At 44.3% G+C, this 142438-nt stretch overlaps 5 protein-coding genes and 1 pseudogene across 6 annotated transcripts; all 6 read right to left on the bottom strand.

Moving 5' to 3' along the window:
• Positions 1–74666: 74666 nt before the first annotated feature.
• Positions 74667–80455, bottom strand: LOC149912840 (uncharacterized). The gene is made up of 11 exons (XM_090131988.1): positions 78991–80455; positions 78515–78576; positions 78205–78358; positions 77678–77934; positions 77477–77562; positions 76936–77027; positions 76505–76613; positions 76169–76265; positions 75882–76019; positions 75249–75427; positions 74667–74944 (listed from the first exon to the last, which is right to left on the bottom strand). Exons 1-11 carry the CDS (start codon positions 79073–79075, stop codon positions 74743–74745), a joined length of 1461 nt encoding a protein of 486 aa, XP_089988114.1. The 5' UTR covers positions 79076–80455; the 3' UTR covers positions 74667–74742.
• Positions 80456–85074: 4619 nt separating this feature from the next.
• Positions 85075–95383, bottom strand: LOC149912839 (uncharacterized). The gene is made up of 11 exons (XM_090131416.1): positions 89399–95383; positions 88923–88984; positions 88613–88766; positions 88086–88342; positions 87885–87970; positions 87344–87435; positions 86913–87021; positions 86577–86673; positions 86290–86427; positions 85657–85835; positions 85075–85352 (listed from the first exon to the last, which is right to left on the bottom strand). Exons 1-11 carry the CDS (start codon positions 89481–89483, stop codon positions 85151–85153), a joined length of 1461 nt encoding a protein of 486 aa, XP_089987542.1. The 5' UTR covers positions 89484–95383; the 3' UTR covers positions 85075–85150.
• A 96-nt stretch (positions 95384–95479) lies between these two features.
• LOC149912838 (uncharacterized) lies at positions 95480–101720 on the bottom strand. The gene is made up of 11 exons (XM_090131415.1): positions 99804–101720; positions 99328–99389; positions 99018–99171; positions 98491–98747; positions 98290–98375; positions 97749–97840; positions 97318–97426; positions 96982–97078; positions 96695–96832; positions 96062–96240; positions 95480–95757 (listed from the first exon to the last, which is right to left on the bottom strand). The coding sequence occupies exons 1-11, from the start codon at positions 99886–99888 to the stop codon at positions 95556–95558; spliced, it is 1461 nt and encodes a 486-aa protein (XP_089987541.1). The 5' UTR covers positions 99889–101720; the 3' UTR covers positions 95480–95555.
• A 4163-nt stretch (positions 101721–105883) lies between these two features.
• LOC149912837 (uncharacterized) lies at positions 105884–114969 on the bottom strand. Its single transcript, XM_090131694.1, has 11 exons — positions 110208–114969; positions 109732–109793; positions 109422–109575; positions 108895–109151; positions 108694–108779; positions 108153–108244; positions 107722–107830; positions 107386–107482; positions 107099–107236; positions 106466–106644; positions 105884–106161 (listed from the first exon to the last, which is right to left on the bottom strand). The coding sequence occupies exons 1-11, from the start codon at positions 110290–110292 to the stop codon at positions 105960–105962; spliced, it is 1461 nt and encodes a 486-aa protein (XP_089987820.1). The 5' UTR covers positions 110293–114969; the 3' UTR covers positions 105884–105959.
• Positions 114970–116291: 1322 nt separating this feature from the next.
• LOC149912836 (uncharacterized) lies at positions 116292–120956 on the bottom strand. Of its 2 annotated transcripts, XM_090131809.1 has the most exons (11): positions 120616–120955; positions 120140–120201; positions 119830–119983; positions 119303–119559; positions 119102–119187; positions 118561–118652; positions 118130–118238; positions 117794–117890; positions 117507–117644; positions 116874–117052; positions 116292–116569 (listed from the first exon to the last, which is right to left on the bottom strand). In XM_090131809.1, exons 1-11 carry the CDS (start codon positions 120698–120700, stop codon positions 116368–116370), a joined length of 1461 nt encoding a protein of 486 aa, XP_089987935.1. In that variant the 5' UTR covers positions 120701–120955; the 3' UTR covers positions 116292–116367. The 2 variants fall into 2 exon arrangements, with proteins under 2 accessions (XP_089987935.1, XP_089987934.1); XM_090131808.1 differs by having other exon boundaries at positions 119830–120201; positions 120616–120956.
• Positions 120957–121974: 1018 nt separating this feature from the next.
• Positions 121975–123800, bottom strand: LOC149912835 (uncharacterized; annotated as a pseudogene).
• Between the last annotated feature and the right edge of the window lie 18638 nt (positions 123801–142438).

The raw sequence follows: 142438 nt of genomic DNA, 5'->3' as shown, positions 1-142438 counted from the left end.
CTTCTAAGACAGGCTCTTTCTCCCACTCTTTCATACAAGAGCAGTCAAAAGGCCACCCTCGATCAGGCTGGCTTGTTGTCAAAACAGGAAGAGTGGCTGTCCACAGAAGTGGTTCAGCATAGGATGAGTAAACTAGTCTTTCCTAGTTATAATTTTCACAGTGTGTAATCTGTGCTTAGAATTTGTGCTGAGATTCTTGCTGAGCCTAAAGTATCTTTGAATCGCTGTATTTTTTTTTCAATGATTTTTCCTGCATATTTTGAATCCATTTTGAACTAATGTAAATCTTCCGGCAATCACAGCACCCTGCAACGAGGAATGTCCATGTAGCTGTAGCTTGCCACCATCTACTCTTTGCTTTTAACCTGTCCAAACCAGTCCCATATTCTTTATATAGGCAGGACTCTAAAAAAATTTCCCCAGATGGTCTTTTCCATTCAAGGCACAGGTCTCTGCCATACCCTTTCTCACTCAACTTTTTTTTCTTTACTTTTACTTCCAGGTTTTGTTATCCTTTATCTTAGTTTTTGCTGATTATCTCAATTCTGAGAGAAGAGGAATGAGAACATCCTATTCAAACTGCAAATATATCATGGCTAATACAATCTAAAATTATTTTCCTTGTGCCACATTCTTCTCCCAATTGTTCATAATGCATCTTTTATTTTTGAACTCCACAGAGGCAATGAACTGTCTTTTCATGGGGCTAGCTGTTACAAGACTATCCCAGTGCCCACAGATGTGTTTATGAACTTGTGTGTTTCTTTTGCATCTTTTTTTTTTTTTTTTTTTTTTAATCTATGCTGAATTCATTACTTTGTCTTCAAAACACGAATCTTCAGAGTTTACAGTTATTCAGAACTGATCCTTAGCTTACTCTTCTTAATGGTTTGGTATCAGCTACAAACTTTGCCACTTCTTCCAGATGACTTAGAGAAAGCTGAATGCTGAAGATATTGGGACAGAACTTCTCACAGTTCAACATAAAGATTTGTGCAAAATTTGAACAGTAGAGTTGAAGCTGTGGTTCCAAGCCAGCCATCTGAACTGCTTTAAACAGTCCTACGTGTATCTCTGAAACAGAATATCCTGGAAAATAAGTTAAAACCATGCGTAGGGCATTAATAAAGGAAATGTTGGTACACTGCATTAATTAAACTTGTCCTCCATGTCATTTTTCACAGATAGATCTTCCAATTGCCTCAGATGCTCAAAAGATCCTTCAATCAGACAGTGACTTCAAGGCAACACCAAACCAGTTTGATGGTGCTGAGCACGAGGTGAGTGAGCTTTCTGTAGAAATGTTTTATCTCCATCTGAGAAGATGCTCAACTCTGTACTTAGTTTGAAAAACTTGCATTACTGAAACCAAAGACATTTTTGTGTTGATGGGTAAAAAGTAGAATATTTCTTACACGCTATAAAGCATATGAAAAAAGTAGTGTAGATTTCTTGATGTTTTCATTATATTATCTGTAGCCTTTCTTTATAGAACTCAGATGTTTTTCTGTTAAGATGAAGAGTCCTTCTATGAAAAATTAATGCTGTCAAGAAAACGCATTTCAAGGCATTTATCATTTGCAGCATGTAGATAATGAGCAATGGAAGAAACTCCCATTTTTCCCCTCTTGAATGCCCCCACCTTTCAGTTGAAACAATTTCCTGATAATTAAGTCTAATTCATGGTGTCCTCTGTATTCCTAGGTACTATTTTTTTTTATCACTTAAAAATACACAGAAGTCAAGACGTTATTGCACACAGGCAAGCAGATCTATATTTGAGAGCCTGGCTGTGCTATCTAGCAATGGATAGTGGCTTGGGAAGTTGAGGCATGATATCAATGAGAGATTTAGTAATTGTAGATCATTTACATGCTACTTCACTGCAAGGGAGCAATTTCCTTTCATCTTTGTAAAGTAAAAGAGAAAACAAATCTGCTGCTGAGCTAAAGAAATTGCCACGACAGCTTGAAAAAGTAACAGTAAAAGGAATGTTCCTAGACCTAATATATTTCACATTGAAACAGCCTTTGGAATATAGCACTCCATGAAGACTGGTTTTGAATATAAAGCCACGTGCATTAGAGAAAAACTGCATCTGATGTATCATTGTTACATAGAGGATACTACAAATTTGAGTGATTAGCTCTATGGTTTTCTATAGTTTTCTATAGTTTTTCTCAGTCAATATCTTTTAGGTATATTCTTATAAATTCTGAGAGGCCTACTTGCTTATAATTTTGGAAGACCTGTGAGTATGGATTTCTTTGCCACGTCACGATTTGGACTATATGTAACAAAGATCTCATGAATAACATAATTATGAAATGTTTTCCTCACTAACTACCTCAGAGTCAAGAACAGACTAATTGACAATAAATTGTCTCCTATTCAACAGACTGATTGAATCGAGGATGCTTTCTGTACGTTTGTGCACAGTGTACTTTTGAGGTGCAACGAACGGCAAGATTGCAGCATCTCAGTGCTCAGTTCTTATGAATCACTCCTCCACAGTAAGAACAACATACCCTGAGATTTATAAGATTTCAAATCAGAGAAATAGGCATGTTTCTCACATTATCTAAACTTAAGGACTGAAAAAAAATATGCGGCCTTAAGGTTATTTTGGTCTTCCTCAACTAGTTGATTGTGACCACATTCTTAACTCTGAAGTTTATCTTGATGTCACGTAAAATGTACAGCTCATATCAGCTCAGAACATTAGAAAAAAGAAAACACGCAAAAAAACAACTAACACAACAAAGCCCAACAGATAACAATTCCCTCTTCCCTCTCTAAAGCCAAAATGTCCAGTGATGGGGATTTCATCTTGGATCCTTGGGAAAGGGATCATCTCTGGAACCAGAACAAAAGTTCTGAGGACTGAAAACCCTCCATTCAAGGTCTGTCTGTTCAATGAGAAGTGTAGGATTAAAAATGTTTGCCACTCTGTCTGGAATTCAATGCATATTTATTTATTTTTTCTACTGGAAACAGTCTTGGGCTACCCTATCACCTTTACAAATATAACTTCAAGAATGAATGTACATGCCATCAGAAGAGTAAGATCTAGCCTTTTTTCTTTGTTTTTCCTTCTTTTCCTGCTGATTTTTGCTCTTGCATTTCCCTTGATGAAATAAATCAAGGGCACTGCCTTGGGCTGAAGAACAGTCTTCTGCCTAAGCCAGACTTCATCTGGATCATTCAGCACAAGAAATATGTGCAGCTTTTGGAGTGGGTCCAGTGGAAGGTCACAGAGATGATCAGAGGGCTGGAGCGCCTCTCCTATGAAGACAGGCTGAGAGAGCTGGGCTTGTTCAGTTCAGAGAAGGCTCCAGGGAGACCTTAGTGTGGCCTTCCAGTTACTTGAAGGGAATTTATCAGCAGGATAAATCAGCAGGAGAGAGAACAGTATTTCACATGGTCTGACAGTGATAGGACAAGGGGGAATGTCTTCAAATGGAATGAGGGGAAATTAAATTTAGATGTTAGGTGGAAATTCTTCACACAGAGGGCAGTAAGGCCCTGGCATAGCTGCCCAGAGAAGCTGTGGTGCTCCATTCCTGGAGGCAATCCAGGCCAGGTTGGATGGGGCCCTGAGCAGCCTGGTAGGTGGCAACCTGCCCATGGCAGCGGTGGGGCTGATGGGCTGTGAAGTCCAAACTAAGATATTCTATGATTCTTTGGTTCTCCTATAAAGAAATTTAAGGTTGTTTAAGGGAAATTATGGAAATGATGAAGGAAGAAAGGGTCACGTTTTTCTTTATGACCAGGTAAAATAGCCTTTGGGACTTCACTCAAGCCCTAGGTGAACTCTCAGGTAACAAACTGATTCTTACAGCTACCTCTGTAAAGATATTATAGCCCGTGTCTTCAAAAAATGATTTTTTTTCCTTCGCCAGTTATTAACTGAAAAGTGAGGGAGAACTTATGTTCATCAGATTTCTGTTCTTTAAATATTTTTTTCCCAGGTGGTAATGTTCCTGAAATCATTTAATTCTCATCATAGAATAAAATAAACAAATACATATAAAATCAGAAGGACTGCAGACATTATAGGAAACAAAACCAAAAAAAAAAACCATAATATATTCAGTGCATTTAATGTTCAAGAGAGGTATGAAGACAGACTGCAGACTGTGACAGTGAAGCAGTGTATTAGTCTTAAATGGCAAGCTTGGCTAGTAGGAGAGCTGCAGAAGTGGTTTCTTCGAGGAATGCAGAAATCTTCCCATGTCAGATCAGATCTAACTCCAGCTGCTCCAGAAGGGACTTCAGCTACTACTGTTGTTACAGCACCACAGACACATTCTTTGATACTTCTGGATTTCAATAAACCATGGCAGAGATTTCACCATGGATGAGGGATAAATTTCTCCAGCTGTCTGAAACAGGAGAGAAAAACAAAGCAGATGTTTCCTGAGTAGAATTAAAACCTGAAGGTACCCAAAAGGAGACCTAAATAATCTCTATTTAATTTTTTAATGACACACTTGTGGATTATTTGCATCATGTATTTGTGATTAAAGGGTAGAACAGATGGTGGAGGCTTAGTTTAATTTAAAAAAAAAAAAAAAAGACAAGAAAATATTTATTTTCAAAACTAGTTAGGCTAAGAAATTATTTACTACATCTGAAAGGTGTTTCCTCCCTGTAACTCAAGTATTCCTCCACTGACATCAAGTGGGAATTGTGAGACCTATGGGCATGCCTAAGCTTGACACTGTGCATTTCTATGTCCCTTCTTAATGGTCAACAGCACACTGCAAATGTTCACAATTCAGCAATTTTCTGAGGAAAGTGTGCTCACATCAACAAATTATTTGTAACGAGAATCATAGCGACTACACATAAAAGCCACATTTGGAAAGGAGTGGTTACCATTCCGGTTGGAATTCCCACAGCTTCAGAGTTGTGTTGTAGTCCTCCTGGGGCTCCTCAAGCTGTGTATGGCAAAGTGGGGGTACTCCAGGTAGGGAAAGGTTGACTAATGGGAATTCTAAAACTTGATGCCTTCGATCTCTTTCCTTTTGTTAGCAAGTGTCATGGGGAGAGTGCTGGTGCACAGGAAAGAGCACACCCTGACAAGTACCAAAAGGCTGCAAGTTGTAGCAAGCCAATCTACGGTCCTTTTACAGTATTGCTCTTACGGTGATTGTCTCGGTCCAATTTATAGGAAGGGATCTGAGGTTCTTTTAATATCCGTATACCCGGCGTGAGATTAAGAAACAACGGTTCATATGTTAGTCCAACCAGTTTACTATTAATCCTAATGAGGGAGACGGGGAAGGGAAGGAGGGCGATAGAAAAGGTAGGAAAGAAGCAAGAATCGCGTAAAGCGGGGCTAGTCACCACCAGGATCCAGCAGCGGTCCCGTTGCATGCCGCTTCGAAGGTCCGAGGCAGAAGCAGCGAGGGGGGGGGAGAGGGGGGGGGAGGAGAGCAGCAGCGTGTCCGGCCTTGGGCAGCAACAGGTAGCAGGAGGCAGTCGCAGAGCCAAGCCGGGGGGAAGCAGCAGGACTCGGGTAGCGGGCCCAGGAGAGTCCGTCAGCATGCAGGCATTCCGTAGTGAGGAATCTGATGGCAGACACCTTTGTTCTTCTTCAGCATCGTAGTAGAGCACAGAGCAAGTCCGGGAGGGAGAGAGTGCAGAGCAAGTCCGGAAGGGAGAGAGGCAGGTCGTGAGGCTTCTCATGGAAGAAACTATTCATGAGGAATCTGCTGCCAGAAAACCTCACGTTCTTCTTCATGAGGAATCTGTTGCCAGAAAACCTCACCCTTATGACTGTAGGTCCCCATTTTATCCTTCTTCTTTTCCTGCCTACGTGACATCCCTGGGTGCTTGAGAGTCACGTGAGCTCCCCCTGAGATGGCCGTCTTCCTCGAGGTAAGCCCACACAAAAGACCGTTTCACGGCCATTGAGCTGCAGCTTATCTCTCTCTCTCTCGTTGCCCCTGGCTTTGTCCATCTGTGTCCCTCAGACACAGGATTTCACAACCCTTGCCTAGGATTTGTCCACCAAAGTTCTCCAGACAAAGGATTTCTCCCTGCCCAGGACTTGCCTGAACTTGTTCATCTGTGTTCTCAGCAAGCTTTGAGACAATGATGTAAAAGAATAATCTCTTACAGTGATAAGGGGGCATTTTATCAGCATAATTATTAGCATAATCTGAGAAAAGAAGGAGAAGGACTGTTTCTTTCACACCATCTAGAGGAACCTAACTCCACGGGGTTCGATTCAGCAGCAGTTTCTGACAGGAGTGCTGCGGTTGTACACGTTGGCTGAACTGCAGGAGCACTCCTGTGCCCACTTTGGGGCAGCAGCAGTTCATCACCTGTGTGTTTTTCTGTCAGATCTAGCAGGACTGAAAGAACGTACATCAGTTCTGAATTGCTACAGTGGCACATAAATTAACAACTGTTAGCAGACTGGACAAGCATCTCATTAAAATTATTGGATTAGATACTCTTAGATGTCTTTTCCAGCCTAAATGATTCTGTGTTTCTATGGTTCTGTGATTTTTTGATCGTGGCATCTCTTTCCTTCCTGATGCACTGTCCTCGTTCAGATCTGCAAGGGTGAGAACAAATTGTGAACTGAGGTCACCGTTGTTGATGACACCCTGAGAGCAGATTGGCCAAGCTCTCTCACATTAATGCAGAGGTACAGCTGACCCTTCAAGGAAGGCGAGTCACTTCCAGAATGAGTCCTCAGGTCCATTTCTAGAACTGTAGATCACAAATGCTAAGGTCACTAAACAACAGGTGAAAGATGAATACAAGTCAGTTATAAGTCATTGTCATTTTTTTAAAAAAAGAAAAGACTTAGCAAAAAAAAACAAACAAGCAAACAAAAAAAAAAAAACAAGGTAATTGGAGCTTTTTGCAAACATCAAGAGCAGTCTAAGAGTCAGGAATACATTCTATTCTGAGAGCTGTGATTTCGTCAAATAAATGCCATCACATCCAATAATTGAGAAAAATGCAATGATTCAGGTTATCTGTGAAATCAGACTAATTCCCTCTTGAGTGATGCAGTTCGCATCCATAGTCAGCAAATGAGTCTGTAACAAAGTTTCCAGAGTCATCAGGTTGCTCCTACTGTCACTGGTTAGCACAGTAGCATAATAGAGTTCATAAAAAACAATATAAATATATTTTATATATAAGTATATAAAATATATCTTGTTATGTGTCAAGCTTACGGATTTATTTTCATATTCCACATTAATGCATACGCATAGAAATGTCACATTAGGAAACTTTTCTAATATTCTTGGTCTTTTATTCATATTTAAGAAATTTACTAAATGTAGAGAAAACCACCAAATGTGAGTAGGAGTACTTAGCAATAACCCAGTGCTCTAATCATAAGGCAGACTCAAACATTAAGGAGAAAGCAATAATTTTAAAGCACATTCTTCATCTGGGTGATATTGATCTAAACTATTTTTTTTTCTTTGAAAGCGTTCACCTCCTACTTTTACAGCTCTTCAGGGAACTGCCTGTTTCATAGGGTGACCAGATTTTAATGATGTTTCAAAGAGCTGAGGCATGATTTCACCTCTCTGTTCTGTTTACTTTGTCACAGGAGTGTATTTTGCAGATGAATGGCTCTAGGATATAGCTCTAGGTCATGTTAAATAAATAATCTGAGGGGTATCGCTTATCATAACTTATTATAACATTTTGCCCATAAAGGCATGTACAGAGTTGTTGAACAAAAGGCGTTTGGCTGAGAAATAGGCTGTAAAGTCATTCAAATATTATTTACCAGATAGAAAATTAAAAGATTATTTGTTCAGAGGCCAAGAACTACACAAAGTACAAAACCAGAGAGTGCAGAAATTAATTCCAGATGCATGTCCAGTATGTGTTTCAATCTAGTGTCGTAAGGTATGGGAGGTAATTATTTCTACTACAAAGAAATAAATCACCTCTCTTGCTTTCCAAGTTTAGAATAAAGGGGAAAAAAAAAGATAGATTGCACCTTTCAGACTTCACTGATTTAGGGAAGTGAAGTAACACATCTCTTCCTGCCTCAGTGTAAATACACAAATAAACAGATGCGGCTTTGGGGCCATGTCTGTGATGGAATGCTTCTGCCATTGCGGTGGTGGTGTCTCAGCAAAATGTTCTCTGAGCATACACAGACATTTCATTCCGAATCTCAGTGGAGCATGTGCCTAGCTTAATGCCATCAGCTGTTCACCAGCGCATGCAAGGCACATTCCTGTCATTATGCCAGCAGAGAGGGTTCTGCAAACCCTTTTTAATCTTCTTTGGCAAAACCAGTCCTGTTAAATCCAAGCTTCTGTTCTGTCACTTTGAAGCCAGCTTAGTTAACCTTGCCTGTAGCAGGCTATGAGGTGTTCATACAATCCCATCCATCTGCCAAAGCATTGAGGACTTCACCAGAATGACAGTAGCAAGCAGCCCGGGGGCAGGTACATATAGAACTGCACTTTCTGTTTGCTATGCCAACAGCTGCTTGCTACCTGTTCTGACAGCCATTATATGTCATAAAAAAACACCAGTGAAGTTTGAAAGTGCTCCTTTGCATTTACACTGAAATGCTTCTGCTGGTGTAGCCAGTTGAACTGTATGTTAAAGATGTGCAAAGAGGCATAATTAAGTATAATTGCTGATCTGCATTTACATTTTACTCAGCATGGTTAGGGAAATGGCTTTGTACTGACATCAGAAGTTCCACACCTCTTACAGCAAGTATGGTTAAACTGGTAGAGAGTACAGAGACTTTTGCACTGTGGGAATGTCTTCCCATTATAGATCACCTGAAAACAAATTCACTCCTGTTCAGTCTACACTCAAAACATATAGCACTTCAGGCAATACGTGAAAGTTTAAAGCTCATCTTTTGAAACCAAACAGAGCCTTCCATATAAAAGAGATGTGCTTAATTGGTGTAATCTGAGTTGCACTTTATGTGTTTCATGTAGAGAATTCTTGTGTTCAACCAATCTTTCACATATTCATATTCATTAAATATTTGATCTCATTTTGTATTTCAAAAAATCACCATGTTTGGATGTGCACAGGAATTGTACTGCTGTACAGGTAGAATGATTTTGTTCTGATAGCTGTTGTGGAAGTTGGATAAGGTATATACTACTGTTTTTACAATGTTTTCTCTCTAATCTGCATGCATTTGCATAATGTTGAGAGATGAGTAAGAGGCTGAGGTACTTAATGCATTCTTTTCCTTGTCTTTATTAATAAGAATAATTGTTCTCCGGATACCTATCCTGCTGAACTGGAAGACAGAGACTGGGAGTGTATTGAAGCTCTTGTAATCCAAGAGGAAGTGATTAGCAATCTGCTAATTGCTTGAATACACACAAATCTTTGGGAGTGAAAGGGATCCACAGAGAGGTACTGAAGGAGCTGGCAGAAATGCTCACTAAGCATCTTCCAATAATTTACCAGCAGACCTGGCAAGACAGGGAGGATCCCAGCTGACTGGATGTTATTGAATGTGATGCTCATTTACAGGAAGGACAGGAAGGAGGATTTGGGAATTGCATTCTGACCTTGGTGCCAGGGAAGGTCACAGAGCAGATCGTCTTGAGTGCCATTACACAGCTCATATAGGACGATGGAAATGACTCTCCCCAGGTCTCATTATTGGAATCAGTTTTGTTTATCATTTCTATCAGCTATCTTGATATGGGGAAAATGTGCACACACACCATGTTTGTAAATAACATCAAGTTGGTTGTAGTGCTTACCTGTGTGAAGGCAGGAAAGATATGCAGGGATCTGGATAGGCTAGATTGTTGAGCCACATCCAACCACATGACATTCAACAAGGCTGAAGAGCTGCATGAAAACTGCCCAGCAAAAAAAGGCCCGGGGATGTGCATGAGCCAGCAGTATGCCCAAATGGCCAAATACATCCTGGCCTGTGTCAGAAATAACATGGCCAATAGGAATAGGGAGGCGATTGTCCCTCTACAGTCATCACTGGTGAAATCACACCTCCAGTACTGTGTTCAGTTTTGAACCCCTCTGCAGCAGAAGGATTTTGAGCTGCTGAAGTATGTGCAGAGAAGAGCAACAAAGTTGGTGAAGAGAGTGGAGAACAAGAAAAGCCGCTAGTAGAAGCGGCTGAGGAAAGTGGGACCTTTTAGCCAGCAGAATAGAAAGTTAATGGGAGATCTTATTGCTCTCTACTACAACCTAAAAGAAGGCTGCAGCAAGGAGGACATTAGCCTCTTTTTTAATGTGACAAATGATAGGATACAAGGAAACAGTCTTGATCTGCACCAGAGGAGGTTTAGTTTGGACATATGGTAGATATTTTTCATGGTCAAAAATTGGAAAGATATGCTGAGGGAAATGGTAGAGCCTCTATCACTGGAGGTACTGGAGATAAGTATGAGATGCTTGGGGTCATAGTTTAGTGGTGGACTTGGCAGTGTTACATGATGCTTTGACTTGATAATCTTCTGGGTCTTTTTCAACCTAAATATTTTTGTAATTCTCTAACTATGAATTTTCTCCATCATGTAACAAACACCCGAGTCTTATTTCTGCAACAAAGTCCTGTGATGACTCTTGGAAGCTCTAAGAACTTCTCTTCCCACACTGGCAGATGCTTATTATTTAAATTATTTGAAATCTGCACATTATCTTGATCAAGAATGCTGTGGCACAATGTTTGTCTTTCTTGATCTCCCCAGTACTAGCTGTCCGCTTTCTTATTTTCCAAAGAATGGTGGGGTACAGTGTATATATAAGGAAGAACTTTCAGCAGCACATTAAATGTTGCTGAAATTTGTATTTCTAGATATGTAACATATCCTTCTCTACAGCCATAGCTGTTCTTTGTGATGCCAGGAATAATAGACCCAAAGGTGGTCTGAGATGCCAGGCAGTGGCACAGTCTAATCTTTTGGCTTATTTGTTCTCATTAGCTAGGTCTGGGCAGTTTCTAGCTTTAAGTGCTAATGAAGGCACTTCTGCCTAGCTCTCTGCCATGAGTGCTGCACTCAGGCTTTCAATTTCTTCACAAAGGCACAGCAACCATACCTAACCCACTATGCTGGAAGGACTGTGTCAGTCTTCCAGCCACTGCCAAGAAATGTACGTGGAACATAAAATCATTACTGATTATTAATAGCCCTGGGACTTCACAACAAGGCCTGCTGTCTTTATCAGACTGGCACAGGAGTAGAACTGCTTCTCTGCAGTTTGAGCTGAACTGTCTGGTTTTGCCTGTTGTAGCCTTGTGGCTGTGCAGCCCTCTGCAGCATCCTGCAGCAGTCAAACCCAGGTAGGATGCTTATCCCAGGTCAGAACTACATTTCACCATCCAAGGAGAGGTACCAGCTTCCAAGGCTTCTTGTGGCTTTCATTTTGAGGTGGGTTCATTCATGCTACAAAAAAGCAGCAACTGTTAGCAAAGAGCCCTAATTAGAATTAGTATGTAATTTTCTGCAGTTGACAATACAAGTGAAGTTGTGTTTCTCTTTCCTAAACTTGTTTTCAAGCATCCTACATAGAAACAAAAGAAGGAGGAAACAAACTGAACTGGAAAAGACTGATAAAGTAGCTTTTTAGATTGTTTTGAGATATTATTGAAGAAAAAAATGATCTTAATTTTATTTTTCAGATATATGTAGATTATCTGCATGATAAATCAAATTAGATGTTCCACCACAAAATCAAAATCCAGACGAACCACTAATGTTGTGACATACAACACTCAGAAGTTGTGATTCCCTACTGCAGTTCTACGCTCATGTTATGGCCTTTGCAAAAAACCTACTTGCAAGTCAATGCTGGCCTCTTTAGGTAGCAATGTTTTATACACATTTTCCAGACAATTTCTCCTATCTGTATTTGCCAGCCTTTTTTTTTTCTTTCTTTTTTTTTTTTTAGTAAAAAAGCACCTAGGGATCAATCTTTTGTGTATTAACATACAATTAAAATTTATTTTTGAATTCATATCCTGCACTGAGATGACTCTTCATTGCTTTTTAATTAAGTGAAGAAAAATACTATATGCTCTACTACATTTACTATTTTGAGTGTACTATATGGGTACACTGAACAAAAAAAAGGAATTGATCAAATATGTTTTCATGAACAAATAATACATCTCCTCTTCTAAACTATTTCTGCAAATCTTTCTAATTTTTTTAACCATGGGTTAGAATTCCTAATTTTTATACTGCTTTACTTACAGAGGTTTTGGCTGTAAGCCATATCAGTCATTGTAAAAATAGAAAAATATTTTCCATATCTAACTATCTATCTGTAATTTCTGGCTGACACTAATGTTATGGTTGATGACAAACAACCTTAATACTAAACACACCTAAAATATCATACAATCTTAGAATATTCTGAGTTGTAAGGGACTCATAAGAGTCATCAAGTCCAATACCTGCTTTAATATATTAATTGCTAACTGAAGACAAAAGCTAAGTTAATCCATCTGGCATTAATTAGAGTTAAAACAATCAGAAGGGTCTCCTTTGAACTCATTAATGTCATACCAGAATGGGATCGGTTCAGAAGTGGCTGACCATTGAAAATCAATCCTATCTGACTCAACACCATCATGAAAGTAATGTTCATTTTCTAAATTCAGTTTGAAGGATTCACTTGGAATAGTAAGCAGCAATCTCTTAATACCCATTTTTACAGCAGATAAACTGAGAAAAAATGTGTTCTTATATGCAAATTGGCAACACAACTCTTTTCTATTTATTGAAGAATGTGCACAAAAATTTGAGAAGAAAAACATTCCAATCCTATTCATTTTCCTGATATAAGTGAACATAGTACTCCATTGTCTCTGCAAGCATAAGCACTATATTACTGTGAAAGGTGCTGTATATATGAATTTCTACAGCTGCAGAGCTGTCTTCAGATGTAGTTATCTAATCTACATCTGTTTATACCCACTAAGGATAGTAGATATTTGGTCCATCTGTTTAATTCTGTGTGCATTCTCTCATCTCTTTCTTACTCAAGTGTTTACTGTTTTATTCTTGTGGCACCAGATACCATCATGTTTATTTGTCACTACTCAGAGATAGTAAAGAGACAATTTGAATTCCATGACCAGACTTCTTTTAGCTGCTTAACAGAGACTCTGAACAGCTATAAATGTTGGGGCAGGACCTTTCTGTCTTGTTGACTGCAATTATCCTTTCACTGATTTAACAGTTTGTCTGCTTGACAAACTGGAGCATTCTTTGATGCAGACAAAAATATCTCCATTTCAGATTATGTTAGCCAACAGTTGCCTTTGTATTCCTTGCCCTTTTTTATTCATCCATGGACTCACAATTAACAAATGCTGTTTTAGCTTTATACCGCACAAATGATGGAGCTGCACATAAATTAATGCATAGAACCACAGAATAATTCAAATTGAAAGGAACTTGTGAGGTCATCTAGTTCCAGCTGACCAACTGGAGAGAAGACCTCCAGGTGTCCCATCCAACTTCCTTTGCTTGTAGACAAATGGATTACATCAGGTGGGCAACCGGTCACTAGTAGGGTTCCCCAGGGCTCCATTTCAGGGCCAGTGATCCTCAGTGTTTATACAGGCATTGTGGACACAGGATTCAAATGCACATTAAGTTTGTGTATGATGATAAATTAGGAGGAGCTGTTATCTTCCTCTGCTCTGTATTGATTGGGGTCTGGAGCTGGGAAAGAGAACAGGAAACATTTTTCTAGAGAAATACCATATGTTACAAATATAATGAAACAATTCTGTTCAAGTATTCTACTGCATTAGCCTCGCGAATTCTAAACAGGTATTGTGTTTGGGTTTGCTTTGTTCATATGTGTTCAGGTAAAACTGAATTTCATAAAGGAATATCTGTTCTTCAAGAGATGCATAAGTAAAACCTGAATGTTGCATTGTGTCACCACTGTTCCTTTGTGTATTGCTGCAGACATGGAAGGAATTATCACAGAAGTGCCCTCACATCCCATATCATTTGGGTTCAAAGCTGAGAAGCAAAGAAATGGACTGTTCCTGATCCCGTGGCAAATTGCAATTCATCTGAGATAGCTGTTACTGCTGCTTATTTTCATACTGTTTTAGTGACAACATGCTCTGGTAAAATACTGCAATAATTAAATTTAGTAGTAAAGCTGTTTGTTATTTTAACTGGCTTAATGAAAGTTGTATTCTGTATAAAGCAATGCAGTGAACACATATTTGGAAGTTGAGAAATTTTGAAACAAAAGACATTTTGATTTTCTCAAATTAGATTATTTTGGCACTTTTGCATAATTGGCTATTAACTATTTTCAACAATCCTACTTGGCTCAGCTTTAAAAATGGTTAGGACATCATAAACTGAGACACTCACAGTGAATGGATATGGTATATGATACATGCTAGTCTAAAATATTCTCCTGTATCAGTAAAACACTTGTATTTAGAAAAACCTAGTATTTAAAATCCTACTGGTGAGTTTTTTAAGAAGAAAATTATTTGTTATTGCTTGAGATAACACAGAAATTTCTCCTTAGGCAAGTATCTGGTTTTTAATTCATTTTTGTCTGGCAAGACATTATAAATTTGCTGAATTCTAAATGCGTAGCACAAATGACAGGTTAGAATCATAAAATCAGAGAACGGTCTGAGTTGAAAAAGATCACAAAGATCATCCAGTTTCAACCCCCCTGCTATGTGCAGGGTTGCCAACCACCAGAGCAGGCTGTCCAGAGCCACATCCAGCTGGCCTTGAATGCCTCCAGGAATTGGACATCCACAGCCTCCTTGGGCAACCTGTTCCAGTGTGTCACCACCCTCTGAGTGTAAAACTTCCTCCTAATATCTAACCTAAACCTCCCCTGTCTCAGTTTAAAACCATTCCCCCTTGTCCTATCACTATCCATCCTCATAAACAGCTGTTCTCTCTCCTGTTTATACGTTCCCTTCAAATTCTGGAAGGCCACAATGAGGTCTCCCTCGAGCCTTCCCTTTCCAAGCTAAACAAGCCCAGTTTGCTCAACCTTTCCTCATAGGAGAGGTGTACTCCAGCCCAGTGGGGAAGAAACGAGACAAATGGACTTAAGACAAAGTGGAAACTGATCATGTGGCAATACCGAGCAGCAGAACTAGCCTCAATTTTGACAAAATTAGCCATCATTTCAGTAAAGAAGACATGGAATCATAGAATCATAGAATTGTTTGAGTTGGGAAGGATCCTGAAAGGCCATCTGATCTGACACCCCATAATGATCAGGGACACCATCAAGTGTTCAGAGCCCCTCCAGCCTGGCCTTGAATGTCTCCAAGAATGAGGCATCCACTGGGCAACTCACTGCCCTTATAAGAGAGTACATCTGTCTGAATGTTAGTGGTATTAAAACGGTGTAATTTGCAAAAATGGTTGATGAATCACCTGCAGTCCCAAAGCAGCTCTTGCTCCTATGAAAATTAATGATTAACTGATAAAGGAGAAAAAACATATTTTAATTCCTCCACACAAAACAATTATAGATATGGATGCACATTTGGGGACTTTACTATGGACACATCAATAAAACAGATACAGAGGTAGCAGAGATTAACCCAAAGCTGCATTTAGGAAATTAAGAGCAAAGAATTCTATCTGATCAAATTTACCTTGTTGCACTCTGTTGACTTAACTATGTGATGGAGAATTTAAATCCCTTTGTGAATAGCTCCCTATTGTTCTTAAATTCCTCCTAATCACACTATCTCCTAGGATTCTGTAGCTTCAAAACTGTCTTACCGAGTAAATGACAGAGTGATGTTCTCATATATATATTTCAGTTTTCTGTGCCCACCAATCTCTAATTCAACTAAATTTCATTTCTCCTTTGTATTTTATTTTCACCAGGCAGGTGGTACAATTCACATAAACTTACCCTCTCAGTCACCATGAAAAATAAATAACATTTAGAGATCCCTGTGGTATCTTCAGTTATGAGAAGATGCAACAGAATACATAAATATAAATAAAAATACATTAATATTTGGTTCATCGATTCACCAGTGTCATGTGTGTATTGATGTTAATTTAGGTTTCTGCACAGAGACTGCTAAGGAAAACTTTTATTCCAGTAAATTGAATACAAATTTTAAAATCTCTTTATCTTTTTATTGAGTCAATATATTCAGAGTGCATTATATTTAGCAATTCTTTTCTCTCTCTGAGCATGTCTTCCCACATGCTCCCCTTCCTTCCCCAAGGTCATCAGCAATGTTACAATGCATTCATCAGTCAATTCCAAGTTCCCTCTTCTCTCTTTATTGGTGGTGTACCGGAACATTTCCTTGTTCAAAATACTTCTTAATCTCTATATATTTACACATATGCACTGTGTATGCATTCTCCCATGGCCATCAGCTATGGTGTATTAGCAGCTTCAGTCTGCAGCAGCCTGGTTGAGTTCAGTGGTGGAACTGTTTTGCATTTCCTGTTCCCTTTGGAGTCTCTGTATTTTATACAGACATTATCAGAGCATATGTTCTACATCTCAAGTGCCAGCCCTAAGCACCAGACTAACAAAGATGGGATATCTTTTCCATTCTCATTCTGACCACAGTGCCTACTCTAGGCTCTCCCCAGATCTTACAAAGATATAACTAAAGCTGATAGATTTTTGTGAGGTTTCTCACTTTCACATTTCATTGAACGTCTCCTCAATCACCCCACATTTTTAAGTTTAATTCTAAGTGTTTTAACTGACCACTGGCTTAAAAAGTCAGTCAGTCACTCTCCTGCTACACCAAAATGAAAGAGATTTTCCAAAAAGTGAAGTACAGAATTTAAACATTTGGAATGTACTGTATCTACTAAAACCTGAGTATAGAGATTCTAACACTATCAAGTAATTCATAAATTAGTTTTTTAATTTAAACAACGTTGAAAACTTTTGCAAAACTTGAGCATTAAACATAAACAGTAATGGTAGCACGTAGATTTATTTTCCATTCACGTACAGTCAATCTACTAAAAAAGAAAAGGCTACTAACAAAGAATTTTGAATTTGATAAACAACAGATGGTCCAAAACTACACCTTACTGTAAACTCATATTGCACAGCCACAGTTTTACATGTCTCATATTAATTTGGTTTAAATTACACATAATTCTTATTTTCTATCTCATTAAGGGAGAGAAAAAAACATGGGAGATCAACTATCCTGGCTATGATAGACAAGCATATGTAAAAAATTAGGGGTTTGCATAATTTTGGTATTTCACTCCTCTGCATAATATGCAGAATCTGCATAATGTGTTTTCTTTACAAATGAGACATTGCACTCTGAATTTACAGGTTGTGTAAGAAAGGTGTAAAGACAACTGTTATAACCCTTCAGGGCAATGCGCTCCTGTTCTCCACCTGACACAAATAGAAAAATCTGCAATTATGGATTCTGGGGCCATTCACAGAAGCAGGGAATAAAATGAGGCCTTCACTCAGTTGAAAACTATAAAGTATTTAGCCAATTTGTGGTCTTCAGTTTTGTATTTTGTATTGACATCTGTCTGCAAATACTCAGAGAAGAACATATCCCCATAGTTTTTAGCACATCCATTCTTTTCTGCATGATGCAAATGAGCATGGCTTTTTTTTTTACTTCAACTTTTTTTGTAATGTTTATTATATCTCCTTAAATTTTTACAATTTTTAATCAAATTGTATTGCCTTCCATTTTTTCTCATGGAGACAAAGACCCAAAGGTTATTAAAGACACAGGCAAGGCAAAGTGACATTCGTCTTTAGAGATATGGTCCTTGTTCATTGATCATCTAATGAATGGTGTTTGGGCATTTTTGCCCAGTTATAACTTAAAGCCAAGCCTGAGTTCTAAATACATTTATGCACAACTCCTTTATACAGAGGCAGTGAAAGGTTCAATTTTTATTTCTTAGGGCATTAAAGAAAACAGAATGGTGGATGTGAATGGCCTTCTTGCCTGTGACACTTCCCCAGTGCTGACAAATATGTTAAATTCACTGCTAGTAGATGGTACTGCTTTTTCCTGATTGTACAACTTGTTCATCTCATCTGGCAGAGAGAACAATCTGAATATGCATCGATGGAAGGTGAATGAAGGGAACCATGCAAATACCTCTGTGCTGCTTCCAGATCCCACTTACATGGACTTAGCGCCTCACGTCTTATTAAAGAGTGAGAGATTTAATCCCAGAGTAATGTAAAATGTACATGTTTCTTCTTATTAGGTTAGATAGGAGAACTTTCAAAAGCATGTCTGTGAGCTAGGGGTGTAGTTCTTCCTGCCTTACATCAAGAGGTCTGGACATCTCTAGCAACTCTGGAAGTCTTCATTACAATGGTAATAACATCTCATAGCTCAGTGCACACCATTCCACTAACTTCCGGGGATGGTGATGAAGAAAAACCAGTTTAACCTTTGGATTTCAGTATTGATGATCAAGGAGGAAAAAGGTAATCAGTATTCTTAATTGTAGGTGAATGTTCACTCTTTGCCACAACTTAGAATCAGCTGGAAATCCACAAACATATACCTACAGAGTGCTTTTTCAGAGCAGAATTCTGCATTTGCCACTATTTCTCCACAAAAAAGAAACAGAAATCATTATCAATAGTAGATTTTCTTTGTAAGTGGTTTCCTGCCTGTTATCTCCTGCAATAAATATCTTAGAAATACCAGTACCATGAAATATGACCTCTTTGCCATTAAAAATCTCCGGTCTTTTAACTAGTTAAAAAAAAAAACTAGAACAAGTTGCTGTTGTTCAAGTCCAAATGCCAAAAGTAAAAATAAAAATAAATAAATATTTTATTAATTTGTGATGAGGATACTCATATGAACACATTCACCTTCTTGACGCTTTGATTATCTCTCCATTACATTTGCATTTTCACTGACGCGTAAACGATGTCTACTGTTTTGTCCTCTGCTTTTTGTACTTTATTTGCTGAGTTCCACTAAGTTGTTCCAAATGACAGCACTGATTTAATCAAAAACATGAAATACATGTCCACTCGTAATGACTTAATGCTGCAGTATCAGTGGTACAATATTGTACTCTAATGCCATTTCAGAAAGGATGTATTCTGAGCACTCCTTCCACAGATGAGAACAAGTATTTGGTCATGGTTCACTACATTCAATTTGGAATTTGTTTAATACTTACAGTATGTGCTAGATTCTTCCCTGTCTTTTTGAGTTATAAAACATTTTCACTGCAAGTTTAAAGGCTATTTGTACAACTGAAATATAAATTAATTTCACATAGAAATTCCTGGGAAGGATCATGTTAAAAAGTTACCTTGTAAATATTTATATTGTACTTCATGTGTAACAAAATTGTCCTTTGTTTCCTATGTTTAATTTCTTAATTTGTTCAGTATACATAGTCTAGGAAGGACCTAAACTGGAAAGAATTATTTTGTGTGCATGTGTACATACATTTCTATATTTAGATGTAAATGCAGTCATTCCCTAACTGCATTTCAGAATTAATGAAAACAGAGCAGTGTTTTAGTTCATTATCTTGATGGATGGGTGTTTATCCCTAGCAATTGCAGCCTGACTCCTTAGCTAGGTTTCCATTTTTTATTGTACGAAAAACACTGTGCAAAAATAGGAAAGTTAATGATGGTTTTCTGGGGGCATCCTCAGAATTTCTTAAATTCTTTTCTAATAAGGAAAGGCTCAGAAAGTATAAATCTGGTTCTATGAGCTGTGGTGTAGCTGCACTCACAGTCGTGGGTGTGAAATTCACATCTGCCCTTTGGCTGTTGGGAAGGCAGCAGCAGGGCTCTGCCAGTGCATGCTCTGACAGCACTCTAGTCATGAACTGCTGCATGGGTCAGGGTGTCCAGGCTGTTATCTGCAGGGGTGAGGCACTGGGCTGGCTGGAGACAAGGGGCAGTGTTGAACTGGGTTCTGAGATCCCAGCCGCTCTCACAACCACATGTTTGGCTGATTGGTGCAGGAGGGCTCCAGGTGGGAGCTTCAGAACAACCCAGACAGTGTCGCTGGCAGTTCCTGCAGCCCAAGGTCCCCCCACTGTATGCATAAATGTGTTGGTTAGTGCACTTGGTGGGTGCCCCACAGATGCCACATTTATGAGCGGGGAGGAGGAACTTTCTGCAGAAGCAGAAATAACCGGGCAGGGCAGCCTCTTGGATTAGTGTCTGCAGGAGATGTTTTGCAGGTAAAGGTAACAAAAACAAGGGATCGTGCAAGCGCTGGGTTGGTCACACACCATCACAGACATGTACATATAACCCATGCATATAATGACAAGTTACTAGAATTGAGCAGAACAGCATTTCAGGGAGTTTCTCGTGACTCTGCTGAAGATGCATGCACCACAACCTTGCAACAGAAACTGCTGTCATCATTTGGACAGCCACTAGCCATCCTCTGTGAGCCACTCAATTCCCCACACAAATGCTACCAATGCCAACTCCCCAGTAATTCATGTGCTTGGTTTTCTAACAAACACTACCCATAAGTGTCTGGGCAAGACAGCTCTTCAGCAAGATTGGCTCAGATTTCTTTGTCAGCATGAATATATTCATAAAGTGCTGCCATAAAGGCAGCCCTGCTTCTAGCAGTTCTGTCTTGTGTTGGCTTTTTTGGACATTTCAGAATGAAAACACATTTGTCTTCTTAGGCAGCTAGTCTAAAAATACTGAAAGAATACATGAACAGTAACACCAGGGATTTGTTTTCCAAGAGCAATCAAGCTCTTTGCATCTCTTTCTGCTCCATCCAGTCTGTGGAAGCTTCCTCTGATTTTCATTAAAGATAGACTGAAAATAAACTCCTTGAGGAAGAGATTCAGTAAGCCCCAACCCCCCCCCCCCCCACCCCCCCCCCTTTTTTTTTTTCCTATTTGCTGTTATAAGTTGGAAATCTGGATAACTTAAAATGCTGGAGCCCCAGCTAAGTTCTAATTTGTTTGTTTGTTTGATGTTTGCTTGTGACTGATCGACAAATGGAAGCATCAGCATGTCAGCTGTGTTTTTACAGAGCTTAAAAAGGGAAACCTGCAGGGGTCTGTATCACGCTGAATGTCTGTGACAGAGTGAACAGGAGTTACTGTTCTTTGTCTTTTCCAACACAGGAACTCCGGGACATCAAAACATTTCAAGGGATGGCAGATGCAAAACAATTTATCAGAGTGTTTTTCCAACATTTCACAATTAATCTGTGAAACATCTTGCCTGATAGGCTGTGAATGCAGTTGAAAAGGCAGATTCATGGAAGAAAAATCTGTTGGCTGCTGTTAAATGCAATAAATTTGCTGTCAGCTCAGGAAGGTCACTGGAGCCTGGAAGGGCTATGAGGGAGAGCCCACTGTGTGCTCTTCTTGCTTGCCTTGTTTTGATATTCTCTTTGCTAGACTTTCTCTTTTGGAGACTGGAGACTGAAAATGGTACTGACAGCTCCTTTGTCAAACTCAGTACATCAATATCTATGTTTCCACCTCTTCCCCTGCTTGCCATATGCAGGAATCTTTATGTGATTTTCATTTGGAACAGTCTTTGTCATGAATTACTGAAATTGTACAGCAGTGATAGATTAGAACTCTCATGAGACAAAAAAGTCTGTGAAAAATACTTCATTATCAATTTACTCCTGAAAAACACTGGAATGGCAAAAATGTCTTTGTTTTCTCAACTTTTTACATAGCTCATTTTAGTACATAGATATTATACACAAAGTAAATAATTGCAGCAGTAAATATCCAATATTGTTTTCTTTTAGACCAGGGAAAACCAAAGGCTTTTGGCAAAACAACAGCAACAAACAGGTTGATACTTTAGGGAAGCCCAACGTTTTTCATGTTTGTTTTTAAGAGATGCTGCAACATGTTGATGGAGTTAATTGAACTGAGATAAAAATAGAAACCATGTTATTTAAGGTTATTGTCCTACCTTTCAAGTTACTGAGACTGAATGCCATTCCAAACACTAGACTAAGTGACTAGAGAATGCAGAGAAGTCATTGCTTTTATAAAAGCTTCACCAAAATCATCAAATCTGATGAGGAAGCTGTTCCAGCTTTTCAGTAGTTACTCACTCTTTAAAACAAAATGAATCTAATGGAGGCTGATCTCTTTGGAAATAAAAATTATCAAAAAAGTTATCAAAATGTTATTTGTATTTAGGCAGTGTGGTTTGAAAGATAAGTAAAACAGATAAAATTTAAGAATAAGCTGCCCTCCCATGGGAGATTTCTAGACCTGTAAAATTGTATTAATTCACTTGTTTTTGAAGATGGCCACAAAATAAGGTACTGTGTGCCCCTTCGTTTGACTAACAATATTTTTACATGATTCAGTCTTTTCACAACTCACAGATTCTAGCTTATTAATTATAATGCATGCCATAAGAGTATGGGTTGTCCTTCTGCTGTTCACCTTTAACACATCATTTTAGATTGCTATTTCAAGTTTATCTGCCATTCAGTATGTTAGGGGGAAAAGAGAGAAGATGAGAAGAGACACAGGACCTCCTGGATTCACTTGTAGCTTGGTTTACCTGGTCAGGAATCACATTTTTTAAATTTTTGTTTGTTTGCTTTGTTTTAGATTCCCTTTTATTGTTAATAACAATTAATAAATTCATAAATACAATGCCATAAAAGTATTTTATTTCATTTCAAAAAAAAACTGTACAGCTATTGACTTTATTTTATAGGGTTCTTGTGCAGCAACACATTAGTTAGACAAGGGAGATGAGCTACGGACTGAGATTCTTGCAAATAAACTGCTACTATGTAATAAGCAGTGGGGTAGAACATACAAAAAGCCAGTGATAAGGTGTGTACATTTGAGATGAGCTACTGCCCACAACACAAGCCATCAGGGGCTGACAAATGGGGCAGCAGCAGTTATTCCAAGAACACTCCTAATCAAGAAAGCAATGGTGAAGATTGTTGAGGGAATTCAAATCTATTATTCAGAGTCTGGCAATTAATTAAGATTCAACTGACTGCCATCAGTACAGACAACAGGGCTTGTCAGTGTCAAAGCCAGCAAGCCAAAAGCCATGCTATGGAAGAGAGTCCTTCTGACTTAATTTTGTGTCTACCTTCAGCAAATGGCATGCTGGTTACAAGCTGTGAGTTTAGCATAGCTGAACAAGCAGTTAGCTTCACACAAGCATCAGTGAAACAATAATATTTTTGCAGTTATCTTCTTGGTGGAACATGATCACTAAAGCACACTTCTAAGTCTTAATATCCATATGGTTTTCTTCATTTCTTTCCCTTTGCCTATTGCTGGTCACACTAATTAGAGCATACAAACCATCGACTTAAAGGATTCTTAATGTTGTTTCATTACACGCTGCTCCCAGACATCAGGTTCTGCAGCAAAGCACAGTGTGGCTTTCAGAAATCCTTGGCCCTAAAAGCCCCTGGAGAACAGCTCGCTGCACCTCCTGCCTGCTGCTGGCACTGGCTTCATGTAAGTTCTTCCCAGTACCTCACTTGGGCTGCTCACAGTGCCAGCCTTTATGCCAACATTCATCTCCTTTGTGCCCAGTTTTGTGTCTGGCATTACCCAGCTCCACTATAGCTGCACCTTCCTGTTGTGACAACCCAAGTGTCTGCTCCTTGCTTTTACTTCTGAGAGCTTGCTGAAGGTGGCTGTTATTTCATGTGAAGCCACAGGGATCTTGTTCAGACTTCACTAACCATGCCATCCACATGTGCTACTTTTTGTTACTCTGCTTTCATTTCTGACATTTACATTTACAGACTAATTCTACTGTTTAAAATGAGCACAAAGGAAAACAGCATGACATGTTTTTTGGTGGAAACTGTAATGTTTCCACAAACATGGCTGCCTGGATGTGAAAGCAGAGTCAGCACACATCCCAGCTTATAAAGCCAGGTGCTTTGTATGGCCCAGTCCTCTGTAGAGCTGGGGCTGGAAGAAGCACAAAGTGTACTCCTCAAAGGACTTATTCTAGTGAAAGTATTGGTTTAGTTTTCATTCTGAGTACAAGTATCTGTGAGAGACTGAATTCTGGACTATATCACTCAGTGCTATGGTGAGTTCTTGCTGTTTCTATTTTATCATTTCCTATGGCTCACTTAATTCAGCCATGAGAAATATAAATCGAATCCTGCTGCCTTCTCTTATTTGATCGCAGTCCCACATTCCCAGTGCAGGTGTACAACTTTATGGATGGAAATACTACTGTCAAAGTTTGTTTCCAGGACAAAAATTACTGTTTTTCTTCTTTTCTAAGTTAGTTTGCACACTATTTATAACTGATGAAAAAGAAATTATATAGCTTCTGGAAGTCAACCTTCTAGATAGCATCAAAACAAACAAATCAGGAAATCTTTTTGAGACACAAATCATCTCTTAAATCCATATTAGTTTTACTGACATTATTATTACTTAGCAATATAAATGCTGGCTTATTCTAGGTGAGGCAGATGATAGAAACAGCACTATTTTGCACAGTGGCTGGCTTTGGGACTCTGCCACCCCATGCTCACCCCTTTCCTGTCCAGGTGTGTACAGTAAGGCCTCCACTGTATTACAAAACAAACTGCTGTTGCTGCATGCTGAAGTGAATAATATGTCACAGAAAATACTGTCAGCAAGCCAGATTTGGCTGTTATAGTAAGAAAAAAAGAGAATAAAAATCCTGCCAAATCCTACATCTGCAGTTTTAATTATCCTTTTCTCTTAGCCTTTCATGCACACGTAAACTTATCCTACTTGGTTGTCACATAAGTTGCAAAGGCAAAGAAGTGCAGGAAAAAACATGGTTCACACTTCACTTATTTTTATTGAAAATCCATTCTAATTCTTATTGATAGATAGGTGACTTTTTACAGCCACTTTAATTTTAGTGTGCAGTATTGGGAAATTAAAGAGATTCAAGAAATAAGATAAAATATTATCTGTCTGACAGCACAGTTTTGTCATTGTTACAAATGTACTTACCCTGCCTCTTACACTACACTTCTGTATCACAGGTTAAAACAGAGTACCTGATGTGTCTGTCTGGCCTTTAGAGCTTATAAATAATAAAGAAATCACCAAATTTGGAGCTTTCTGCCCCAAAATATCTGTCAGTCTCTACTGACATGACTCCAGAATTTAAGGAAGCAAGAAGCTCTTAGCATGATTAAAGCACCTGGAAACATATTTTTCCGAAAACCTTTTTATAAATCTGTCCCCAGTTAATAGAAAGATACCATCTATGCAAGCAAACATGCTGGCCATGCACGTTACCAGCTCCCATGGGGATGATTGAGTATTTTGTGGAACTTGTGATCGTGGTACTTCATTCCACGTTTTTCTCTGCAAGCAGAGATTATGGAGAGAAGCTATTTCCTAAAATATATTCTTTGTTTTTACTCAATGGTAGAAAACACCAATGTCTGTCAGACACGCAGCTATTGTAATAAATAATGGAATTACAATGTGCAAGCCAAAGTTTGAAAATTTCTCAAAATGATAGATTTTGTAGGTACCAGAGATTTCTTTTTTCCTTAAATCCTCATCTGTGTATTCTTGCCTAAGAAAGAAGAAAGAAGGGAGGATTTCTGATCTGACTCCTTTCCTTCAAAATCAATTTCAACTTATTATGTACAACCTTGTTATACATGGGCTATAAGCCATAGTTCTATAGGAGCTCCCTAATTTCAACACAGTAATCACATTACGAACTATCACACTATTTTTTTTTATAAACTTCATAATTTTCCTAATGCTACCACTTTTAGGAAATTGTTTCGGAACACGTTAGAATATGATTCAAATATTTTATATACTGGCTTGACTTTAGACAGAAAAAAAGCAGAGCAATATACGTAATGGACAGATAGCAATATGGTTTTGGGAAAATTATACTTGGAACAAATGAAGTTTGTATCTTAGCTCTTGAGTCACTGGCCACATATTTGCAAACTTTGCTCAACCAGATGAAATTTGCAATATTCAAGGAAAAAAAAAAGAACAAAGACAGAAAAGAATGTGAGTAAACCTGTCTAAAGCTGACTGAGGAGGGCTACAGTGGTAATCATCCAGGAGTTGGTGCCAGTGACTCAAGGTACTTGGACAACCTCTGTGATATCTGTAGCTCCTTTGTCTTGATATTCTTACAAGGTCTACATGTCTGAGGCAGAATAGGTCTCGATTTGATGAGACAAAGAACACTGAAAACACCCATGACTGCCTCATGGGATGCTGACATGCAGCAAATCCTCAGCCAGTGTACCTCACTGAGTCAGGTAAGGGTCAGGTGCTAAGGGTCAGATAAATATGGCAGCTAATCCAGAAACTTAAAAAAAGAAGTGCACATTTCATAAAAATACCAGAACACTATTTGAAATTGTATTGCTGTATCTTCATGTTCTATGAAAAGAAATAGAACTTTCTGACAAATTCTCTTTGTGCTATAGAGCATAGTTTTATGATACTTTGGGCTGACATGAGCTTGCAGATACTTGCCCTTTAGTTGAAAGAAGATCAGGACTCATCTCTCTGCCTTCTCAAGTAATAAAAATGCAATTTATTATATTTTACTTTCCACAGATAAATCATCCCCTACATTTCAGAAAACATAGTAAAATACTAATTGGGGCTTTCTAACTGTGAAGGAGCAACTTTGATCTGCTAAACTACAAAGAGAATGCCTGCAGAACGCTGAAGAAAGTTCCAGGCAGAAAAATGAAAATCAACCCAGTCTAAAAGACTATCTGTGAGGTACATGAAAAAAACTGGGTTTATTCTACTCAGCTACTACTTAATATGCACTTTTATTTTTGCCCATCTTTTTTGCTCATGTTTGCAATGTTTGTAGCCTGACCCTCCTTTATTTTCTGAAGAAGCTACCTACAAAGTGTATCACTTGTGAAGAATTTAAGCTTGCATTTTTGCTTTCAGTGTAGCAATTATAAAGAGCACGCATCATGATTTTTTTATTTTCCATGGTGTTTCAATTACTCCAAAAAGGCATTAGTTTTTCTTAACAGGAAGATCTTGCTGACTATAAATGTCAGGAATAATTTTATGCTGATGTCACTCCAATGGGCATCTTCATTTCTGGGACATACTTCAGAATAGAAAGTGGAATGATTTTCAGCCTTCTAAGACAGTCCTGGGGAAGTCCTGGACTTGAAAACCTAAAAGGACATATATAGAGATAGTGTTGCCCCACTTCCTCTTCTGCTTTTAGTCGCAGCAAGATCAAATCTCACAGATCTGCAAGAGAGTAGAAGCAGAAAACCATATGGTCAAAGTGCAGGAGCAACCAAGTCCATATCTGTTGGCAGCAACAATACAAGAGGCACAAGGCACAAGAAAATGAATGGATGAGTAATGAATGTGAATACAGGCACTTATCTTCCCCCTTGTCCCAGTAATTACATGAGATTTGTTTCAAGAATCTATCCTATTTGGCTATCTCTTTTTACACAGTTTTTTTTTCAGTACAGCCACATTGCAGAAAAGCATGCCAAATCCTTCTCCTTGTTTAGTTGTGTTGACATCTCCTGCTTCATTAGAGCAGCAGCACAATTCTGCAAGTGAGAAGTGCCTTTGCACATAACATGCACTCCTGTACTCCTCCATAACTTCAATTAGAACATCAGTAGAGTTTTCAGCCACCTGATAATAGAACAGGATCACTTTTATTCACTGCAGTACAACCTTGTCCTCAGCAATATGTGTCAGATAACCACAATAAACAGACCCTGCCCAGCCTAGCTGTAGTTGTTGGCCAGTCTTGGATGCTGAGCACAGGTTGCTTGGCTTCTTCATTCCTTCCCACTGTGATCCACAGCATGAGATAGTAGTCTTGTGCTGTCTCATTGCCCAAATGCTATCAAGCAGAGCCAAGAGGCTAGAGTAGATTCACTTCATCTTTTCTTTTTTTTTGCCATGAAAATCTGTCACTGCCTCTGATCACAACAGTATCTGGACAGTGTTTTCAGTTTCTCTTCCATTCACAGCTAACACAACCAGCCAAGGAATCTTGTACATTCCTATGTTATTTTGAAAAGGATGTGGCAGTTGTGGCAGAGAGAGTGACTGGCAGAGACTCCTAAAGTCAGGCAATCTAATCCTATAATCCCAATAATAAATTGCATAAGTTCGAGATTTTTGTCTTTGCCTCTGTGAAGAAAGCTGTTCCATGACCTTCTTTGGCAAATTGAAACTATCTTCTGAAACACAGACTAAACTGTTTCACAGCCATTTGTTCCTGTGCCAATATTGTTCTTTGGGTTCAGTTATTCTCCAGTGCTCCCTCCCCCTGCTGGAGCAGGAGACTAATTAGTACTGTGAGAGAAGGTACAGAGAATGTGCAGAGTATCAAATGAAATGCTGAACCAAAGCTTCCTCTGTTTGCCTTGTTATCTGCTCCTCAGACTCAGTGTGCCCCTGGCTCCCCATGAGTCCCCCCAGCAGTATGTTGGTGGCTTACCCTTCATTCTGCACCGGTGTCCTCGGGGGTCTTCTTCTGTCTGCCCGAAGGTGTGATGAGATATGGCTGGAGTTTAAATAACTGTTGGAAGGTGGATGAGCTATGACTGCTTTAAGATGTGCAAGGGCTCATAAAATAGGATTTCAGTTTAAAATGGGGCCAGAGAGGGAGTAGCATTTGTCATCAGAACTGCTCTTCCCTTTCCAGCAGCTATAAAATGTCTCAGTGTTGTCTGAACTCCTCCATGTTTTCAGCATCAGTCATCCCTGCACTTCTGCTAATGGAAATCTCATCGGTTCTTGAAAGGGGTGGAGGAGCATGGAAGTAGGGTAGATGTAAGACCTGTGGTATTTCATTTAAATAAAAAGCTGTGCATTTTAGCTATGTGCGGGCCCAAGCAAATGTCTGTTTCCTTACACAGGCATCACTTTGTAGCTTATGAGTGAATGCACTGTGCTGTTCAGTCAGCTATTTACCATGGATGCTAGGTGGAAACATCCACATCTTCTCTCTGCCACAATGCAGAGGAAGTCAAGGAGCATATTCAGGACTGTGTGTCCCATTGAAAATCTTCAGTGCAGATTTAAATACTTTGAAATTGCCTTGATGACAACCAAATTTTACAGGATAATGTAAGTTAGGTGTGAGCATGTCCCAAGAACTGTAGAAATTAATGTTAAAGTAGCAAAATGTCACGAAAAGATACAGGCCCATATTTATTCACTGAATCAAGTATGCCTGCAGATGCTTCTAGCAAAGACTTATCCAGCAAAACTGTATAATAACTGGTTGTATAAAAACTGTATAATGCCTGGCTGTTCTTGAAAATTAATATTAGAACACGTTTTTTAAAAGGAAGAACACTTGTTTAAAATGAAGAGAATTATGAAAGTACCTAACTATTGCTGACATTCAGTCAATTTGAAAACAGTAAAACTTCAAAAATGTCATTATTTTCCTTTACTTTTCTGCAAAAGGGTGAGAAGGAAACATCTGTCTGAGTTCTGCAGTTGTGTCTTGTCATGGTTTTGTGTTTTTTGGTTTTCAGTATTCTACATCATAACACCATGCAGTGTATTGGGAATTAAAGTGTTAATGCTCCAATTCTGGGCACCTTTTCCCTTATACATTTGCGGAAGTCATGGGATCTGACCCTTCCTGGTTGGGCAGTCTCTTACTGCCTTGCAGTGGGTGCTGGAGGGTGCTTTCCTAGCCTTTCCAAGCTTTTCAGGTTTGACTTGGTCTCAGGAACTCTCTCTCTCTCCTATCTGATTTGATTTATTAGTCTCAATTTCAATTAGATTGTATTATACTGTGTTACCTTGCATTCCAATATCATAGTTAGTAAAATAAGTTTTCCTCCATAGATCGTTGCTGCTGGGTTTTTTTGCTTCCTTGAGCCCAGCTCCCATCTCCCTATCCCTTTCCCCTTTCCCTTCCCATTCTGCCTACTGCCCCCCTGTCATAGGCATAGATTGATCTAGTTAAGTCCATGACATATCTTCAGCTCTCCCCTTCAGTCACTGATTTATCACACATGGTTGAAAATTTGATCTACAAAGCAGAAATTGGGAGGCAGTGGGAAAAGGAACACAGAATGTTTGTTTTGCACTTCATCAGAGAACCTGGCTAAAAAGGTAGATTATCAGAGGGGAATTATGGAAAGTCCTGGAATATCTTCACCCCATCACTTGCTTTTCTTCCTGTTACATTCTAGCTGGTGCCACTGACAGCCCCAAGGGGCCTTCTATGATTTCATTTCTGGTCTGATGGGGTTGGAGGAAATGAACTCAGCAGTGCAGAGGTATGAAGGCATGTCACAGGCTCACCAAGGCTCCACTGACAATCAGGCAAATGCTTTTACACATCGCTGGGAGAGACAGTGAGGGCAAATCACTGTGGCTTTAATTAAGCTTCTCTTTGTTTAGCCTGCTCTAATTGCATCCAATTTGGCTTTCCATTTCAGACAAATTTCATTTCCAAATTAGCATAATATTAGTATGTTTGTTGCTCAATTAGTTTTCCTTACATAGCTCTCTGTGCTTGCATGAAAATATATTTTTGAAAAATGCAACAGAAAATGTTTTTCCACACTCACCTTTTCTCTCAGGCTGTAAACTTCAGTGATTCTCAGTTGTCTCTTCTATGTCAAAGGCAATCAGATTACGCCTCCCTCTTCCCAGCAGCAATTAATGCAGATCAAATGAAGCATACACAACTGTGCTTTAGAGTATTTCTGAAGAAAAGCAAAATACAAAGTTCTTCATGTGAGTGTCTGGCATTTCTGTTTTCATGAAGAGGAAAAGGCATTGAGAGAACGGAGTGGCTGTAGCAGCTTGAGGCCAAAGTCCAAACCTGAATTTAAGACGTGTGTATGTCCTTCGGGACAGTGGTCCTTCCAGTGACACATGTGTCTGACACAAGAAACATTTTTCATAGAATCATAAAGATTGGAAAAGATCCCTAAAATCATCTAGTTCAACCTTTCACCTACCACCAATACTCACTAAATCATGTCCCTAAGTACTACATCTGTCCTTCCCTTTAACACCTCTGGGGATAGTGACTCCATCACATCCCTGGGCAGACAGTTCTAGTGCCTGACCACTCTTTTGGAGAAGAAGTTTTTCCTAATATCCAACCTGATCATTCCCAGGCACAACTTAAGGCCATTCCCTCTCATCTTAACACTGTTATCAGAGAGAACAGGCCCACCTCAATGTCACCACAATCTCCTTTCAGGAAGCTGCAAAGAGCGGTAAGCTCTCCCCTGAGCCTCCTCTTCACCATACTGAATAATCCCAGTTCCTGCAGCTGCTCCCAATCAAACTTGTGCTCCAGACCCCTCACAGCTTGGTTGCCCTTCTCTGGACACACTCCAGGCTCCTGAGAACAGAAAAAGTGCATTGATAGTCTCATGAAGGGCTTAATGAGACTCTCTTGTTGCAGTTAGTCCTTGCATGCTATTTAGCTTTCTCTGTAGCAAGTGCAGATCTGCTCCTGTTGTCAAATCTTAAAAATGTTACAGAGACATTTACCAGATCATGATAATGTGTGGTATTATTTCAGTGTGTCTAGTTTTCTTGATCTGTGAAATAATAGGGTGATGTAACTGACTCTTAGTTGTTTAAAACCAAGCAAACTGACTTTTAAAAATATTTTAGTCACACTGAGGCCTAATGGTTTGAACACCAATTACTTGCATGCCCCCAGATCAAAACAGATTATATACTAGATGACACACTGACTTTGTTTGTTCTGCAAGAAAATCTAAAAGGCTGATCTTGGAATTTGGAATTTTGCAGTTTTAATCTGTACTTTTTTTTTCCTTTTTTTTTTTTCCTTTTTTTTTTTTTCCTTTTTAATTAAAAAAATGTTGCCATGGAAGCATGTTAGCAAAGTCTTTTTTTCCCCTCATTTGTAGGGTTATTTACACCAACTCATTAGGCACATATCCATACTAAATTTGGGAGAATGACACAGGCATGGGTTAAATTAAAGAAAAAAAAAAAAAAAGTTACAGTGCCATTTTATAGAAAAACACTGCAAACAAATAAAGAAGATTTTTTGGCTGAGAATGAGGACTGGGATTTTAAAGAAAGATTTGGTTTAGAGGACAGAAGAAATATGGTGGGTTATGAGCTGTTCCTGTGTTAGGAAAGCCAGAATGACCTTTACACGGAACGTATCAGTTATGGGCTAGGGAATATTGCAGTCTTACAAAAATTGCAAATGAAATAAAATCATTAACTTCTACAGCTAGCAGTTCATGAATGTTAGGACTTCTGAATCTCTAATGACCAAAGGAATTACTCTGTTTCCCAATTACAGCCTTCACCACCATCAATGAAAGATTAGATCTGAAGCCACATCTCTCAAACAGCTATTAATGAACTGGAACATATCACTAGTATTAAGTATGGTAATTTGTAATTATGTAGACAAATGACTTCCGATAACAGAAACTTCAATAATAACTTTGAGTAACTTCCATATAATTAGTATAAATATGTTCCCAAGATACACATATAATTCTTATAAGCACATACACATAAATCCAAAATGATTTTTCACCATTCCCAATGACATTTTTTGCATGACCTAAGGGACTGAGCAGTATCTCACTAATTGTTTAAAGAGATTAGCATCTAATAAAGACAATCTGGGAGCTACTAGCAAACAAATTAATAGGAATATATTTTCTTTGAAAAAGATAGTTCCTACGGAAAATTTGTAATTTCATGCATAGTAAAGCATTTTCTTTGATCAATTTGATCTGGACTGAAAGATTTGGTTGGAAAGTTAGTTTGTCTGGGATTTTGTTTTCCTTGTCACTGAAACATTTCCTCTCAATATTTTTGGTCATGCGTCTCTCTTTTAAAGAGCTGTGGAGAATTACGGGGCTGCAATATGCGCACGCTTGTTTTTTCAAGTGGCCAGGACTTTGCCCTGTTTCCTCCACTTCTGACACACCTCAAGGACCTCTGGAAGATATATGTAACGTGGCATTGGAGTCACCTTCTGACGGCGTGCTACAGGAGAATTAATCAGGGAGCTCAGGAGGAAGGGCTGAAGAGATGAAGCAGTGGAACTCTAATTCCCATTCCTATGTAAGAAGTTAAGGAGAATGTGCTGCAGACTGTGAGTGCAGATCTCAAATCTAGTGACTCTATATTCTTTTATTGCTTCAAAAACAGTAGTTACGGATTTTGCCTGAAGTTGTTGGTATGTTGAAATATCTGTCCTGTAGAAGAGTATTACATCTGCTCTCATGCTGAGGCCCTTTAAAATCTGAACCTTTTGTTATGCAAGCCCACCCATCCGCACTTCACCTCCTTTCTTTAGACTTTCTGTAGAAAATGTTGAAGTTTCCGTCCTTTTCTGAAGCCTGAGGTCTGCCATCTGCTACTTGCTAACCTGCACTTACTCCCAGATCTTGATCATGGTCAGCAGTTTCATGGACACTTCAGACAACTTTGTCTTTTACTGCTACCTGCCATGGCAGAACCTCCTTGTTGCTAACCAGCTGTCCAGCTCTTGTCCACCCCTATCTGGCCACTTTGGGGCCTGTGCCACAGTTATCCCTGACACTTTCAGGAGTCTTCTTAGCTTGTGTCCCAACAGATGTCCCTCCCTGACATCATGTTAAAGTCCCCCAGGAGAACCAAGATGAGTGGCCAGAGAATATCTTGCATTCTTTGTCTTCTTTCCCCTGCCAGTATTATCAATCATTGACAGCCCCATGACGTCACCTGTCTAATTCCCTTTAGCCACAAGCCACTTGCTCTCTGCAGTTGTTTTCATTGCAATCCCATATGGGTCCCCCCACATAGGTGATGGTTGTTCCCACATGTATTGAGCCTCCCTTCTCCCTGTCCCTGCAAGCCTCTGCTGAAGGACATGTACCCATCCATCATAGCATGCTAAGTACACAACCTGTCTCGCCATTTCTCAGATGCTGCAGCAATACCTTGAGCCAATCGTATGTCTACTTCCTATTTACTATACTCTGTTATGTTTTTACTTCTGCCTCAGCCTGATACCACTAGAATACTTTCATAAGTGGCTGTTGTAAAGCAACACATGTCAGTGTGTCAGGAAAAATAATTATTCTGCTTCTATGGTTTTTGTTGCAGACTGATGCTGTTTCCTTAAAAGCTTTTTTAGGACTGCAGAATGCAGCCCATCCTAATAACTCATCACAGACTAAAAATTTCACACAGAAAAGTGTTCAGGTTTTGATGGAGTACTGAACTTTGCCTTCCCCTGATCTATCAGCCATGCAGTTTTCCAGGACACAGGAAGCAAAAATTTAATTCTGATCTTGCAAGAGTATTTTGCATCTTACCAGGGCTTCAGTCCACAGAGTTCATCCATTGTAACATGATTACTAAATATTTCTGATGGCAAGGAATGAGAATCACTGCAAATCCTTCCCAAGTAGTTATGCCCTCAGGCTGAATTTCACTTAGAAGAACTATCTATAATTATAAAAACAGAAACAAACGTAAGGGGAAAGATAAATCACAATTGTTAAAATTCCAATGTTTCTCACCTGTCATTCAACACTGGAAAAGATATTGATCTGACTAAAGTAAATCAAATTATTTTTATCAAGTAGTCTTGATTAAGATAGCTAATAACCCTCATTTACACCCTCATTTAAAATTATCATTTTACATTGCTTCTTTTGCAAGTTCATTGTACAGCTAATGAAAGGAAATCAGGGAGGTTGAATGTCAGTTCTTTTTGCTAAATAAGGGCGATGCTACTTTTTTTGCTGGATAGCTTGCTTCACCCAGTGAAATCATACAAGTCAAATCTAAATAGGAGGAAAGGGAATGAACAAATTATTACCCTTTGTAAATACCAACTAGGCATAGAAGAACTCAGTGTGAAGCTACAAGTGTTTTTTCTACTGCCTATCCCTTGGTCCCAATTTCCTTTTAATAAAATATGGACATATCTTCATAGAAGATCCCTGCAACCTCATCCCACACAGCCTTTTTTTTTCTTCATGCTATAATGCTTGCCTTATTCCTTTTCTTGGAATTTGACATGCATTACTTCCTGTTTCCATATTTAAGGAGGATATAGAAAGTCTGCACGATGTTGGGCCCTATTCGGATAGATTATGAAGTGGAAACTCATAAAAAGTGTTCTAGGGATGTCAATAGCAGTTATAGAGTCATAAAGATATTTCTATCAGAAAAGGCCGTTGGAGGTCATAAAGTAAAAGTTCCTAGTCACAGGCAGGCCAACAGGAGCAAGTTCTTGCCCACAGTGGAACTTCTGCTTTCTTGAGCAGTCTTTCCATATCAGTCCCTGCCTGTCCAAATATGTACTCTCTGCTTTGTTGCAGTGTCCCCTATGTCCCTGTGCCCTGATGGTGTGCCACTCAATGGACAGCCCTGACCCTTCATCCCTTTGTTCATCCATACAGCAGCTGCTGATTGCCCCTAGTGCCCAAGCCCTGCCTCTGGCCTCACATCAGTTGAATTCTGAGACTCTTATGAGACAGCTTGGTCCCTGGCACTGCAGTATGGGACTGCTCCACCTGCCTATTGTCCATTGGACTGGAGGGGTCCCAAGCTAGATATAAGACTGCAGAAGAGACTGGAGGTGTGTTGGGAGTGGGCAGGGACTCCCTCTGCATGTCCAACTGCATTTGTGGTCCACAGCCCTGCTGGTGTGTCCTAGGCCATTCTTGCTGAGCAGGCTTAATCCAACGGCTCAACCCCACCCTGTTCCAAAGCCTAACCAGCACCACTGCCAGGTCCTGCTTCTGGCTGAGGACAAGAAGCATCAGTGCCTTAGGCGATACAGTAGATTTCAATCTATTTTCTCCACCATAGCTATAGCTGAAAGTAATAACTTAAAAGTATTCAAAAGCAACAAGGTTGGAAGCATGGATTTGTCTCTTTCTGATTGGTTCAAGAGGGTAAAAATTGTGTCAGTCATAATTTGCACTAGTCATAGGCATTAGGTGATAATACTTTATGTATGTTCTGGGCCATAGTTGCTTGACAGTTGGCTATCAAACAGTACTGATGCCTCAGAAAAATAGACAGAAGAAATTTTTTCACAAAGTTTACCCTTTTCTCCTATTATGATTTGATTGTAAGAGCTCGGTTCCTTGCAAATCATTCACACAGAAATGAAGCCAAATGAGATTAGTCAAAAGCATGGTTTGATAGGAATTGTTTCTTATGAGAAAATGGATATCACAATAAGCATGCCTCAGGAATACAACAACAACAAAAAAATAATTAAAGAAAAACTTTAGCTCTCTGATTTCAAATCTATGTGACCAAGTCTACAGGCATAACAGTACTTTTGTATCTCACTTCCTCTGCACTCAGTTTTCTCAAATGAAGACCAAACTGGCAGACCTTTACTGGCTGCTGTCAGTCAAAAACCTCCTTTAATACTGCTCCATGAGTAAGCATAAACTGATGTTTTAGTGTTTGAGATTTGTGTACGAGTTCCTCTTCTCAGTTTAATAGCCTGAAATATACCAGCTGTTCACCTGCATAGTCTGATTTCAAAAAACACCCAAAAATCATGAAAGATAAAACTTGTAGATGTGGAAACTGGTGGGAACTATTTTAAGGCAGATGGGGATGGGTATATGTAGTATTTTAGTATTTTTTTTTTTCCTGTACTTAGTGAGAATATTCACAATATATTTTCTTCACAGGACCTGGAATAAATGTATTTTGTCCATATATATGTTTTAGATCCACTTAGGAAATATTTAAAGATTTTATTTAAAATTTTCTTCTATCAAAACCAACTTTCCTATTGAATTAAAAAATCATGAATCCTACTTCTGCTCCTGAGCTTTGGGAACACTGAATAATTTTAATGAAAAGTTTACACACTTTTCAAGAAGGGAAATGATGGAGTCACCAACACTGGTGGTTCAAGAAATGAGATGTGGCACTGAGGGATGTGGTTAGTGGGCACAGTGGGAAGGGTTGGGGTTGGACTTGGTGTTCTTAGAGGTCTTTTCCAACCTTAATTATTTTCTGATTCTATGATTCTAAGTCATTGTAGTTAGATTAACTAATAGCAGAAGCAGTCACATGGAAATTGGAAAATCAAAGAATAAGTGTGTTTCTGCTTTTCCTTTCTAATGGGTTTATGCCATGCATTTTGTTCACCTGCTGCCAAGCCACAACACTGGAACAGAAAAGCCAACCTGAAATCAAGAAAAAAGTAAGAAAAAACCTCCTTCTTCTGCACCCCATTTCAAACTAAACAAACAAACAAACAAACAAAAACAAAAACCAAAAACAAACAAAAAGCAGTCAGTCCATTTCTTTAAGTTCATAAAACCAATGGCTTTCATCAAGTTGCAAGTAGGGCTTACAGCACTAGCAGAGCATTAATAAAAGACATTTTAGCATAGATTTGGATGGATACATAATAGCCTTTAGAAGTAATGGGCCATTAATTCTGTTTGAGTAGGAAGGTCAAAAGGGAGACACAAATCACCTGTCATGTCAACTTACTCTATGAATGACAAGAATATGAAGAGTACAGCCAAGAAACTAATTTTGGGCAAATAAACTCATTTGCTGGCTCAGGCCATTCTCCCACAAATCCAAAGTGAGTTTCCTAAGAAATTCTTCTCTGACACCTCACCACACACCTCATCTCACCAGAATAACACTCACTCTGCAAGTGGTGCCCATACACAGAATGATGGTGGGGTTTGGCGTGTATGGGTTATGCTGTTCGTTTCCTGCGAGAATCCAGATTGTCTGTATTTTTGTATCACTTCTCGTGTGCAGTCCTCAGTAAAAGTTGTGCAGTCATGGCAGTGAATGCTCCCTTTAAAGCTAATTGTGCTGAGACCCAAACTAGACATTAACTTTTAGATCTATTTACCATATAAGAAGAGGAAGGACAAGACCAATGACCATTCAGCTTCCTGTTCATGCTGATAAGCTACAAGCTATGTCTCTGTTCTTGTAGTATTTTATTATACAATGATGGTGATAAAGGAAGTTCAAAATATTTTTTTCTGCATCTATCATAACATTTTCTTGCAAAAGGTTTTATGGAGATTAATTTAGCATCTCTATAGCTACATGGCTGGTAAAATGCCCATGAAAACAGCCTCCCCACTGTGATTCTAATTATTCAGTGCTTTGCAGCTTTGCATTTCTTGTCCTTTCAGTAGTATTGCTTGTTGAGAAAGATTGGCCATTCAGCTAAATTGTGCCTGAGGCAAAATTGTCTACAGTGTGTTTAGAAGATGACAATGAGAACACTAAAAAATGAAAGTATAAAAATTTCTTTCAGGATGTTAGATCAGGTTCACCTTGATTTCATTATGGCAGTAGTGTATGTTGGAAAAGCACAGAGTGAAAGGGAGAAGGAGAGAGAATGTACAAACTGTAAGGGCTGCTCTGAAAGTAATGCCTCCTGTTTTAGAATGTTGGTCCACGACACCAGAGGCAGATGTTGGTGATGTGGCAATAGAGGCTGAATCTCCCCATCAATATTCCACTACATTTTGTTGATGTGAGATAAACAGCAGTAGAGGGCAGTCTGGAAGAATGGTGTCTGACAAAGAATAAGTACAAAACAAAAGTGTGTCATTGAATTCATTCATGTGGAAAAAATTCACTGATACTTGCTGAATATTTATGGATACCAAACATGGTGGAGTGAATACAAGCAGAGTGAGGTGATGTGTGTTGCATTTCACAGCATGGTGACAGTGACATAAAAAAACAAGCCACGTTCTGGATGGCCATGCACAACATCCACACAAATTGGCTGATTACTACCAGGTAACTGTGTGTGGAGCTGAAATGCATTGGAAATGATGGTCACAGTGTTAGAATATCACAAAGTTGGAGACAGGTGGGTTCCACAAATGCTCACATGGAAACAGAAAGACTTCTGCATGCAAGTTTGTCAGGACCTACTGAAGCAATATGAGGCTGAAGGTGACAATTTCCTGTATCACATCTTTATGGTGATGAGATGTGGTGTATCTATGCAAGCTGGAGTCAAAACAGCTGTTCATGGAATGATAATGTGAATTCCCTCATTGAAGACAAAGTTAAATACAAGTTGTCAGTAGGCAAAATGATGTGTACTGTCTTCTGGGATAGGAAAAGAATGAACCTCCAGGATTTCCTGGAACTTGGACACACCATCGGCCCAGAATGCTGCATAATGGTAGTAATAACTAATAGGAATATTTTAATCACTTTAATGATTGATTACCACAAAATAATTTTGTGTATTGAAATGATTCATCCAAAATGTTCTATGAGTAGCAAGCATTACAAAGCTGTGACAGAGTCGGATTTAAAATAAATTGACAAATGGCTCAGTGTTATTTGAAAATTTACTATTATTTATCTGCTATACGTAAAAAGACTCCTGGTCAAGCAAGTACCAACAGTTTATTCAATTTACCTCGCTTCTTGGGAAATACCTACCAAAAGTGGAGCAATTTTAAAAATAATTCTTTAATATTCTTAAATATTTTTTAATATTTAATATTAAGAATGTAATATTCTGAATGCTCCAGCTCAGACACGTTGAGAACTAGCATTATTTTGATCGTTATCTTTGATGTTATTGGCTACTATAAACAAAGTGAATCTAGTAGGAATCTTTCACAACATTCTGTTTGTACACAATTTCAGTTTTTATCAGTCTGCCTGTTTCAGCTGAAGCACACCACACATTTGAACTTCTGATGAAGCCAGGAGCTAGCTCACATGGATTGGTGCTCAAACATAAGAGCTGGCACACCTGAATCTCCAAGAGAGCTGTGAAGCGGTCTGTCATAAACTGCAGATCTGTAAGGAGACAGGCTCAATGCACTGGAGGAAACGCATTTCTTGGAGGCTGTGGGGTTGGGATGAGCAGTGTTCCATCTAGGCAGGGACAGTATCTGGGGGAACACTTTTTGTTTATGCCAATCCGTAAAGATTGGACGTTTTTTTTTTAGATTTTTATCCACAATCCATTGACAATAAAATTCACAAGTAAATGTCCTAGTGACTAGAAATGCCAGCTACTCAAAATACAATTTCCTAATGACATGAATCAGGATATCTTGCTTTATTTATATTATAACCAGTGTATGTAACTGAGAAGCTGAGGAGATCCAAAAATCCAAACATCTCTGAGGTTCTGACAGCTCATACTTTGTAAAGAATGCTACTGTATTTATTTATTTCAATCATCATAACCACCTTCCATGAAAGAATTATATGATAACATGCATAGGTTTTATGGGGGGACATGGAGAAAAAAAGTTAGTTCCCTGGGAAGTTGTAACATTTCTATTTATTGACACTTTTAACTGTGTGAAGTCAACATCTCAGTTAAAAAAGGGACACGCAAAGAAAACTACATTTCATTTATTTTTAGTTGTTGTAAATGCATGTTCCAAAATGAGCAATACCACCAAGAGAAGAAAGACTTGTAGTATTCTACCTTAAAAGATCTTTTCCTCTACTCCAAAAAACCTGTGGACAAGAAAAACTTCGTGGACACGATAATTAGTTGCTTGCACAAGTGCATACATCAGAGGTTAGAAAACTCAAACTTTGATTTCCAGCAGTGGCACAAATCCTTGATAACATATCTTTAATCACTATACATTGAAAAATCATAAACTGCCATCATCATAAAACTATTTTACAGCAGTGAAGTTTGAACATGGCAATTTGTCTTTTCTACCTTTCCAGATGAGGAAGAAGTTTTCTGCAGTATAACTTTGAATAATGCAGGTGTGGAGTGGAATCATATATCATGTTCATTTCACTTAGAGTGATTTATAACCTGAGCTGAAAATTAGATAAAAATGTTCTATATTTAGCACATACTGGTACTACTTTTACTTTTTGCACAAACCAATTTTTACTGCCCACAGGCTGAATTAATGTCGATTTTCCACTTTATTGACCTCTCAAAGCAGCCATCATGATTACTAATCAGGGATTTTTTATTTTTTCAGATGAGACTGAAAGTGTGTCCATGCGAATTTACTATAGTTCAAGAGAAATGGCCAGTTGGCTCATTTCCATAATTAATATTTTAATGCTATCTTTATAATAACATTGAACTAATGTCTTGTTAAAATACTGAGGAAATCTTAATAATTTATCATTAAGCTGTATTTATCTTCTGTTTTCGGGCATTATTTTGGTGGTTATACTATTCAAGATGGAGATCTGAACAGCATTAGTAACAGCAGTGACACCAGTTACAGACTTAGAAGATGTCCATCTGCTAATATTTGATTATTGTGTCTTCAAGAAGATCCTTAGAAGGTATGAGTTTGCAATCACCAGCTTTTCCTTGTGACTAAGGAGTTACTGCAAATCAAACAGGGAAAAGGAAAGAAGAGAAAAAGGAAAAAGTAAACCCAAAGAAGCCAAAATAGTCATTGTAATTAAGGTTCTTTAAACCAGGAATAAATGCTTGGGCATAAGAGTTGGAATAAGTTGGACGTTTGGCAGTTTTTTTATAATGTCATGTATTTCAGTGGCTTGTTTGCTTGTTGTGTGTACAGGCTCTGAAGGTTTCAGCTGAAAAACAAAAAGCAACATCTGATATTCACAATGTTGATCAGAAAAAGCGTGGTAAGTCATCTCAGGAGCAAGTTAGTGGTATGTTTCCTTCTTATATTATAACAAGTTTCTATATCTACTGAAATAGTTTACTGTAGGAATTATTTTTCTCGTTTATTGGTAATTGAAATATCGTAGACAGAGGAAAGAGCATAAAGTTTGCAATAACCAGTTAGATTTTCTTTGTTAGGATGGCACTTCCGCCTACCTGAGACCTACAACAATAAAAGTAACATCAACAGAGTAACTAAAAGGTCTCTTCCAGGAAATGGGAGCCCCTCTGTTCTGAGACTGTTAATCCCTAGAGGTTGCTACAGAGGTATCAAAATTCAGAATTTTTTGGAAGCATTTTGAATACAAACTTTATGTCTTGTAGATTCTTAATAGGGAAACATCTCAGCATTAATTACTACGTGGTTGAATTTTTCTGGCTTCAGGGTTGCATGCTTACTTATTTATCCTTCACCTAATGTCTTTGCAATGAATTTCTCCAATACAGTAATCAGCTCTGGACTGAGAGATTGCTGTGCTGCTGCTTCTGCTTCAAGAATTTCACCTAGTCCCATTTTTCTCCAGAGAACCCTAAGGAGTAATCAGCAACCATCCTCTCAACCAGAAGTGGCTATTAGGCATGTCAGTATGTCAGTACCATCTAAAAGCGAGTACATCCCAGGCTTGCTAAAGCGTTCTATCAGTGATAAAGCTCACTCAGGACAAACATTTGCTCATTTGGTTAATAGATTTTTATTTTTTTTTTCTGCTATGTAGTTAACAGTCCTTTCCTCTATAATTGTAAAAGTCATAACACTTTACAAATCCTTTTTCTTATGTTACGTCTGCTTCAATATTCTTTTATCATTTTCCCCTTGTTCAGTGATTAAACCGGCTCTCTGAATTAATGGGGATTTGAATTACCACTGTTAATTGTATGCTTTGGTTTCTCTTAAGAAGTTTCAATTTCATTTAAGATCCATTTATCCTACATAAAGAAGAAGAATGTGCTGTCCTATCAAGCAACATGTTTACATTCCTCAACATTTCTTTTTCTTTATGTTTAAACCAAAGGCAATTTAAAATAAAATTGAATCTAACAAAATTAAGGCTTGCAGTAAAATAGTGGATTATTAGGAATAAGAGGATGATATTGTGCAAAACCAAGATGAAATCAAACCAAAAGATTATTTTTAGTGAGCAGCTGGAAGAGGTGTGAGTGAGAGAAGTAAGAGAAAGAAGTAAAATATTTAATTTAGTCCATTCAAAAGAATTCTGTATTATTTTGGACTGCTGTTTTTTTTTTTCTTTAACTGTTTCTTGAACTTTAAAAATACTTTAATTTTTTCATAGATCTGGCAAAAGCAATACGGTATATTCAAAATGATTTTTTTCTCCGGTCACTTATTTTGTAGATCAAGACATGAAATTTCACTCATAGTCATACATTCTTTTTGACACTTGAGACACTTTATATTTCTTCAAACAAAGTTCATTCATCTCAAGGTGTACTAAAAATCTTTCTGAAAAAAAAATATTCTTTATCTTATATATTTTGTACTGTAGATATGGAATATGTTGAAATGTAGAATACTGTTTTTACTGTAAGAAAGGTTTAACCACACCTGAACAAAGAACTGACTGTAAAGTTAAGAATTAACAAGATCAAGCATTTATATTAAATTATGGTTGCAGCTTTTAAATGTCAGACTATCACAACTTGTCATAACAAACATTAATAAAAATATAAATGTTGGTAGATAAAGCTCTATTCTCATTTACTGTAGCAATGAACTTTAAAACTTTGGAAGCTCAAGGCATCACCCAAACAGTGACTTCTCATTCTAAAATAATCACACAAATGCATTATTCAAAACCAGAATTTATTTAGTTTTAGAGATTGAGAATATAGAATAATCATATCCTTTGGATCTGTGAGCAAGACACATTAGAAATCTATATTGCAGTGAGTTGTTGATGAAAATGCACCAGGAATCCCAGGAATATACTTGACTTCTTCTTAGCACATCTATCACTGAAAAGATGAGTTGATCACACAGCCACAGCACCAGCATTTTGCAGCCCTCATTGACCTAAAAACATCTTTTTCCCTGAGCTATCTCTTTCCAGATCATGAGGTTCATAGCTCAAGCTTTAAGGGCACTTAACTATAACTACTCAAGTTAGTGGAGGCAATTCAATGAACCAACAAAGCTAGGAAACGAAAAAATAAACAAAAAACAAAAAACTACGTTATTTCTAGAGAAGGCATCAATACCATATGCACATTTCCAAAAAAAAAAAAAAAAGCTAGTGAGCTAGTGTCTACCCAAGCACTTATGAGTATTTGTCTATTTGATTATTTGCAACTATATCTGAGTATGTGATGAACTCATCAGGATATTTCTGCAGTGTTTTGGTTAACATAGCAGGCAATTGTTTGTTTGCATCTGAGCAGTGTGTACATTTGCCAAGAGCTCTGATCTCCCATGTACAGGCAGAGGAGCTTGGTACTGTGTGTGTACCTTCTTTCTTCCAGATCAGCAAAGTGCCCACCATGCAGCCCAATCCCACTGGGCTGAGGGTGTTCAAACATGACCTGGACATGGCTGAGTGCTCTGTCCATGTCGTGTTCCTCTTTGGCCCTGGCTCCTCAGAGCTGCCAGTACTTGCTGCCAGTCAGTGTAAGAACCTGTGGGGACTGCAGAGAGTTGCTGGGTGATGACCAGTACCATCTCTGCATCTGTGCTGTGAGCTGGGTCAGGGCTCACCCACACAGATATAGGATCTAGACTTAGACCTCTAGCTCTAGGAAAACCAATTCACACAGGCCAGAAACCACAGCTACGGTCAAATAACTTTTAATCTAAAGCACTTAGATGGCCTCTAAATTGTCAAAAGGACATGTGGAGAGAATATTTTCTCTGGATTGTTTCCAAAATAGCTGACAGGTTACATATATTTTTCACGATCTTTAATTGAGGGACTGAACAACTTTACAGAATTAGAGCAGGAAAAAAAACAACGAAAAGCAGTTAACAAACGCTACATTCACGGGATGAACTCATTAACCTTTACAATGCACTCAAGATTTAATTGGCTGAGTCCTATAGTAGCAACCTGAGTAACTTTGAATTTCCCAACAGTGAAATCTTCCCATCTAGAGCAGAAAAGCTAAGCAGATCAGCTCCATATCTGGAGGGGCACTGAAAGGCACTGGGGGCTCAGCATCCAAACAGGGGGCTCTTTGGCAGTGTGCTGAGCAGTGGTGATTTTTACTGACAAATGTGGGGTCTGCAGTTCTCAACAGCCCTTGCACCAATCCTCTTCTTTAGGCACCTGGAAGCAGATGTAAGTGGTAGTTTTCTTTTCACCATTTTTACATTTCTTTCTCTTATATGATGCTTTATGTGCAGAAAAAAAGTAATGAATTTTAGAGGTGGCAAATGTACAACACTTCACCTAATTTATAGTACAGTAACTACCCACCTACAATAAATTCAGCAGCCAATTTTAAGTATTTCAGCTTAAACACAGTCCTACTAAAATATGTAGGAGTGATGACGAGAAAGGAATTGAATTTATATCCACTTTCCTGTCCTTATTTAATCTTTTATTTCAAGTTTTATTGAACTGGATTATGACACGAATCCCAATAAATACAGTAGCCTGATAAGGAACAACTATTCTGAGAAAAGAAAAAACAGACACAAAATAGTTTCTTTTCACTTTTGAGACGTAAGCCAGCATTTTCTTACTTATCTTATTAACTCCAGCCTGCACTGTTGGCATTATCATTATTACCATGGTTAGACTCAATCTTTAATGTCTTTTTCAAGCTGACTGATTTTATGATTCATTGTCCGGCCAGAACTCTTGGTGTTTTTTTGTCCAAAATGGAATTACACGGAGTGTTTTGGTAAAACGATACCTCACAAATTATAGATGAGTGTTAATTTCACTTTATCAGGCTCATAGAATCAGAGTTCCATTAAAACTGCAGTTCCATTTAAAGCAAGCACTGTGTCAGTTGTTGCTTTGGATAGTGAAAAACTGATGTTTTCTGCTTGGAGAAAGCTGTTTTGAAGTGGAGTTTTTTATCCCTGAGAGGAGCCATTGTTTTGCTTTCATCCTACTTTCTGGTCTTTGCAGCTCTCCCTCAGCAGCTCACAGAGAAAAGGTATTTCCGAAATAGAATTGCTTCGTTTGCAATACAGAGAAAATCTGAGATTAGTAATTACACTCACTCAAACGGGTTGTGTGTTAACAAAGGCTATTTGCTACTTTTCAGAACTGCTTTCTGAAGGATTGAGGCCAGGCAGCCCAGCAGTGAGATAAAAACAGCTCCTCATCCACAGTATGTTTAGCTTCCATACAGTCAGTTCATTTTGTATCAGGCACAATGCTCACATCCATGTTTGTAGGAGGGACAACCTACCCTTAGAAACTGGGTAGTAGGGAGGAGAGATACTTAAGGTTACAGTGAAAAAGATTGCTCCCCCTTCAGCATATCCATCTGACTGAAATTCTTGCTGCAGCAAAAATAATGAGGTTGCAAATACACGAAGTCAGCTCAGATGCAGAGCTCGCACCGGACAGATGAGCAGTGCTCAGTTTCTAACCATGCCCAGTGCTGTAGGAGAAGCCAAGAGAATCTGCCGGGTGGGATGAGGTCCCAGCAGTCCTTCCTTAATGTCTGCAGTGCCAGTTCAGCGTGACAACGTGCATGGCTACACTTCTAAGGCTGGTTTGATCGCGGTGTACCTTACAGCTCCACAGAAGGGACAGTTGTACTCTGTGCTTTCCAGGTTATGTCATGAGCATCACTTCTGGTGCAGCTCTTCACTCCAGCCATCAAAGCGTGTTTCGATGTTGCACAGACAGATACCTTTATTTTCTGCTTTTATCTTTTTTTATCATGAGGATAGAAAGAAAAAAGATTAATTTGGGATGCACTGTCACATTGCTTTCCTTCCAACTCAAGCAAATCACGGTTTTCCTTCTCTGTGTCTAAGTCCTGGGGAATGTGAGTCAGCTTTGTGACCCTTTTGTGCCTGCAGTAGCAGATCGCTCTTCTCGCACTACATACAACATAGTGCCATGTTCCCATTTTGCAGAGTTAAAAGCCCCTCCAGAGAAGGGACTACAGGAGGGTCATGACAGCAGAGGAACAAAGCTTGGCCGTGCTGACATGAAAAGGTTTTGATTGCATTCAGCACAACCATTATTCTGTCCCTTATTTTATCAACATTTTTGCTTTGTTTTATTTGCTATGGTATTTGCATTTTATTTACAGTTCTGCCCAGATTCATCTGAGTGTGAGCCAAGTGTTCCTTTCCTCCAGTGCACAGTTGTTTCGTCATACGCCATCCAGTTTCTCTTTAGACAAAATCTTCAGGCACCAGATAGAAAGAGATGCACAGAAGGTGCTTGTCTGATCATTGATAGGCACCTGAAAGTCTTGTCTGGAAACATCCTGCCACAGAAGCCTCAACACAGGCTGCAAAGATCCTCACGGAGTTCTGGAGTTTTCCAGGCTGAGCAGCTGATTTATCTTTCACACCTTTGGTATTTTTTATTACTATCCCTTATTTTCATTTCCAGAAGACTGAAGAAAGCTCATTATTTATACTGAGATGAAATGTATTGCTAGTGGTCAGAAGGATAACTTTCAAGAAATTCAGAGCAGAGAAATTTTAGATTTTTGCAAAATGGACAAATTTAGCCCTTAAAGCCATTTCTAAGGGCACAAGTATAGAAAAATGAGATCAGTTGTGTCACAATCTAATTAATTAGCAATCTAATTTGATAAGATATGAGGACTGTACGTGTGTGACTTGCCACAGTATCCCCTTGGAGCTATTTAGAGTGTTTGTCTTTTCCTTGTTGTTTGTTTCAATAAAATGTTCCCTTTTAATTTATCTTTAGAATATATTTTAATGCTTCTGCTTGATCTATTCTGTGAGCCAAAATTCAGGATTCCTAGTAGCTATTTCTTTTGCCAAACACAAAGTATAGAAAACATCCTATATTCTGGATATAATGTTTTATACTTTTGGTACAGCCCTCTGAAGTTATCAGCAATGTGAAAAAAATTGTATCCTGGAATACAGCAGTAGACTGATTGTTAAGGTAAATGCTTAAATGTACAAGTTTCTTTCAGTGAAGTGATCATCAAAAAACTATATTTCTACATGGAGAGTGACGGTCATGGCTATCCAGATTGCAACTCTGGTGACAATCTGTTTTTATTTCTTTTCTTTGCTGCTCCTCCTGCTTACTCTGTTTCCATCATACCACTCTCTGCAACTGGACGTCTTACAGTGCAGATACTGAGCATGTGGACCTACACAGAACTTCCTCCTGACTTTGTGTCTCCATTTCAGCTGGAGACAACTTACAGGATGGATGCTTGATTTAAACAGATTCTCTCCTTCCTATAATGTGTTGCCAGCATTATGTCAGATGGCTTTTGTTGATTAATAGAAATATGCTACAGCATAGTTGGAATGAAGTGTGCTTTCAAAGTAACTATCTAACCAGTATATTACTACAGGATTGCTGAAATGGTAGTGTTCAAACACAAGAGGACAAGTGTATGTGTTGACAGAATGTCAGGATCATGACACATTTCCAGTATGCTGCAGGGAACTGCTTAGGAGTCAATAACACAGTGTGATAGATATATTCTTTATGAATGGTATTATTCAGGTTAATTTGCAGCAATCTTCTAGGAAAGTAATGAATTTCTTTATATATATATATATGTATATTTTTGGGGGGGTGGGGGGGGGGAGGGGAGGGGAGCAGGGTGGAAGTGTAAGGCTAGAGTTATATATGAATTGTGTCTTATGTGAATTGAGTCTTTTCTGTTGCCTGTAAGTGAGAAGACACATAATAAATAGATGAATAAATTCAACCAAGTAGAAGTTCACAGTAATGGAAAATCTTGATTTTGCCTAACTCCCTTTTTCATGGAATAAAACTGCTCAATATGCTTTTGGAGAGGACAATGAAAGTATTTCTATGAGCCATATATCACAGCAAAGAGCACAGAGTAATTGTAAGATGCTTATTTTCAATTTTGGTATTATGCCATATATTATTAAAGGAATGGAACATATGCATTTCTAGAATGCAAAGGTTAGCATGTTCTCTGAAGAGTGATATGTCATAAGCCTGGGAGCTGTAAATTAGTTTTATATGTACTTTTATTTATAGAACCTGTTACCTCTCTGTTATCTTTTTCCTGTATCACTGTAGGCATGCTGTAACTTCAGTAGTGATATAAGATAACATTTCCTTCTCCTGTTTGCGTGCTTTGTCTTTTTAAATCTGTGGCACAGAGAATGGATGAAATATGTAGCTGAAGAGAAGATTTTGGGCACTTCATCTCTACCTCATGTACTGAAATTACAAGCAAAATCAGCACAAGTAGAAGGTCTGAAGGGCAACGAGGAAGGCTGCAATGAAAAGATATGGCTCCAGAAGAGAGACCTGCATGCATGTTTGTATGTGCTGTTTGCTTTTTCAGGGGGTAAGGGCGAAGAGGGGGAAAGGAGAATGTATTTAAAAAAATTGTAACCTTTAGCATAATACATTGATCTTATGCAGTGGGATAGCAAAAGATGAGAGAGATCCCCAAGTCCAGTGCTAAAATGGGAAGAAAAGATTTTGTGTTTCTGGGTAATACGTGCAATTAAAGTAAATTACAGAGCAGTAAATACTTTTTTTTTTCACTTATCTCGATGGGCCTGAGAATGTGTGTTCTCACTATCTCAACTCAAATTCTCTGAGCAGAATTTGGATGAGATGTTCAGCTACAAACACAACACAAATTAGCCCTTTTTGTATATTGCTAGTGTGCCACGGCTGGAGCAACGTCACTAACGTGTTTTAAAGGAGAGTAGGAACTTTTGCTCTCATCACTTTGTTCATCTGTGCACTCAGAATATTTAAATTAGAAACATTTAAATTAGAAAAAAAGTCTGTGAAGATATTCAGAGCTTCCCTGCATGTGGACTTGTGCAACATGATGCAACTCTGAAGTTGGATATAGCTTCTGATTTGGCCCTTTCTAGGGTCATGGTGTGGGACAGAATAACCTTCAGAAATCCCTTTTGATGCACTTCGTACTTTATCTCGGTCATTTTAAAAGTGAGTTTTCTTGGGGACTCAGAAGATGCTTGGGCCAGCTGAAGATCTGCAAGTTTGAGTCATCAGGACTCAATCTCTCGTTATTCGTCCTATAAATGCTCGGTCATGTTTTGGTCTTTCTCCAGCAGAAACGGCAACCAAAGGTATTTCTTACACCTGCATCTCCAGTGACATAACTCGTGTTCATGAAGTGCATGGATGACATACAGTCACTTCACAGAAGCTGATGAACAAATAAGGTGATCACTGCTGCCCTGACCACCGTCTCAAGTCACGGTGCAGGAAAATGTTGAAGTTTCTAGGTATGAATAGCTTCTCTCCCAAACAAGTCATTTCTGAAAGCTTCATTTGAATGTCTGTACTTTATTCATGCTAAAGTAATATTTAAAGTACAACAGCTGCTCCAAAAGTAACGACTCCCATCTCATTATGTTGGCCTGTGACATCAGAGGCCGATGTTGGTGGTGTGGCAGAAGAGGTGGAACCTTCCCACCAATATTCCATTGCAAGTGGTTGCTGTGTGGCAGATGGCACTGGAGGGACAGTCTGACAGAATGCTGTCTGTCATGGAGGTGCGTTTGTGTCACTGAACTCCTCCATGCAGAAAAAATGACACCCGCTGACATTCTTAGCCTCTTGCTGACCATTTCTGGAGAGCAGTCAGTGGATGTGAGTACAGTGAGGCAGTGGGTGGTGTGTTGCCGGAGCTGAGACATCAACGTGAAAGACAAGCACGTTCCAGACAGCCATGCAGATTGTTATGAACGTGGCATGCAAGTTCTTGTTTGTCACGGGTGAAAATGGAGAGCTAATGGTGGTGACTGTGTTGTAAAAGAGTCTTTTGTATCTGAGAATTTGCTCTATCAACATGTAGTGTTGTTGTGCACTTTGTATCTGTTGTAGCATGCGTGGAAATAAATAGAAGGCATTACTTTCTGAGCACTATACATAATTAATAAATAAGAATACTTGAAATTATTTAGAGCTCAACAATATAACTTTTCTGCCTATTTCTAAAATGACCAAAGTTGTGTCTTCTTCTTAAATATACTTGAAAGCATCCCTGTGTCATAAATAAGACTGAATTTTATTTACATCAGCAACATCTCATAGTCCTACGTATCACATGTTGAAATCAAATCAGACTTCCTTTTTTGTTTTAAAAATCATTGTATTGGAGAACAGCTAAGCACCACAGATTATATGTGACTACAGATTTAGTTCCTATCAAATCAGTGCAAATCTCATTCAGAATTTAACGAGTAAATAAGTTCAAGTGCACGTAAAGAAAAATTCATGTAGAGTGTTTTCTTTTAAAGCAAATGAAGGTTGAATGTAACGTAAGTTTTCTTCCTGCTGATTTAGCCATAATCCAAGAGACAGGTCAGCTGAGCCTTATTCAGTCCTGGATTGGAGAAAACGCAAATACCTGCAGGCAAGTACTACAGGAAGAAGCAATATCTTTCTTGGCTTTGGTCTCATTTATTTTTGTTAGATCTATATTAGCTGTAACTATTATGCCTTCAGGAAAGTCTTGCTAGTATTTACATACACTCCTGGGAGGCCATGGGAGCTAATGCTGTTATTAATCCATGTATGATTTTCCTATGACAAATTGTATTAAATTTATTTTGCATAACTGCACTTGGTGTTCGATATCAGGAAAAATGTATTCATGACAGTTTCCAGCTGTACTGATACAGTGTGTATCTAAGATGTAATGAATGGAACCTTCCTTGGCATGGCTTTGATTTTCCTTCATAATTTGATTTGAACAAAAATAGATAGATCAATTGAAAGATGTATTTTAATATTTTGACTAAGGCTGACACATCACACAATATATATTTGACTTGCTGTGGTCAATGATGAGTACTAAAATCGTAATACTGGTACATTTCAGGAACATCTACATTTTTTTCCAAACACACCATCAGTAAGGTGAGGGAGGCAAAGAAACAAGGCCAGACTCTTTTTAGCAATGCATGGTAACAGGACAAAGGGAAATGGCCACAAACTGAAGCATGGGAAGTTCCGCACAAATGTGTACTAGGTAATTTTCAGTCGAATGCCAGACTGTTTCTTCTTGGCATTATTTGACATTTTTATTTTATCATAATGGCGATTATGTACAACTAGCATCTTGTTCATGACTTTTTGCTTTTTATAAGTACCTCCTAACGTATGTGAGACAATTCTGCATGCTCTTGCCTAAAAGTACTGAGCCTACGAAGTTGAATGTGTCCATAAATTCAGCATCAAGCGCTCATCTGATATTAAGTACTGCAACTGAGCATAAGATGCTTCTGCAGGAACAGAGTACATCTGTTGTCTAAAACAAATGTTATCTCTTATTATTCTATATATCTGAGCTCAGTGCCAGGAAAGTACTGGCAGTAAAGAGCACTCACATGACAGTGTAACAGCCATAATGCAATTTCAAGAAACAAATATATACTTCCATTTTGTTGTCTCAAATTTTAGTTAAGAGATGTTTATATTTCATAAGACACCCTTTATACAGTAAGACTTCTGATTAATTAACCAGACATTCAAAAATGGGATTCTATGTTCTTGCATTAACTACAAGTATGATGTGCCAGGATGCTGAGAAACTGTATCTATTTCAGCTATTCATGGAGTCTCTGGATGCAAACCTTTCAATGAGTTATGCAGGAAACTACAGTATCCAAACATTCTTAGCTTCAGTATTTGGCATCAATATTTATTTACTTACAGACTGGATTTTTTTTTCTCTATTTCAGTTTTGAAATCTAATGAAAGGGACAAAAAGATATATGTTTTCTATAGAACATGTGCACAAAAATACAAGGCAAATCCCTAAATGTAGCAGTCATTCAAAACTTCAGTCTTTGTTGGAAATCAATTTATGGTATGAGCAAGCTGGGACTATTTGCCTTCAGAAAATGGAAAGACACGCTTGTCATAACTAGGCTCAGCTGCAGAATTTCTAAGGAAAATAAAGGCGGTTATGGCTAGGATTGGAAGGTACTTCTTGGACTACACTGGCAGACACCTAGAGCAGAGTGTTCAGAGCCATATCCAAGTGGATTCTGAAGATCTGCAAGGAGGGAGACACCAGAATGTCTCTGGGCATCCTGTGCCATTTGTACAATAGCCTCAAAGTAAAATGCTTCCTGTTGTTCAGATGCACCATCCTGTGTTCCAGTTGGTGCCCACTGCCTCTTGCTTTGACTCTGGGCACAAAAGTAAAAAATCTGGTTTTGTCTTCTTTGCTCTGTGCCTTCAGGTGATTATTTCTCCGCACATTACTGAATTTTGGTGATGCTGAAAGCAAGTTACACCTTTAGCCCTAGATCTCCCACAGATTTTAGGAAGCAGCAAGGCCACAAACAAGAACCTGAACCCTTCATTTCTTTGAGATAAAAGGGCTTCTTTGGACTGAGAAGAGTCTTCGATTCACTCTGCTCAGACACAAGTGCAGCAGAGTGATTTTAATCTGGGGCAGTGTTCCTCTAAAATAATCACTTTGTTTACACTTCTGAGTGTAAAACATCTGCATTGGCTAGTCATTTTTATCCTAGAGTGTCAGATGTGGCCAACAATGGACACATTCTTAATAATTTAGAATACTTCACAGCCTATCCCTCTAAGTCATCATGTGGCTTAAAGGATAGATTTTGCTGGTGAAAGGAATGTTTTCTAATCTGCTTTCCATATTTATGTCTGTAGGAAAACCAAAAGCCAAATTCAAGAGACATTGCTCTGCCACTGTTTCCACAGCCTGTAACAGCTGGCTATTGATCTATGGCCTCACTGAATGCAATCACATTAAAGTGTAATAGCCTTGTGCCAAATGCTGCAGGCAGATATAGCAGTAAATACCTAAAGCTTTTTTACTTTCTCCACTTCTTCTTCACCATAGCACAGTGGAAAAAAAAATAATTCCTTCCCTCTTTCTTGGACCAGCTCAATTATATAGTCCTATGGATGCAATACCTAAAAGCAGTTACCTGCAGACTGCAGACTTAGATCAAGTTCAGCTGTCATTCTGCCTTATATTGAAATCGTCCAGCTAATGTCATTGTAGGTTTTCTTTTTCTGATGCAGAAGGTCCTTCAGCCTGACCTGGTAACACTGAACCTGCGTTCTGTCTCCCAGGTTTGGCTGTGAATATTCTGGTGGTGACTCTGTCCCTCAGAGGGATCATACTTGGCTTTATAACTTCATTTGTCTCTCTAGCATCTACTACCAGGTTTTTTTGTACTGTGTCCAGAGAAATTGTATCAGGAACATCCAGTCACTGCACTGACAGCACTGTAGGTGCCGTGGGCTGGCAGAACTAAAGGAAGAGTACTTAGCAGAGTTCTGGCAATAACTGGTGCTGACAGTTGTACTAACATTTCTCATGCTATTGCCATGGACTCCACAGGGCAATGAGGACATGAAATGAAGGTGTTCTAAGTAGGTGTCAGGCACAAGCAGGGTGTCAGAGCTGTTTCACTCAGACTGAAACACACACCTGTGTTTGCCAGAAGAGAATCCAAATACAGACACACTCTCTGAACATGGAACAGAGTGAGCCACATGTCAAGACTATGGACTACATGGAACTTCATTCCTGCCCAAAGAAAACATCATCTTTATTTTGCTTAATTACTTTATTAGACCCTTTGAATTGAAAAATGCAAAGATCTAGGTTAACTGCTCTCAGTCTATTCTCTGGAATTATTTCACAAGAGTTCTAAGGGAGATTCTGCAATTAAGAAGCTAAATAAAAGTAATTAAAAAAAAAAAAAAAAAGCAGAAAAACCCTATTCTTAAATTTCTACTCCAGTATTAAATTACTATGGCTAATGACATCAAGCTTTCGCTTGTAATACAAGATCACCTGCATTAAAGATTTTCCATTGTAGCATTTCAGTAGATAAAGATGTTTAGTTAAGAAAGAAAAGGGGAAACGAAGTAAAATCTGTATAGAATGTATTCTTGGGAGAGGGAATCAAAATCAAGATTTTTGAGTCTTGGATGCTAATATTTTACCCTGAACCACCAGCATCCTACTATCAGGGTGAGTTCTCTGCTGCCAGATCCACCTTCCTCACATACAAGAATCTCCCATAATCATTAATGACCATTAAAAACAAAGGACTGATGTAAAGTTACATCCTGATAAACCAAATGGAACTGTCCTACAGCAAAGAAGAAGGGTGTTTAGTAGTACACTTTTTGAATTGAGCTGTCACTGTTAATCAGTGAAAAGACTCACTGTCAAAAGAATTAATGAATCGTAGAATAGCCTGAGTTGAGAGGGACCCACAGGGATAATTGAGTGCAACTCCTAGCTCCAACAGAACTACCCAGAAAGTCAGACCATATGGTGGAGAAGATTGTCCTGTCACTCCTTGAACTCTGGCAGCTCAGGGCTGTGACTGCTGACATGGGGAGCTAGTGCTGACACACTCTGGGAAGTCCTCTCAGTCCCTCCCAGCATATTGTTCCAGGATCTCAAACTGGCAGTGGCCATTGGACCAAACTGCTCTTGCCAACACATTCCTTTTCAGTTTCTACATTTGGACACAAGAACAAGCATCCACAATGGAAAGTTTTGGAAGACTTCTCCATGCCTCTCTGGAAGGCTGACACAGTGACGGAAGGGTCAGTCTGATTTCCTCACCTCAACGTTTGCATCCCTGAGGTTTCTGTGGCTGCAGCTGTTTGCAGACTTGAGTTAGTTCTGAGATTCCTAATCGCTTTATGCAAAGCCATACGCTGTGCCAGGTGAAAAGTTTGAATTAAATTAAAGCTGTGGCCAAGAACTTCAGGGGAAACTTATTTCAGGGCTACGTGAGCAATTTCCCCCCAAACCTTCTTGCTATGCAAAAACACAACAAGTCTCCTTAGCAACAAGCACTTTCTTGTCACAGATCTGCTCTCCCAGGACAAATCCATTATGGATAATTTATCCCAGTACCTCTGTGTCAGGCAGTGCTAAGAGAAAGCATTTGTTACTGCTCAGTATTTGCATATTGTTTTTAAGCTCCTGAATATGTGAACAGTAACACCCTTAATGGAGGCTACTGTAAGCTTTTATTACTGCAGTTGAGCTGGCATGTCCCCATTGAAATGAAAAACGCTAAAACTCCCTTTAAAGTACTAATGAATCTTTCCCACAACTTCTGTTGAGGCCGTTTTTTCTGCTACCGACCCCATAAAACAACGGCTTCAGTTGGTGTTCTGTTATCCTTTCCAGCCTTCCAAAAGCATTCCTCATTACTACTTCATCTGAAGCAGTTATTTATTTCACATTAGAGATAATCAGTGGTTTTACACTTCTGACCATAACTAACAAAAGTTGATGCTCCACCAAATTATTTTATGGACTTGAGAATTAAATACATTAATTTGCTCTCTCTGCTCCCAGAACTCTTCTTCTAATCCACGACTGACCCAGGGAAGCCCCACCACTAAATCCTTGGAGATTTGCTGTTCCCTCAGCAGAGTGGGAGTCTGCCGAGTAGGACTGTCTGTGGAGGAGCTCAGAGAGAGCAGATGTGAACTCACTTCCACACGGGGCTGTGTGTGTCCTGCTGCCTCGCAGCTGGAGAGCCGATCGTACGGGGACAAAGGGTGCAAGAGCTGACAGTCACATCTGTGCTTCTGTAGGCCAGGGAAAAGTGTTTGCTTCACCTTAGCCCTCAGGTAGCACCGCATGCACTCCAGGACAAAAGTGTCAAACACCACTGGGCGAGATGCTATTTAGATGGCTGAAGAGGTGTTGAGATCTTGCAGGTGGAGAAAAAGAAATTCTGTTTATCTGAGACTGCAATGGAAAGTGGTTAATACAGTCTGAGGGGATGACTGCTGAAATTCACAAGTAAGCCTGTTCTGTATTCACGATGAAAGCATTTCTTAGCAACAAATACTTCTGCAGAAAATTCCTAGTGTGCAATCTATTTCACATAGAGAACAAAAACCAACAGGTGCATGGCACATTCACCAAGTCTCTGCTCAAGGACTGAGACTGCTGGTACCTCCTCTAGGAGAAAGCATGTTAAAGCACAGAACTCAGTGTCTGAAATTGCAGAAGATCCTTACTTCTGACACCATTTTTCCATTCCAGTTTGAGAGGTATACATTTTACAGCCACACAGAGAAATACATCTTTTCTGTGGAGAGAAGATCTTGACATCAGCTGAGAGAGGTATCAAGCACCAGTCGGTCTCTGGGAACTGGAGCAGAGGGTGATACTGTGCTTCCAGGAGCAGTGTCCTTGCCCATGAACTTACAGAAGAGTGGGACAGGTAGGGGGGCAGTTGGCCAAGAGACCCAATGGCTGTGAGAGTCCATCACATTGAGCAGATTGTGCCTAGATATCATGTGCATGGTAGGGCTGCAATCAGAGACATACATGTTCAGGCACAAGCATAGACTGCTCCATAGCTCAGACAGAGAAAAGAGCTTCAGTGTTGGTTCCTCCTGGAGAAGGTTGTGCTCCTGTCCTCCCATCAGCTGAAATAGTGCTCTTGGAATGACTTCTGCCAGTGTTAAAGATCGCAATGGTTAACGAACAGTGAAACCAGGACATTGTAAAACAGACATATTTAACAAATTTGATCTGCAGTCACATTCCCAGGATGTTTCATGGCATGGTATGTTTTATTCGAATGACTTTTTTCTCCCCGGCATTGAAGAAATTGAGTGCACTCCACAGCAGCCACCTCTGAAGAGTGGAAGTCTTCAACCTGAAAGATATAACCTGTCTCTTTTTGTTCAGACTCAGCACTTTCCACGAGAAAGTAGAATCCTACATGATGAAAGAGAAATCAAAAACCACTTCACTCAGTGAAGGAGCATGTTGTTTGCTAAATTCTCCAGCTTTTTGAAGCAATTCTGCAGGGAATCTACATAACAAAGGCAAATAAGTCTTCTGGTGGTATCATATTTCAGACAGAAATAAAAGAATCAGCTCCTGCCTTGTACAAAGTGAGGAAGATAAACAGCAGTAGGAAATCACTGCTGCACAGACTGGTCAGAATTGGAGATGTTTATAGTTTAGAGATGACACTACAAAAGAGTTATCTGTCACTTCACCATCTCTTCAGGGGAGCAGCACTCCTGAGAGCAGTGTGCTTTTCTGCTACAATAAAGCATCCATCCCATAAGGAATTATTGCTGCATCTGCCTCCAGAAGCAGTAAAGTGCCCATTACTGCTGCACCGAGCTTATAGTGGAGTTGAAAGCATCTACGTTCACACCATTCACACAGGGAAAGCCATAATAACCATAGCCTTGATGATAAATATATCACACAAACACGTCATGCAAAAAGATCCATTGTACAGTTTGCAACTTAATGCCATCCTGTGACAATCCTAATGTTTGCATGCTAATCTCCATCTGCAATATGTCATGTGTGTGAAATGTACAAGTATGGAGATGACACACAGCAATACTGTTCGCTTGTGGCCCTTAAGCAAGTGCTGTGGGATTTACAAGCTCTTTAAGAATACTTCTATACACTGAATTTTGTGTAATATTAAATTAATTTATGGCTCTGAGCCTTATTTATAATATATAATATATCTTGAATTGAGCAAGTCAGAACGCCCTTCAGTACAGTCTGAAACTCCTAAGAAGGTCTCCGCTGTACAGATTTGTGTAGAAACGATACAGGAGTTTGGGACCCAGATGCATGGAAAGTGTGTTGTTGAGCGGCTGCCAACCTGTCCATAGGAGGGAATAGCAAGGTGCTAGCCCTCAATCAAAATCCAAACATAACATACTAGTGTGGTCTTTCTTTATTCTTTTATTTAATTGATTTGCTTCTTTTGGCACCAGACAGGAATTCAGCTAAATAATTATCTCTGAAGAGGGAAGTCAGTGCAAGTTTTTGCCATTGCATTTTCTATATCAACTTCACCCCATTACTAACTTAATGAAACAAATACACCTAACACTGTCCTGGTATTCTCTGCTGCCAACACAGGAGAACAGTCTGTGATGTTTACAAACTGACTTTGTGACCAACTGAAGTATCTTCAGCTGTTGCTTTTCAGCAAACTCTATGAAGTGAAACACAAACAGCTCATTAAATACTCAGCCCCAAACAATGAACACATTCCTCACTCACGCTTGCCCTGCTGAAAATTCACGTGTCAGAGAAAAATTATTTTAGTGAAACCAAAAGCAGAAGGAAAAGTGCCTAAACATCCAGTATTGTGTGCTATTAGGTCACTCCAAAGACAAAACTAATTAAACACATAGCAGTCACACAGGAAAAAAGAGAAGGAAAAAAAGCTGTTTATCACTCTGTATAGTCCCTTCAGCTCTCCCAGGACTTCACCAGCGTGATGCAATTAACACTAAAGGCAGCAGCACGCCGTGGGCCGCTTTCACCCAGGAGCACGCTGCAGTGCAGGCAGGGCCAGCACTGGGTGAGCACAGGACCACATATCTGGAGATCCTGTTCTGCCATGGCCCTGAGTAGGAGCTCTCTGGTCAGACAAGGCGGGAGTGATCCAGCTGTGCCAGCTCCATCACCCTTTGAGTAAGTCAGCAGTTTACACAGCCGCTGGGAAAATGTGCAGTTTTTTGAAGCTTTAAGCGGGAATGTCCCTCTAGGTTTTCAGAACTATTAATTTCCCCAAGGAATGAAATTAAAATAAGCACAGACATGATGCTAGGACACTAACCAATGTCTCATTTTGAATTAGGCACTGGAATTTTTAAAATATCAAAGGACTGTGAATCAGGAACAGAAATTCACTGTTTCTGTACATTACAATGATGCTGGAAGCATCCTTCTGGGGAAGGTAGCATGCAGGTGAGTATTTGGCAAATAAATGTGACTGATGCTACTGGGACGTTAAACTTAGTACTTTACTACACTTCAATAGAAAGCAACACATATCCAGGCAATACTTTCATTTGTACAAAATAATTTTTTTCTGTTCAAAAATGCATGGTCTGCATTTCAAAGGCTAACACTTCCCAAGAACATTACTGGCACCGAATGATAAATGTAAGGACATATACTTGTGGCGAAAGAGATACAAGCAATCCGTATTGACGTGCAGCTCTCAGAGCCTTTGGGAGTGGTAGAAACTGCACTGTGTGCCACGCCAGCATGGAGTTCTTGATTCTGAGCTCCGTGACGAGCTAAACAGGTGAGACAAAAAAAAAAACATAAACATATTACCAATTAAAGTTAAAAAGAAGTGGTTTAAGAATTTTAGGTAACACTTCTATCTGTTACAGGACTTAGGAGACTTAGTTCCACTTTATTTTCAAAGGATAGGTAGAATCCTAATACTATCAATACCACTTAAATGTTAGACCATACACCTTCCAGAACTGGACAGTTCATGGAGCTTGTTACAGAGCTTTAGTTTGCTGTTTGAGCATTTTAAAATTCTGACTGTGTTGTTTCCTAGCTTTGGCTGTTACATTTACATACAGATATGTATATGTATACAACTCATAAAGTTTCATTTTTACATATGTGACAGAACATGTTAAAGTTATGTCTCAGTCTGAGCTACAAACTTGTACATGCAAGTCATACCAGCATTCAACTTTCTTTTCAGCTTTCAACCCTCTGAAGAAACTATAGGGAGAATGAAAAATTGCTGCAAATTGTTCAGAGGGACAGTTTTGCTTGTCAAAGTTTAGTTTTGCAAGATAGCTGGGGAGCTTATCTGAAGAGTGTTTGTAGAAAATGCTAAAAAACAGCAGTGTTGAGCCAAACTATACTTATATGCTGATGGAAATCTGCTCTAGATGTGATCTCACAGAAAATCTGTAAGAGAATCAGAAACTGAACCTAGAATTTCTGAGTCCGTTTCAGCAAAGTGGGAGCATCAGAGCTGCCTAATGGACTAATGAGAAGAGCTCTGCTATGTTCTTACAGCTCATACTGGAAAGCAAAAGCAGACACCATTCAATAAACTATCCCGGGTTTCAGCTATCTTTTCCCTGAAGGCACTGCCATCTCCTAGCAGCTGGTGGTTTGAAGTTCTTCTACATCAAAGGCTACAATGAGACTATAATTTCCAATAAACACTGAAAGATTTACATTCTGTGATGTTGTCTATTCTGCTCTTGGTTCTGTATGTTACTGCAGTTTCATACTTTGTTGTGGAGAACAGCAGCAGCATTCTGTCCTGCTTTGAGCGTAAAACACTTCAGTTTCTTTGCCTTAAACAATGTGCCTGAGCAACTACTGTATTTCTTATATCTGTCATAAATCAACACAAGTTAACAGTGGTTTTTATTGAGTTCTTACCTGGTGAATTATAACTGAGATGCTCAAACTCATCCCAGTTAGGTATTTTATCTTAACAGAAAACTGAAGAAAGATAATACACGTGGTAAAAAAGAAACTAAGGGCTACCTTAGGAGATGTTGTGTCTTTTTTTCTTCTTGATTTTCTACCTCTGTCTGAGCAGTGGAATTTCAATTACAAAGATGAAAAGTAAAAGAATTTGTTGTCTTCTTAACAACAAGATACAAAAAAAATCTCATGGACTATGTAACAAACAGAGTAGAATACATCTATATGATAATGCTATTCTGATAGGTGGTAGCTTAAGCTCGTTGTTTGGTGCTCTCTCTCTAACGACGGTCAGATCTCTAAGGAAAGTGTCTAATAAAGCTAAAGCTTCCAGAAATTTTCTTTTAAACGTGAAAGTCTCAAGCAATTATTTTGATTACAGTCCCTTTATCTGTGCTTGCAACTTGGTGATGGTGGAGTCAACCTCCAAATTGCCTGTACAGAATGTAATGAGATTTGAGTCATTCCATCCTGATATGTGATTATTAAGTATATCTTATAATATTCTTCAGAGTTCTTCCTGTTTCCAGAGCTGCTGCTCTCGCTACGTACTAATAGCAGAAATAATGTTCTGTGCATTCAAAGTAGATCTAGCTAATCTACTTTGCCCTGAACAACTGGGTGCTGGAAAAAAAGCAAGTGTTTATGTTACAGCTGTGATCTTTAGTCTGTGTTTCCTCTGTGTTTAGAATGTGTTAATATTAATAAAAACAGATCCCAGTCTCTTCAGCACACAAAACCGTCAAAAGCTTTGGTAGAAGAGGAGAAGGAAAAAAAAGGGATTGTTTACTTTTTGTGTTGGTAATTTAAATTAACAACAGCCATTTGTTAGGTGCAAGTCATGCTAATGATAGGACATCTTTCTTTAGCAGAACCAAAGGGTTGTTTTGTCTACAAATACCTGTGAACTTGGAAATCAAAATGTGCAAGAACAAAAACGTGACATCCACAGTGACTACAGTTCAATCAGCTGAAGGAGAAAGAAGAAGCAAGGAGAGTCTTTCCCCACTTTGAGATAAAACTTATTTCAATCTTTTTATGATTGGACTTGTTAACAGCAAAGGAAGAAAATAAGGATGGAGCAACATACTGAAATGGAGGTTTGCTCAAGAATCGTAATTTATGGAATTACAACCAGGCAGAACCAAGAATCCACAGTGCCACTGAAAATCAGGTGAGGGGTGTAGTTCTCTCTCCAGCACATTGTGGATGATCCCAGCAGTCCGTTAGAAGACTCAGCTGGTGCTAAGGGCCATCACTTTATTCCACTCCTTTTTTGGTTAGCCTTTCTTTCCCCCCCTTCTTGAAATGATACAACACTTTGTGAACAGCACATTAGAATAAAATTTGAATCTCAGGTATGCTAAAAATGACACGTAGGCAGTCAGCTACTGGAAATCTTCCAGTTGGCTTCAGGCTGAAATCCACATTAATTACACTGAAATGAATAACTGCTTCTAGAGTTGCACCAGTGGAAAATTTTCCTTCACTCTTTGTCATATTTTGACTGGAAAACTACAGTTCCAAATGTAAATGTTAAATATTCATATTGAATTTAAATATACATGAAGAGAACTGCTTTACATACCCATGCTATGAGTCTAATTTAAGATTTCATTTCAGTGGATTAAGCAACAAGACTGTCTCATTGTAGCACTGATCTCAAAATGTGACCAGTTGAGTTTAATTGCCTGCCTAAAAATGGTAGTCTCACTTTCTACTTCCGTCTTTCAAAGCAATTGGATCTTTTCCCTGTGTTTGAAAAACTAAACATATGTACATGACATAATGTTTAGTTTTGGCATTCAGGTGACATCTGTATCAAGTTTCATCAAACATTCTCAAAGAAATGTCATCCAACACTGAAATGGAGAGATGTGAAATTGCAGAGATGGAAGAAATAAAGGACATTAGTAGAGTCTACTTTATTAGAGAGAATGGAAAAACTGTATTTGTCTTCATCATTGGGCCTCATGTTGATCACAAGACATCAAGCCACCTAGATAAACAGAAAAGAAACAGACAGTAGAGGAATAAAGACTGAATTGTAAGTACAGTAAGGCAAAGATATCTGATGCTCACTTTCAGAAGTGGTGGTAAAAGAGCTTTTAGTAAAATACAATGGTTGATAGGATCCACTGTTACAGATGGAGTTGAATGTCAGGATTTTAGGGAAAAAGACTCCTGTCTTCTGGGCTGCCAAAACCAAGCGACTGTTTGTGTTCCTAAGCTTTTCCATTTTTGCACTCCACCCGTGTTATTTGATGTAATGAAGTTATCATCTCTTCCAGTAAATCAGGCCTTTTATTTCCTCAACCCATCCTGCCTTTAGGATTTGGGATGATGAACAGGACACCGATACTGAAAAATGAAGAAAGAGACAGAATAGAGAGCAGAGTTAAGAAAGAAGATGCTTGAGTCTGATGGAGTATCAGTCACTTCAGCATGCATTTTTCTGCTGACTAGACTTGTAATAATTGATTTGTTGGAAGAAAGAGAAGAAGAAAGATAGAAAGTGAAAAGATACCCCTTACAAAGTATGAAGGCAGATAGACAGGATTATGGAACATAAAAATATTGGCTTTTTTTCACTACTTCCTACCAGTAAAAGCCTGATCTGTCTGTATTCAAAAAATGGTGATTTCTTCTCCTTACACACTATGCTTCTCCAAAGCATTCATTTCTCCCATGTTAGCAAAGTATCTGTAAATTTATTAAAAACCCTACAAGTGAAAACTGGCAAAAAACCCAATCTGTAACAGTTGTCTATCTGAAGAAAATCTGAGTTTACTGGGGAGAAAAAATAATATAAAAAATGGAAGCAAGAAATCAAAATAAAAATCAGTTAGGCAGGCAAATACTAATGGACCATGTTAGCATCTGGATCTCATCAATAACTGCCAAATTTACACTTTTAATTAGTGATTTAGTTTGTTCTTTTTTTTTTTTTTTTTCTCTTAATCATTTCTGTAGCTTAGTAGTTTTAGGCAGCTGAGCAGTGAGGAAATTTGGTTTTAACAGTCTGTCTTATATCCTGGTTTGTATTTAATTCACAGCGGAAAGGTTGGGGGAAAGAATAATGGAAAGAAAAGAAAAGCGACCTTCCAAACCTCTCTCTTCTATATGGATTCAAATGGAATTGTGCAGACGAGCTGCATTTTTCTTTATATTACTAGAAGATACTCAATAAACGTGTCTTTGGAAAACTACTCACTCTGTGGCATTAGCAAGGACATGTCTCTCGTGGATTTTGTTCTGATACTCTAAAAAAGCACATCACAAGAACAAAGTGCAGACCTTGAAACACCTGTGTGGTGTGTGAAAGAAATCAGTGCTGCAGAAATACCAGCACTGCTTATCTGAACATTAGTAATATTGTCGGAACAGCCAAGAGCATTGGATATGATTCCTGGCACCCTCCCTACTGCAGGAGCATGTAATCCCACTCTAGAGTAAAGCCACTGCTCAGCTCAGAGAGCAGGGCAGAAAGGGACTTTTAAGTTGGCTCCATTATTTATCAGGCGGATGGCACAGCACCAGAGATGGCTTGGATAATGATGCTCAGGAGGCAGCAGCTTCTGCCGTTTGGGTAAAGGCTGAATCACCCTGAAACTAATAATGCCATCAAAGACTATATGAAGGGCAACTACCAGGAACTGATGTAGTTCACACCAACTTTCAATTGGCTCCCAGTAACTCTGCCAGATTGCTCCAGTCAAGCATGCTGTGTTAAAGCAGTCGTTTCATCCCAAACTGATTACTGAGTTGAGTACTTTCTCTTTCAGTTGAATCTCAGATGTAAAGATATGTTTTGTCATCTTCTGGCAAGAAGTAACAGAAAACACTGTGGAAATATCATGGAAAAACCTGCTTACTTGGATGTGATTCCTACTTACGATCAGAAATAGAAGTGCTGCAAACCTCATGGAAAAGGGAAAAAGAAAACCCAGACAACCCACTTTGGCAAAGTCTCAAATTTCTGTCTTTTGCTGAACTGAAGACCACCTTTTGAATTCCTTGTAGTTTTTGGCCTCCAGTGGCATAACCTCAAGAGTCTGTCAGTGCTGGGAGTCTTCAGGAAGCTAGATATACTGCTGATATATTCCTTACTCTCTATAGAACAGTCAGTGCATAAAAAGAAGAGCTTTGCTTTGCAGTTTGGACTTTGTAGGAATCTCCCACTATGCAATAAGTCAGTGGCCTGTCTCATGTTAGTCTCTGAACACAACTGTTAAGAGTCTGAAATTTCATATTCTGCAGGATAAAAACCTGATGACACATGTAACATGACTGGATGCAAATTACTACACAAAATTAAATTTACACAAGGCCATTATGTCTTTTAAAAGTCTGGATCGTTTATCATGTGGATCATTTTATCATATCATAGACAAGTGTTATAGCTGGATTTTATTTTTCAGTTGCATGCTGAATCTTTCTGGGGAAGAGAAACAGAAGAGAGGACAAAGTACCTGAAACTTCTTATTAGGCAGATATTTTCTTCCGTTTCTTTTCCTTACTCCTTCCTTCCCTTCCTCCCTTCCTCACTTCTCATTAATCACCCTAAAATACATGTTTGAGCAACATAATGTATTAGGTTTCTCTCATGACCAAGCAACAGAAAAATTAAGGCCTAATTCAATTAGTGCCATGCTGTACCATCTTTCTGTTCTTTCTAACTGAAGCTGGTGCTCCTGATAAGTTTCTGTCTGAACAGGGGTGCTGCACAGTGAAATTTCAGATTACCCACCCAGCAGATATGCAGTTACCAGTGGTAGCACCAACCTCTTTATACTGATCTCCTTACAAAATTCCATCATCCAGCAGAGAGCAACTTCCACTTCTGAATTTATAGCTGAGTAAAAGTAAATACACACAATACAACAATATTTATTCTCAAGCCAGACCACTGAAAAACGCGAGTTGCATTTTCTAAAACTATGTTATGCTTACTCACCAAACGAGTGAGTTTAATTCTTTTTCCAAGATGGATACTGACTACAGACACTGGACTGTCACTCACTGTGTAGGTTAGGGACTATATACTTCAGAATCATTGGGAGCACAAGTATCTTACACATGTTGTTATCAACTTAAAGCACAGTTTCTCCACAATAGTAGGGTATTTTAAGTATGTTTTGTGGTATATACCATTAAAAAACATCAACGGCAACGTTACTATAAAAGCATTTCTGATACTTAGCAGTAGATGGAAAATTTATATCAAAGAACACACTTTTATTATGTATGAGCGCTACCAAAGTCACAGAAAAGGATGTTTCACCATAGTTCTGCAAGTGCAGCATGTTCCAGAACAAAGTATTTCTCAAGACAGACTATGAAGATCAGTGTCTTCTCTGACTACAGACAGGGATCACCAGCCCTCATTTCCCTCTTGAACCCCAAATATCTGGTAATCACCTCAGAAGAGGTGAGTAGTGAAATGCCCATTTACAGAAAGTGCATCACGGGTTTTTGATCTTCCTCCTTATCACTCAAATGTTGTGTGATGGTGTTAGACATGTTTCCATTTAGTCATGTCAGGAGTGCAGTTATCAGCTCACCAACACAACTAAGAAAATAACAAATGACAGAGAAGCTCTCAGAACTCTCCATTGCTTATAAAGGCATGCCTGTGTGGTGCTTGCTAAAACCACATTCACTCACAGGAGCCATGCCATGTGAGGCTGGTTTAAGCAGATTAAACATCATTGCCTCAAATATAATTAATTGATGATTTTAAAGAAGTAAAGATTTAGAGAGCAGGTCCCAAAATGTGCTAGAAAGTGTCATATGCCAGAAGTTACTTCTGCACCATATTAATTTCATATGACTGTTTTTAAAAGTGAACTTGACACATATAGTCTATTCTCTGTACCTGCTGAACTTTGAGTTTGTGCAGTCACAACTACACAAGTGACAATATAATGTCTGTGACTTTTTACTGGATTTTACCTACCTCGTCTGCTTTAACTCCCCCCTTTTTTATCCTTTCTTACCCCAGAAAGAATCAATCCCTTTCATTCGTTCTATCAAGAGCATCATTCTCCACCATGACCTAACAAATGCCTCCAGCCTTCTGCTGCTCCGTAGCATTTTCCCTAATCAGAAGCAGCACACCATGACTTCCTGCACTGACGCTGATTTCTCCACCCACCCAGCACTGCAAACAGGAATCACTGCAAAGAGAGAACAGTTCAGATTTCTGAACTGCCCCTTGTTAAATTTATTCTTAATCAACCAGACAGGAATCCAGTTTTACATTGGTCTGAACAGCACTGTGCAAGTCCCTTTAAATTATTCCTTTGTTTAGTATTCCCACAAATTGTCAACACTTCCAATAAAGTCCAAATAAAGCATGGAGCACCACTGTGAAAAGTAAAGGCAATTCAGATCAGCACGGAGCGATGAGCACTCACTACATTCTCACCCGTGACCTGCAGAAAACTCACCATGGCCTGACAATCACAGTTCATTTCTGCTGCACAAGGTGTGCTGCAGGTGATGACGGGCCGCAGCCCACCCCCACACCCCTCCAGCTTCCCGCAAGGCCTCAGGTGGACGGAGGCAGTGCAGAGCCCCATAGTCAGCATGGAGGTGTTGGCTATTTCAGGTGTTCCAAGTACTATGGCCTTACTAAGAGGTGCTATCAGAGGTACCGAAAGCTCAAGTTGTGGTTCCTTCAGGAAGCACCATGAAATAAAGTACTCTGTTATAGAAGCCTGGCAGCAGCTGCAAGAGCATCATTGCCTTCTACCTCCATAGTTCTCCCGCAGATGCATGCTCTGCACTGCGCTGGGACAGGCAGCAGAATCAGCACCAGCTGTAGCGGTACCTCAGTTCTCCTTCCCTCCAAAGTTGCTGCTGTTCTCTTTCTTACACTCACCATGAGCAGAGCAAAAAGCAAGGGAGCAGCAAAGCAAAGTGATGGCGATCAGTTATTTTGTTCACTTGCTAGTTCATGTCCGAAGCCACAATTCATGCTGCTGTTCTCCTGAGAAGTTGTTATGACAGGTGACACCAGGGTCTTCCAACAGAGCAGATCGATGGCTGCTGAGGCCATGCCGTGTTCCTCTGACTGAGAGCTGGCTGACAGAAGCACGCTGTGTGGTGATCCAGTGGGATGAGATTTCTACAAAAAGAATAGCACAGACTGTTGTGGATTTCTGTTTACCAATATACTGGATGTTCCTGAGGTTAAAGGGAAGTGGATTTGTTCAAGACAAGAAGCTTGAAAAGCAGGAAGTGAGCTCAGAGCAGTGTGGGATCAGTGTCAGCACTCCTGTAGCAGCTGCACAATCCCATCTCACAGGGCAGCACTTATCCCTCAGAGCACAGTGAATGCAACTATATCCCATATGAAGAGGCGTCAGACACAGGTGTGCACAGACAGTTCCCCCTTCACAGGCGATGAAGTCCATGGCAGTGCACTGGAAAAAGAGATGGTGTCACCCCAGCAGTTCCAGAATATCAGAAAAATTGCTTAAAATAAATTCCTAGTGTTTGGAAAAGTTTTAATGTGAAAACACAGACAGGGAGAGCTGATTTCTGCTCTGTCTTCTATTACTCCCTTGGGGATACTGCAATTGGAATGAGGCAAACATTCCTGAACCTCTATCCACACTGCTGAAGCCAACCTCCCACCTCCAGTCTGTCTCAGTTTGCAGCCTCAGCCTCTCTCCCCAAGCAATGATCATCAGGAAAGCTGAATCAGCTTTTATTGCTAGCACTCAATTCCAGAGCTATTTTAAAATACAGAGCAATTGAAAGTTGTCCATGCCTCAGCAGAGCAAACCCTACCTTCCAGATGTGCCCTCCCAGAGGAAATCCCATCCATGCTGCATTTTTCTAGCTCTGGGAAAGGAACAGGAAAGGACCAGCCTGTGGGACAGCATGCACAGGTAAGTTAACAGCCTCAGGGGATAAATATTTCTCCCAGTTCAAGATAAAGCCAAAATAGATTGAACCACTGAGTTGATGCTTTACACAATGGATTAAATATCGTGTGCCTCCCTTTCCATCATCGTTTGGGCAACTCTATAGGCTCATTATTCATGCTGCTGACAGACACATGGCTGCCTGCAGATCCACATTTCAGATATTTTTCCAAGTTAGGAATGAACTCAGTCAGGAGAAAAAGTGCAAGGTTCCAGGGGCACCAAAGCATAATTCTTTACCTTGAGCTGCAGTTATTTTCAACCAGAAGAAGTGTTCCCTAGAGTACAGAGTGTGGATGTAGCACTGCTGTGGTGCTGCACAGGATGTGTTTCAGAACATCCAGAAAACATAGCTCTTGTCAAATGCAGATACTATGAGCCGTGTGCACAGCCCTGATTAGTTGTCAGACTGCAGCTCTCCGTCTCCCACTGGTAGGAGTGTGCTAAGACACCATTCTCCTCCTCCAGACACAGAACTTTTAACCACTTGCTTGTCTTCAGCAGAGAAAGTGTTGTTACGGCCATATATTGGCACTGTTTTCTGTTGGGGAGGTGTCAGAAAAGACAGAATGAGGCAAAATGAACTGCTGCATAGGTCACCTTGTTGGAAATATCCAAATAATTTTCTAGGACAATATCTCTGATAGAGCAGATTTTATTCACAATTGCAATGGCGGGCCTCCTGCAAGCAGGAGTGCCCCCAGAAAACGGAGTTACATCTTTTATTCCCTATTCTCCGGTGCTTATCTCTTTCCCCCCTAGTTCCTCATTGGCTGAGTACTTTAGGTTCACAATCTTCTCAACGCTTCACTAAATATGGAAACACTGGACAAACATACACTTTTGCTGCATAAGCATAAATCTGTAGTTAAACAGTTAACTTATTCCACACCTGATCATTATTTTGCGGATATCTGCTTGTCCTTCTTTCCACAAAGATAAGCTCGGGAGAAAGACAGGAGTGTCTCTTGGTGCCTGCCTGTCACATCCCAACCTTCTCATGGAGTGAGACAGTTTGGCCTTGTGTAGAGGCCCTAACTTCTTTGATGTTTGCTGAATCTATTTTTTCTTTTGCTGGGAGTTTCTTATCCTAACAGAACAACTGTCTTCTAATCCCTAACACTATACTCACATTGTTTGGAACATTTAACAACTATTACAGTTTTGCAAGAAAGAATTAATCATATAATTCAGTAATGATGTTTCTAAAACATGCTGCCAACATATATAGTATTTTACTTCTTAGATCAACTATTTCTAAGGATAAGTTACAGAATACAAATGCATTATGTTCTACTTCTTCAAACCAATTGCTCTTTTTAATATCAAATGCAGAAACAACATTTCATTCCCACAACCTGCAGACTTCAGTGACGCACAGAAGTATGAACTGATGAAAACAGGAGGTCAGGTGGATGCTAAGAAAATTTCCTGGAAGTTAGGAAATATTACTTTTATGAAAGAGTGGTCAGGCGCTGGAATGGGCTGCCCAGGGAGGTGGTGGATTCACCAACTCTGGAGGTGCTCAAGGAATGTTGTGTTGGAGGGATGTGGTTTAGTGAGAACTATTGGCGAGAGGTGGGTGGTTGGGCTGGGTGATCTCGTAACTCTTTTCTAACCTTGCAATTCTATGATTCTATGATTCTGTAAGGATGGAGAAGCACGGACCCAGTCTGGTCTATGTAGAACCAGCCCTGATACCCACAGCTCTCATTGCTGTGTGTTGAAGGATGCTGGGCTCTCTGTCCCCAGGCACAGGGACTTTTCTGCCCATCTGGAACAGCAGATATTAGTGCACTTTCCGTATGGATAAATTGATAATAGTTCCCCCTCTGCTCCTTGAGACAGCAATTGGCTGTGGCATTTGAAGCTGCAGATAACTACTTATCCTGGAGTGACCTTAATTTCTTGCATCTTGATCCGCTTCCATGACTCATGGATTCAGCCATACAACTTTCAACTCCCACTAAGCCCAATGTTTAATTTAGTATATGACATTCTGCAAACATTGCTGCTTATGAAAAAGAGAGAGAGAAACCATACCATAAGCTATTCCTCCAGCAATGGTATGGGGAAACTGATGGGATTCGTAGAATGATGATCAAAATATCCAGTGAGAACAAAGCAATATATTATTGCTACTACACTTCTCAGGGAGAAAAGCAAAACAAAACAGGGAATCAGGCCCACAAAGAAGTGAAGAGCTTGGAAGACTCCAGTTCTATGAAGCACACCTTTCTGCTGGACTTCCTCCGCCTGGCATGTGTGCAGACATAGCTGAAGCCAACAGCCAATGTAATCTGAGTATCCATATCCACCTGCAATGCAGGAAATTTGTTCCCAGAGCTTCTGCCAGGGCTGGTGGAATGCACCACAGCTAAACAAGTGTCTGAGATTAATACTATTTGCTGAAAAGTAACTTCTTGTCTGTTCCCAGGGTTCCTCATACTACCAAGAACATTTTCATACTGTGTTCACAAGTCACCTCCCTCTGCTGCAATTCAAAGGGGATCTAAGATCTTTTCCTGCTCCCTCAGAACCTCTAGAAGATACCAACACCCAAAGAACGTCATTCTTGAAATTCCTGACAGAACTGATTTGATTTGGCTTGATGCACAGAACAGCAACCCCCCTCATCAGCAGCACAGGTAGTACACTAGGGCATACGCCAAGGCATGGGTGCTGAACGTATAATGCTTTTTACTGTGCAACACTTGTAATGAATAGTTGCTTCTAAGAGGAATATCACTGCCAGATAACATTATTTATGTTTATGTTTATTGGTAAAAGCATTGCATTCTGCATGTGCTTGACTCTATCTGCAGACAGTCCCAGACAGCTGCAGACATAAAACTATGTGTTGCAATGCAATACTCCCAGCACTGGTGATGCCCACTTTAATGTTAAGGACTCTGGGAATGAGCCCCGTCAAGGGCTGACGGGGAAGTACCTTTCCTACCTCCTCTTGGCTCATGTCCTAGGACATTAGCAGAGTTTACAGCCATTTGGTTCATGTGTAACAGAACAGATGAAAAGCAAAGGAAGGGGAGAAAGGGTCTCATTTACTCATGTACACAAAGTACACAAAGTACAAGTCCACTGGGGGGAACCAATGGACCCATACCCCAGGAGAGGAGGAAGGAGAAAAGGGGAAAAGGTAGGGAGATGGGCTTTAAAACAGCAGCAACAAGCTAAGGGAGAAAACTACTAAATATGGTAGCAGAATAACACTACACAATACAATATAATTGGAATTGAAGATAATAATTAAAGGAGAAAGAGAGTCTCCAGAACTGAAGGTCTTGCTATAATGCTGAAAGCAAGACAGATAGGGAGCACACAATGCAGAGACGAGCAGTAGAAGAATGCCATGAAAGCAGTTTTATCTTTCTCTCTCAATGGAAAATGGAAACAAAACAGTGAAAGTCTTCTGGGGAATCCAGTTCTTCTCTTCTGGGAACCAAGTACCCAGAAATATCAACAATACACAGAACTGAAACATTAAATCTTTAACTCCCAGACCACTACATGATGTTATGATGTGGAATACTGATAACAAAAATCAAAAAACTGAGAAAAATCTATACATGATAGGATCACTTATTTTTTTATTATTAACTGTTTACTAATAATGCTTAAAATTATATGTGGGGCTTAGTGCTGACACCTGACACTGATGAGACCACACCTCGAGTACTCTGTTGAGTTTTGGGCACCTCACTACAAGACTGACATCCACAGAATTTCCAGAAAGGGCCCACCTGCTTTGAGAACTGCTATACGTATTAAAATCTCATCCTTGCATAAACAGTGGCAATATGGGGTTCTTGCAAGGGCTCTTTGGTGGCCGTGAGGTTCCACTGGGAGGTATAGGCCACAGTTTGCTTTCACCTGGAGGGGCGTTCAGTATACCTGGAACCTGTCTCACTCCAATTTATAGGAGGAAGAGGAGGTTCTTTTAATATCTGTATACCCAGCATGAGATTAAGAAACAGCGGTTCAAATGTTGCTCCGACCAGTTTATTACAGATTTTAATTAGGGAGATGGTGAAGGGGAGGACGGATGCTATTGTGAATTAGGGTAATGGAGAAGGAAAGGAGGGAGATAGAAAAGGTAGGAAAGAAGAAGCAAGGAGTCTTTATAGGAAGCAAGAGTCTTTATAGGAAGCAAGAGGGAGATAGTCACCACCATGGATCCAGCGTGGTTTGTAGTTCAGCCTTTGAACTTCAGTAGTGGTGGGTCATCGGGCATTGTTGTTCTGTTGACAACGACGATGGCGACGACAACGACCATGACCATGGTGAGGATGGCCCCTTTTCAATGCTTTCAAAGTGGTCAAGTCAGCTGTCTTTGGAGTGACAGCTCAAATCCAAAGTGGTTGAGTGAGCTCTCCTTGGCTTCTGGCTCTGGGATCTTAGCGGAAACTCCTTTGTTCCTATCTTCCTGGCCTTGCCAGCAGATAACAGGGAGCAGGGAGGCACCAACTTGTATCTTGCCTTCACAGGATACAATGGCATCATCTCCCAGTTTCCCATAGCAAGCTGGAGTTATTTAGTCACAGGCTAGATCTTTTACCAGTAAACACTCCTGAGCACTCTCTTCCGGAGGCAAACAGCTAAAATTGTCCACACAGAGATGTTGACTGCCACAAAGCAACACCCATCACTCATCTCCTAGACAAGTCAGTCTTATCACAAGAAATACCACAGGAAGCAAGCTTTGAGCCAAAAAACAAAGAAGGATTCTCATAGAACCGTCCGTCCCAAGGGTGGAAACACAGCCCAACCATTTGCCATGGGCTGATCTCCACACCTTCCCCTGACGTGGCCCAGCTTCGCTGCTGAGGGCAGCCTTGCAGGGTTGTCTTTGACACTTAAATTCCCTAGGGAAGGCACGTGAAAGCATGCAGGACAGCTCTGAGAATAGAATGGGCAGCAGAGCCTGGGGCCCTCGGGCGTGAACTGCCTCCGCTGGGAGAGGTGGCGAGAGGTGGCTCGCAAGGCCTGGGGAGCAGCACTGGAGGTTGCAGGGCTCCTCCTCTCCTGTAAAGCACAGACTGAGACCATGCAGGGAGCAGAGTGGCCATCCTAGTGGGCAGCAGGTGGCAGCAATCTGTATTTGGCAGGTCTGTTACTGGACCTGGGTGGTATTAAGAAGCAGGTGTTCTTTCTTAACGGCACGAGACGCGTGGGGGATTGCTGCACCTCATGTGCATCTCCAGGAAGTAAAGGACACAGATTACGTGTATTCAACGTGTGTGAATGTCCACAGAATTTCCGGAAAGGGCCCACCTGCTTTGAGAACTGCTATACGTATTAAAATCTCATCCTTGCTTGAACGGAAAGAACCCAATATGGGGGTCTTGCAGGGGCTCTTTGGTGGCCGTGGGGTTCCACTGGGACCTGCTGTCCGGCCAAAAGTTTGTGTGCTAAGTAGGTCAGGTTCAGAACATTTGAACAAAACATTGTCAGCTGACTAGTTCCTAGTGATCACTTGTTACAGGGCCTCCATTATCAAGCCTAGCAGGGTTCAGTGTAAGTCCCACAGCCTGTGCAATGTTGAGGCTCTGCTTTTAGGCTTCAGATGTCCCGCTTATCTGGGAATAGCAACCTTCCCCGGGCAGAATGCCGCTCTGCTGAGACTCTGAAGTAACTGCTGAAGCAAGGCAATTTGCGCGCACAAAGCAATCATGGATGGCAGACACTACAGAAGATGGAAATTTCTGTTTATTTGCTTGAAGATGGTAAGTTATTTTTGGAAAAACAGCTCTCCCCCAACTCTCCCCTACAAAGATGGCAGTGTGCAGCGGTGGGAGGTTCTGCCTGAGCGCGCCTGGGTGCAGTTGCTGGCGCCAGAAGCAGCGTTTTGGTGTAGGCCGTGATGGCTACGGCCGCTGCAGCTGGAAGCCGCCTGGCGGCTTCCTGACAGGGTTGGCAGGCCCTGGGCCTTCCCACGGCGGTCCAAGAGCCTCGTCTTCTCTCCTTTCCTGTGGGAACCAAGAAGAAAGACACTCAGCTCTGGGCTGGGGAAGGAGGGACAGAAACGCTGCAGGGCTTCTCTCGGGCCTGCAGTCTGGGGATGTGCTGCCCAGGACACACCCCGCTCTGTGTGATGCCCAGGGGCCCTCGTGCCCAGGCCCATCTGCACCGAGAGTGCCCACCAGCCGGGGGAAAGGTGGGCAGGAGGAGGCCCAGCCCCGCAGCGCAGGGAAGCCCGCACAACAGGTGTGGGGCTCAGGGCCTGCTGACGCTGCTCCTCCCGGGCCTCTGCAGGAGCCGGCACACACTTACTGTTCCCGTGATGTCCCCGGGAGCTGTGGCTTGTTCTGCCACCCCTCTGGTGCTGTCTGCCCTGCAGGGCTTTGGCACCTGTCCTTCCCCTTCAGCCTCTCTCCCAGCTGCCGGTCGTACTCCCGTCTCACGATGTAGGCAGGACGAGGGTCACCCTCCAGCAGGCGGTGGAAGGGGTTCTGCAAAGGCAAAAGAGATTGTCCTAAACAACAGTTGCAAGGAGCTAGGGCTGCCCTTCAGGATGTGGTCGTGCAGGAAATGGCACTGAGGAGCAGAGGGCTCTCTCTGCAACACAGACTGTGCCCTCACTCCCTGAAGCCAAGGGCTGGCACCGGCTTCTCTGCCCGGAGGTGTGTGCGCGGGCCCCAGTGCCTCAGCTGAGGCAGGTGCCTCATGCAGGCTTGGTTTAGTCTTCACATGCCCATGCCCAGCCAGCTGCTGCCTTTGCCCTGTGCTCTTTGCTGCAGCTCCACTCGCACGGCAATTTGCAGGGCAGTGGGCAGACAGAAGATGCTTCCTTGCCAGGTGGCCACAGCAACGCTGCCATGTTCAGGAGCCCTGAGCTGCTCCCCTCCCGAGGAGAGAAGCGGGGGGAACTGCCCTTTCCCTGAGGGCGGTCAGTGCACACTGTACCTGGCTTCTCTCCGTGCTCTGCCTCTGCGTGCACTGCTCGTACTCGCTGCGGAATTCAGCTTCCACCTCCTTGCGCTTGGAGGCCATCAGCACCTGGAGCCGTCTTGCCTCAGTCTGAGCATGCTTCAAGCGTGCTGCCTGCAGGCCAGGGAAACACAACCATTGGCAGCGTCAGACTCCTGGGGCTTGGGCAGGGATCCCTGGGAGGCCAGCTGCTGCTGCCATGCCTGCCCTCCTCTGGAGCCCCAGGAGGATTCAAGGGTGGCGGATCAACGCCTCTGGCGTACCACTCTGGAGGTGTGCTGGGCATCGGCAGCGGGCTTTGCCTGAGTTGCAGCCTTCTTTAGCACTTCAGCATATGTCTGTTCAAGTTCTGCCAGGAACCTAAAGAGAGACAGCCGGCTGAGCTGGTGGGAGCACAGGCTGAAGCAGTTTCTCACCGCTGGGCTCGCAGCCCACAGCTCTGCTCCAGGAGCACAAGCGACTGTGGCTGTAGTCACCTTGCCATTTCCAGGGCCTTTTGGCAAGGGCACCACGGCTGAGGAAAACACCTCCCTGACACAACAAGCCAGAGCATGGTGTGTCCCCCACCGCCTGCCACTGCTCTTCTCCAGGAGGCTCACCTGAACTTAACCCTTCGCTGTTTCTCCTCCTGCTCCTTGCGTTTTTTCTCTGACATCACAACTTGTGATGCCCTGCGCCGAGCCAGCATCACCGGATCATACACGCTCACTGCACGTGGGAAGCAAGAGAACATCACATCATCGTCTTTGTGACCGTGCAGGAAAGCAGCAGTGGCAGAGCTGCTTGGCCCCGCTCATCCACACTCATTGCCATCCCAGGGACAAAGCCACTATTTCATTCTTTGCCCCTGCTGGACACTGGACTCAGCCCAGATCTGCATTCCTCCTGAGCTCATCCTGCTCTCTCTCACCCCTCTCCCAGCAGCAGGGACACACAGGGAGGTGCTCAGAAACTCCAGGGCTTACTGGCTGGGGGTAAGTTCCCCAGCAGAGAAGAGGTTTCCTCATCCACTTCAGGCACATTCACATACCTGTTCGGGCACCCTCGCCCCATGGCTGCGACTGTCTCCGGGGCTTGACGAAAGTCGTATCTTGGCGTGCCTTCGAGCCCTCAACTTCAATTCTGGAAACAAGAAGACACCAGTGGGCTAAAAGGGCACCAAGCTTCCTCAGTGCCTGACACAGAGAACCTGCTGGCAGGGCTCTTTGGGAGCCAGTGCCGAGCCCTTGGAGGACTCTCTGTGGGAGCTGAGGGGCCCTCCAGTCTCCAGCAACTTCTGTCCCCGAGCTTCTGTCGCCTTTGGGCCAGCCCTGAACAGGGGGACCCTCCTCGCTGTCCCCACACCCTCCTCCCACCTCTCTCACTCAGGGCCCACGGCCCACGCACTGGCCCATTGGACTGCCCTGTCCCGGTGGACCGAGCCACGGGCCGGACGGGAACTCTCCAGAGAAGGGCTGCTCCTGCCTAACAACCTGGCCAGGAGAGAGGCCTCAGCAAGAAGCTGCCCCAAAGCGTGAGCTGAGCAGCTGCTCCCTTGGCCGGCTGGCTGCTGCAGGAGTGCTTGCGCTCACCTAGGCAGTACGAAGCAGCCGTCCTCACTGCATCGAGTAAAGTTGTTTTTGCCTCTAAACGCAATCATATTCAGCATCTCAGAGTCCTGCGTCGGGATAGACACAAGTGAGCAGAGGCCACAGACACGTGTCTGTTGCTCCCAAGAGTGGCAAACCTCACTTGAGAGCGCTGCAGGGAGCCCCGGAGGCGTGCAAGCTCACCCCAAGAAGAGCAGGCAGCATGTTGCCTGTCGCATCCATCTGCAGTACGCAGTCATCAAAGAAGTTCATGATGACCTCCTGCCCTCTCAGAGAAAGAATGCCAAGTCTGTTGAAGAAGAAGTCAACTTCCTTCTTTCCTCGGAGGGCCTCAGCAAAGAAGAGCAGGGTCTCATGGATGCACTGCTGTACGATTGGCACGCGGAAGTAAATGCTTTCAGCAATCTCCTGGAAGTCCAACGGATACTCGAATATCTCAGCTGCAAAACAAACACAGACCAACCCCGTCACTCCCTGCAGGAAGGGCAGGTGAGCTTTGCCACCAGCTCCCAGCATGCAGCTATGAGCTGGGGAGAGCTGGGCAGATCAGGTTGATGCCCGGGGCAGGGGCAGGGTGCTGGGACTCTCCGTGTGCACCCTCCGCCTGCACTCTCCAGGTTGCAAGAGACTTTGCTCTTGCCAGGTCGTCACAGGGATTTCAGCACAGCAAAATGCTGAGGCTGTGCAAAGCAAAGCAAAATTCTTCTTACGAGGAATTTTGGTCTTCGGCTCCTTGAGATTGTAAAATTTCTGGATGTGGTGGTTCAGCTGGAAGACGGGTCTGTCCACATCCAGAACCCCGTCCTCTCCGGCAGTGGCATGAGATGGCACAACTGCAAAGCTCCCAATTCCAATATCCACCGCCTGAAAGGTCAAACAAGAAGAGGGAGACATGGCAGCGCTGGGCAGAGGTGGGAAAGGTGCTGGATGACCTGCTGGCCCTGGGCATGGTGTTGTGTGGCCTGCCCGCTGCTCAGGTGCAAAGGGCAAGCTGGGCTCCGAGCAGGAGGTAAGGCTCACCCTCTTCTCCAGCAGCTCTTCCCGAATGTACTTGGATGTGGCCCACCACACTTTGCAGATCTCTGGAAAGCAAAAGAAGGACCCATCACTCTCGGAGTTGGCAACGCCCAACCATTCTGAAACCCCTTCCCCCAGCAGAGGAGAGAGCGGGATGCGACCAAGCTCTCCCTTGCCCTCAACGAGCACTCGTGCTGCTGTAGCTTCCAGCACAGCTCTTGACCGTGCCCAGCGAGCGGGAAGCGCGCACTGCGCCTGGGGCCGGTCTGGAGAGGGAAGGGATGCGCTCTGGGGAAGGGGGTCCTGGCACCGGCAGCGGGCCTGGGCTGCCAAAGCAATCCCTGAGCCGGCGGGCACCACCCGGCAGGGCTCTCCTCGCAGACACCAGGCCTCCAGCTGCCCAGCCCTCAGCTTTCCACACCTCGTCTCCCCTCCGTCTTCGTGAGCACAGCGCTGCCTCAATGGCCCCCAAGCCTTACCCGAGGTGGTGAGGTCCTTCAGTAAGTTAAGCTCCTTGGGATCCAAGGGTTCGAAGAGCAGGTAAGAGAACACGTCAGCCGCCATGCTGTGCAGCAGTTGGAGAAGCGGCGCTCACTCCCTTGCTCCTGCTCCTTGCCCCCTGGCAAGCAGCGTCTCACTCTCTCTCACAGGTTCCCCTGGCCTTCTCCTGCTGGCAGAGCAGCTCCAGCGGAGCAGAGCAGCGCTGGCAAGAACAGCCCTGGCACCTCCCAGGCCTCGCTGGGAAATGTGGCCGGGGGACGCTGGGGACAGGGACTCAGAGCTGAGCCCCATTGTGACGCCGTGACGTGTCACAGAGGGCTGGGGGACCCGCCCACCTCACAGGCCCCCCGCCTCTTGGCCCAGCATGGACGGGGGAGCCCAGCGAGGCCCCCGAGGGTGCTGCGCTGGCGCTTCCGCCCTGCACAGTGTTCTCCTGCTCTTCGCATCTGCTGCGTGCATGGAAATAAATAGGAGGTGTTACTTTTGGAGCAACCTACGTGATTTTTCTGTGTGTAACTTGCTAAACTTTGTTAGCAGCTGCTAGGGATTTTGTCTGTCAGGAAAACACTATCTGCTGGCCGTAAACAGAACAATCACTGCAGTCTATTACTGAGCTAGAAACAAGGAACTTCATTGCTACTGCACGTTCATGTTAAAGGGGAGAATGTGTCACAGATGCAGTCTCTTGCCATCTTTCTGTATGCCTTTCAGTTGAAGGATGTGAAGCCTTGTTATTGCACGCAGAAACGACTGCCATCTAGCCCAGAGTAGCTGGCTTCCTATGGTTTATCTCCTCTCACAGAATCGCAGAATCACCAAGGTTGGAAAAGACCTACAAGATCATCCAGTCCAATCATCCACCTATCACCAATTGTTCTCACTAAACCGTATCCCTCAACACAAAATCCAAACGTTCCTTGAACACCTCCAGGGTCAGTGACTCCACCACCTCCCTAGGCATCCCATTCCAATGCCTGACCACTCCTTCAGAAAAGTAGTATTTCCTAATGTCCAGCCTAAATCTCCCCTGGCTCAGCTTGAAGCCATTCCCTCTAGTTCTATCACCAGTTACATGAGAGAAGAGGCCGACCCCCAGCTCACCACAACCTCCTTTAGGTGGTTATGGAGAGCTGTAAGGTCTCCTCTGAGCCTCCTCTTCTCCAGACTGAACAATCCCAGCTCCTTCAGCCACACTTCGTAAGGCCTGTGCTCCAGACCTCTCACCAGCTTTGTTGCCCTTCCCTGAACCTGCTCCAGGGCCTCAGTATCTTTCTTGCAGTGAGGGCCTAAAACTGGACACAGTACTCCAGGTGCAGCATGCAGGGCACAAGGATATTCTGTGTCCTGGCACACTGTGTAACACCAAATTGAGTAAAATGCAAAGAGCATCTAGAAGTGGAGAGTGCTTCACTTTCTGCCAGTTGACCCCGATTTTATGTTCTTAAAAATATCCAATCCCAATCTGGTGGTGGTGACGAATTCAGAGCGTGTTCAGTATGACTTAAAACACAGAAAGCAGTTTCTGCTACGTCGGTGAACGAGACCAGTATCTCCCCACCTCTAGTTGGAGTGAGGGTGGCCGTGAAGGTGTCATGGTTTTGTGATTTGTGGTTTTCAGTATTCCACATCATAACACCATGTAGTGCACTGGGAGTCAAAGTGTTAATGCTCCAGTTCCGGGTGCCTGTCACTGTACGGCATGGAAGTCATGGGATCTGGCCCTTCCTGGTTGGGCAGTCTCTTACTGCCTTGCAGTGGGTGCTGGAGGGTGCCTTCCCAGCTGTTCCAAGCTTTTCAAGTTTGACTCGGTCTCAGGAATCCTCTGTCTCTCCTATTTTATTTGATTTATTCGTCTCAGTTTCAATTAGGTTGTATTACATTGTGTTATCTTGCATTCCAATATCATAGTTAGTAAAATAAGTTTACCTCCATAGATCGTTGCTGCTGGTTTTTTTGCTTCCTTGAGCCCAGCTCCCATCTCCCATCTCCCTATCCCTTTTCCCTTTTCCCTTTTCCTTCCCATTGTGTGGAGCCAGGGCCGGGGGGGAGAGGGTAGGAGAGAGGGGGCAGAGGCCTGCTGCCCCCCTGCCATGGTCATAGATTGATCTAGTTAACTCTGTGACAGTTTTTGGTGGAGAACGAGGGCATTAGCTGCTTTTTAGCTTTTAGAACGAATCTGTCTCTCCGCTCTCGGAGAGCTTCGTTAGGGAACTTTTATCAGCAGTTCAGGTTTCTGTGCTGAAAAACTTGACCTTGAAAGCCCAGGTGGACTGCCAGTATTCTGGGATATTTGTCAACTTTGAGCACTGCTTAGTCTGGGCGGTGCTTTTTCATTTTTTTTCCTCCTCTCATCAGCCTCCATTCATTAACCCCTTTCTAGTAGCTACCAGTGATGAACCCGCTCTTTATCGAGGGGGCGCTGTCTAAGGGATTAAAAACCAGTACGTTCCTCACAACTTATTGGCCAATTATCAATGTCATGATTTCTTGTTGTGGAATTGTGTTCATATATAACCAAATAAGGGCACTGATGGAGATACTTGCATGGTACTTGTATGCAATGTGGTATGATTTGGATTTTGACACTTACATTCCAAATGGAATACCTACAAACAACTACATCCCAGATGGAATAGCTAATTTTACAGACAACACAATGTTCAGACCGGTTTCCAGGCTTTCTTCTCCGTTTGTCACACGTTTTTCCAATGCTGAGTTAATGCTCATTTTTGTGGGCATACTCGTGTGCATGTTATCAATCTCCCTGAATATATTACTATCCATTCGTGTTATGTGGAAGGAGACTCCTCCAAAACCAGAGAATGCTGACTGGCAGGGAATATGGAGAGGTTTAGGAAAAATCTTAGAAGCATGGGGAGCCGCAATGTCATGGGATTTCACTCTTGAACACCTGTGGGATCCCAAGAAACCAAGCCCAGTGTTTGAGCCAGGGACGTGCGGCTTCTGTAGATCTAGGAAGGTACAACTTATCTGGGGCCTGGCTTGTGCTTACCATGCCCTATGTAATACTATTCTGGAGAGAGAGAGTTTCCGAGCTGAGGTTCAAGCCAAAGGGGAAGATGTCCAAGTCAAATCTGATCAATCACAGGAGACACCAGTAACAATGTCAGTTGCCCCTGTGGAAGGCAAGAAATGGAAACGAGCGTCCTCGCATCTAGAGCGGAAAAAAGAAGAAGCGGAGGAGGAGGTAGAGGAAGATCCAGGCGAGGGGCCCTCCTCAGAACCACCATCACCACGGTAGGCAAAAGAAAAAATTAAGAGAGATGGAGAAGAGAATGATGAAGAGAAAGTCTCTATTACTACTCGTCGACCTTTGAAGATGACTGAAATCCAAGGCTCAGGAAAGGAGTTTACACAGTGCCCAAACAAAACTCTCCTGGCTTCCTGGTTGCTTTGCTATTGGGACAGCGGGGCCAGTAGCTTGTCTCTAGATGGTAATGAAGCTTGCCAAAACTAGGAAGCATTGCCAGAGATCCAACTACTGAGAGAGGGATCAGTAGATGTTTGGATGGGGATGCTGCCCTCTGGGAACGAGTGTTAGTAGCTTTGAAGGAAAGGCTTGAAGCGTGTGATGAAAAAGTGGGATACAGTTGAAAATCCAGGTATCCAGTATTTGAGGGAAACAGCCATGGTGGAAATGTTGTATGACCCTAATTTTGTTCCTAACCATCCATGCCAAGACCACGACCCTGAGAGTGAGGATGACGCCTGATATATGGTGGAAACTCACAACAACAGCACCAGAAAGATACGCCGGTACACTAGCAGCAACGTTTGACAGAAACGAGGACAGCAGAAAAGACCCTTAGTTTTTGAGTGGATTCTTACGCTCCAAAACTATGAACAACAGCTACCCCCAACTCACGCTTCCATTTCCGTCATCTCACAAGTAACAGACCAACTGAATGAAGCACGAGAGCAAATGTCTCTATTGATTAATCATGGCAAACCTGTAGTAGCATCAGAAACTCTTGATGAAGATCAGGATAATCAAAAGAGGCTAGCGAAGGAGCTGATCAAACTCATGAGAATCCAACTAATTAAAGATGATGAATCCTCCTTCTCATGTGCACCATAAAAATCTCAGCGATTAAAGGCAAACGCTTTCCGGCTCCAGTAAGGAATTCTACATCACGAATGGCCTTGTGGTGTTACCTACGTGACCATGGAGAAGACATGAGGAAGTGGCATGACCAAGCTACTCCTGTACTACGAGCACGGGTGAGAGAATTACAGAACAGATCCATCACCAGTTGCTCCAGTTACCACGGGTAATGAATAGAGGGGCCCTGCCCTCAGTCAGAGGTGGGGAAAGGGATAATAGAGTTTATTGGCACATCAGAACCACAGAAATATAAGGCACTGGTGGACACCAGTGCCCAGTGCACTCTGATGCCCTCGAGTCATGAAGGGACAGAATCAGTCCATATTGCTGGAGTGACTGAGGGCTCTCAAGAATTGACTGTGTTGGAGGCCGAGATGGTAAAGCCTCAGTGGTAAAGACTGGCAAAAACATCCTATTGTGAATGGCCAAGGGGCTCCACGTACGCTTGGTATCAATTACCTCAGAAGGGATCCTGAAGGGTATTGATGGGCCTTTGGAATAGCTGCTGTAGACACAGACAACATTAAGCAGCTGTCTGTTTTGCCTGATTCGTCTGTTGTGGGGTTGCTACGAGTAGAAGAGCAGCAGGTACTAATTGCCCACAAAAACGGTGCACAGACAACAGTACCGCACGAATAGGGATTCCTTGCTCCCCATTCGTAAGTTAATTCGTCAACTAGAGAGTCAGGGAGTGATCAGCAAAACTCACTTGCCTTTTGACAACCCCAGTAGGGGGTTAAAAAATATGGCCAGTGCGTAAAGCCAGTGGAGAATGGAGGCTGACAGTGGACTACCGTGGCCTGAATGAAGTCACACCCCCACTGAATGCTGCTGTGCCGGACATGTTAGAACTCCAGTATGAACTGGAGTCAAAAGCAGCCAAATGGTATGCCATCACTGACATTGCTAGCACCTTCTTTTCCATTCCTTTGGCCACAGAATGTAGGCCACAGTTTGCTTTCACCTGGAGGGGCGTTCAGTATACTTGGAACCGTCTGTCCCAAGGGTGGAAACACAGCCCAACCATTTGCCATGGGCTGATCTCCACACCTTCCCCTGACGTGGCCCAGCTTCGCTGCTGAGGGCAGCCTTGCAGGGTTGTCTTTGACACTTAAATTCCCTAGGGAAGGCACGTGAAAGCATGCAGGACAGCTCTGAGAATAGAATGGGCAGCAGAGCCTGGGGCCCTCGGGCGTGAACTGCCTCCGCCGGGAGAGGTGGCTCGCAAGGCCTGGGGAGCAGCACTGGAGGTTGCAGGGCTCCTCCTCTCCTGTAAAGCACAGACTGAGACCATGCAGGGAGCAGAGCGGCCATCCTAGTGGGCAGCAGGTGGCAGCAATCTGTATTTGGCAGGTCTGTTACTGGACCTGGGTGGTATTAAGAAGCAGGTGTTCTTTCTTAACGGCACGAGACGCGTGGGGGATTGCTGCACCTCATGTGCATCTCCAGGAAGTAAAGGACACAGATTACGTGTATTCAACGTGTGTGAATGTCCACAGAATTTCCGGAAAGGGCCCACCTGCTTTGAGAACTGCTATACGTATTAAAATCTCATCCTTGCTTGAACGGAAAGAACCCAATATGGGGGTCTTGCAGGGGCTCTTTGGTGGCCGTGGGGTTCCACTGGGACCTGCTGTCCGGCCAAAAGTTTGTGTGCTAAGTAGGTCAGGTTCAGAACATTTGAACAAAACATTGTCAGCTGACTAGTTCCTAGTGATCACTTGTTACAGGGCCTCCATTATCAAGCCTAGCAGGGTTCAGTGTAAGTCCCACAGCCTGTGCAATGTTGAGGCTCTGCTTTTAGGCTTCAGATGTCCCGCTTATCTGGGAATAGCAACCTTCCCCGGGCAGAATGCCGCTCTGCTGAGACTCTGAAGTAACTGCTGAAGCAAGGCAATTTGCGCGCACAAAGCAATCATGGATGGCAGACACTACAGAAGATGGAAATTTCTGTTTATTTGCTTGAAGATGGTAAGTTATTTTTGGAAAAACAGCTCTCCCCCAACTCTCCCCTACAAAGATGGCAGTGTGCAGCGGTGGGAGGTTCTGCCTGAGCGCGCCTGGGTGCAGTTGCTGGCGCCAGAAGCAGCGTTTTGGTGTAGGCCGTGATGGCTACGGCCGCTGCAGCTGGAAGCCGCCTGGCGGCTTCCTGACAGGGTTGGCAGGCCCTGGGCCTTCCCACGGCGGTCCAAGAGCCTCGTCTTCTCTCCTTTCCTGTGGGAACCAAGAAGAAAGACACTCAGCTCTGGGCTGGGGAAGGAGGGACAGAAACGCTGCAGGGCTTCTCTCGGGCCTGCAGTCTGGGGATGTGCTGCCCAGGACACACCCCGCTCTGTGTGATGCCCAGGGGCCCTCGTGCCCAGGCCCATCTGCACCGAGAGTGCCCACCAGCCGGGGGAAAGGTGGGCAGGAGGAGGCCCAGCCCCGCAGCGCAGGGAAGCCCGCACAACAGGTGTGGGGCTCAGGGCCTGCTGACGCTGCTCCTCCCGGGCCTCTGCAGGAGCCGGCACACACTTACTGTTCCCGTGATGTCCCCGGGAGCTGTGGCTTGTTCTGCCACCCCTCTGGTGCTGTCTGCCCTGCAGGGCTTTGGCACCTGTCCTTCCCCTTCAGCCTCTCTCCCAGCTGCCGGTCGTACTCCCGTCTCACGATGTAGGCAGGACGAGGGTCACCCTCCAGCAGGCGGTGGAAGGGGTTCTGCAAAGGCAAAAGAGATTGTCCTAAACAACAGTTGCAAGGAGCTAGGGCTGCCCTTCAGGATGTGGTCGTGCAGGAAATGGCACTGAGGAGCAGAGGGCTCTCTCTGCAACACAGACTGTGCCCTCACTCCCTGAAGCCAAGGGCTGGCACCGGCTTCTCTGCCCGGAGGTGTGTGCGCGGGCCCCAGTGCCTCAGCTGAGGCAGGTGCCTCATGCAGGCTTGGTTTAGTCTTCACATGCCCATGCCCAGCCAGCTGCTGCCTTTGCCCTGTGCTCTTTGCTGCAGCTCCACTCGCACGGCAATTTGCAGGGCAGTGGGCAGACAGAAGATGCTTCCTTGCCAGGTGGCCACAGCAACGCTGCCATGTTCAGGAGCCCTGAGCTGCTCCCCTCCCGAGGAGAGAAGCGGGGGGAACTGCCCTTTCCCTGAGGGCGGTCAGTGCACACTGTACCTGGCTTCTCTCCGTGCTCTGCCTCTGCGTGCACTGCTCGTACTCGCTGCGGAATTCAGCTTCCACCTCCTTGCGCTTGGAGGCCATCAGCACCTGGAGCCGTCTTGCCTCAGTCTGAGCATGCTTCAAGCGTGCTGCCTGCAGGCCAGGGAAACACAACCATTGGCAGCGTCAGACTCCTGGGGCTTGGGCAGGGATCCCTGGGAGGCCAGCTGCTGCTGCCATGCCTGCCCTCCTCTGGAGCCCCAGGAGGATTCAAGGGTGGCGGATCAACGCCTCTGGCGTACCACTCTGGAGGTGTGCTGGGCATCGGCAGCGGGCTTTGCCTGAGTTGCAGCCTTCTTTAGCACTTCAGCATATGTCTGTTCAAGTTCTGCCAGGAACCTAAAGAGAGACAGCCGGCTGAGCTGGTGGGAGCACAGGCTGAAGCAGTTTCTCACCGCTGGGCTCGCAGCCCACAGCTCTGCTCCAGGAGCACAAGCAACTGTGGCTGTAGTCACCTTGCCATTTCCAGGGCCTTTTGGCAAGGGCACCACGGCTGAGGAAAACACCTCCCTGACACAACAAGCCAGAGCATGGTGTGTCCCCCACCGCCTGCCACTGCTCTTCTCCAGGAGGCTCACCTGAACTTAACCCTTCGCTGTTTCTCCTCCTGCTCCTTGCGTTTTTTCTCTGACATCACAACTTGTGATGCCCTGCGCCGAGCCAGCATCACCGGATCATACACGCTCACTGCACGTGGGAAGCAAGAGAACATCACATCATCGTCTTTGTGACCGTGCAGGAAAGCAGCAGTGGCAGAGCTGCTTGGCCCCGCTCATCCACACTCATTGCCATCCCAGGGACAAAGCCACTATTTCATTCTTTGCCCCTGCTGGACACTGGACTCAGCCCAGATCTGCATTCCTCCTGAGCTCATCCTGCTCTCTCTCACCCCTCTCCCAGCAGCAGGGACACACAGGGAGGTGCTCAGAAACTCCAGGGCTTACTGGCTGGGGGTAAGTTCCCCAGCAGAGAAGAGGTTTCCTCATCCACTTCAGGCACATTCACATACCTGTTCGGGCACCCTCGCCCCATGGCTGCGACTGTCTCCGGGGCTTGACGAAAGTCGTATCTTGGCGTGCCTTCGAGCCCTCAACTTCAATTCTGGAAACAAGAAGACACCAGTGGGCTAAAAGGGCACCAAGCTTCCTCAGTGCCTGACACAGAGAACCTGCTGGCAGGGCTCTTTGGGAGCCAGTGCCGAGCCCTTGGAGGACTCTCTGTGGGAGCTGAGGGGCCCTCCAGTCTCCAGCAACTTCTGTCCCCGAGCTTCTGTCGCCTTTGGGCCAGCCCTGAACAGGGGGACCCTCCTCGCTGTCCCCACACCCTCCTCCCACCTCTCTCACTCAGGGCCCGCGGCCCACGCACTGGCCCATTGGACTGCCCTGTCCCGGTGGACCGAGCCACGGGCCGGACGGGAACTCTCCAGAGAAGGGCTGCTCCTGCCTAACAACCTGGCCAGGAGAGAGGCCTCAGCAAGAAGCTGCCCCAAAGCGTGAGCTGAGCAGCTGCTCCCTTGGCCGGCTGGCTGCTGCAGGAGTGCTTGCGCTCACCTAGGCAGTACGAAGCAGCCGTCCTCACTGCATCGAGTAAAGTTGTTTTTGCCTCTAAACGCAATCATATTCAGCATCTCAGAGTCCTGCGTCGGGATAGACACAAGTGAGCAGAGGCCACAGACACGTGTCTGTTGCTCCCAAGAGTGGAAAACCTCACTTGAGAGCGCTGCAGGGAGCCCCGGAGGCGTGCAAGCTCACCCCAAGAAGAGCAGGCAGCATGTTGCCTGTCGCATCCATCTGCAGTACGCAGTCATCAAAGAAGTTCATGATGACCTCCTGCCCTCTCAGAGAAAGAATGCCAAGTCTGTTGAAGAAGAAGTCAACTTCCTTCTTTCCTCGGAGGGCCTCAGCAAAGAAGAGCAGGGTCTCATGGATGCACTGCTGTACGATTGGCACGCGGAAGTAAATGCTTTCAGCAATCTCCTGGAAGTCCAACGGATACTCGAATATCTCAGCTGCAAAACAAACACAGACCAACCCCGTCACTCCCTGCAGGAAGGGCAGGTGAGCTTTGCCACCAGCTCCCAGCATGCAGCTATGAGCTGGGGAGAGCTGGGCAGATCAGGCTGATGCCCGGGGCAGGGGCAGGGTGCTGGGACTCTCCGTGTGCACCCTCCGCCTGCACTCTCCAGGTTGCAAGAGACTTTGCTCTTGCCAGGTCGTCACAGGGATTTCAGCACAGCAAAATGCTGAGGCTGTGCAAAGCAAAGCAAAATTCTTCTTACGAGGAATTTTGGTCTTCGGCTCCTTGAGATTGTAAAATTTCTGGATGTGGTGGTTCAGCTGGAAGACGGGTCTGTCCACATCCAGAACCCCGTCCTCTCCGGCAGTGGCATGAGATGGCACAACTGCAAAGCTCCCAATTCCAATATCCACCGCCTGAAAGGTCAAACAAGAAGAGGGAGACATGGCAGCGCTGGGCAGAGGTGGGAAAGGTGCTGGATGACCTGCTGGCCCTGGGCATGGTGTTGTGTGGCCTGCCCGCTGCTCAGGTGCAAAGGGCAAGCTGGGCTCCGAGCAGGAGGTAAGGCTCACCCTCTTCTCCAGCAGCTCTTCCCGAATGTACTTGGATGTGGCCCACCACACTTTGCAGATCTCTGGAAAGCAAAAGAAGGACCCATCACTCTCGGAGTTGGCAACGCCCAACCATTCTGAAACCCCTTCCCCCAGCAGAGGAGAGAGCGGGATGCGACCAAGCTCTCCCTTGCCCTCAACGAGCACTCGTGCTGCTGTAGCTTCCAGCACAGCTCTTGACCGTGCCCAGCGAGCGGGAAGCGCGCACTGCGCCTGGGGCCGGTCTGGAGAGGGAAGGGATGCGCTCTGGGGAAGGGGGTCCTGGCACCGGCAGCGGGCCTGGGCTGCCAAAGCAATCCCTGAGCCGGCGGGCACCACCCGGCAGGGCTCTCCTTGCAGACACCAGGCCTCCAGCTGCCCAGCCCTCAGCTTTCCACACCTCGTCTCCCCTCCGTCTTCGTGAGCACAGCGCTGCCTCAATGGCCCCCAAGCCTTACCCGAGGTGGTGAGGTCCTTCAGTAAGTTAAGCTCCTTGGGATCCAAGGGTTCGAAGAGCAGGTAAGAGAACACGTCAGCCGCCATGCTGTGCAGCAGTTGGAGAAGCGGCGCTCACTCCCTTGCTCCTGCTCCTTGCCCCCTGGCAAGCAGCGTCTCACTCTCTCTCACAGGTTCCCCTGGCCTTCTCCTGCCGGCAGAGCAGCTCCAGCGGAGCAGAGCAGCGCTGGCAAGAACAGCCCTGGCACCTCCCAGGCCTCGCTGGGAAATGTGGCCGGGGGACGCTGGGGACAGGGACTCAGAGCTGAGCCCCATTGTGACGCCGTGACGTGTCACAGAGGGCTGGGGGACCCGCCCACCTCACAGGCCCCCCGCCTCTTGGCCCAGCATGGACGGGGGAGCCCAGCGAGGCCCCCGAGGGTGCTGCGCTGGCGCTTCCGCCCTGCACAGTGTTCTCCTGCTCTTCGCATCTGCTGCGTGCATGGAAATAAATAGGAGGTGTTACTTTTGGAGCAACCTACGTGATTTTTCTGTGTGTAACTTGCTAAACTTTGTTAGCAGCTGCTAGGGATTTTGTCTGTCAGGAAAACACTATCTGCTGGCCGTAAACAGAACAATCACTGCAGTCTATTACTGAGCTAGAAACAAGGAACTTCATTGCTACTGCACGTTCATGTTAAAGGGGAGAATGTGTCACAGATGCAGTCTCTTGCCATCTTTCTGTATGCCTTTCAGTTGAAGGATGTGAAGCCTTGTTATTGCACGCAGAAACGACTGCCATCTAGCCCAGAGTAGCTGGCTTCCTATGGTTTATCTCCTCTCACAGAATCGCAGAATCACCAAGGTTGGAAAAGACCTACAAGATCATCCAGTCCAATCATCCACCTATCACCAATTGTTCTCACTAAACCGTATCCCTCAACACAAAATCCAAACGTTCCTTGAACACCTCCAGGGTCAGTGACTCCACCACCTCCCTAGGCATCCCATTCCAATGCCTGACCACTCCTTCAGAAAAGTAGTATTTCCTAATGTCCAGCCTAAATCTCCCCTGGCTCAGCTTGAAGCCATTCCCTCTAGTTCTATCACCAGTTACATGAGAGAAGAGGCCGACCCCCAGCTCACCACAACCTCCTTTAGGTGGTTATGGAGAGCTGTAAGGTCTCCTCTGAGCCTCCTCTTCTCCAGACTGAACAATCCCAGCTCCTTCAGCCACACTTCGTAAGGCCTGTGCTCCAGACCTCTCACCAGCTTTGTTGCCCTTCCCTGAACCTGCTCCAGGGCCTCAGTATCTTTCTTGCAGTGAGGGCCTAAAACTGGACACAGTACTCCAGGTGCAGCATGCAGGGCACAAGGATATTCTGTGTCCTGGCACACTGTGTAACACCAAATTGAGTAAAATGCAAAGAGCATCTAGAAGTGGAGAGTGCTTCACTTTCTGCCAGTTGACCCCGATTTTATGTTCTTAAAAATATCCAATCCCAATCTGGTGGTGGTGACGAATTCAGAGCGTGTTCAGTATGACTTAAAACACAGAAAGCAGTTTCTGCTACGTCGGTGAACGAGCCCAGTATCTCCCCACCTCTAGTTGGAGTGAGGGTGGCCGTGAAGGTGTCATGGTTTTGTGATTTGTGGTTTTCAGTATTCCACATCATAACACCATGTAGTGCACTGGGAGTCAAAGTGTTAATGCTCCAGTTCCGGGTGCCTGTCACTGTACGGCATGGAAGTCATGGGATCTGGCCCTTCCTGGTTGGGCAGTCTCTTACTGCCTTGCAGTGGGTGCTGGAGGGTGCCTTCCCAGCTGTTCCAAGCTTTTCAAGTTTGACTCGGTCTCAGGAATCCTCTGTCTCTCCTATTTTATTTGATTTATTCGTCTCAGTTTCAATTAGGTTGTATTACATTGTGTTATCTTGCATTCCAATATCATAGTTAGTAAAATAAGTTTACCTCCATAGATCGTTGCTGCTGGTTTTTTTGCTTCCTTGAGCCCAGCTCCCATCTCCCATCTCCCTATCCCTTTTCCCTTTTCCCTTTTCCTTCCCATTGTGTGGAGCCAGGGCCGGGGGGGAGAGGGTAGGAGAGAGGGGGCAGAGGCCTGCTGCCCCCCTGCCATGGTCATAGATTGATCTAGTTAACTCTGTGACAGTTTTTGGTGGAGAACGAGGGCATTAGCTGCTTTTTAGCTTTTAGAACGAATCTGTCTCTCCGCTCTCGGAGAGCTTCGTTAGGGAACTTTTATCAGCAGTTCAGGTTTCTGTGCTGAAAAACTTGACCTTGAAAGCCCAGGTGGACTGCCAGTATTCTGGGATATTTGTCAACTTTGAGCACTGCTTAGTCTGGGCGGTGCTTTTTCATTTTTTTTCCTCCTCTCAGCCTCCATTCATTAACCCCTTTCTAGTAGCTACCAGTGATGAACCCGCTCTTTATCGAGGGGGCGCTGTCTAAGGGATTAAAAACCAGTACGTTCCTCACAACTTATTGGCCAATTATCAATGTCATGATTTCTTGTTGTGGAATTGTGTTCATATATAACCAAATAAGGGCACTGATGGAGATACTTGCATGGTACTTGTATGCAATGTGGTATGATTTGGATTTTGACACTTACATTCCAAATGGAATACCTACAAACAACTACATCCCAGATGGAATAGCTAATTTTACAGACAACACAATGTTCAGACCGGTTTCCAGGCTTTCTTCTCCGTTTGTCACACGTTTTTCCAATGCTGAGTTAATGCTCATTTTTGTGGGCATACTCGTGTGCATGTTATCAATCTCCCTGAATATATTACTATCCATTCGTGTTATGTGGAAGGAGACTCCTCCAAAACCAGAGAATGCTGACTGGCAGGGAATATGGAGAGGTTTAGGAAAAATCTTAGAAGCATGGGGAGCCGCAATGTCATGGGATTTCACTCTTGAACACCTGTGGGATCCCAAGAAACCAAGCCCAGTGTTTGAGCCAGGGACGTGCGGCTTCTGTAGATCTAGGAAGGTACAACTTATCTGGGGCCTGGCTTGTGCTTACCATGCCCTATGTAATACTATTCTGGAGAGAGAGAGTTTCCGAGCTGAGGTTCAAGCCAAAGGGGAAGATGTCCAAGTCAAATCTGATCAATCACAGGAGACACCAGTAACAATGTCAGTTGCCCCTGTGGAAGGCAAGAAATGGAAACGAGCGTCCTCGCATCTAGAGCGGAAAAAAGAAGAAGCGGAGGAGGAGGTAGAGGAAGATCCAGGCGAGGGGCCCTCCTCAGAACCACCATCACCACGGTAGGCAAAAGAAAAAATTAAGAGAGATGGAGAAGAGAATGATGAAGAGAAAGTCTCTATTACTACTCGTCGACCTTTGAAGATGACTGAAATCCAAGGCTCAGGAAAGGAGTTTACACAGTGCCCAAACAAAACTCTCCTGGCTTCCTGGTTGCTTTGCTATTGGGACAGCGGGGCCAGTAGCTTGTCTCTAGATGGTAATGAAGCTTGCCAAAACTAGGAAGCATTGCCAGAGATCCAACTACTGAGAGAGGGATCAGTAGATGTTTGGATGGGGATGCTGCCCTCTGGGAACGAGTGTTAGTAGCTTTGAAGGAAAGGCTTGAAGCGTGTGATGAAAAAGTGGGATACAGTTGAAAATCCAGGTATCCAGTATTTGAGGGAAACAGCCATGGTGGAAATGTTGTATGACCCTAATTTTGTTCCTAACCATCCATGCCAAGACCACGACCCTGAGAGTGAGGATGACGCCTGATATATGGTGGAAACTCACAACAACAGCACCAGAAAGATACGCCGGTACACTAGCAGCAACGTTTGACAGAAACGAGGACAGCAGAAAAGACCCTTAGTTTTTGAGTGGATTCTTACGCTCCAAAACTATGAACAACAGCTACCCCCAACTCACGCTTCCATTTCCGTCATCTCACAAGTAACAGACCAACTGAATGAAGCACGAGAGCAAATGTCTCTATTGATTAATCATGGCAAACCTGTAGTAGCATCAGAAACTCTTGATGAAGATCAGGATAATCAAAAGAGGCTAGCGAAGGAGCTGATCAAACTCATGAGAATCCAACTAATTAAAGATGATGAATCCTCCTTCTCATGTGCACCATAAAAATCTCAGCGATTAAAGGCAAACGCTTTCCGGCTCCAGTAAGGAATTCTACATCACGAATGGCCTTGTGGTGTTACCTACGTGACCATGGAGAAGACATGAGGAAGTGGCATGACCAAGCTACTCCTGTACTACGAGCACGGGTGAGAGAATTACAGAACAGATCCATCACCAGTTGCTCCAGTTACCACGGGTAATGAATAGAGGGGCCCTGCCCTCAGTCAGAGGTGGGGAAAGGGATAATAGAGTTTATTGGCACATCAGAACCACAGAAATATAAGGCACTGGTGGACACCAGTGCCCAGTGCACTCTGATGCCCTCGAGTCATGAAGGGACAGAATCAGTCCATATTGCTGGAGTGACTGAGGGCTCTCAAGAATTGACTGTGTTGGAGGCCGAGATGGTAAAGCCTCAGTGGTAAAGACTGGCAAAAACATCCTATTGTGAATGGCCAAGGGGCTCCACGTACGCTTGGTATCAATTACCTCAGAAGGGATCCTGAAGGGTATTGATGGGCCTTTGGAATAGCTGCTGTAGACACAGACAACATTAAGCAGCTGTCTGTTTTGCCTGATTCGTCTGTTGTGGGGTTGCTACGAGTAGAAGAGCAGCAGGTACTAATTGCCCACAAAAACGGTGCACAGACAACAGTACCGCACGAATAGGGATTCCTTGCTCCCCATTCGTAAGTTAATTCGTCAACTAGAGAGTCAGGGAGTGATCAGCAAAACTCACTTGCCTTTTGACAACCCCAGTAGGGGGTTAAAAAATATGGCCAGTGCGTAAAGCCAGTGGAGAATGGAGGCTGACAGTGGACTACCGTGGCCTGAATGAAGTCACACCCCCACTGAATGCTGCTGTGCCGGACATGTTAGAACTCCAGTATGAACTGGAGTCAAAAGCAGCCAAATGGTATGCCATCACTGACATTGCTAGCACCTTCTTTTCCATTCCTTTGGCCACAGAATGTAGGCCACAGTTTGCTTTCACCTGGAGGGGCGTTCAGTATACTTGGAACCGTCTGTCCCAAGGGTGGAAACACAGCCCAACCATTTGCCATGGGCTGATCTCCACGCCTTCCCCTGACGTGGCCCAGCTTCGCTGCTGAGGGCAGCCTTGCAGGGTTGTCTTTGACACTTAAATTCCCTAGGGAAGGCACGTGAAAGCATGCAGGACAGCTCTGAGAATAGAATGGGCAGCAGAGCCTGGGGCCCTCGGGCGTGAACTGCCTCCGCCGGGAGAGGTGGCTCGCAAGGCCTGGGGAGCAGCACTGGAGGTTGCAGGGCTCCTCCTCTCCTGTAAAGCACAGACTGAGACCATGCAGGGAGCAGAGCGGCCATCCTAGTGGGCAGCAGGTGGCAGCAATCTGTATTTGGCAGGTCTGTTACTGGACCTGGGTGGTATTAAGAAGCAGGTGTTCTTTCTTAACGGCACGAGACGCGTGGGGGATTGCTGCACCTCATGTGCATCTCCAGGAAGTAAAGGACACAGATTACGTGTATTCAACGTGTGTGAATGTCCACAGAATTTCCGGAAAGGGCCCACCTGCTTTGAGAACTGCTATACGTATTAAAATCTCATCCTTGCTTGAACGGAAAGAACCCAATATGGGGGTCTTGCAGGGGCTCTTTGGTGGCCGTGGGGTTCCACTGGGACCTGCTGTCCGGCCAAAAGTTTGTGTGCTAAGTAGGTCAGGTTCAGAACATTTGAACAAAACATTGTCAGCTGACTAGTTCCTAGTGATCACTTGTTACAGGGCCTCCATTATCAAGCCTAGCAGGGTTCAGTGTAAGTCCCACAGCCTGTGCAATGTTGAGGCTCTGCTTTTAGGCTTCAGATGTCCCGCTTATCTGGGAATAGCAACCTTCCCCGGGCAGAATGCCGCTCTGCTGAGACTCTGAAGTAACTGCTGAAGCAAGGCAATTTGCGCGCACAAAGCAATCATGGATGGCAGACACTACAGAAGATGGAAATTTCTGTTTATTTGCTTGAAGATGGTAAGTTATTTTTGGAAAAACAGCTCTCCCCCAACTCTCCCCTACAAAGATGGCAGTGTGCAGCGGTGGGAGGTTCTGCCTGAGCGCGCCTGGGTGCAGTTGCTGGCGCCAGAAGCAGCGTTTTGGTGTAGGCCGTGATGGCTACGGCCGCTGCAGCTGGAAGCCGCCTGGCGGCTTCCTGACAGGGTTGGCAGGCCCTGGGCCTTCCCACGGCGGTCCAAGAGCCTCGTCTTCTCTCCTTTCCTGTGGGAACCAAGAAGAAAGACGTTCAGCTCTGGGCTGGGGAAGGAGGGACAGAAACGCTGCAGGGCTTCTCTCGGGCCTGTAGTCTGGGGATGTGCTGCCCAGGACACACCCCGCTCTGTGTGATGCCCAGGGGCCCTCGTGCCCAGGCCCATCTGCACCGAGAGTGCCCACCAGCCGGGGGAAAGGTGGGCAGGAGGAGGCCCAGCCCCGCAGCGCAGGGAAGCCCGCACAACAGGTGTGGGGCTCAGGGCCTGCTGACGCTGCTCCTCCCGGGCCTCTGCAGGAGCCGGCACACACTTACTGTTCCCGTGATGTCCCCGGGAGCTGTGGCTTGTTCTGCCACCCCTCTGGTGCTGTCTGCCCTGCAGGGCTTTGGCACCTGTCCTTCCCCTTCAGCCTCTCTCCCAGCTGCCGGTCGTACTCCCGTCTCACGATGTAGGCAGGACGAGGGTCACCCTCCAGCAGGCGGTGGAAGGGGTTCTGCAAAGGCAAAAGAGATTGTCCTAAACAACAGTTGCAAGGAGCTAGGGCTGCCCTTCAGGATGTGGTCGTGCAGGAAATGGCACTGAGGAGCAGAGGGCTCTCTCTGCAACACAGACTGTGCCCTCACTCCCTGAAGCCAAGGGCTGGCACCGGCTTCTCTGCCCGGAGGTGTGTGTGCGGGCCCCAGTGCCTCAGCTGAGGCAGGTGCCTCATGCAGGCTTGGTTTAGTCTTCACATGCCCATGCCCAGCCAGCTGCTGCCTTTGCCCTGTGCTCTTTGCTGCAGCTCCACTCGCACGGCAATTTGCAGGGCAGTGGGCAGACAGAAGATGCTTCCTTGCCAGGTGGCCACAGCAACGCTGCCATGTTCAGGAGCCCTGAGCTGCTCCCCTCCCGAGGAGAGAAGCGGGGGGAACTGCCCTTTCCCTGAGGGCGGTCAGTGCACACTGTACCTGGCTTCTCTCCGTGCTCTGCCTCTGCGTGCACTGCTCGTACTCGCTGCGGAATTCAGCTTCCACCTCCTTGCGCTTGGAGGCCATCAGCACCTGGAGCCGTCTTGCCTCAGTCTGAGCATGCTTCAAGCGTGCTGCCTGCAGGCCAGGGAAACACAACCATTGGCAGCGTCAGACTCCTGGGGCTTGGGCAGGGATCCCTGGGAGGCCAGCTGCTGCTGCCATGCCTGCCCTCCTCTGGAGCCCCAGGAGGATTCAAGGGTGGCGGATCAACGCCTCTGGCGTACCACTCTGGAGGTGTGCTGGGCATCGGCAGCGGGCTTTGCCTGAGTTGCAGCCTTCTTTAGCACTTCAGCATATGTCTGTTCAAGTTCTGCCAGGAACCTAAAGAGAGACAGCCGGCTGAGCTGGTGGGAGCACAGGCTGAAGCAGTTTCTCACCGCTGGGCTCGCAGCCCACAGCTCTGCTCCAGGAGCACAAGCAACTGTGGCTGTAGTCACCTTGCCATTTCCAGGGCCTTTTGGCAAGGGCACCACGGCTGAGGAAAACACCTCCCTGACACAACAAGCCAGAGCATGGTGTGTCCCCCACCGCCTGCCACTGCTCTTCTCCAGGAGGCTCACCTGAACTTAACCCTTCGCTGTTTCTCCTCCTGCTCCTTGCGTTTTTTCTCTGACATCACAACTTGTGATGCCCTGCGCCGAGCCAGCATCACCGGATCATACACGCTCACTGCACGTGGGAAGCAAGAGAACATCACATCATCGTCTTTGTGACCGTGCAGGAAAGCAGCAGTGGCAGAGCTGCTTGGCCCCGCTCATCCACACTCATTGCCATCCCAGGGACAAAGCCACTATTTCATTCTTTGCCCCTGCTGGACACTGGACTCAGCCCAGATCTGCATTCCTCCTGAGCTCATCCTGCTCTCTCTCACCCCTCTCCCAGCAGCAGGGACACACAGGGAGGTGCTCAGAAACTCCAGGGCTTACTGGCTGGGGGTAAGTTCCCCAGCAGAGAAGAGGTTTCCTCATCCACTTCAGGCACATTCACATACCTGTTCGGGCACCCTCGCCCCATGGCTGCGACTGTCTCCGGGGCTTGACGAAAGTCGTATCTTGGCGTGCCTTCGAGCCCTCAACTTCAATTCTGGAAACAAGAAGACACCAGTGGGCTAAAAGGGCACCAAGCTTCCTCAGTGCCTGACACAGAGAACCTGCTGGCAGGGCTCTTTGGGAGCCAGTGCCGAGCCCTTGGAGGACTCTCTGTGGGAGCTGAGGGGCCCTCCAGTCTCCAGCAACTTCTGTCCCCGAGCTTCTGTCGCCTTTGGGCCAGCCCTGAACAGGGGGACCCTCCTCGCTGTCCCCACACCCTCCTCCCACCTCTCTCACTCAGGGCCCACGGCCCACGCACTGGCCCATTGGACTGCCCTGTCCCGGTGGACCGAGCCACGGGCCGGACGGGAACTCTCCAGAGAAGGGCTGCTCCTGCCTAACAACCTGGCCAGGAGAGAGGCCTCAGCAAGAAGCTGCCCCAAAGCGTGAGCTGAGCAGCTGCTCCCTTGGCCGGCTGGCTGCTGCAGGAGTGCTTGCGCTCACCTAGGCAGTACGAAGCAGCCGTCCTCACTGCATCGAGTAAAGTTGTTTTTGCCTCTAAACGCAATCATATTCAGCATCTCAGAGTCCTGCGTCGGGATAGACACAAGTGAGCAGAGGCCACAGACACGTGTCTGTTGCTCCCAAGAGTGGAAAACCTCACTTGAGAGCGCTGCAGGGAGCCCCGGAGGCGTGCAAGCTCACCCCAAGAAGAGCAGGCAGCATGTTGCCTGTCGCATCCATCTGCAGTACGCAGTCATCAAAGAAGTTCATGATGACCTCCTGCCCTCTCAGAGAAAGAATGCCAAGTCTGTTGAAGAAGAAGTCAACTTCCTTCTTTCCTCGGAGGGCCTCAGCAAAGAAGAGCAGGGTCTCATGGATGCACTGCTGTACGATTGGCACGCGGAAGTAAATGCTTTCAGCAATCTCCTGGAAGTCCAACGGATACTCGAATATCTCAGCTGCAAAACAAACACAGACCAACCCCGTCACTCCCTGCAGGAAGGGCAGGTGAGCTTTGCCACCAGCTCCCAGCATGCAGCTATGAGCTGGGGAGAGCTGGGCAGATCAGGCTGATGCCCGGGGCAGGGGCAGGGTGCTGGGACTCTCCGTGTGCACCCTCCGCCTGCACTCTCCAGGTTGCAAGAGACTTTGCTCTTGCCAGGTCGTCACAGGGATTTCAGCACAGCAAAATGCTGAGGCTGTGCAAAGCAAAGCAAAATTCTTCTTACGAGGAATTTTGGTCTTCGGCTCCTTGAGATTGTAAAATTTCTGGATGTGGTGGTTCAGCTGGAAGACGGGTCTGTCCACATCCAGAACCCCGTCCTCTCCGGCAGTGGCATGAGATGGCACAACTGCAAAGCTCCCAATTCCAATATCCACCGCCTGAAAGGTCAAACAAGAAGAGGGAGACATGGCAGCGCTGGGCAGAGGTGGGAAAGGTGCTGGATGACCTGCTGGCCCTGGGCATGGTGTTGTGTGGCCTGCCCGCTGCTCAGGTGCAAAGGGCAAGCTGGGCTCCGAGCAGGAGGTAAGGCTCACCCTCTTCTCCAGCAGCTCTTCCCGAATGTACTTGGATGTGGCCCACCACACTTTGCAGATCTCTGGAAAGCAAAAGAAGGACCCATCACTCTCGGAGTTGGCAACGCCCAACCATTCTGAAACCCCTTCCCCCAGCAGAGGAGAGAGTGGGATGCGACCAAGCTCTCCCTTGCCCTCAACGAGCACTCGTGCTGCTGTAGCTTCCAGCACAGCTCTTGACCGTGCCCAGCGAGCGGGAAGCGCGCACTGCGCCTGGGGCCGGTCTGGAGAGGGAAGGGATGCGCTCTGGGGAAGGGGGTCCTGGCACCGGCAGCGGGCCTGGGCTGCCAAAGCAATCCCTGAGCCGGCGGGCACCACCCGGCAGGGCTCTCCTCGCAGACACCAGGCCTCCAGCTGCCCAGCCCTCAGCTTTCCACACCTCGTCTCCCCTCCGTCTTCGTGAGCACAGCGCTGCCTCAATGGCCCCCAAGCCTTACCCGAGGTGGTGAGGTCCTTCAGTAAGTTAAGCTCCTTGGGATCCAAGGGTTCGAAGAGCAGGTAAGAGAACACGTCAGCCGCCATGCTGTGCAGCAGTTGGAGAAGCGGCGCTCACTCCCTTGCTCCTGCTCCTTGCCCCCTGGCAAGCAGCGTCTCACTCTCTCTCACAGGTTCCCCTGGCCTTCTCCTGCCGGCAGAGCAGCTCCAGCGGAGCAGAGCAGCGCTGGCAAGAACAGCCCTGGCACCTCCCAGGCCTCGCTGGGAAATGTGGCCGGGGGACGCTGGGGACAGGGACTCAGAGCTGAGCCCCATTGTGACGCCGTGACGTGTCACAGAGGGCTGGGGGACCCGCCCACCTCACAGGCCCCCCGCCTCTTGGCCCAGCATGGACGGGGGAGCCCAGCGAGGCCCCCGAGGGTGCTGCGCTGGCGCTTCCGCCCTGCACAGTGTTCTCCTGCTCTTCGCATCTGCTGCGTGCATGGAAATAAATAGGAGGTGTTACTTTTGGAGCAACCTACGTGATTTTTCTGTGTGTAACTTGCTAAACTTTGTTAGCAGCTGCTAGGGATTTTGTCTGTCAGGAAAACACTATCTGCTGGCCGTAAACAGAACAATCACTGCAGTCTATTACTGAGCTAGAAACAAGGAACTTCATTGCTACTGCACGTTCATGTTAAAGGGGAGAATGTGTCACAGATGCAGTCTCTTGCCATCTTTCTGTATGCCTTTCAGTTGAAGGATGTGAAGCCTTGTTATTGCACGCAGAAACGACTGCCATCTAGCCCAGAGTAGCTGGCTTCCTATGGTTTATCTCCTCTCACAGAATCGCAGAATCACCAAGGTTGGAAAAGACCTACAAGATCATCCAGTCCAATCATCCACCTATCACCAATTGTTCTCACTAAACCGTATCCCTCAACACAAAATCCAAACGTTCCTTGAACACCTCCAGGGTCAGTGACTCCACCACCTCCCTAGGCATCCCATTCCAATGCCTGACCACTCCTTCAGAAAAGTAGTATTTCCTAATGTCCAGCCTAAATCTCCCCTGGCTCAGCTTGAAGCCATTCCCTCTAGTTCTATCACCAGTTACATGAGAGAAGAGGCCGACCCCCAGCTCACCACAACCTCCTTTAGGTGGTTATGGAGAGCTGTAAGGTCTCCTCTGAGCCTCCTCTTCTCCAGACTGAACAATCCCAGCTCCTTCAGCCACACTTCGTAAGGCCTGTGCTCCAGACCTCTCACCAGCTTTGTTGCCCTTCCCTGAACCTGCTCCAGGGCCTCAGTATCTTTCTTGCAGTGAGGGCCTAAAACTGGACACAGTACTCCAGGTGCAGCATGCAGGGCACAAGGATATTCTGTGTCCTGGCACACTGTGTAACACCAAATTGAGTAAAATGCAAAGAGCATCTAGAAGTGGAGAGTGCTTCACTTTCTGCCAGTTGACCCCGATTTTATGTTCTTAAAAATATCCAATCCCAATCTGGTGGTGGTGACGAATTCAGAGCGTGTTCAGTATGACTTAAAACACAGAAAGCAGTTTCTGCTACGTCGGTGAACGAGCCCAGTATCTCCCCACCTCTAGTTGGAGTGAGGGTGGCCGTGAAGGTGTCATGGTTTTGTGATTTGTGGTTTTCAGTATTCCACATCATAACACCATGTAGTGCACTGGGAGTCAAAGTGTTAATGCTCCAGTTCCGGGTGCCTGTCACTGTACGGCATGGAAGTCATGGGATCTGGCCCTTCCTGGTTGGGCAGTCTCTTACTGCCTTGCAGTGGGTGCTGGAGGGTGCCTTCCCAGCTGTTCCAAGCTTTTCAAGTTTGACTCGGTCTCAGGAATCCTCTGTCTCTCCTATTTTATTTGATTTATTCGTCTCAGTTTCAATTAGGTTGTATTACATTGTGTTATCTTGCATTCCAATATCATAGTAAAATAAGTTTACCTCCATAGATCGTTGCTGCTGGTTTTTTTGCTTCCTTGAGCCCAGCTCCCATCTCCCATCTCCCTATCCCTTTTCCCTTTTCCCTTTTCCTTCCCATTGTGTGGAGCCAGGGCCGGGGGGGAGAGGGTAGGAGAGAGGGGGCAGAGGCCTGCTGCCCCCCTGCCATGGTCATAGATTGATCTAGTTAACTCTGTGACAGTTTTTGGTGGAGAACGAGGGCATTAGCTGCTTTTTAGCTTTTAGAACGAATCTGTCTCTCCGCTCTCGGAGAGCTTCGTTAGGGAACTTTTATCAGCAGTTCAGGTTTCTGTGCTGAAAAACTTGACCTTGAAAGCCCAGGTGGACTGCCAGTATTCTGGGATATTTGTCAACTTTGAGCACTGCTTAGTCTGGGCGGTGCTTTTTCATTTTTTTTCCTCCTCTCATCAGCCTCCATTCATTAACCCCTTTCTAGTAGCTACCAGTGATGAACCCGCTCTTTATCGAGGGGGCGCTGTCTAAGGGATTAAAAACCAGTACGTTCCTCACAACTTATTGGCCAATTATCAATGTCATGATTTCTTGTTGTGGAATTGTGTTCATATATAACCAAATAAGGGCACTGATGGAGATACTTGCATGGTACTTGTATGCAATGTGGTATGATTTGGATTTTGACACTTACATTCCAAATGGAATACCTACAAACAACTACATCCCAGATGGAATAGCTAATTTTACAGACAACACAATGTTCAGACCGGTTTCCAGGCTTTCTTCTCCGTTTGTCACACGTTTTTCCAATGCTGAGTTAATGCTCATTTTTGTGGGCATACTCGTGTGCATGTTATCAATCTCCCTGAATATATTACTATCCATTCGTGTTATGTGGAAGGAGACTCCTCCAAAACCAGAGAATGCTGACTGGCAGGGAATATGGAGAGGTTTAGGAAAAATCTTAGAAGCATGGGGAGCCGCAATGTCATGGGATTTCACTCTTGAACACCTGTGGGATCCCAAGAAACCAAGCCCAGTGTTTGAGCCAGGGACGTGCGGCTTCTGTAGATCTAGGAAGGTACAACTTATCTGGGGCCTGGCTTGTGCTTACCATGCCCTATGTAATACTATTCTGGAGAGAGAGAGTTTCCGAGCTGAGGTTCAAGCCAAAGGGGAAGATGTCCAAGTCAAATCTGATCAATCACAGGAGACACCAGTAACAATGTCAGTTGCCCCTGTGGAAGGCAAGAAATGGAAACGAGCGTCCTCGCATCTAGAGCGGAAAAAAGAAGAAGCGGAGGAGGAGGTAGAGGAAGATCCAGGCGAGGGGCCCTCCTCAGAACCACCATCACCACGGTAGGCAAAAGAAAAAATTAAGAGAGATGGAGAAGAGAATGATGAAGAGAAAGTCTCTATTACTACTCGTCGACCTTTGAAGATGACTGAAATCCAAGGCTCAGGAAAGGAGTTTACACAGTGCCCAAACAAAACTCTCCTGGCTTCCTGGTTGCTTTGCTATTGGGACAGCGGGGCCAGTAGCTTGTCTCTAGATGGTAATGAAGCTTGCCAAAACTAGGAAGCATTGCCAGAGATCCAACTACTGAGAGAGGGATCAGTAGATGTTTGGATGGGGATGCTGCCCTCTGGGAACGAGTGTTAGTAGCTTTGAAGGAAAGGCTTGAAGCGTGTGATGAAAAAGTGGGATACAGTTGAAAATCCAGGTATCCAGTATTTGAGGGAAACAGCCATGGTGGAAATGTTGTATGACCCTAATTTTGTTCCTAACCATCCATGCCAAGACCACGACCCTGAGAGTGAGGATGACGCCTGATATATGGTGGAAACTCACAACAACAGCACCAGAAAGATACGCCGGTACACTAGCAGCAACGTTTGACAGAAACGAGGACAGCAGAAAAGACCCTTAGTTTTTGAGTGGATTCTTACGCTCCAAAACTATGAACAACAGCTACCCCCAACTCACGCTTCCATTTCCGTCATCTCACAAGTAACAGACCAACTGAATGAAGCACGAGAGCAAATGTCTCTATTGATTAATCATGGCAAACCTGTAGTAGCATCAGAAACTCTTGATGAAGATCAGGATAATCAAAAGAGGCTAGCGAAGGAGCTGATCAAACTCATGAGAATCCAACTAATTAAAGATGATGAATCCTCCTTCTCATGTGCACCATAAAAATCTCAGCGATTAAAGGCAAACGCTTTCCGGCTCCAGTAAGGAATTCTACATCACGAATGGCCTTGTGGTGTTACCTACGTGACCATGGAGAAGACATGAGGAAGTGGCATGACCAAGCTACTCCTGTACTACGAGCACGGGTGAGAGAATTACAGAACAGATCCATCACCAGTTGCTCCAGTTACCACGGGTAATGAATAGAGGGGCCCTGCCCTCAGTCAGAGGTGGGGAAAGGGATAATAGAGTTTATTGGCACATCAGAACCACAGAAATATAAGGCACTGGTGGACACCAGTGCCCAGTGCACTCTGATGCCCTCGAGTCATGAAGGGACAGAATCAGTCCATATTGCTGGAGTGACTGAGGGCTCTCAAGAATTGACTGTGTTGGAGGCCGAGATGGTAAAGCCTCAGTGGTAAAGACTGGCAAAAACATCCTATTGTGAATGGCCAAGGGGCTCCACGTACGCTTGGTATCAATTACCTCAGAAGGGATCCTGAAGGGTATTGATGGGCCTTTGGAATAGCTGCTGTAGACACAGACAACATTAAGCAGCTGTCTGTTTTGCCTGATTCGTCTGTTGTGGGGTTGCTACGAGTAGAAGAGCAGCAGGTACTAATTGCCCACAAAAACGGTGCACAGACAACAGTACCGCACGAATAGGGATTCCTTGCTCCCCATTCGTAAGTTAATTCGTCAACTAGAGAGTCAGGGAGTGATCAGCAAAACTCACTTGCCTTTTGACAACCCCAGTAGGGGGTTAAAAAATATGGCCAGTGCGTAAAGCCAGTGGAGAATGGAGGCTGACAGTGGACTACCGTGGCCTGAATGAAGTCACACCCCCACTGAATGCTGCTGTGCCGGACATGTTAGAACTCCAGTATGAACTGGAGTCAAAAGCAGCCAAATGGTATGCCATCACTGACATTGCTAGCACCTTCTTTTCCATTCCTTTGGCCACAGAATGTAGGCCACAGTTTGCTTTCACCTGGAGGGGCGTTCAGTATACTTGGAACCGTCTGTCCCAAGGGTGGAAACACAGCCCAACCATTTGCCATGGGCTGATCTCCACGCCTTCCCCTGACGTGGCCCAGCTTCGCTGCTGAGGGCAGCCTTGCAGGGTTGTCTTTGACACTTAAATTCCCTAGGGAAGGCACGTGAAAGCATGCAGGACAGCTCTGAGAATAGAATGGGCAGCAGAGCCTGGGGCCCTCGGGCGTGAACTGCCTCCGCCGGGAGAGGTGGCTCGCAAGGCCTGGGGAGCAGCACTGGAGGTTGCAGGGCTCCTCCTCTCCTGTAAAGCACAGACTGAGACCATGCAGGGAGCAGAGCGGCCATCCTAGTGGGCAGCAGGTGGCAGCAATCTGTATTTGGCAGGTCTGTTACTGGACCTGGGTGGTATTAAGAAGCAGGTGTTCTTTCTTAACGGCACGAGACGCGTGGGGGATTGCTGCACCTCATGTGCATCTCCAGGAAGTAAAGGACACAGATTACGTGTATTCAACGTGTGTGAATGTCCACAGAATTTCCGGAAAGGGCCCACCTGCTTTGAGAACTGCTATACGTATTAAAATCTCATCCTTGCTTGAACGGAAAGAACCCAATATGGGGGTCTTGCAGGGGCTCTTTGGTGGCCGTGGGGTTCCACTGGGACCTGCTGTCCGGCCAAAAGTTTGTGTGCTAAGTAGGTCAGGTTCAGAACATTTGAACAAAACATTGTCAGCTGACTAGTTCCTAGTGATCACTTGTTACAGGGCCTCCATTATCAAGCCTAGCAGGGTTCAGTGTAAGTCCCACAGCCTGTGCAATGTTGAGGCTCTGCTTTTAGGCTTCAGATGTCCCGCTTATCTGGGAATAGCAACCTTCCCCGGGCAGAATGCCGCTCTGCTGAGACTCTGAAGTAACTGCTGAAGCAAGGCAATTTGCGCGCACAAAGCAATCATGGATGGCAGACACTACAGAAGATGGAAATTTCTGTTTATTTGCTTGAAGATGGTAAGTTATTTTTGGAAAAACAGCTCTCCCCCAACTCTCCCCTACAAAGATGGCAGTGTGCAGCGGTGGGAGGTTCTGCCTGAGCGCGCCTGGGTGCAGTTGCTGGCGCCAGAAGCAGCGTTTTGGTGTAGGCCGTGATGGCTACGGCCGCTGCAGCTGGAAGCCGCCTGGCGGCTTCCTGACAGGGTTGGCAGGCCCTGGGCCTTCCCACGGCGGTCCAAGAGCCTCGTCTTCTCTCCTTTCCTGTGGGAACCAAGAAGAAAGACGTTCAGCTCTGGGCTGGGGAAGGAGGGACAGAAACGCTGCAGGGCTTCTCTCGGGCCTGTAGTCTGGGGATGTGCTGCCCAGGACACACCCCGCTCTGTGTGATGCCCAGGGGCCCTCGTGCCCAGGCCCATCTGCACCGAGAGTGCCCACCAGCCGGGGGAAAGGTGGGCAGGAGGAGGCCCAGCCCCGCAGCGCAGGGAAGCCCGCACAACAGGTGTGGGGCTCAGGGCCTGCTGACGCTGCTCCTCCCGGGCCTCTGCAGGAGCCGGCACACACTTACTGTTCCCGTGATGTCCCCGGGAGCTGTGGCTTGTTCTGCCACCCCTCTGGTGCTGTCTGCCCTGCAGGGCTTTGGCACCTGTCCTTCCCCTTCAGCCTCTCTCCCAGCTGCCGGTCGTACTCCCGTCTCACGATGTAGGCAGGACGAGGGTCACCCTCCAGCAGGCGGTGGAAGGGGTTCTGCAAAGGCAAAAGAGATTGTCCTAAACAACAGTTGCAAGGAGCTAGGGCTGCCCTTCAGGATGTGGTCGTGCAGGAAATGGCACTGAGGAGCAGAGGGCTCTCTCTGCAACACAGACTGTGCCCTCACTCCCTGAAGCCAAGGGCTGGCACCGGCTTCTCTGCCCGGAGGTGTGTGTGCGGGCCCCAGTGCCTCAGCTGAGGCAGGTGCCTCATGCAGGCTTGGTTTAGTCTTCACATGCCCATGCCCAGCCAGCTGCTGCCTTTGCCCTGTGCTCTTTGCTGCAGCTCCACTCGCACGGCAATTTGCAGGGCAGTGGGCAGACAGAAGATGCTTCCTTGCCAGGTGGCCACAGCAACGCTGCCATGTTCAGGAGCCCTGAGCTGCTCCCCTCCCGAGGAGAGAAGCGGGGGGAACTGCCCTTTCCCTGAGGGCGGTCAGTGCACACTGTACCTGGCTTCTCTCCGTGCTCTGCCTCTGCGTGCACTGCTCGTACTCGCTGCGGAATTCAGCTTCCACCTCCTTGCGCTTGGAGGCCATCAGCACCTGGAGCCGTCTTGCCTCAGTCTGAGCATGCTTCAAGCGTGCTGCCTGCAGGCCAGGGAAACACAACCATTGGCAGCGTCAGACTCCTGGGGCTTGGGCAGGGATCCCTGGGAGGCCAGCTGCTGCTGCCATGCCTGCCCTCCTCTGGAGCCCCAGGAGGATTCAAGGGTGGCGGATCAACGCCTCTGGCGTACCACTCTGGAGGTGTGCTGGGCATCGGCAGCGGGCTTTGCCTGAGTTGCAGCCTTCTTTAGCACTTCAGCATATGTCTGTTCAAGTTCTGCCAGGAACCTAAAGAGAGACAGCCGGCTGAGCTGGTGGGAGCACAGGCTGAAGCAGTTTCTCACCGCTGGGCTCGCAGCCCACAGCTCTGCTCCAGGAGCACAAGCAACTGTGGCTGTAGTCACCTTGCCATTTCCAGGGCCTTTTGGCAAGGGCACCACGGCTGAGGAAAACACCTCCCTGACACAACAAGCCAGAGCATGGTGTGTCCCCCACCGCCTGCCACTGCTCTTCTCCAGGAGGCTCACCTGAACTTAACCCTTCGCTGTTTCTCCTCCTGCTCCTTGCGTTTTTTCTCTGACATCACAACTTGTGATGCCCTGCGCCGAGCCAGCATCACCGGATCATACACGCTCACTGCACGTGGGAAGCAAGAGAACATCACATCATCGTCTTTGTGACCGTGCAGGAAAGCAGCAGTGGCAGAGCTGCTTGGCCCCGCTCATCCACACTCATTGCCATCCCAGGGACAAAGCCACTATTTCATTCTTTGCCCCTGCTGGACACTGGACTCAGCCCAGATCTGCATTCCTCCTGAGCTCATCCTGCTCTCTCTCACCCCTCTCCCAGCAGCAGGGACACACAGGGAGGTGCTCAGAAACTCCAGGGCTTACTGGCTGGGGGTAAGTTCCCCAGCAGAGAAGAGGTTTCCTCATCCACTTCAGGCACATTCACATACCTGTTCGGGCACCCTCGCCCCATGGCTGCGACTGTCTCCGGGGCTTGACCAAAGTCGTATCTTGGTGTGTCTTCGAGCCCTCAACTTCAATTCTGGAAACAAGAAGACACCAGTGGGCTAAAAGGGCACCAAGCTTCCTCAGTGCCTGACACAGAGAACCTGCTGGCAGGGCTCTTTGGGAGCCAGTGCCGAGCCCTTGGAGGACTCTCTGTGGGAGCTGAGGGGCCCTCCAGTCTCCAGCAACTTCTGTCCCCGAGCTTCTGTCGCCTTTGGGCCAGCCCTGAACAGGGGGACCCTCCTCGCTGTCCCCACACCCTCCTCCCACCTCTCTCACTCAGGGCCCGCGGCCCACGCACTGGCCCATTGGACTGCCCTGTCCCGGTGGACCGAGCCACGGGCCGGACGGGAACTCTCCAGAGAAGGGCTGCTCCTGCCTAACAACCTGGCCAGGAGAGAGGCCTCAGCAAGAAGCTGCCCCAAAGCGTGAGCTGAGCAGCTGCTCCCTTGGCCGGCTGGCTGCTGCAGGAGTGCTTGCGCTCACCTAGGCAGTACGAAGCAGCCGTCCTCACTGCATCGAGTAAAGTTGTTTTTGCCTCTAAACGCAATCATATTCAGCATCTCAGAGTCCTGCGTCGGGATAGACACAAGTGAGCAGAGGCCACAGACACGTGTCTGTTGCTCCCAAGAGTGGAAAACCTCACTTGAGAGCGCTGCAGGGAGCCCCGGAGGCGTGCAAGCTCACCCCAAGAAGAGCAGGCAGCATGTTGCCTGTCGCATCCATCTGCAGTACGCAGTCATCAAAGAAGTTCATGATGACCTCCTGCCCTCTCAGAGAAAGAATGCCAAGTCTGTTGAAGAAGAAGTCAACTTCCTTCTTTCCTCGGAGGGCCTCAGCAAAGAAGAGCAGGGTCTCATGGATGCACTGCTGTACGATTGGCACGCGGAAGTAAATGCTTTCAGCAATCTCCTGGAAGTCCAACGGATACTCGAATATCTCAGCTGCAAAACAAACACAGACCAACCCCGTCACTCCCTGCAGGAAGGGCAGGTGAGCTTTGCCACCAGCTCCCAGCATGCAGCTATGAGCTGGGGAGAGCTGGGCAGATCAGGTTGATGCCCGGGGCAGGGGCAGGGTGCTGGGACTCTCCGTGTGCACCCTCCGCCTGCACTCTCCAGGTTGCAAGAGACTTTGCTCTTGCCAGGTCGTCACAGGGATTTCAGCACAGCAAAATGCTGAGGCTGTGCAAAGCAAAGCAAAATTCTTCTTACGAGGAATTTTGGTCTTCGGCTCCTTGAGATTGTAAAATTTCTGGATGTGGTGGTTCAGCTGGAAGACGGGTCTGTCCACATCCAGAACCCCGTCCTCTCCGGCAGTGGCATGAGATGGCACAACTGCAAAGCTCCCAATTCCAATATCCACCGCCTGAAAGGTCAAACAAGAAGAGGGAGACATGGCAGCGCTGGGCAGAGGTGGGAAAGGTGCTGGATGACCTGCTGGCCCTGGGCATGGTGTTGTGTGGCCTGCCCGCTGCTCAGGTGCAAAGGGCAAGCTGGGCTCCGAGCAGGAGGTAAGGCTCACCCTCTTCTCCAGCAGCTCTTCCCGAATGTACTTGGATGTGGCCCACCACACTTTGCAGATCTCTGGAAAGCAAAAGAAGGACCCATCACTCTCGGAGTTGGCAACGCCCAACCATTCTGAAACCCCTTCCCCCAGCAGAGGAGAGAGCGGGATGCGACCAAGCTCTCCCTTGCCCTCAACGAGCACTCGTGCTGCTGTAGCTTCCAGCACAGCTCTTGACCGTGCCCAGCGAGCGGGAAGCGCGCACTGCGCCTGGGGCCGGTCTGGAGAGGGAAGGGATGCGCTCTGGGGAAGGGGGTCCTGGCACCGGCAGCGGGCCTGGGCTGCCAAAGCAATCCCTGAGCCGGCGGGCACCACCCGGCAGGGCTCTCCTCGCAGACACCAGGCCTCCAGCTGCCCAGCCCTCAGCTTTCCACACCTCGTCTCCCCTCCGTCTTCGTGAGCACAGCGCTGCCTCAATGGCCCCCAAGCCTTACCCGAGGTGGTGAGGTCCTTCAGTAAGTTAAGCTCCTTGGGATCCAAGGGTTCGAAGAGCAGGTAAGAGAACACGTCAGCCGCCATGCTGTGCAGCAGTTGGAGAAGCGGCGCTCACTCCCTTGCTCCTGCTCCTTGCCCCCTGGCAAGCAGCGTCTCACTCTCTCTCACAGGTTCCCCTGGCCTTCTCCTGCCGGCAGAGCAGCTCCAGCGGAGCAGAGCAGCGCTGGCAAGAACAGCCCTGGCACCTCCCAGGCCTCGCTGGGAAATGTGGCCGGGGGACGCTGGGGACAGGGACTCAGAGCTGAGCCCCATTGTGACGCCGTGACGTGTCACAGAGGGCTGGGGGACCCGCCCACCTCACAGGCCCCCCGCCTCTTGGCCCAGCATGGACGGGGGAGCCCAGCGAGGCCCCCGAGGGTGCTGCGCTGGCGCTTCCGCCCTGCACAGTGTTCTCCTGCTCTTCGCATCTGCTGCGTGCATGGAAATAAATAGGAGGTGTTACTTTTGGAGCAACCTACGTGATTTTTCTGTGTGTAACTTGCTAAACTTTGTTAGCAGCTGCTAGGGATTTTGTCTGTCAGGAAAACACTATCTGCTGGCCGTAAACAGAACAATCACTGCAGTCTATTACTGAGCTAGAAACAAGGAACTTCATTGCTACTGCACGTTCATGTTAAAGGGGAGAATGTGTCACAGATGCAGTCTCTTGCCATCTTTCTGTATGCCTTTCAGTTGAAGGATGTGAAGCCTTGTTATTGCACGCAGAAACGACTGCCATCTAGCCCAGAGTAGCTGGCTTCCTATGGTTTATCTCCTCTCACAGAATCGCAGAATCACCAAGGTTGGAAAAGACCTACAAGATCATCCAGTCCAATCATCCACCTATCACCAATTGTTCTCACTAAACCGTATCCCTCAACACAAAATCCAAACGTTCCTTGAACACCTCCAGGGTCAGTGACTCCACCACCTCCCTAGGCATCCCATTCCAATGCCTGACCACTCCTTCAGAAAAGTAGTATTTCCTAATGTCCAGCCTAAATCTCCCCTGGCTCAGCTTGAAGCCATTCCCTCTAGTTCTATCACCAGTTACATGAGAGAAGAGGCCGACCCCCAGCTCACCACAACCTCCTTTAGGTGGTTATGGAGAGCTGTAAGGTCTCCTCTGAGCCTCCTCTTCTCCAGACTGAACAATCCCAGCTCCTTCAGCCACACTTCGTAAGGCCTGTGCTCCAGACCTCTCACCAGCTTTGTTGCCCTTCCCTGAACCTGCTCCAGGGCCTCAGTATCTTTCTTGCAGTGAGGGCCTAAAACTGGACACAGTACTCCAGGTGCAGCATGCAGGGCACAAGGATATTCTGTGTCCTGGCACACTGTGTAACACCAAATTGAGTAAAATGCAAAGAGCATCTAGAAGTGGAGAGTGCTTCACTTTCTGCCAGTTGACCCCGATTTTATGTTCTTAAAAATATCCAATCCCAATCTGGTGGTGGTGACGAATTCAGAGCGTGTTCAGTATGACTTAAAACACAGAAAGCAGTTTCTGCTACGTCGGTGAACGAGCCCAGTATCTCCCCACCTCTAGCTGGAATGAGGGTGGCCGTGAAGGTGTCATGGTTTTGTGATTTGTGGTTTTCAGTATTCCACATCATAACACCATGTAGTGCACTGGGAGTCAAAGTGTTAATGCTCCAGTTCCGGGTGCCTGTCACTGTACGGCATGGAAGTCATGGGATCTGGCCCTTCCTGGTTGGGCAGTCTCTTACTGCCTTGCAGTGGGTGCTGGAGGGTGCCTTCCCAGCTGTTCCAAGCTTTTCAAGTTTGACTCGGTCTCAGGAATCCTCTGTCTCTCCTATTTTATTTGATTTATTCGTCTCAGTTTCAATTAGGTTGTATTACATTGTGTTATCTTGCATTCCAATATCATAGTTAGTAAAATAAGTTTACCTCCATAGATCGTTGCTGCTGGTTTTTTTGCTTCCTTGAGCCCAGCTCCCATCTCCCATCTCCCTATCCCTTTTCCCTTTTCCCTTTTCCTTCCCATTGTGTGGAGCCAGGGCCGGGGGGGAGAGGGTAGGAGAGAGGGGGCAGAGGCCTGCTGCCCCCCTGCCATGGTCATAGATTGATCTAGTTAACTCTGTGACAGTTTTTGGTGGAGAACGAGGGCATTAGCTGCTTTTTAGCTTTTAGAACGAATCTGTCTCTCCGCTCTCGGAGAGCTTCGTTAGGGAACTTTTATCAGCAGTTCAGGTTTCTGTGCTGAAAAACTTGACCTTGAAAGCCCAGGTGGACTGCCAGTATTCTGGGATATTTGTCAACTTTGAGCACTGCTTAGTCTGGGCGGTGCTTTTTCATTTTTTTTCCTCCTCTCATCAGCCTCCATTCATTAACCCCTTTCTAGTAGCTACCAGTGATGAACCCGCTCTTTATCGAGGGGGCGCTGTCTAAGGGATTAAAAACCAGTACGTTCCTCACAACTTATTGGCCAATTATCAATGTCATGATTTCTTGTTGTGGAATTGTGTTCATATATAACCAAATAAGGGCACTGATGGAGATACTTGCATGGTACTTGTATGCAATGTGGTATGATTTGGATTTTGACACTTACATTCCAAATGGAATACCTACAAACAACTACATCCCAGATGGAATAGCTAATTTTACAGACAACACAATGTTCAGACCGGTTTCCAGGCTTTCTTCTCCGTTTGTCACACGTTTTTCCAATGCTGAGTTAATGCTCATTTTTGTGGGCATACTCGTGTGCATGTTATCAATCTCCCTGAATATATTACTATCCATTCGTGTTATGTGGAAGGAGACTCCTCCAAAACCAGAGAATGCTGACTGGCAGGGAATATGGAGAGGTTTAGGAAAAATCTTAGAAGCATGGGGAGCCGCAATGTCATGGGATTTCACTCTTGAACACCTGTGGGATCCCAAGAAACCAAGCCCAGTGTTTGAGCCAGGGACGTGCGGCTTCTGTAGATCTAGGAAGGTACAACTTATCTGGGGCCTGGCTTGTGCTTACCATGCCCTATGTAATACTATTCTGGAGAGAGAGAGTTTCCGAGCTGAGGTTCAAGCCAAAGGGGAAGATGTCCAAGTCAAATCTGATCAATCACAGGAGACACCAGTAACAATGTCAGTTGCCCCTGTGGAAGGCAAGAAATGGAAACGAGCGTCCTCGCATCTAGAGCGGAAAAAAGAAGAAGCGGAGGAGGAGGTAGAGGAAGATCCAGGCGAGGGGCCCTCCTCAGAACCACCATCACCACGGTAGGCAAAAGAAAAAATTAAGAGAGATGGAGAAGAGAATGATGAAGAGAAAGTCTCTATTACTACTCGTCGACCTTTGAAGATGACTGAAATCCAAGGCTCAGGAAAGGAGTTTACACAGTGCCCAAACAAAACTCTCCTGGCTTCCTGGTTGCTTTGCTATTGGGACAGCGGGGCCAGTAGCTTGTCTCTAGATGGTAATGAAGCTTGCCAAAACTAGGAAGCATTGCCAGAGATCCAACTACTGAGAGAGGGATCAGTAGATGTTTGGATGGGGATGCTGCCCTCTGGGAACGAGTGTTAGTAGCTTTGAAGGAAAGGCTTGAAGCGTGTGATGAAAAAGTGGGATACAGTTGAAAATCCAGGTATCCAGTATTTGAGGGAAACAGCCGTGGTGGAAATGTTGTATGACCCTAATTTTGTTCCTAACCATCCATGCCAAGACCACGACCCTGAGAGTGAGGATGACGCCTGATATATGGTGGAAACTCACAACAACAGCACCAGAAAGATACGCCGGTACACTAGCAGCAACGTTTGACAGAAACGAGGACAGCAGAAAAGACCCTTAGTTTTTGAGTGGATTCTTACGCTCCAAAACTATGAACAACAGCTACCCCCAACTCACGCTTCCATTTCCGTCATCTCACAAGTAACAGACCAACTGAATGAAGCACGAGAGCAAATGTCTCTATTGATTAATCATGGCAAACCTGTAGTAGCATCAGAAACTCTTGATGAAGATCAGGATAATCAAAAGAGGCTAGCGAAGGAGCTGATCAAACTCATGAGAATCCAACTAATTAAAGATGATGAATCCTCCTTCTCATGTGCACCATAAAAATCTCAGCGATTAAAGGCAAACGCTTTCCGGCTCCAGTAAGGAATTCTACATCACGAATGGCCTTGTGGTGTTACCTACGTGACCATGGAGAAGACATGAGGAAGTGGCATGACCAAGCTACTCCTGTACTACGAGCACGGGTGAGAGAATTACAGAACAGATCCATCACCAGTTGCTCCAGTTACCACGGGTAATGAATAGAGGGGCCCTGCCCTCAGTCAGAGGTGGGGAAAGGGATAATAGAGTTTATTGGCACATCAGAACCACAGAAATATAAGGCACTGGTGGACACCAGTGCCCAGTGCACTCTGATGCCCTCGAGTCATGAAGGGACAGAATCAGTCCATATTGCTGGAGTGACTGAGGGCTCTCAAGAATTGACTGTGTTGGAGGCCGAGATGGTAAAGCCTCAGTGGTAAAGACTGGCAAAAACATCCTATTGTGAATGGCCAAGGGGCTCCACGTACGCTTGGTATCAATTACCTCAGAAGGGATCCTGAAGGGTATTGATGGGCCTTTGGAATAGCTGCTGTAGACACAGACAACATTAAGCAGCTGTCTGTTTTGCCTGATTCGTCTGTTGTGGGGTTGCTACGAGTAGAAGAGCAGCAGGTACTAATTGCCCACAAAAACGGTGCACAGACAACAGTACCGCACGAATAGGGATTCCTTGCTCCCCATTCGTAAGTTAATTCGTCAACTAGAGAATCAGGGAGTGATCAGCAAAACTCACTTGCCTTTTGACAACCCCAGTAGGGGGTTAAAAAATATGGCCAGTGCGTAAAGCCAGTGGAGAATGGAGGCTGACAGTGGACTACCGTGGCCTGAATGAAGTCACACCCCCACTGAATGCTGCTGTGCCGGACATGTTAGAACTCCAGTATGAACTGGAGTCAAAAGCAGCCAAATGGTATGCCATCACTGACATTGCTAGCACCTTCTTTTCCATTCCTTTGGCCACAGAATGTAGGCCACAGTTTGCTTTCACCTGGAGGGGCGTTCAGTATACTTGGAACCGTCTGTCCCAAGGGTGGAAACACAGCCCAACCATTTGCCATGGGCTGATCTCCACGCCTTCCCCTGACGTGGCCCAGCTTCGCTGCTGAGGGCAGCCTTGCAGGGTTGTCTTTGACACTTAAATTCCCTAGGGAAGGCACGTGAAAGCATGCAGGACAGCTCTGAGAATAGAATGGGCAGCAGAGCCTGGGGCCCTCGGGCGTGAACTGCCTCCGCCGGGAGAGGTGGCTCGCAAGGCCTGGGGAGCAGCACTGGAGGTTGCAGGGCTCCTCCTCTCCTGTAAAGCACAGACTGAGACCATGCAGGGAGCAGAGCGGCCATCCTAGTGGGCAGCAGGTGGCAGCAATCTGTATTTGGCAGGTCTGTTACTGGACCTGGGTGGTATTAAGAAGCAGGTGTTCTTTCTTAACGGCACGAGACGCGTGGGGGATTGCTGCACCTCATGTGCATCTCCAGGAAGTAAAGGACACAGATTACGTGTATTCAACGTGTGTGAATGTCCACAGAATTTCCGGAAAGGGCCCACCTGCTTTGAGAACTGCTATACGTATTAAAATCTCATCCTTGCTTGAACGGAAAGAACCCAATATGGGGGTCTTGCAGGGGCTCTTTGGTGGCCGTGGGGTTCCACTGGGACCTGCTGTCCGGCCAAAAGTTTGTGTGCTAAGTAGGTCAGGTTCAGAACATTTGAACAAAACATTGTCAGCTGACTAGTTCCTAGTGATCACTTGTTACAGGGCCTCCATTATCAAGCCTAGCAGGGTTCAGTGTAAGTCCCACAGCCTGTGCAATGTTGAGGCTCTGCTTTTAGGCTTCAGATGTCCCGCTTATCTGGGAATAGCAACCTTCCCCGGGCAGAATGCCGCTCTGCTGAGACTCTGAAGTAACTGCTGAAGCAAGGCAATTTGCGCGCACAAAGCAATCATGGATGGCAGACACTACAGAAGATGGAAATTTCTGTTTATTTGCTTGAAGATGGTAAGTTATTTTTGGAAAAACAGCTCTCCCCCAACTCTCCCCTACAAAGATGGCAGTGTGCAGCGGTGGGAGGTTCTGCCTGAGCGCGCCTGGGTGCAGTTGCTGGCGCCAGAAGCAGCGTTTTGGTGTAGGCCGTGATGGCTACGGCCGCTGCAGCTGGAAGCCGCCTGGCGGCTTCCTGACAGGGTTGGCAGGCCCTGGGCCTTCCCACGGCGGTCCAAGAGCCTCGTCTTCTCTCCTTTCCTGTGGGAACCAAGAAGAAAGACGTTCAGCTCTGGGCTGGGGAAGGAGGGACAGAAACGCTGCAGGGCTTCTCTCGGGCCTGTAGTCTGGGGATGTGCTGCCCAGGACACACCCCGCTCTGTGTGATGCCCAGGGGCCCTCGTGCCCAGGCCCATCTGCACCGAGAGTGCCCACCAGCCGGGGGAAAGGTGGGCAGGAGGAGGCCCAGCCCCGCAGCGCAGGGAAGCCCGCACAACAGGTGTGGGGCTCAGGGCCTGCTGACGCTGCTCCTCCCGGGCCTCTGCAGGAGCCGGCACACACTTACTGTTCCCGTGATGTCCCCGGGAGCTGTGGCTTGTTCTGCCACCCCTCTGGTGCTGTCTGCCCTGCAGGGCTTTGGCACCTGTCCTTCCCCTTCAGCCTCTCTCCCAGCTGCCGGTCGTACTCCCGTCTCACGATGTAGGCAGGACGAGGGTCACCCTCCAGCAGGCGGTGGAAGGGGTTCTGCAAAGGCAAAAGAGATTGTCCTAAACAACAGTTGCAAGGAGCTAGGGCTGCCCTTCAGGATGTGGTCGTGCAGGAAATGGCACTGAGGAGCAGAGGGCTCTCTCTGCAACACAGACTGTGCCCTCACTCCCTGAAGCCAAGGGCTGGCACCGGCTTCTCTGCCCGGAGGTGTGTGTGCGGGCCCCAGTGCCTCAGCTGAGGCAGGTGCCTCATGCAGGCTTGGTTTAGTCTTCACATGCCCATGCCCAGCCAGCTGCTGCCTTTGCCCTGTGCTCTTTGCTGCAGCTCCACTCGCACGGCAATTTGCAGGGCAGTGGGCAGACAGAAGATGCTTCCTTGCCAGGTGGCCACAGCAACGCTGCCATGTTCAGGAGCCCTGAGCTGCTCCCCTCCCGAGGAGAGAAGCGGGGGGAACTGCCCTTTCCCTGAGGGCGGTCAGTGCACACTGTACCTGGCTTCTCTCCGTGCTCTGCCTCTGCGTGCACTGCTCGTACTCGCTGCGGAATTCAGCTTCCACCTCCTTGCGCTTGGAGGCCATCAGCACCTGGAGCCGTCTTGCCTCAGTCTGAGCATGCTTCAAGCGTGCTGCCTGCAGGCCAGGGAAACACAACCATTGGCAGCGTCAGACTCCTGGGGCTTGGGCAGGGATCCCTGGGAGGCCAGCTGCTGCTGCCATGCCTGCCCTCCTCTGGAGCCCCAGGAGGATTCAAGGGTGGCGGATCAACGCCTCTGGCGTACCACTCTGGAGGTGTGCTGGGCATCGGCAGCGGGCTTTGCCTGAGTTGCAGCCTTCTTTAGCACTTCAGCATATGTCTGTTCAAGTTCTGCCAGGAACCTAAAGAGAGACAGCCGGCTGAGCTGGTGGGAGCACAGGCTGAAGCAGTTTCTCACCGCTGGGCTCGCAGCCCACAGCTCTGCTCCAGGAGCACAAGCAACTGTGGCTGTAGTCACCTTGCCATTTCCAGGGCCTTTTGGCAAGGGCACCACGGCTGAGGAAAACACCTCCCTGACACAACAAGCCAGAGCATGGTGTGTCCCCCACCGCCTGCCACTGCTCTTCTCCAGGAGGCTCACCTGAACTTAACCCTTCGCTGTTTCTCCTCCTGCTCCTTGCGTTTTTTCTCTGACATCACAACTTGTGATGCCCTGCGCCGAGCCAGCATCACCGGATCATACACGCTCACTGCACGTGGGAAGCAAGAGAACATCACATCATCGTCTTTGTGACCGTGCAGGAAAGCAGCAGTGGCAGAGCTGCTTGGCCCCGCTCATCCACACTCATTGCCATCCCAGGGACAAAGCCACTATTTCATTCTTTGCCCCTGCTGGACACTGGACTCAGCCCAGATCTGCATTCCTCCTGAGCTCATCCTGCTCTCTCTCACCCCTCTCCCAGCAGCAGGGACACACAGGGAGGTGCTCAGAAACTCCAGGGCTTACTGGCTGGGGGTAAGTTCCCCAGCAGAGAAGAGGTTTCCTCATCCACTTCAGGCACATTCACATACCTGTTCGGGCACCCTCGCCCCATGGCTGCGACTGTCTCCGGGGCTTGACGAAAGTCGTATCTTGGCGTGCCTTCGAGCCCTCAACTTCAATTCTGGAAACAAGAAGACACCAGTGGGCTAAAAGGGCACCAAGCTTCCTCAGTGCCTGACACAGAGAACCTGCTGGCAGGGCTCTTTGGGAGCCAGTGCCGAGCCCTTGGAGGACTCTCTGTGGGAGCTGAGGGGCCCTCCAGTCTCCAGCAACTTCTGTCCCCGAGCTTCTGTCGCCTTTGGGCCAGCCCTGAACAGGGGGACCCTCCTCGCTGTCCCCACACCCTCCTCCCACCTCTCTCACTCAGGGCCCACGGCCCACGCACTGGCCCATTGGACTGCCCTGTCCCGGTGGACCGAGCCACGGGCCGGACGGGAACTCTCCAGAGAAGGGCTGCTCCTGCCTAACAACCTGGCCAGGAGAGAGGCCTCAGCAAGAAGCTGCCCCAAAGCGTGAGCTGAGCAGCTGCTCCCTTGGCCGGCTGGCTGCTGCAGGAGTGCTTGCGCTCACCTAGGCAGTACGAAGCAGCCGTCCTCACTGCATCGAGTAAAGTTGTTTTTGCCTCTAAACGCAATCATATTCAGCATCTCAGAGTCCTGCGTCGGGATAGACACAAGTGAGCAGAGGCCACAGACACGTGTCTGTTGCTCCCAAGAGTGGAAAACCTCACTTGAGAGCGCTGCAGGGAGCCCCGGAGGCGTGCAAGCTCACCCCAAGAAGAGCAGGCAGCATGTTGCCTGTCGCATCCATCTGCAGTACGCAGTCATCAAAGAAGTTCATGATGACCTCCTGCCCTCTCAGAGAAAGAATGCCAAGTCTGTTGAAGAAGAAGTCAACTTCCTTCTTTCCTCGGAGGGCCTCAGCAAAGAAGAGCAGGGTCTCATGGATGCACTGCTGTACGATTGGCACGCGGAAGTAAATGCTTTCAGCAATCTCCTGGAAGTCCAACGGATACTCGAATATCTCAGCTGCAAAACAAACACAGACCAACCCCGTCACTCCCTGCAGGAAGGGCAGGTGAGCTTTGCCACCAGCTCCCAGCATGCAGCTATGAGCTGGGGAGAGCTGGGCAGATCAGGCTGATGCCCGGGGCAGGGGCAGGGTGCTGGGACTCTCCGTGTGCACCCTCCGCCTGCACTCTCCAGGTTGCAAGAGACTTTGCTCTTGCCAGGTCGTCACAGGGATTTCAGCACAGCAAAATGCTGAGGCTGTGCAAAGCAAAGCAAAATTCTTCTTACGAGGAATTTTGGTCTTTGGCTCCTTGAGACTGTAAAATTTCTGGATGTGGTGGTTCAGCTGGAAGACGGGTCTGTCCACATCCAGAACCCCATCCTCTCCGGCAGTGGCATGAGCTGGCACAACTGCAAAGCTCCCAATTCCAATATCCACCGCCTGAAAGGTCAAACAAGAAGAGGGAGACATGGCAGCGCTGGGCAGAGGTGGGAAAGGTGCTGGATGACCTGCTGGCCCTGGGCATGGTGTTGTGTGGCCTGCCCGCTGCTCAGGTGCAAAGGGCAAGCTGGGCTCCGAGCAGGAGGTAAGGCTCACCCTCTTCTCCAGCAGCTCTTCCCGAATGTACTTGGATGTGGCCCACCACACTTTGCAGATCTCTGGAAAGCAAAAGAAGGACCCATCACTCTCGGAGGTGGCAACGCCCAACCATTCTGAAACCCCTTCCCCCAGCAGAGGAGAGAGCGGGATGCGACCAAGCTCTCCCTTGCCCTCAACGAGCACTCGTGCTGCTGTAGCTTCCAGCACAGCTCTTGACCGTGCCCAGCGAGCGGGAAGCGCGCACTGCGCCTGGGGCCGGTCTGGAGAGGGAAGGGATGCGCTCTGGGGAAGGGGGTCCTGGCACCGGCAGCGGGCCTGGGCTGCCAAAGCAATCCCTGAGCCGGCGGGCACCACCCGGCAGGGCTCTCCTCGCAGACACCAGGCCTCCAGCTGCCCAGCCCTCAGCTTTCCACACCTCGTCTCCCCTCCGTCTTCGTGAGCACAGCGCTGCCTCAATGGCCCCCAAGCCTTACCCGAGGTGGTGAGGTCCTTCAGTAAGTTAAGCTCCTTGGGATCCAAGGGTTCGAAGAGCAGGTAAGAGAACACGTCAGCCGCCATGCTGTGCAGCAGTTGGAGAAGCGGCGCTCACTCCCTTGCTCCTGCTCCTTGCCCCCTGGCAAGCAGCGTCTCACTCTCTCTCACAGGTTCCCCTGGCCTTCTCCTGCCGGCAGAGCAGCTCCAGCGGAGCAGAGCAGCGCTGGCAAGAACAGCCCTGGCACCTCCCAGGCCTCGCTGGGAAATGTGGCCGGGGGACGCTGGGGACAGGGACTCAGAGCTGAGCCCCATTGTGACGCCGTGACGTGTCACAGAGGGCTGGGGGACCCGCCCACCTCACAGGCCCCCCGCCTCTTGGCCCAGCATGGATGGGGGAGCCCAGCGAGGCCCCCGAGGGTGCTGCGCTGGCGCTTCCGCCCTGCACAGTGTTCTCCTGCTCTTCGCATCTGCTGCGTGCGTGGAAATAAATAGGAGGTGTTACTTTTGGAGCAACCTACGTGATTTTTCTGTGTGTAACTTGCTAAACTTTGTTAGCAGCTGCTAGGGATTTTGTCTGTCAGGAAAACACTATCTGCTGGCCGTAAACAGAACAATCACTGCAGTCTATTACTGAGCTAGAAACAAGGAACTTCATTGCTACTGCACGTTCATGTGGAAGGGGAGAATGTGTCACAGATGCAGTCTCTTGCCATCTTTTCTATATGCCTTTCAGTTGAAGGATGTGAAGCCTTGTTAATGCACACAGAAACCATCTAGCCCAGGGTAGCTGGCTGTCTATGGTTTACCTCCTTTCTGAATGTAGGGCACAAGAATCTTCTGTGTTTTGGTGCACTGTGGTAGCACCAAATTCAGTAAAATGCAAAGAGTTCTAAGCGTTGGAGACTGCTTCACTGTCTGCCTGTTGACCCCAACTTTATGTTCTTAAAAATATCCAATCCCAATCTGGGATTACTTTACCTAATGCCTGGGCCAATTTTACTTAGCTCAGAATACTTAGCTCAGTTTCCACTTTACTCTGTTCAGCAGCTTTGTTTGTGGAAGACCACTTGTCCTATGCTATGTACAGAAATATTCTAAATTTCCCCTGGAAAAACACAATCTACCTCTCACTAGGCTGCATTTTGGAAGATGGGGTACCTGTTCTGCCTCAGAACTCTTCAGGCCTGCCTACCCTAATTATCAGGGTCATCATGTCCTGTCAATCAAGGTGATGGAATGTGTTTGGGTACCCACGTTTTTGTTCATCAGGAGGAATAGCATGTTTGTCCTCTTACTGCTCTGCTCATGGTAGTCAATCATTAACTTCAAAAACTTGTTGGGCAGGTCAAGGCTTGGATGCTGTTGAACATGCTTTGAGTCAAGCATTCTCCAGCTTCTCATGTCTCAGATGGCTGCTTCTGAACAAGCTTTGATCCAAGTATTGTTCCCACTTCTCACACCACCAGGCAGTGCAGAGCTTGTTACCATTGTGCCATGGTGATTTCAATAAAAAAGCATCAAAGGTAATGAGGGGAGAAGGGAAAGATACATGTTAAAATCACACAAAAGCAAAGGAACAAAATGTGAGTGCTGCCAATGCTCAAAACAGAACTCCTAGCCAGGAGGCTAGGAAAAGTAATCTAATACCTAGGCCAACTTTCAGACTCCTTGGGTAATTTGAGCTGGTCCAATTGCCTCATCACGTGCCAGACTTTCACACACAATGTGAAACAAAATGATTACATGCAATATACACATCGGTGTTAAGATTATTAAGATCACAACTGGGGGAAGCACAGAATTAAAAACTACTCTTGCTGTTGGTGACCATCTAAGGAGCATTTCCCACCACTGGAGTTCTCCATCCATCTTCGCTCTTTCCAGGACATGGTGTAACTCTTCTGTATCATGGTTAACAGTAATCCAAGTTTTTTTGTCCATTATCTTGGATGCTTTCTAGCAGTTGGTACAGATTGTCATGTTGCAATAATTTCTTTACCAAAGCAAGATTCATTCCAATTGGGGCAGGTGACAAATCTTGCATTAATGTACAATTGGACCCCAACAACTGATATGATGTAACTGGAACTGAATAATTAAAGTCACGTCCCATAATGTTAGTAAAGTTACAAACACAGATGTTTGAATGACTGCTTGTATCTGCAGTAATATTACCTATGAGTATAAAATTATAAGAGGTTCTCATACACACACATCCTTTTCCAGTATAGACGAGCACTATTTCAGGGGTCTCACTGGGATACCTCTAAAAATGGCCAATATTTTGCTCAGTGTCAAGACAAATATCTTAAGCTGTGATGGTATTACTCTCACAAATAAATCCTTGTTGTTTCCATACAGCACATGGACTAACATCAACAGTTTGCCATTTGTTTCCATTTTGTTGTGCCCATACTCTGTGCTCTAATGAGTAGGGCATAACCCCATTGTGATTCAGTCCCTGCACAGTGTTTGGGTATATGATATGCACCAAAGCATTGCATATTGCTAGGACAAAAGCTGTAGCAAAATCATTAAATGAATCATAAGTAAAATTAACTAGATGCTACCAAGATTGAAATTCTCCTTCAAATTTGTTTGCATTGTCTCAAATCACCTTTCAAATTTCAGTGAGTAAAGCGTTCCCTTTACCTTCTACAACTAAGAGCTAGGAAGACATTATTTTCAGTTATGGCAAGTGCATCTACAATTAACTGGTCTTTTATATTAATTATTTCCCATTGAGATAATACATTAGAAAAGAACTGGTTCCCAGTGCTGATAGGGAAGACTGCAGGATCAAACTCATTAAAGTATAGGGGCTAGGAACCACAGGGTGTTGCTTGAGAACTATTTCATTAATTTTTCTTAAATCTGCACCAGCCGATACGTGCCGTCTGCCTTCCGTACTGGCAGAGTTGGAGCGTTATAGGGTAACATACAGAGTTACAGAAGACCATCCTTAACCTATGTTTGCGTTACAGGCTTTAGACCCGTTATTCTTTCTAAAGGTATGAGATATTGTCGCTGTTTCACAGCTTCACTCCCTACTTGGACAGTGGGTTTTTTTTTAAGGGAGTAATTGTGAGTCCACTGCAGTTTCCTTCCCCTGCCCACACCTTTGGATTTATTTATTTTTCATCATCAGCTGTTAACAAATTCACTGACACTTTTATATCTGTTTCAGAAGTTTTCAACTGCAATCCTAATTTAACTATTAAATCTCTCCTCAGTGAATTAGTCTCTGCTTCTGGCACATATAACAATTGCCCTGTGACAATTTGATCTTCCCATTTTAATTCAGTAGTCTCAAAAAGTTAAACTATTATTCCTGATCCCTCCAGCCCTGTTATTCTTAAGGTATTCCCAGTCAAGTCAGGTCCCAGTATTTTATAAGGTAAAAATGACCACAAATTGATCAAACTGTTCTGCTAATCCAATAGGATCTTTCATTAATGATTTCATTTCCCTTTTAAAATTTCTCATTTCTCCACTAGTAAGTAGGGAGTTTATATATTCTCTATCTCCTGTTATCACTGGCAGTTCCCTTAGAAGATATGTGGAAATGTGAGTGGGATTAATGGGGTTAGATTTAGGAAAAGGAGAATTAATAATATCCCTTTTGCATTGTTCCAATTCCTTCTCAAACTGGCAGAACTTTTCCTTTTCAGCATCAGCACTAATCACAGCATTCAATTCAGGTGGGCTGTTAAGGGGCTGATCTTAGCCAATACCCTCCACACTGTCAGCTCCCTCCTGTAGTTACAAGACTTGACGCGAGGCCAGGATGGTAACGGGAACCTCGTTCCATAGAGGAAAGCGAGTGAGTTTAAGCCTAGAGAAAAGTACAGGGAGTAAACAGCTTAAAGAATCCCATTTGGGGTTTCTCTGTTCTTCCTTACCTACAGAATTTTGTCTAGCCATGATTAACTGCTGTACTCCCTAAATCCAACAAGCAGCATATGCAGACTCATCCTCCAAAGCAAAACAATAAAACAATAAAATAATAGAAAAGAAGTTCTACTGTTTATGTGCACATTTGAAGCCTGACAAAGGCAATCCTTGTCAGACGCACATTTTGGCCAAAATACTTATTCCCCTGCAATTAGTTATTCAGGCCACACAACAACACAATATCTAAATCATTTTCTATTTATCCGTATCCCTGGTTCTCTTCCAATTTTTCATTATAATTCGCAAGGACTTATAGCAGGCACTGCCATGGGGGCCCTCTCTCTGTCCCCCACCTTGGAACTCTTATTTCCCTAACTCTTATTTCCCATTTTCAGCAACCTATGTGATACTGCAGGAACTACTTTTCTGCAGCATCATGCATGTCAATTCTCAGTTCTAGGAAATGAGGCGGACCGTCAAGCAACCCTTCATGTAGGACATTCACGTACAGCATAAGAGTCCCAGACCTCGACCTCCAGGGCAGTACTTAATCACACATGATTATGCTTGCCTAGGTCTGCGCACAGAGTTGCCAGGAATTATCAGGTCAATCACACAACACCACAGTGCCTCCTGTCCATCCCTGTCCCAAAACTGTTCACAGATCTTGCCTCTAAAAAACATCCTTGGGTCCAAACTGGCTCCATGAAGAACAACTACTGCCAATTCAAAGGGACGCAGAAAAATGAGCAGGGTGCTGTAGAGGCAGAGGCTCACTGCAAGTGATGTTGTTTCCCAGGTTTCAGCACCAAACTGGGAGAAACTCTGTACATTTCCACACTGGGCAGCAACCAGGAGTTAGACTTGTCACAAAGAATTCTAGAAAGATCAGTACGAAAGTTTCAGAGGTAAAGAATCCCCAGTGATGCATACTGTCTGAATCACTTTATCTAGATCAAATTGCCATAGTTGGGAGCTAAAGTTTTTCTGTCAGAAAGAATAAAATGTCACTGTGTGAAGAGAGTAATGCCAGATATTCTAACACTTTAGATATGTCCCTGTTTGCTTCTGTTGAAATCAGTGACTAAACTCCCAGTGGCTCCAGTGCAACTCTTTAGCAGCTGAATATTTTGGCTTTATTTATTTTTTTAAATAAATAAATAGTTTAAAATGAAAGAAGAATGCTTGCTTTGTTTCCTTAGTTCAGTTCAGATAGACATAGCTCAGGAAAGTGATTACTTTGAACTAATCCTTGTTACAGCAGCCTAGAAATTAATTTCTATTTTGACAAAATGAAAGAGCAAAACATGAATTGAGATGGATATGCAGGGTAGCATTGAAATGTCAGGGCCTATTGATAAATACATGTCAGACAGCAGTACACCTTCAGACAACAACTGCTGTGGCAATTGCTTAATTAAGATTATCACTTGATTCATTCATTACAGCCATTACAAGTACCTTGTGCCTTCACCCGCACAGCCAGCAACATTTCCTGACTGGTCTGGCTCATTAGCAAGAAAAGAACACATCTAGTTATTCTCACTCCACAAAAAAGAAATGTGTTGACCATATTCAACAGTCTCAAAAGCATTATAGCTTTGAAACACTGACTTAGTGAAATTTAGAAAAAAACAAACAGTTTGAAAGCCTTGCTTGAGACAATTGAAAACATAGCTTTCTGTCTGTACTGGAATTTATATAGACTCAGTGCCCACCACCAAGTTTGTCTGGTGACTACAGTGATTCCAGAAAACAAGCTGGCAGAAAGCAATGAAAGACCTATCAACTGAAAAAAAAAAAGATTACATTTTCAGTAGTATTTGCTTTTTTTTTTTTTTTTTTCTGTATGGGTTTTGTTTTTTCATTTCTTAGTTTGTTGTTCATGATTTCATGAGCTTGATTTTAAAAAGGGATTCAGGGAGACAAAAAAACTAGTGAAAGGAAGAAGAACAAGAAAGGTCCTTAAGTTTAGTACTGACAATGTAAAAACATTTAAGGGTTAAAATATTTAAAAATAAAAGTTACGTGCTTCCTTTGAATCAAGTAATGTTCTTTAGACATGTATTTTGAAAGAGGAAAGGATACTATTAAAAAATCTTAATACAAAATGACACACAACAAACATAAAATGATTTTGCTTTCCATTTCTTTAATTATAAGAACTGAGAAGAAATGTCAAAGCACAGAATCTGCAGACTGGAAGGCACCACTCCTCCTCAAAATAACACAGAGAAAAGGCATTGCTAGCAGTTCTCTGCAGTAGAAGAACTAGCACTAACATCCATACTGTCACTACTCTCAGCTTGTCTGGGTTCAGGTTTGAGTGTATCCAGGTCCATTTGCCCAGTTCATCTAGAAGGCTGCTGAATGCCTTTCCTACCTGCCATCCTGAGGTGCAGACAGTCTTCAGAACTCCAAAGAAAGTGGCCCAGCACTGAGTGAGAAAGAGCAAGAGGTATTGTGACTGCAATCACATAGATGTTGGTGCAGTCTGAATGTGTGATATTCAGTGCCCTGCTGAAACATTTGGTCATTATAGTCCATTAAGTCTTTAAGATAAATATTTGAGAATGCTTGAAATTTGCTGGATACAGAAATTATATAAGCAGGGGGAAAAAAAAAGAAAAAAAGAAAAGAAAAAAAAACCCAGTAGGATCAAAACTGAAAGAACAACCATCATTTTCAAGCAAATGTTCTAAACACAAAAGTTAAAAGTGAGTGTCACAAAAGAAGTTAGAAATTGATTTTTTAGATCCACTAAAAAGAAAAGGACAAACAAACTTGTATTTCATCCATCATACTTTATTCGGTGCCAAATTTTGTTCACCATATTACATTTCCTTATTCAATAATACATTCTTATTAACTGTCATTATTTTATTCAGCAGCAGCTGCTTGCAAATCTTTCACTGCTGCATGGTAAGAACCTGACAGAAGAGTTTTAGCTGGCTCCAATTGCTCTGCTTCTCTGTTCAGGAACTGCACACATACTATGTCTGTGGTAGGATGCTATGGCAACATTATTAAACTTAAGGACAGAAAAAAAAAATTTTTCTCCTGTAGAAGGGATAATGCAGCAGCCATGGAAACTACTACTTGATCAATGTACAAAGCTTTCAACAGAACGTGGGAATGAAAACATGCCAAAAGAAAGTTATCGTCAATGAAACTGAAGATATACTTCTTGAAAAACTCCCAAGTCTCTTTAGTGGATCTTCTCAAGCTCAAAAGTTGTAGGATACAGAGCAGGACCTGTAAAGAAGAAAGCTTCTTTGGTATGAGTTGTGCTTACAAAAAAATAAAAATAAAAATAAACAAAACCTTTCTTATTAAAATAAGTACAAGTTAACAAGGACAAATAGTGCTCCATGACTGCTTCTAAAGGAACAAGGAAAGGGACACGGTATAGAGCTGAGAATTGCTGCCTCTTTCTGCACTGCCTTGAAGAAACAGAAAGAAATAAATTTTTGTTGTGTGCAAGACAATCACTTTATGATGGGAAGTTAAGGGGTGTTTCAAGGATGTTATGGCAAAGTGTGCAGAGCTGCCTTTATTCAATACCAAATGCTGCAATTGCAAGTATTATTTTCTAATTAATGCTACCAAAACAGCCTTATGCCAAGCAACTGAGTAGTATAAGAATTTTCTGCCCTCTTTTTATTGGTTGTAATAAAAAACATTAAATATTATAAGTTTTTCTTTTTTTGTTTAATAAAAAAACATTAAAGATTAAAACAAGCTTTGACATAAACAGACAGTAAATATATATTTTAATTGTGACCTAAGAAAATTATTTGCTCAAAGTAGCCCAGGGAAGCAAAAATATTGCTCTAACATGTACTGTACACCCAGCATCCTTGGGTGTAGGTCTCAAAAGGTGCCCTTGTTGAAGCTCATCATGTTCCTCCCCATTCAACATTCCAATTCACATATCCAGCTCCAGCTCCCTGGTGCCCCTTGGACTGTCTACCTCATTCCAGAACTTTACCCACGAGCTGAGTGGAAGTTTTACTGTGCAGGGTTTTCCTGCTACTTCACTAACTTGCACTGGGCAGTACAAAAATAATTAATTTAATGTGAAATTACAGTTGTGGAGGGTGCTGTTTTTCTCTAGTTGTAGAAAAAGCAGATCCGCATGAGCTGCTGCACTTTCACATGGCCATAGGGGGGCTGAGAGAGCATGTCTGTGCCTGCCTGAGGGCTGGATGTGGCCGTGCCTGGTGCCTATGGGCTGGCAGCTGTACCCGTGTCAGCACTGATGGCAGCGGCCACGGCGACGTGTGGGAAGCACAGCGTGTGGAAGAACAGCCAGAAACAGACATTGCTGAGCGCTTTATGCTGTCTAAGCAGGGATTCCATGCATGCGTTTTGAAAAAGGAAAAATGGATCTTGCTGTGCACTTTTCTTAAATACACAGGAATGTACTAAAAGGATGACGTTGTGATCTCATTGCCTTTAAAAATCCTTGGCAAACTTTCTAATTTTGATAATAGCTAAAAAAAGGCAAAGTAAAAATATATATATATATATTGCCAAGGATTAAAATTTTAATTTCCTGGGAAAAGATCTGACAATAAAAATATATTTACATTTAGAAATCACAGTGTATGACCAGTGAAAACATATAATGTCTGTAATATTACAGAGAAGAACAGAGTCATAGAACAGATGATGGTGGAAGGGTGCTCAGGGTTCATCTGTCCTGACCCCTGCTCCAGTAGGGACACGCAGAGTAGGGTGCCCATACCCATGTTCAGTTGATTCTTAAAGGATTCCCAAAGAGGAGATATCATATCCTCTGTGGGCAACCCGTGTCACTGTTCTGTCATCTGCACAGTAAAGAAGTATTTTCAAAAAACACTATTTGCCAAAAAACATATAAATCAGCTTCTGCTGCATCAGCTCCCTGTCCTCCCACTGCCCAGTGCTGTGACACAGAAACATGAGAACACACACATCACCCAGCTCAGCAGTACTGCTGGCCCTTACCTCCTAATTCATTTTGTTTTGATAATTTCATATGCTAGGGCAACTTCTTTTGATTTGGGATTTTAAAACTTACTACCAATGCATATTTCTAATAAAAGTTAATTCCATTTTGTTTAAATTATGTACTGATCTCAGGATACAATGAATTCTTACTAAATGTCACTTCCAAAAAATTGAAAATGTGTGTGTTATTTGGATCATTATTAGTTTCTGTGAGTTGCCCTTTTCTTCTTCAGAAATTTCTCAACCATTTCTAGGTATAGTAGTTACTCACTTCTATTGAAGATGAGAAATTCAAATAATGTGGTGCCTTATATGCTGTGAAAAGAAACTGTAGGAACAAAGAAATACAGAAAAAGAGAAATAATGAAAAGTACCAACTCTGTGCTTGATTTTTTAGTACTGATAGAAGTGGAAGTTGGTTGATCAGCTTGATACATGTCATGCTTTTTTTTTTTTCATTTTCATTTTTTTTTCCAGGAGAAAAAATACAATAAATACATCAGAACACAATTTCTAACATCCCTTCTCCTTTTCTGTCTCTCTCCTCTGCTCCAAACGATGCATGTGGAAGTAATTTATGGCTGAAATATTTTCCAGTGTGACATAAATAATTAAAGCACTAGTATTCATTGAAGGAATACATTCATTTTGTTCTCTGCTTGGAATAAAAGCAAGCAGTTGCTTCTTAGTCATGATGGGACAGATTTGGGCTGATTCATGGTAGTGTAATCCTTACAGACACAGACTATTTGATTAGGAACATAGTTTTTACACCTGCTGAGAGGTAGCTTGTTGCTATCTACTGTAGTGCCTGCTATCTTTCTTATCGTGGTATCAGAAACAGACATACTATGGCAGCAGAGTCCAGATGTGATCTGCAGCGTCAACTGGTAGCCCCTGTGTATTACCTGCTGACCTTGTACACTAAGGCTCTACTTTAAAATCCTTTGGGCCCACTTAATTTTTATCTTTTTCTTTCTTTAGCAAAAAGAAAAGTCAGTAAATATTTTTGTCACCTTATTGTAATTTCCATGATTATCTTTAAGGGCTTACATGACATTTTATTTTTTACCTCTTTTGACATATTGTTATTGGCTATTTAAATGCTTTTAAAAATGTTTTTCAACAAATCATAACAAATGAATCTTTCAGTCTAACACCTGACACTTGAATCTCCCCAGCAACAAAATGCTACACCACTGATGACTGTACCTATCATCAGAGGCAGATACAAATATTTCTTCTTACTGAGTGATTAAATTGAGAGCTTGGAGACATCGCTCAGTTCTTCAGCTTTCCATGGATTATTGTTCTGGCTCTGAGTGGTATCTCTGTGCTAAACTAACTGAAAGCTCCAGTTCTGTTGTTCTAAAGTACAGACAGGCATGGGACTAAACCACTCACTCTGAACATGCTTCTTATGTTTGCCAAAATTGCTCTCCTAGTGCAAGTGAGATCAATTAGAGGAAATGCTCCAGAGACATTCAAACACACCAACATCTCAAGCATTAGAAATTCTTATTGCCTATAAACATGTAAGATTCACTGCAGCTCTTCTAAGAGGAAGCAGTGTTTGTTGCCTGAGGCATCATAGCAAGGACTAAAATTCATGGTGAAATATATGTCAGAAGAATCCATGGCAAAAGAGCATATCTGGGATTAAAGGAAGAACTTCTGGTAATAATTACAGCTTGTTCTCACTATTGTTACTTGCCTGAGGTAGATGTCATGTTATGATACCACTCTTAGTGTTTGGATGATATGAACTTCCTGCCACACATTATTTCATGCTTTGTCTGTTATTGGTTGGACTTGAGAAATGGCATGTCAAGGGAAAGGCTAGAAGATGCAGGGAATCAATAATGATTTGAATATTTGCTTGAAAGAAACTGCTTGACACGCAGGAGAGAAGGGATGCCGTCCAAGACACCTTGACAGTCTTGAGAGTTCAGCCCACGCAAACCTCATAAAGTTCAACAAGGCCAAGTGCAAGGTTCTGCATCTGGATCAGGACAATCCCAAGCACAGAGGAAGGCAGAGTAGAGAATGGATTGAGGAAGCTCTGAGATGGACTAGCGGATGACAGTTGATGAGAAATTCAGCAGGAGTCAACAGTGTGCCCTTTTAACCCAGAAAACCAGCCAACAAGAGTGACCAACAGAGTGATGGAAGTGATCATAGAATCACAGAATCTCCAAGTTTGGAAAAGACCTCCAAGATCATCCAGTCTGTCCATCTGCCTACCAGTAGTATTTCCCCACTAATCCATGTCCCTAAGCATTTCTTGAACACCTCCATGGACGGTGACTCCACCATCTCCTTAGGCAGCCCATTCCAGCACCTGACCACTCTTTCAGAGACAAAATTTTTCCTAATGGCCAACCTCAATCTCCTGTGGTGCAACCTGAGGCCATTCCCTCTAGTCCTGTTGCTGTTTACGTGGGGGAAGAGGCTAACCCCCATCTTACCACGCCTTCCTTCCAGGTACTTGTAGAGGTGATCTTAAAGGCCCCTTCCAACCCAAAACCAAACTTTGTGATTCTAACATTCTTCAAAAAGGTTCAGCTACTGGGTTAGCCTGTGAGTGTGCATTTCACTGTAACACAAATGCTGTCTTTACTTCCAGGCTTTTCAAAATGTCTGATAAACACTTGAAAATTGCAGTTCCGCCAGCTCTTTCAGAGAATCTGGCCCATCATAATCACAAATACAAAACTGTAAACAAAGGAACAGTAACACTCTCCAACCTGTCATGAATTGCTGTGTTAGTGAGCCAAAAGAATATAGGGTGTGGTGTCTGCTACTTTGTGTAGGTAGGTAGTGTGAACTTAACAGTCTTCCTTCTCTTTTCTCAGCATATCTATTCATTTAAAACTGAAGTCTTTGATGGTCTTTCTAACTGAATTTCAGTATGCTTCTAGCATGAAAGGCAGAAAAATCTTCTTTAGCTTACTGATAATGAAAAATACCATCACTGTTTTCCTCATTCAGTGAAGGGTCCCAAAAGAACCTTCTTGTCCTCTGTAGCAGCTGTTGGTATTTGGTGATGAATATCTTCTTATTCAGGGAACCAAAAAAGATTCTTGATGTAATCTGAATAAAAGAAAACAAAAAATTGAAGGCATTTATTTCCAATACTCAGAATTCAGAAACTGCAAATATTTGAAAAAGACATAGATGAAGAAAGGAAGGAAACTAACAAAACTATATTGGAATTCTGCCTTCTGATGCAATTTGCTTGGCATTTGGTAAAATCTGTGGCAAGCAACTGGGATTTTACTTTTCTGTACAGGTCTCAGACTAAAGCCATAAGGAAAATAAATTCATAAACTACTGTTGGTGGAACATCTTATTTCTATAGCCTATGTCTCCTTGAAGTCCTCACAGCGCCTAAGTGTAGCCAGCCTAAGTGTTTCTTGAATATTAAAGAAAGAGATAAGATTAAGAGATAAGCATTCAGTTCTTTCTTTAAATTAAAAAAAAGGAAGGAAGGAAGGAAGGAAGGAAGGAAGGAAGGAAGGAAGGAAGGAAGGAAGGAAGGAAGGAAGGAAGGAAGGAAGGAAGGAAGGAAGGAAGGAAGGAAGGAAGGAAGGAAGGAAGGAAGGGAGGGAGGGAGGGAGGGAGGGAGGGAGGGAGGGAGGGAAAAGGTAATTTCAGGAAGAAATAATGATGTAGATATCCCCCTTGGGTAAAATAAATGTTACCTTTATTTTCACAGAAATGTCTATTCCAGGTGTGCTATTGTATTCTGTATTTGATCAGCCAATTAACAGCTCCTTGTCTCCTGATGAACAGTCACCCCAATGAAAAGCATTTATTTCACTCCAGTATTTTCATACATTCCCTCCCGTAAAATCATACAGAATAAAGATAACGAATAGGGTAGATGACTGCAAGTCATAACTTCTATTGACTGAAACAGACTGAATGCTGCTCATCCACTTAGGGAAAACAGGGGTCAAGGCAAATGAACTCAGAATACACTATTCTAAACTGTACCACACTTAAGTGTGTGAATATTTTTAGCTGTTCAGGCAATGCTGTTCCTGAAAAAAAGTCCACATGGTTTCAGGTTCTCATTGTGTTTGAATAATAGATTAAATGTGAAATTCTAAACTACAGTGAGTAATGGAATGAGTGAAACCCAATTACTATGGATTTCTGGCACTTTCTGAGAATGTGTTATGAATTTCTATGAATGAAATTAATTTAAAAATCAAGCAGAGTATCTAGAAATAGCAGCAGCATAGGTGACTGGCACCAGCAATTTAAGACTTACAGTATATTCTTATCTGTTTTGTTGTTGTTATTTTTTAACTGAACAATTTCTATACTGAGGGCCTGTCCACACTGTTATAATCACTGTTATAATGTTGTCTTCTCAATTATAGCAATGTTTTCCTTTATAAGCATTGTTTCGTTTGAAAGCTGTATTTTAAAAATGCATTTTATGTAAACAAACCCCGTGTTTTACTGGGTGTCCAACATGGACGTGTGTGTATCCATCTGGTTTGGTCTCATTGCAGAACTGCAGCTAAAAGTACTGTTTTTTAAACTGCCTTATGGAATTTTCACACTGTAAAATCAGATTTCCAAGCGTGTCTTCTTCTGAACTCTGAAAACTGAACAGCTTACACCAACAAGATGTTTCTAGTGCATCTATAATTTAATCACTTAAAAAAAAAAAATAAAATTGTGTGCTCAGTCCTATCATCCTGTTTACAAGGGGAATGTGTTTTCCTTTTAGAACTGAATTCACTGAATGAAGTACAAATATTACTACTCCATTTAATGCATCTTCAGGGAAAGAATAAAATAGCTATATTACAAAATAGATGTTTCACTGTACTTATATGAAAATTATAACCATGTTTTGTAATAGTTATAGCAACAGACTTATGCCTTTACCATATATTTGTTGTTTACGCTGTTTCAAATGGTTGCTTCACATGCAGTGTATTCTTGATTTTCTAAACATTTCTTTCTTGATTCATTTTAAGTGATTTTTTTCACTGTTATGAGAAACCTTGTACTCACTGTGCTTCGGACTTGCTAAGGCAGATCAGCATATGGATAGATGTTAGTTGAAGGAAGGTGGATAGAGACCCTGGCAGTTCTGCTGTTGCCCATATTTCAGGGTTATTCCTTCATGCTGTCCATGAAGGAATAAAACCTGACTGAGCAATGAGCCAGCAGGAGCAGCTGAGGATGAAGACAGAAGGCTGCTGAGGAGCCCAGCACGTGCTCCCCCACAGCCAGCTGCCAGTGCCTTACCATCTCCAGGGTGGTGTCCCTCCACCCCACCTGGGAGCAGTCAGTGGCAGAAGATCTTTGTCCCTGTGAGGTGTGTGCTTCCTGTTTTGTGCCCTTGATTACAGGGAAGTCCTAGCCATGTTCAAAGAGTTCAAGATCAGGAGGGCTCTCCGATCCCACGAGTAAAATGCATCTCCAGTTATGTTACGAAGTTTCTGCTTGCTGTCAGCCAGACTCAAAATGTGGAACTTATTTATATGCATTAAAACACCATCAAATGTGATGTTGTTGATACTGTATCTAAACTTCTCTGCCAGATTCATAGCTGAGTTATGACAGCTCTAAAACTGAAAACCTGAGTAAATTTTACGCATTTTAATGAAATCTGAGCATCATTACAATTATGTGGTCCTCCTGGTAAAACAGTTTGTGATCTGGACTAGGAGAGCTTGGTGTAAGCAGTGGGGAGCTCAGGAAGGCTCAGTTACTATTCCAGAAGAGCTGAGGTACCAAAGGGCTGGATGAGATTCAGCTTTTCTGTTTTTCAGTTTACTTTCGCTTTTTCCTTTATAGAGACTGAGAAATTAGAAATTTGTAGGATTCTTCTTACCTAGTCATGTTAATGATAGCACTGAGAAGAACAAGGCATTTACAAAAATAATTTTTGTTTTGTTTGTTTGTGGAGCCATGCAAGTAGTCTTCACAACAGATAAATTCCTATGTCCAAATAGATGCATTAAGAAGTATGCATCCAGATAACTAAGGAGAATTTTGCTAGTGAAGACTCTACATGGCTGAAAGAAGGGCCTTGCACTGCTTGTACTTCCTTTTACATTCAAGATCCATTTTCTATTCTTGCAATCAGAATGTGTGACAGTTCCTTCCTGCCTTTTTTGGGGCAAAAGGTACCCATTTTCAGACATTATGAATAGGTGTTTTGGTGCCTCAACTTCAGATTGATGGCGAAGCTTAGGGTCTTAGCTCCTGTCCTACAGTTCTGCATTACTTCGGGAGGCTGCCCTATTCTAATAGCCCTCCCGTGTCCTTTTAGCTCAAGTGGGCTGGTCGTTCTTCAGTGTGGAGGCACCTGAGCAATGGCTGTTTGGTTTAATTCTTGTGTTGAACTAATCCAGAGTCTCAGGATCAACATCATCATCTTTAATACTTCCATGGTCTTCCTCAAAGCACCTTGCTCAGATTTCAGATCTCTCATCACCAGCCTGATTGGATTAGGACTTGTATCTTCCTGTCTTAAGGTTTGGGTTTGTATTTCAACCATTTGACACTCAATATTGTCTTAGAATGTCAGATTATTTGAATAATTGAGATTCTCTTCTACTAGGATAATGCCAGTGTTCATTACACCTCTACAGAAGCAAGATGAGTTTTCTTCCTGGAGGATATCATAAAATCAAATACATCCTGTAACAGGGGAAGTTGCTTGAGGTCCTGGTAAGTGCAGTGAATGTGATGCTCTTTTTGTTGTGCTGATCATACTTACTTTTGTTTATTCCTAAGTTTTAACAAACACTTCAAAAAACACGTTTTTTCTTTTGTCAGTGAAGGCAAGATGTCAATTAAGAACAAAAATTGTTCTGTCTCAGTTAAGAGCATTGAAGTAATTATCCCTCTGCCTCTTCCATTTTATCCACCTTCCGTTTCTTTCCAAATGCCTGCAGAGAAACGCCTCAGTAAAGATTGTTGGCCACACTGCAAATTACAGCCACAGCCAATATCGGACCAGTTCCTCTGATACAGAAAAGTTCTTTTTCCAGGTGAAAAAAAGTCATGAGATCACATCCAGTAGCTTTTCTTCTTTCCATCCTAGGTTAAAAATACACTGTTGGTTTCAGGGAATTCATAATCAAACTTGAGAGTTTCAGAGGTAAGTGGGACATAGTCACCCTGATGAGCTGAGATCTCTTTGGCTTGAATTATTGCCTGAAGGAATCATGTGAATTATTTACATGAATACAGGATGCTAGAAGTTTTTTCCCATGTTGTTTGCGCTATTTATCACTTTCTAATACAACCGTCTTTCAAATTCCAAAACATTCTCTGTCTTATCATTGTTCTAGTGTGGTAGGTTAACCTCGGCTGGCTGCTTGGTGAACATCAAGCTACTCTTTCACACCCCTTCCTCGGCAGAGCAGAGGGAGAAAGAGGGATGAGGGATAGGTCTGTCACTCACTAATTACTGTCAGAAGCAAACAGACCAAACAGACTCAAGGATACAGTCTTGAACTGCTTCATTGTGGGTTCTTCCTGTGGGCTGTTGTTCTTCAAGAACCGTTGCATCAGAGTTCTTCTCCATGGGGTGAAGTCCTTCAGGAAAATACAATTCCAGCATGGGTTCCCCGTGGGCTGCAATTCCTTCAGTTCTTTCCAGGCCTCCTCCTCGACTGTGGCATTCTCCTTGGGCTGCACTGTGAATGTCTGCTCTGACATGGACCTCCAGGGGCTGGAGAGGGACAGCTCAACCATATTCTTCTGCACAGGCTGCAGGAGAACCTCTGCTCCCATGCCTGAAGCACATCTTCTCCCTGCTTTCTTACTGACCTTGGTGTTGGCATTTATCTCAGCCTTTCTCTCACAGCTGCTGCACAGTACTTTCAGTCTTTATTAAATATGTTATCAAAAAGATGTCCCATCATCACCGCTGGGCTCATCTTCAGCCAGCATTGGGTTCATTTTGGAGCCACCTGGAACTAATTCCGTCCATCAGTGACACTCCCTGGTCTTTTCTCACAGAGGGCATCCTGCAGCCCCACTGCTACCAAAACCTGGCCACATAAACCCAATACACCTTGAAAGAAAACATGTGGTGACGTACTCTAGTTTCTGGTAGCATATCCCTCTGCTAATTTTTTTCTCCTGGCCAGTACAGTTTTGCAGGCTGGCTAATGAAAATATCTGGGATTTTTATTATGTCCTTTCCTTGGTGGAAGCAATTTCTGTTTCAGTTCTTGTACGGTACTGTTTGGCCTTGCTTGTGAATGAGCAAGAGCAGATATATCATGGAGAATGTGAGCATATGACACTGTTGGAATATTGTTGCTTTTCCAGGAAAGTTAATGTTCTGTGAGACTTGCTGATTGGTTTGAGTTACTCTGTTTGCAGGACATCTGCCTCACAAACTTTGCTTTGGCAATCTGTAAAATGGCAAATTTTCTTCAGATGGCTTCACTCATTTTCAAACCCAGTGGCTCTTTTCCTGAGAAGTTAGTATTGCACTGATGCTTGCTGTGCTGTTCTTCAGTCCTCCTCCATGGTTTCAATGTATGTGCTGACCCTAGGATCTCGCTTCTGAGCTGAGTGTTGACTGAAATCAGCAGCACAAGTCTGGCAGAACTGTGTATTCCCAGAGCTATGACTGCTGAGCAACAGCAGCTGGTCTGGATTTGTGAGCGTTGCTTCAGGGATTATTCCTGGGCATGCTTACAGCATGCACTGTACGGTTACCTCCATCTCCCATAACCACTCCAGTCTGCCAGGTTGGAGCTTTTAACAAAAAATACTGTGATCAGCCCTTGCTTGTATTCTGGAAACTACCCCCATGCTTTTGATTTTCCAGCTGATTAGGTACAGTGTCTAGTCTGGCCTTAAAAAAGCAGTCTCAAAAATTGCAATCTCATCTTGAAAGAAACAAAGAATTCTGACTGCTGACCTTCTTGCCACCTTTTGCACAGTGTATGCAAATAGGTTCTTGAGTTATTTGCAAATAAATCTACTTCTGTTTTTCCCCACACTCACCTCCCCCCGTTCCCTCTCTTTTGATTTGAGACCAATGCACCTGAATTTTAAGGTCAGAGAAGAAAGAACCATCTGTACTTATGGACTATGGATGTGAACACCCCTTACAGTGAGCCCTGGGCTGCAGTTAGGATTTCAGTGCAGTGGAGTGGATGCTGTAGGAAATGTGTGTCCTTAGGGTTCACCTCCACATTTTCCACACTGCCTCTCCAGCCCATGGACCACATTGCCATAAACTGTATCTGATGTTACAAAGAGCCAAAAGGGGTGAGAATGAGGAAGGTGGAAAGGTTCATCTTGTTAATGAACTGAATGATGAATCTATAATATTTTAGCCCTCGCAGAAGACAATAATCACATTTCCAGAGAATGTCTCAGTAGTTTCAATTTAAAATCAATAAATCTGTGCGAATTAAGTTATCAGTGAGTGAATTTGTTCGGTGACCTAATTAAAAAAACCTACCTCATTATCTGATAAATCCAGGAGAAGTTTATTTTCATCAGTCCATAGATTGCCTTTTCATTTTTCCTGTAGTAGCTGTAGTAGAGATGTAATAGTATTCAGTTTGAATGTAATTAAAATATTAGTGCATCTCATGTACTCTTTTTAGTCTCAGAGCAAAGCCATAAGATTGCACAGCAGAATACCTTTTGAATAAAGGGCCCTATTTCCAAGTGTGCTGAAAACTTGGCAGAAATTAGAGTTCCCCAGTGTGAGCAGATGGAGGCTTAGCTCTTTTGAAAACACACTCATGAAGGTTTAAATATCAGATTAACGTGCTCATAGGCTGCAGATAACCACTGGATATCTTCTTATGCATATAGATGAATATACGCCTTAGAGGCATTTAGAAGCCCACAGATAGACTGTGCAGTGTGCATGAACTGCATGCACAGGGAAGGAAGTCCACACTATATAACTTCACTGCTTTCTCTCTCTCTCTCTCTCATTCTTTTTTTCTTTATTTTTATTTTTCAGATACCCACAGAAAATTCAACAAGAAAACATTTTCTCCTTACTGCCTTCCCTTTGTCACCTCTGCAAACATTACAAGAGACAGCTTTAAATTTTCTTCTTCGTAACAATCAAAAATTTTAGCTAGTTCAAACTGTGACTTCTGCAAAACCCAAGTACAGAGGCATGATCTCCCAAGGTAATGATTTGCTTACAATTACATTTTGATGCTTCTCTTCTAGCTGTTATTTTAAAATCTCTTTTGAACGTTGTTGGAAAGATGGTTTTCTAGACTATGGAAGTTTGTCCTGGATTTTATTGCCATTTGCTGAACAAAGTAGGCAAAAACTGATCTTATCAGCACCTTTCATTGTTATTTTCTCTTTGCAGAGCAACTGGCAGTCTTTATAGTGAGTAGTATTTACCTTTATTCTTATGGAGAGATTTGTTGGTTCATTTCCCTTCCTCAGCCTGAACTCATATTGTCACTATAACCTTGAAGATACAGTGAAAAGCATGTAGATATTTTTATTATTTGTGTTTGGATAGACACCTGATTAGATTTTAACATCGTTAGGTACCCACTGTCAGGGATAGATCTAGGTGAATGACATTCCATTCTTACAATGGTGGCATGAATATTGCACAAAACCTTCACAATCATCTAACCTTTCTTTCTTTCTTTCTTTCTTTCTTTCTTTCTTTCTTTCTTTCTTTCTTTCTTTCTTTCTTTCTTTCTTTCTTTCTTTCTTTCTCCCTCCCTCTCTCCCTCCCTCTCTCCCTCCCTTCCTTCCTTCCTTCCTTCCTTCCTTCCTTCCTTCCTTCCTTCCTTCCTTCCTTCCTTCCTTCCTTCCTTCCTTCCTTTCTTTCTTTCTTTCTTTCTTTCTTTCTTTCTTTCTTTCTTTCTTTCTTTCTTTCTTTCTTTCTTTCTTTCTTTCTTTCTTTCTTTCTTTCTTTCTTTCTTTCTTTCTTTCCTCCCTCCCTTCCTCCCTTCCTCCCTTCCTCCCTTCCTCCCTTCCTCCCTTCCTCCCTTCCTTCCTTTTTTTTCTGGCAGTCATGCAGAAGTTTTTAACTTGGTTTTCTTGAGTCAGTTTCTAACATATTCCAACTTCGTAGCCACTTGCAACCCTCTGCCATTTGAGAAATTCTTAAACACTTGTATCTTTCCTATGCAAAGGCACTGTTAAGTGACTAGTTCAAGGGATTTTGTAAGTGTTAGTTCTGAAATTACCATCAAAGGCATTTTCTCGTATCTTCCTTTGCCTCCACAAAAATCTGTGTGATTATTTTGTATGAATTTGTATTGCTTATTTTCAGTGGGATTTAGATTTATGAATCAGCTAATCTGAGTTCAATTTCATTTCTCCTTTGTCCTTCTATTGACATTTGAGTAGTTCAGCACTCTTAGATAGAGACAGTGATTTCTAGCATGAAATTCAGGAGGAAAAATGGTTGTGGAAAGTACTTCTGTGAGAAGGCAAAGGTAAGCATGAAACTGTCCCCCATCAACAAGAGGCTCGACAAAGTCACTTAATAAGTTCCCTTTTAACATTCACAAATTCAATGCTGTTGCTGCTAGTAAATTGTATAAGCCTGTTTTTCCCTTTTCAATACTCAGAGGACTCAAAGGAGACTTAATAAGATCTAAAATGGGAAGCTGAAGTATCCATTTGCTTTTTTCTGTAACCAGACTTGCCCATGTTATTGCTCACCATTATAAATTTTTCATAAACATTGCACTGTAGAACACAAGTAATTATTTACCCCCTTGTGGTTATGTATATATATGTTTGCTTTTATATTGCTGAGAACCTGGAATGTCCTGAAACAATGATATTTTACGTGATACTGAGATATAACTTTAATACTTGACTATTTTAGGATGAAGTGAACATCTTGTGACTGTTGCAGTTTGAAAAGTTGCATTTCAGTGGGAGATACTTCATGTTTTAAAATAATCTGTGCCTGGGGAGTCATAAAAATAAGCTGTGTATCAGACACATTTTGTATCAAGTATTGCATTTCTTGATGATGAAAATCCCTAGAAAATAAACTGGTGCCAATTTGTGTAAACACTCAGCCTTGGATCAGATTTTTTAGAGGACAGCATCCTCCTGCAGCAAAGCGGCATCCGCTCACTCCAACTGCAAGGCTGATGCTAAAACCCAGATAGAAATGCTGTCATATCCTTAGGTGAATCCCTGCAGCCCAAACCCCCACTGAAAGAGCTGCTCAGACTGTGGGCTGTGTAGAACTCCAGCATCTGGAGGTCCCACTGTGGCTGGAGGAAAGTGGTGGGCATCATGGATAATATGTCCTTGTGAGAGCCCACTTGGAGTAGTGAATCCAGTCCTGGGCCATAATGAAGGGCCACAAAAAATGTACAGAGGGCTGAAGTACATCTTCTGTGGAAGGCTGAGGAGGTGAGTTTGTTCAGTTTGGAGAAGAGAAGGCTCCCGGGTATCCTTATTGCAACTCTTCAAGACCTGGTAAGAAAGTGGAAGTTTTTACAAGAGCATGTAGTGATTTGACAAGTGGTAATGGTTTTAAAATGAAAGAAGGTAGATGCAGATTGCGTTAAAAGAAATTCTTCACTATGATGGTGGTGATGTTCAGGAACAGGCTGCACTGGGAAACTGTGGGACACCCTCTCTATGAAATACTGAATGGAGCATCCTGATCTAGTGAAAGATGTCCCAGCCCATGGCAAGGGAATTGGATTGGATGATATTCCAGCTGAAACCATCCTGTAGTTCCATGACTGTGGAGTTCTCTCAAATAACAGTACCTTCATTTGGGAAATTTCAATATGTTCTACTGTTCCCAAGTTAAAAACAAAACAAAACAAAAACACTGGGAAGACTTTTAAGAACCACTTATTTACATCTGGGTTTGAGGTCCACCATTTTTTTTTTTTTTTTTTTTTTTTTTTTTTTCCTCACAGCAAAGAAAACTGCTCCTTAAATTCTATT

The sequence above is a fragment of the Phasianus colchicus genome, chromosome Z (assembly GCF_987193195.1).
Source record: "Phasianus colchicus chromosome Z, bPhaCol1.hap1.1, whole genome shotgun sequence".
Taxonomy (NCBI): domain Eukaryota; kingdom Metazoa; phylum Chordata; class Aves; order Galliformes; family Phasianidae; genus Phasianus; species Phasianus colchicus.
This window is presented reverse-complemented; position numbering and strand designations above follow the sequence as displayed.

Bases quoted from the DNA above. Each gene is read 5' to 3' on its own strand.
- LOC149912840 (XM_090131988.1), bottom strand. From the start codon at position 79,075: ATGGCGGCTGACGTGTTCTCTTACCTGCTCTTCGAACCCTTGGATCCC. The intron at 78,359-78,514 runs GTGAGCCTTACC...TTGACCTTTCAG, and splicing joins AAGAGCTGCTGGAGAAGAGG to GCGGTGGATATTGGAATTGG. The intron at 75,428-75,881 runs GTACAGTGTGCA...TTGCCTTTGCAG, and splicing joins AGAGCACGGAGAGAAGCCAG to AACCCCTTCCACCGCCTGCT.
- LOC149912839 (XM_090131416.1), bottom strand. From the start codon at position 89,483: ATGGCGGCTGACGTGTTCTCTTACCTGCTCTTCGAACCCTTGGATCCC. The intron at 87,022-87,343 runs GTATGTGAATGT...TCCCACGTGCAG, and splicing joins GGGCGAGGGTGCCCGAACAG to TGAGCGTGTATGATCCGGTG. The intron at 85,353-85,656 runs GTAAGTGTGTGC...TGGTTCCCACAG, and splicing joins CCGGGGACATCACGGGAACA to GAAAGGAGAGAAGACGAGGC.
- LOC149912838 (XM_090131415.1), bottom strand. From the start codon at position 99,888: ATGGCGGCTGACGTGTTCTCTTACCTGCTCTTCGAACCCTTGGATCCC. The intron at 98,376-98,490 runs GTGAGCTTGCAC...ATCCCGACGCAG, and splicing joins TGCTGCCTGCTCTTCTTGGG to GACTCTGAGATGCTGAATAT. The intron at 95,758-96,061 runs GTAAGTGTGTGC...TGGTTCCCACAG, and splicing joins CCGGGGACATCACGGGAACA to GAAAGGAGAGAAGACGAGGC.
- LOC149912837 (XM_090131694.1), bottom strand. From the start codon at position 110,292: ATGGCGGCTGACGTGTTCTCTTACCTGCTCTTCGAACCCTTGGATCCC. The intron at 107,831-108,152 runs GTATGTGAATGT...TCCCACGTGCAG, and splicing joins GGGCGAGGGTGCCCGAACAG to TGAGCGTGTATGATCCGGTG. The intron at 106,162-106,465 runs GTAAGTGTGTGC...TGGTTCCCACAG, and splicing joins CCGGGGACATCACGGGAACA to GAAAGGAGAGAAGACGAGGC.
- LOC149912836 (XM_090131808.1), bottom strand. From the start codon at position 120,700: ATGGCGGCTGACGTGTTCTCTTACCTGCTCTTCGAACCCTTGGATCCC. The intron at 120,202-120,615 runs GTAAGGCTTGGG...TTTGCTTTCCAG, and splicing joins GAAGGACCTCACCACCTCGG to AGATCTGCAAAGTGTGGTGG. The intron at 117,891-118,129 runs GTGAGCCTCCTG...GTCTCTCTTTAG, and splicing joins CAGCGAAGGGTTAAGTTCAG to GTTCCTGGCAGAACTTGAAC.